This window comes from Myripristis murdjan, chromosome 3 (assembly GCF_902150065.1).
Source record: "Myripristis murdjan chromosome 3, fMyrMur1.1, whole genome shotgun sequence".
Taxonomy (NCBI): domain Eukaryota; kingdom Metazoa; phylum Chordata; class Actinopteri; order Holocentriformes; family Holocentridae; genus Myripristis; species Myripristis murdjan.
In genome coordinates this window covers 34,583,352-34,686,163 of record NC_043982.1, presented here as the reverse complement: position 1 = coordinate 34,686,163, position 102,812 = coordinate 34,583,352, and the positions used below count along the sequence as shown (strand labels likewise).

General features: G+C 40.9%; 3 protein-coding genes across 7 annotated transcripts; all 3 read right to left on the bottom strand.

The window, feature by feature from the left end:
• Positions 1-5,662: 5,662 nt before the first annotated feature.
• Positions 5,663-6,649, bottom strand: rxfp3.3a1 (relaxin family peptide receptor 3.3a1). The gene has a single exon (XM_030047628.1). The coding sequence runs from the start codon at positions 6,647-6,649 to the stop codon at positions 5,663-5,665; it is 987 nt and encodes a 328-aa protein (XP_029903488.1).
• Positions 6,650-7,289: 640 nt separating this feature from the next.
• LOC115378547 (E3 SUMO-protein ligase PIAS1-like) lies at positions 7,290-76,285 on the bottom strand. Of its 3 annotated transcripts, none has more exons than XM_030078823.1 (13): positions 76,185-76,285; positions 45,815-46,310; positions 21,712-21,796; positions 21,437-21,575; positions 21,023-21,157; positions 19,364-19,469; positions 17,596-17,669; positions 17,114-17,274; positions 15,719-15,855; positions 15,034-15,268; positions 13,836-13,975; positions 13,534-13,574; positions 7,290-12,938 (listed from the first exon to the last, which is right to left on the bottom strand). In XM_030078823.1, the coding sequence occupies exons 1-13, from the start codon at positions 76,206-76,208 to the stop codon at positions 12,570-12,572; spliced, it is 2,142 nt and encodes a 713-aa protein (XP_029934683.1). In that variant the 5' UTR covers positions 76,209-76,285; the 3' UTR covers positions 7,290-12,569. The 3 variants fall into 3 exon arrangements, with proteins under 3 accessions (XP_029934683.1, XP_029934687.1, XP_029934694.1); XM_030078827.1 differs by lacking the exon at positions 76,185-76,285 and adding an exon at positions 61,605-61,748; XM_030078834.1 differs by lacking the exon at positions 76,185-76,285 and adding an exon at positions 51,764-51,850.
• A 5,798-nt stretch (positions 76,286-82,083) lies between these two features.
• skor1a (SKI family transcriptional corepressor 1a) lies at positions 82,084-88,433 on the bottom strand. Of its 3 annotated transcripts, XM_030078796.1 has the most exons (8): positions 86,700-88,433; positions 85,911-86,001; positions 85,751-85,822; positions 85,389-85,451; positions 83,796-83,870; positions 83,546-83,620; positions 82,837-82,902; positions 82,084-82,539 (listed from the first exon to the last, which is right to left on the bottom strand). In XM_030078796.1, the coding sequence occupies exons 1-8, from the start codon at positions 88,431-88,433 to the stop codon at positions 82,442-82,444; spliced, it is 2,274 nt and encodes a 757-aa protein (XP_029934656.1). In that variant the 3' UTR covers positions 82,084-82,441. The 3 variants fall into 3 exon arrangements, with proteins under 3 accessions (XP_029934656.1, XP_029934663.1, XP_029934672.1); XM_030078803.1 differs by lacking the exon at positions 82,837-82,902; XM_030078812.1 differs by lacking the exon at positions 82,837-82,902 and having other exon boundaries at positions 82,084-82,536.
• Positions 88,434-102,812: the final 14,379 nt, after the last annotated feature.

Genomic DNA, 102,812 nt, shown 5'->3' with positions numbered 1-102,812 from the left:
AAATCTTCATCCCCCATACATGTGCGCAAATTTATATCCCTGAATAATGTCCTGTAATCGGTGTAATGTTCCTCTTCGCGTTGTGTTTTCACTGTGTTGTTTTGCCACTGTACAAGGACTGTGTTGCAGGACAAATGCACTTAATATATGCCTCTAAAAGATGACTAACAAACAGTGATTTCATATAGAGAAAATGATTTGAAATAAATAAATGAAATGTGATCTCCGTCCATCATGGCAATGGCAGATCCAGGAGATGCCCTGGAAAAGGCTTTGCCACCGCCATAATTTTTTTTAAATGTTGCTGGCCGGAAATTTACAATTATAATACTCCAATGTCCGAGTTCAACTGGATGCAGCACAGTGTGTAAAAACCTCTGGGCAAATTAGAGGGAAGATATTATCTTAATGATGACTAATAATAGACGATGTGTGCCATGTGCGTGTCTTTTTTTCTGAAATTGGTATAAACTAGTTATGAGGCCCCACCAGCAACTAACAAATCGTTGAAATCACCTACCTTTCAGCAACGAAAGCTACTTTTCAGCAACGAAAGCTACTTTAATTACAGCTTTACATGTGACAGCATCACTGTCTAGCAGAAGAAATAGCAGTGGATACCAATGGACAGGTGAAAAAAAAGTGAAATCTGGTATAAAGTCAAGGAAAACCTTTAAGTAAAAAGTGCTTGGTGAACCCCATAATCTAAGCACTATGCATTTACCAATGTAGCCATTTACTTTCACATGTACTGTACAAGTGCGGCTTAATTGTAAGGGAAGCTCAGGAGTGAAACTCCCTCATGCAGCTGCTTTTGAAAATGTCAGGGAGCTGCGGTGCAATTTTCTGTGTCAGAACTCTGAAAATCAGTGAGGGAACCTGCTGTAATTAATAGAAAGTAAGACACAACGCACTCAACTCACATTTAGACCATGAAGACCGGGTTGGGATCCTCAGTGTGGCTAATCATAAACAGAGTGACTAGGACAGCCCTTCAGTTTGACTTTAAAGTCCTAAAGTCAAATTGGAATGCTATCTTAGTCTCTTTTTTATGATTAACTTGCTACAGTTTACAGTTAATAAATTAGTGGCTTGTGATGAGTGGATTTTCATGGTCACGCATTTCTTTATGGCAGATTTAGACAAGAACAGACAGAAATCACAGAATCCAAGATTATTGTGACTTACATGGGATCTATCCTTGCTTATGTTTCACTTGCATCCTTTCATTGCTGTGTTTCTTTCATGTTTCTTTCTATTTCCTGTCAGTATTTATTTGAATGAAAGTGCAATTAATTTGCTAAGCCCAGAAACATTCTCAGTGTGTCATGTTTACATTTCAACAATTAATAGACATATAAGCTGTAGAAATTTGTAAGTTTGTTTTCAGTCCTTGTCCAGAAAAGCATCTCTAATGAAGCAGAACAGGAGGCAGGTGTCACTTTCTCACGTACAGGTTCTGCATGAGAAGTATCTGAATGACCTCAAAGGGAGCTTGTTTAACGATCAATGCTAAAAATAGTAAATCTCCCCTTTCATGCACACCTCCATATCTTTCATCAAGGAATCAGAAATGTCACCATTGTAGTCAATGCTCCAACCAAGGGAGATGACCTTTCAAGGCCTCTGTCTTCACTATTAAAGCACCCAATTTAGGCTGAAGGGTTGGTGGTGTTACAGTGACACATTTGATTATTTCCAAGACTTTTCTTGGATTTGGTAAAGAATGGAGCTAAGCCGCCAAATAATCCATAGCTTTTAGATCAGTAATTCAGTGCACAGAGCTCTACAAACAGGTGTGTATGTTCCAGGTCTATGTCTTGAACTTGGGGCACCACTAATTAGAAACCTATTTTATATTCTAAATTAAGGTCTGATGAGAGAAAAGAGTCTGCACACTCCACCGACTCCATGAACAAATTTATTACTTAATGTGATGCTGAGCCGGGATTAAATTAGTATCAATAACTGTAATGGTGAGAGGTCAGATTGAGCCGGTGATAAAGTGGCTTGCGGGATCAGCGCGGAGTCATTTTCATTAGTCGGGCATCTCTGTGAACTTGATGTGTGTGTGTCTTTAGTGGGTTTCAGTTTGTGTGGATCACAAAGCCAGCGGAGGGAAAGAGAAGGTAAAGGAAGAAAGGAGGGGGCAGAGGAAAAACAGGAAGTAGTGGAGGAAAGAAGGAGTGATTTTTGGATAATTGGGATCCACCGCTGGATCTTCAGCCTCAACCTTCCTTTGAACTTCAGCTTCACCTGGGATGTAGAAGAGAATATACACCCAGACTTGATGCAGTTTGTCTAGTAGAGATCAATAAAAGTTAAGTATGGTCCTTTTAGGAAAATATAATTAGTGTATTTAGAGCAGTGGTTCTCTAATAGGGGTACACACTACAGGTACATTGGAGTACTGCAGGGGGTATGTGAGATTTAAAAAAAAAAAAAAGGTTAATTGATTTAATTCCTAAAATAATTAGCCTATACTATAATAACTTCAGTGAAAATGTAAATGTAACTTTGATAAACCACATTTTATATTCAGTATTCCCTCTGGGTTTCCTGAAGGTGTCAAATGTGTGTGTTTGTGGCTAAAATTTGCTGCTGTGGTTGTCAAGCGAGGACATTTGTTCACTGTGACCGGGAGGCCAAGACAAAAATCAAGAAAATGGATTTGTGGTTGAAATGTAGCGGCAATACAGCTGAAAACAAGGAGGAAGAAGTGAAAAAGAAGTTAAAACAGAGACAACAAAATCTCGGCAATATCAGGGTGTTGTTGTTGGACACATGAGATTATTTTTTTAGGTTGCTAGGAAAAAGACCATCTAAATGTGTAAATGTGTCAGTGGTGATGGAAACACTGGTCTATAATATACTAAATAACTTCATTTATGATAACAAAGTTTCATTAAGAAACCTTTTTATTATAACAATATACTGTTTAGCAACTGATGTCTGGCTGTGGCTAGTTGTAATCAACCATTTAAACATGTAACCCAGGGGTGGGCAATCATGTGCCATGGAGGGCCGAGAGGCTGCAGGTTTTCTTTCCAACCAAAAACCACACCAGCTGATTTCACTGATTAGTCCCTGCTCTCTGCTTGAAGGTGAGGTAATCAGTGAAATCACCTGGTGGAGTTTTTGGTTGGAAAGAAAACCTGCAGCCTCTCGGCCCTCCATGGCACATGATTGCCCACCCCTGATGTAACCCATATAGCAGCATGTCTGATAAACCAAGTGCAGTTACATGCTGTAGATGTAGGAACATTATAGTTACCCAACAGTAGTCAGTAGAGCTTCCATGTGAAGGTGAGGGCATAACACTGACTGACAATATTGTCACAGTGTTCAGTACACAGACAAATGTGTGGTTATACTACCAAACAACATTTGAACTGCTCTCATAATGTCTCTGCTGATCTGCAGTTTGTGATGTCTTCCTAATAAGGAAGCAGTGCTTGAAGAAGCTTCACACCTTTGCAGTCTGTTTTGTTCATTATTATATTTTCACCTCACAATTAAATAGTAGCTGTGGAGTTAGCTATGTTTCACAAGAACTATTAAGGCTTGGCTGTAAATTAAAATCCAGATTTATTTGCTGAAGAATTAAGCAAACAGTAAAAATGCAACAACAAGGGAAAGTAACATATTTAGGCTTTCAAGGTGCATAATACAACAATACCAGGACACAGGAACGGATAAAGAGATCCATTTAACTCGAGGAATGGCTCAGTACACTGGGTTGAGATACAACAAGATGGGGCTGTGCAGAAGAAAGAATGAGTCCACAGGTCAGTGGAAATTGCAAAACACGGATAAATCCCTGTTCTGGGCCATGGTTATTTCAATCCACTGAGAGAAGCCAAGTGCCAGTTCATTAAGTAGAAGTTAATTCCAACTTATCTTGTTTTAACGGAAACATTTCACATTAGGATGATCATCCGGCAATAGGAGGCAATGTGCCATCCTCCTTGTTAACCTGCCACCCCTCCTCTCCATCTTCTGGTAGAAGAGGGAGAGCAGGGAAAGAGAGGTTGTTTAGTTGAATATGTTAGTACAGTCTGCCTGACTCATTGATCCTTTCTCTGACTGAGGTTTGTGCCCAGACTGTGGCTCTGAAATATCAGCGGCCTCACTGTGCTGTCTATTGATAAATCCACAGAGCTGTCCATGGTGCTGAAGTGACACACAGATTTATAAGTGTTTATAAGTATTTTTTTTTTTTTTTTTTTTTTTTTTTGTCTGAGTCTGGCCCTTCCGTCAGTTTCGTCTTGGATCTATAATATTTTCTAAATTATGTTATGTAAATACACAATTCTACATTACATTGTAGCCTATATACACTACAGTTTAGCGTAGGTGGCAGCAAGATGCTTCCAAAAGGATGGGGGCAATCCTGTGAAATAAACTCAGTACAGCTGGGGAAGTTAACACGTGTTGCAAATGCTGCATGCACTTTTATTACATAGCCTACAGATATCTCTAGTTTGATATCTCAAAATACATCACACCCTTTCAAAAATACAAACTTCAGATAAAGCAGAGAGAAAATAGCACTGAATTCTAAATACAGCGATAAAACTTCAAAACAATCACAAACTACTAAAACGTGTTGCAGCCTCTTCTCTCTTGATTGTAAAATCACATTTTTATGCTGAAACTGGACCCATGCAGCTACTAATAGCATAATTGGATGCATAATGGATGCATATAAGCCTATTTTTACATCATATTTACAGTGTGCATTGCTTTCAATTGCAATTTGAAGAGTGCGCTCGGTAAAGTGCAGAGCTCCGCCAAACATACTTACCCGGCTGTAGGCTACCTTGTGTGCTGAGCAAAACTGGGAGAGACTCAACAGCTAATTGTAGTGTCAAACGCTTTTCGAATTGCATATTAAATTACTGTGTGATCCAAATATATTACAGAACAATACAGAAAATATACCATAAACTCCCAAAGCCTCTCGAGTTTAACTGTTTTTCTCCCTGCATCTTCCCCACTTAATTACACACATTGACTTGGCGGAGATAATAAGGGACGAGATTATCAATAACCCCCTGCCTATTTTATTCTCCGTCGTGACCTCTGTAGTCCCAGCAGTCATAATGACTGGAGAGCCTACTCTTCTTCATCCTCTATCATCTCAGAAAATGGTCACAGTATACATTATTTGCCAAGACGCCGACAGGATATAAACATTGCTAAATTTTTTTTTTTTTTTTTACTTGTTTAATTATTTGTGCAATCACATTTAACGCGCGGTAGTAGGCTACTGTCATGCGTATTACGCCAATTACAATTCCTAAACAAGGGATACATTATTTACAAAGATAATTCAGCTTGATAGTTTAGTGATTTTTTGATAAACGTTATCCACCTCAGGATACTGCTGGTCCTCTGGTCTCTACCTGTCTTTTGAACTTCAGCTTCACCTGCGATGTACAAAGTATACCTGGCCTACCTGAGCTTATTACCACATTATGCAAACTTTACAGACAAAAGGACCGAGAACTTCTTTTCATCATCGGGCTTTTTTGTGCCCTCCTCTTCCCATAGATACCGCCACTTGCTGTGCACCCCCAGTGCGCTTTGGCAACGTCCGGCGCAGTTAGTGTGTATGTGCTGGATCATTCATAAAGCTTAAAAAGAAAGAGAGAAAGAACTATTCCCGACATAACATCCCCCTCAGCTTGTTTCTGAACTCTTTTCTCATGAGGCAGTAGATGATCGGGTTTAAGCAGCTGTTGGTGTGCGCAAGGCACACGGTCACAGGGAACACATAGGTGTGGACTATGTAATATGCTCTGTCCCAGTTCGCAGCATTCAGCTTAACCAACACACTCCAAAAGGTGATGGCATGGTTTGGCATCCAGCAGAGGAAGAAGGTCAGCACGACGATGGTGACAGATTTTGTGACTTGGGATCTCCGTTTGGGGTTTCTCGTTTTCATACTCCGATTGCGAATCAATCGCAGCAGCATGATGTAGTTGAAGGAGACGATGAACATAGGTAACACAAAAGCAACGAGTATTTTCTGGATGTGGTAAACTGCCAGCCAGTATTGTCCACCCGGGAATCTCAACAGACAGAGTTTTTCTCCCGTTACGTTGGAGACGGTGGAGAAAATAGAAGTTGGTGTCGTCGCCACCGTCGCCAGTGCCCAAATCAGGGCGCACACCCATTTGGCGGAGCAGACATTCTGTGTGCTTCTGTTCTTCAGAGCGGAGTAGACGGACCAGTAGCGGGTCACACTCATTGCAGTGAGAAAAAACACACTGGCATACATGTTCATCACGGTGACCGAGAGGATGATTTTGCACATGGCGTCTCCAAACGGCCAGCTGAAGTCCAACGCGGTGTCCACAGCCCAGAAGGGCAGGGTCAACACGAACTGGAAGTCCGTCACTGCCAAGTTGAGCACGAAAAAGTTAATTCTGGACTTCTTCCTCTCTTGTTTGACTCTGATAAAGAAAAGGACTAATAAGTTACCCACCAATCCCGCTGCGCAAACTACAGAGTAAACAAGACAAATGAGGAATCGGAGGACCGGGCTCCCATCCGCTGTCACGTCGATATCCTCCAGGTTGCTGAAGCGGTCCGGCTCGGCCAAGGACCTGTTCAACCAGCTGCTGTCATTCCCTTTATTCATAGCGTCTCTGGATAGAAATTATATCAACTCAAAGATTCCTGGATATCACTGTGTTTTAATATAGGTAAAGGCAGATGATGAGATACATGACTCTCTAGGTCAAGCTGATGCACGGAGTGTCACTTGAACGATACGAGCATGACACCCCCTCCTCCTCTCTTATCAAATATGCACAATAACGTTCTATAGGCTACCAATTTTCAACTGAGACTGACAAACATTCTGCCCCACCCTCCATCCCACCCACCCGGCTGACCCACAGTGCATGTGGATGCATAGGAACTTGCACATAAACAGGTGCCATAAGGTTTGACCTGTTGATCACATCTGGTCACCTTGGAGCGTGTTAATTTGCCACACGTTTTCCAACTTCTTTTTCTGTTTGTAAAAAATGCAATTTAAAATCTTTACATTAAGCAAATATTGTGTCATTCACCACTCTCAGGCGCTGTAATGTTTGGACTTGATGCAATGCACGTAATTTCTCTCCAGACCCAATGGCATCACCAAAACCACTTGTCACTGCCACCCAGTGTTTGGCTCTACAACGAGAGGCTCTCATCAACAGGTGTAACACAACCCCACAACATGATCCTCACTGTCTGGGAATCCAGCACAAAAAAGGGAAAAGACACTGACAGAAATAACAGAATGCATTTTATTACATCTAAACTTTTCTACATAAACAGGTAACATTCAATTGGTAAACAATTTCTTCCAATGCAGGTAATAAATATTTTTTTCACTTAGTATATTCATACAAACTGACAATGGTCTACTGTACACCGTCTCATCCTTGCCCTCATTGAAAAGCCTTTTGATTTTCTCGGGTTGGAGCTATGAAAACAGAACCTGTGAATTTAAGGCAGTGAGTGCAGATGTCGACTTGAGTCTGACTTTGAGATTATTTCCGTAAAATGGGACTCTTTCATGGCCAAAGTCCTTTTTTAATAGTACAGCTTTCATTTTCTAAAAATATATAAATTAATTTATTCTCTCGCTCTGAATGGACACACAAAAAGCATACAAACGGACATCAAACTCCCAAGTTTGGATCTGAATTTCAGTTTTTTTCAGTTTTCCATACAGACACAATATACACATTGTCGACAGTTCCCTTTATCTAAGGTGTGAAAACATGACATTGGCAAAAGAGTTGCTGCTTTTGACACACTATTTGAGTAATTACTGATAATAGTGGCCTGATTCCTGTGTTGGTGCAGTGTCTCACACAGCTCAAGACGTGAACCACGTGCTACTGTGCTACTGCACAGCGTCATATATATATATATATATATATATATATATATATATATATATATATATATATATATATATATATAGATTGTGATGGCAAAAAGGCCTGTGCTTATCCATCTATCACTGCATTGCAGACTGAAAAAATAAAAATGTATCATCTCTTGATGCAGTCTGACATTTTCTCACAAAAACCCAACTGGAGAATGAGTGTGAAAGAAAGAAAACAGGAATCACATGCGCAGATTCAAGAGCTGCTTCTCCCTTTCGAAAACAAACAATATTGAACCACAAGGGGGTGCTGTGCTGTGCACACTGCAACATTTTGAAACACGTTGGAGTGGAGGATTTGACTGTTGAGGCCATCCCAGTATGTAGAGCACTTCAACAAAAACACATTCAACATGGTCTGCTCTCTCACTTCATCTGTGACCATCACATATAGGTGCATAACTGTAGTCTCTTGCACTGTATCATGAGAAATATGAGGAAAGAAGACAAGTTCAAATAAATTAAATCATGATAAAATGTACTTGTGAACTGTGACCATCTTGTCAAGTATCCAAATATTGGTGATTAATATTCAAAGAGACAGGGTATGGGAACTTGATGATCATATCCCTATCATTGTAGCAAGATATCTCTCAAGAAAAGATGCATCCTGTGACAAATATGAATGATTAAACGATACCTTGTGGAAAAACTGCTGGCGGAGAAAAAAGAAGGAAAAAAAAAAATCAGGAACATTAAATAAAAACATATCAATATCACAATAGCTCTTGAGAGACAGTGACACACACTCATCCATGGAAATCAAACAAGTGTAAAAATATAATATACAGAGATAGATTACAAAATAAATAAAATACTGCACAACATTGGAAATACACAGAAACTGGCTCTGACAAGTTTTATGTCAAAAAGCCAATGTCAGAGCTGGGGTTGGTTCCTGGGGAGGAGGTTAAAGATGCCAGGAGCACGGTGGGAGGTCGGGGTATAGAGATAGAGAGAGAGGGGGAGAGGGAGAGAGAGAGAGAGGGAGAGGGAGAGGGAGAGGGAGAGAGAGAGAGAGAGAGAGAGAGAGAGAGAGAGAGAGAGAGAGAGAGAGAGAGAGAGAAGGAGCATTACATTAGAGGAAAGACTTGGGGCTTCATTTTGGGGTGGCAACAGTCTCCCATTTACTTGCTCTAGGACTCTTGGACAGGACAGGGGTTGTTGGATGTTTGGGGCTGCAGTCAGAAGTGATTATCTCAATGTGGAGAGTAATTAGACTTTGTGGTGAGCTGCTTGTCTTGGACTTCTGAAAGTGGAACACCTTGGGCAAGCCGATAAGAAGAAAAGTTTCAAGGTTACTACTAGTAAAGTGGACACTCAGGCCAGAGGAAGGGGTGGACTGACTGGAGGAATGTCACAAGAATCGATACTTGGGTACCAAGTCAATACCAAAAAGTTTTTAACGATATCAATACTAGTGGTTTTAAGTATCGGTAGAATCAGCGCAACTTGATCCCTCACTCTGTAAAGTCAGTGTTCTTACTCTAATGTTGCCTTAGCCTGTTTGTTTATACAAAATGAGGGCACATAATCATACCCCTATATCAGTTCCTCTGGTTTTAAATGGCTATTTTGCTGGGCTGCTTTGTTTTCTGCTTGAAGGCTATGGGGCCATGCTGCACTTTTAAGGGTTTTTATTCTAATGTACACTATATGTTTAACTACTTGAAATACAAAGTTTCGGCTTACTGTTTGCTGGAAAACGTGAGCGAGGCCAGTCAAGACTACTGAATGTCCCTCATTCAGTGGTCTTGGCCGTCCTCGCTCAGGTGAGTGACTGACTAACCCACATGGTTGAAATGTGCATGTGCAAAAATCGAGGTATTGAGCTTGAGCTGTATTTGGCTGGCTAACTGGACACACAAGAGGTAAGCTGTAATTCAGGTATGAATGACAGAATTTGTAGCTTATTCAGCAGGCGTATTTACTGCAACCACATTACGGTTTACTACCGTTGTTTATTTGGTAGTATACAGGCTGGTTAACTAACTGGAGGGGGTGGGTGCTGAAGCCCAAGCAAAGCCAAATAAGCATTTGTTAAAAACTGTTTGGACCGGATACGTGCACCGAGTCCTGACAGGCTATTCTTTCCTGCAGGGAGGTGACCGAACTGCAAAAAGGCTGATTAGCGGCTAAAGCGATAAGACAAACAGAAGGTAGGCAGTGTCGCTTCTGCCCCATGTGCTGTCTGGTGGAATTTTGTGCTGGTGCACGTAGACACCAATACACAGTGTAGGAATGAAAAACATGGTAGTAGAAAATGTTCAGTTTCTGTGATTGATGCTGCAGTGGCGGTCCAGCTGTACTAGGCCTGTCTATTCTTACTGGTGTTGTTAAAACATCTTTAAAGAAAGGCAAGTGTGATGAATGGGATTTATATATTTGCTGTGGTAACAGATTAAGTACTGAGAATTTTGGACTTTCGCTGGTATTGGTATCAACTACAAAACTTCTGGTGTTGTGACATCCTTTGTTGACTGGGCTATGAAGAGGACAGGAGAGATACTAAGTCTGTGTCACTGGTATCACTGGACATCTTGTAACATGACCAGACAACACTGACAGATGTTGGTGCGGTTCTGGACTGGTGATTGGCTGAGATGACAAACTGTGACCAACACTATGTCCCTTATCCAAGTCCTCAAAATCTACAATACATTCAGTACAAGCAAACCGCGTGTTTTACACTTTTCACAGAACAGACTGACTCTCAACCTCATTTCAACACTTCAAAAAAATAGGGCAGCAAACTTGCAGGGTTGTTAGGTTCCAGAGACAAGTCGCAGATCTTTAACCTGCTAGTTTTGTGCCCAGTCAAAGTTGGCAGACAAGACCTCAGGCCACCTCTCTTGCTAAAGCCTCCACCTTTTGACGCTGGCACTGGCTAGCCCACTTCCAGTCGTCAATGATTTTCCACAAGCCATGTCCCAATAACCCCTATGTCCTCGACAATCACAGATATCCACTGCAGGTCAAGTTAAGGTAAAGGAATGGGTGATGTATCAGAAAAAGGGTGATGGTTGTGACCACATAAGACATTCTTTTTGACTCTGAAATCACATCTGCTTCTCTGTTTCAAACACGCTGTGAAGCATGCACACAGGCACTAGTTGAACTTGGTCTCTTGCCCCAGCAGAGCAGTGGCTTATCTCATGGAAGCCTGTCTCCTTAAGAGCCCACCACAGCCACAACAGCTAGACCTTCATCGAGATTTAAATTCCACTTAACAGTCGAGCAAAAAAGATGAATAGAAACTCAAGACGACTAGAGACACTTGCAAAAGGACACAGTGTCTGAATAACCACTAACTAAAACTGAAGAAGTGGACACTTGACTGAAAACACTGTGGCACACAGTTTCAACTTCACTCAGAATATTGTTATAGTTTTCATAGGTACCATATGTTATTTTTGGCATTGTGCAAAAAAGAAAAAAAAAATCTCCCAGCTCAAAACTCTAAATTGGCAAGTATAAATGGTCTGAAGCTGAAAACGAAAAAAGTCTCAAAAATCAGTAAATGCTGTATGCCGGCAGAAGAGTCTTTTTTTCTTTTTTTTTTTTAGGGGGGGTTGGGAATCAAAGAGTGAAAAGAAATCAAAACCGGAAATGGCTAATTTCCACCTATACACTCCCCATAGCGTCAACCTGAAGGTCTGAGGGAATGCATATACAACTGTTTAAATATCATACATAACTTAAAAGCATAATAAAATTATTAGTACATGAATAAACAGTACAGTCAAGCTCTGATAAGTTCTTGTCATGGGAAAAAGAAATACACCATGAATTTGAAACAGAAAAGTACAAACAAGGGAGAAATAAGGGAGAGAGAGAGAGAGAGAGAGAGAGAGAGAGAGAGAGAGAGAGAGAGAGAGAGAGAGAGAGAGAGAGCTAAAATGCAGTTCATATCGGAGAAATAATGCAATGGAAAATTTAAATAGGATAGAGCTAAAAGGGAACAAAAGTTATCAAAGTTGTACGTGCCAACATGGGCATATATATAAGCTGTGCGTGGGGAAAAGAAAACATAACCTCAGTCCTCCACTTAAAAATAGCAATTGAAGCAACTCACTAGACTGAAAAATGTCCAGAATTAATATACAAAAGTAAAAGAGGAAAATATATTTTGTTCTCTGTACACAGCGCCACTCCTCATTATCTTATAAAAGAGCCTTCCTCCTTTATATTTTTGCTCAGGTAGCGTCTCTGCTGCTTGTGCCAGGTTGGTACCAGTATAGCAGTGATGCGGGTTTGGCCTTAGGTATACAGCTTCATGGATAAAGCGTCATACCATGGGCAGATTTCTGAGTCAGTATACCAACACGATATCCAAAACTGACCCCTTTAAAGTGATGACTATATACTGTTCTCAGGTCAGCGTAGTCAAGGGACGCCCCAGGCCCGAGTTCTGTCAATATAGTGCTCTTCTTGAGGCAGTCTTGTCATATCACTCCACAAACTGACCCAGGTTCTGAGTTTGATGACTTGGGCCATTTTAGTCTCTGGATCGCAACTTTACCCTGCAGTCAAAAGTTTTTTTTTGTCACTGGGTTCATCATTGGATCGCAGTTGGACCCAGCGCAAAGTCCTTACCACTCCCGTTGGTCAGTCAGTCCAACGATATGACATCGGGTATGCCACCGTAAATAGCTGCCGCTGCTGCTTCAGTGCTACTCCGGCCTGCCACCACCCCTGGGTGTGTGTGTGAGGAGTGTGTGACAGAGTGTGAGGACGAATGTGTGGAGGAGTGAGTGTCTCGGAGGCTGCTGGAGGAGACCAGGCTGCTGCTACTGCCTGAGCTGCTGGCCCCGTTGGTTGGTGCAGCCAGCGAAGTGGCAGGAGAGGCTCCTGATTGGTCCAGAAACAGCTGCGAGGAGGAGGAGGTGGTGGTGCCGTAGGGCAGGAAGCGGTTGAGGAGCAACTCGTGGTCGTCTGAGGCAGAGGCGGCTGCTGCTGCTGCCATCACCATGTTGTAATGCTGAACAGAGGGAGGGACACAAGTGAGGAAATAATGTTGTCAGAGTTTACATTTAGAAAATACTTGACTGCCAGTTTGCCAATTTCCAAAATACTGGTAAAGATCAGACATGGGGAAGCTAACAGCAGTCTGGCCATTAAAAGCCACTAAAACTCCACTTGCATTGACCTGTTACGCATGACCCCCCTTCCCCAATAGCAACTTACAAAAATATCCACAAATGCTACTGATTGCAACTAAAGGTTTAGCTGTGATAGACAGTTAGTGTGACCACTGTTGACAAAATGCAAGTCACTTTGGACAAAAGTGTCTGCTAAATGACAATAAAATATAATGGAAACTGCATGCCAGTAGAAGGGGATGTGTATGCATATTGCAATACTTAGATATTAAAAGATATTAAAATAAGACATTACTACATGGACAGTGTTGTGCATTGCAAGTTGTTATACATTGCAGCAAAGAGGGCTGTAACTGGTGAACCCTGACTTTTTTTAAAATTTATTTTAAGCATATGACTGGTAATGGGCTGAACACCGTGAAAAGTCAGCATCTCCAAGCATTTCCAAGTAAAGTGAGGGATTGTGGGACCAACCTGATGATTGTCGCCTTGAAGGAAGGAGAAGAAGTTCAAATCTGGAAATCACAGACAGAACCAACATTGATTATCAGCAAAAAGCATTAGCAGGGATACAAACCTCAGGAATATTTATAATAAAGTAGTAATATAGTAATTTAATGAGGAAAAACAGATTTTTGGAACATGGATTATGTGTATCGCTTTCACGAACACTGCGAAAGCTGTTTCTCTGAGCAACCAAGTTGCTCCAACGAATTTTCTGATGCTGTGTGTGTCTGTGTGTGGGTGTGTGTGTATGTGAGCATACTGTGCATTACCTGACAGGTCATTGGGAGTGTGGTAGTAGGGTCTATAGTCCTGGATAAGAGGTGGGACAGGGGGGATGTAGTTTGTATCCACAGCTGGCATGCTGGGAGTCCGGCTCACAGGAGACGCCTGGTGGTGCAGGTTCAACACTCTGGAGACAAATATGTGGACACAAAGGAATTAATAGTAACACAGTAAGTGTGTGTGTGTGTGTGTTTGTGAGGGGGCAGACATGGGTGAGGAGCGGTAGAGGAAAGAATCAAAACTCACAGTTGGCAGAAAAAAAAAAACAAAAACAAAAACAAAAAAACAGCCTAAGTGTGGAAAAAGAAGCGACAAAATGTAATGCTTTCACTCACTGCAATCCATTGCATTCTTTAATTAAATGGATCTTTGAAAACATGCACCAAAATGATGTGGTGCAAAAAAGTTAATCAAGAAGCCCATTAATTCAAAACTAGGCTCCCATTTCATGCCATATTAACCCAATAAGTCACAGTACATGTTGTATCCTCTCCCTTCTTCTCAAAACACAAACTTGTGAAACAAACTGTGAGAGTCGCTGACTTCATTTAAGTCAAATGCAGGTGTAGTAGCAGTCACTGCACCTTAAAAACAGTTATGCCTAAAACTAACACAATTCTAATAAGATTTTGTTGCTGATGCACATGAATAATTGTAGCTCAAATAAAATCAATCCATAAAACAGTCACTGAAAGACTAGGTTTAAAATCTGAATGAGGTACATTCAGTGTTGCCCTTTCCCCCATCCTGAATCACGATGTTCCTGGAGCTATGTCAGTCAATTATCAACATTATTATTGTTTTGTTTGTTTGAAACAGACATTTAGAACTATGATCACCACAAATTTAAACCTAATCAATTTAACTGCACATAGAAAAGCAAAATTTGATTTAGAAAAAAAAATCCATCTTCAAAATCAAAGGTCAAGGTCTATATATCAATTTTATTCATTTTCAAAAAGGAGATCCAAGGCATCCAGGATATCCAAATCCAGTGAAAGACTCCTGATGAACACTTACTGTCAAGGCTATGTGTGTGAAAAGGCAAAAAACTACTCTTCTAGTAGAAAAAACATGAATTATTTAACATCAAAGTACTCATCTGTCCACTTTAGCAACTAAAATGAGCCTAATTTCCACATTTAATGTAACTGTGTGTGAGATGATGAACTGTGTCTGACCGACCCTTTGTTGATGATGGGTGGTGAGGTGGGCGACAGGGAGGGGCAGGCCCTTTTGGCTGGAGGCGGGAGCGGTGGCGGCGGTGGAGGAGGTGAATCCTGTCCTTCGTCATCCGAGGAGCTGTCCAGCGTCAAGTCAATCACCTCCACTTTCTTGCTGTTGCTGCTGCTGTTACTGCCGCCATGGCTGGACGATGAGGAGCTCCGCTGCTCTGTGCCTGCAGATGTCCGACATGAACCTGGAGAGAGGCAGTGACAGGCTAGTCTGTGTGCCTGTGTGTGTGTGTGTGTGTGCGCGCACGTACGTGATCTGAAGTGCAATCTTGTGAGAGCACAAAAAAAAAAAAAAAAAAAAAACACACACAAGTCCAAAAGCACAGCTGAATATTTTGAGTGTGGGCGCATGCAAACGTGCACACACAGATTGTAGCATTTCTCCGACATCCATAGGAAATGCGTTTGTTACTATGGAGACACTCTGTGGCATTATGATCGAGGCTTCACCAAACTGAAACTGACAACGCATAAACAAAGAAGGGAGGGGAAACTGAATGCCCGTGCTCTCATTTTTTTTTTTTATCATGTTTCCTTTACCATCTCCTCCGACTGCTGTTATGTAAATGTGACCCTTGCTTTTGTTTAACCCCCCCATGCACATCCCCTAATCAATTCCTCTCCCCCAGTCTCACCATCCAGTCCATTGTTGTAGGAAGCAGAGGAAACCTCTTGCACTTCCTTCTTGGACCTCATGGGGGCCCAGCTGCCATCCTCCTTGAACTGGATCTCATCACAGTCCATGCAGCTGTTCAGGATCTCCATGAAAAGCCTGGGTGGACAAAAAAGATATTTCTTAATCAAAAGCCAGGAGCTTCTTCATGGTACGTACAGGTATGAAACTGTTGTTCATGCACAGGTTGCAGTCGGTGTGCATATTAAAACACTGATGAGTATGATTGACTCCTGCTTACTGAAAAATATTTTGCCTTTTCCAGGGTATTTTTTCCTCTTCAGTTAGAGATATTGTGATGTATCACAGCTGATTATCATATGACATATCGCATATCACACAATTGCCTGTATCGCGACACCATCATTGGGATTTAAACAAGGCATGTCAATGACCTAATGTGATGTAAAATGACTAATGTTTTCATCAAGCTGTCCACTGTCTAAACACACAGGGTAAGGGAATGAGGTTAACTAAAATCAGCGCTGATGTGCAGCTGCAGAAATTAGCGCTCTTGTCTCTTGTCCAAGACAAAATCCTGAATTGAACGGAATTAATTAATGACAACTGAAGTGGTAGCAGTGCCTGAGTCGAAAGTGCAGTTACGTGATGTGAATTACTTCTGTATCTTTTGAAAGTAAGAATGGTTGAAACTGAAAGACAGTTGACAGCTGAGGCCAGGGAACCAGGAACCAGGGAACCAAAGAATCTGTGGGTTTTCATCCAAACCAAAGACAAATCCAGGTGATTTTACCAGCTAATCCCTCCGCCCCTGGCTGGGAGTACTGGGCCGTCCTGGTTCAGGATTAGTTTGGACATTCATTTGTGTCTCTCTCAAAGGACCATGCTACTGATTTTGAATGTTTTGGCCTATTTACTACAATACTTAACTACATTTAACATTGCAACAAACAATTTTGCAAATCATGTAGGGGTACTTAAGATTTCACAGCATATAATCAAAATCCACTCATTTTGCAATTAAAATTTTTGGTGGAGACACCAACCCAATTGTGCAAAGAAAACGTTTCCCTGAGGACTATCTTCTGGTGGAGACACAGTTTCACTCCTCCCTACCACAAACAACAGTGCTGATGCTTTCTTACAATGTATTACAATGGTAGAATATTGGTGTGAAGAAAGCTTGAAGTCTTAGAAAGTTAATTTTCATATCGCAGTGGAATGAATGGAAACCAACGACTAAAATATGGCTGTTTGTTTCAAGAGAAGATTAGCAGAAACGTAAGGAAAGTATATACATTTTTTGGAATATCAGGCTTAACATGCAAAATCACTGGTATGGTCCTTTAACAGGTCATTTTCTGTAAGGTTTCATGACAGGGTCGGTGTGACCTACCCGTCAATGATGAGGTGCTCGTAGGGGGCCTTCTTGTCACAGACAGGACACACCCAGGTGGGCTTCTTCTCGTTCATTTGGATGTACAGCGTGGCGTCAAAGCACTGCAGGTGGGAGCATGTCAGCGCCCGGCACGGGATCATCAGGCGCATCTTCCCGAGCTGCACAGTGAGACATGCAGTCAGGTCATAAAGAGGACACACACACATACGCACACACACACACAGCAGGAACAGAGGGTATATGTGATGCAAACACATGCCAAAAACCGACACAAAGGCAGGTGATAGGGGTGCACAAGACATGTTGACAGGTTTATCATGCATACAACCAGACAATGAGGGCATCAAGGCATGTTGGAACACAAACACATATAAAGAAGAGCAAGAGGAACAAGACGAAAGGCAGATAAGTCTTGACACGACTGAATCCTGTTCCAAAACAGTCTTAAAAAATCATGAGGGGAAAGAGAGCACGCTTACCGGACAAAGTAGTGAAACTCGTAGGCTGGTGGTGGCGATTTCACTGTCTGGGTCTGCTGTGAGCTTCTCTTTGACTGCAGATGCAAAACAAAAACACAAAAACAGACACACACTGGTGACTGACTGAGCAGTGCCACTCCTGCAAATGTGCTCTGTCTCTCATTTCAGACAGCACTCTGCAATAACAACCCTTTTACCGGTTGTTTCAAATTCATGGTCAGGTGAGAGGGTGGCAAATGTATTCAAGAGCTACTCATGATACGTGAGACTGATTGAGCCAACTCTGCATCATTATCTGTTACATCACCTGACTATATGGATTGCACTGATTTATGATGCGATGGGCCAGATGCAGGAAGTGATGCACAGATTATTTTGTTCTTACTGTTCATATACACTGATTTGTTCTTATTTTGTTAGTACCCACTGATTTCTGGGATAGGCTAATGTTTTCTTATTGTCATTTTTCTCTTAGTAAAGACAACACTATAAGAGGTTGAGAGCACTCCTACCAAGATGAGAAAAATAAATTCTCATTGTCGCAGTCCACAAAGCATTTGTTCAACGCAAGGAAAGATACATTTTCTAATCAAAGAGCATGAAAAGACATTAAATGAAAATCAATGCATAATCGCTTTCAGAGTACTTAACGTTTTAGAGTAATTATGAGGATTAGGATATTAAAGTAAGAATATTTGAATGTAGACATGAATGTAGAGGCCAATGAAATAACAGCAAAAAGACTGTCACCCTTACAGACTGACAGCCATTAAAAAATTACATGCATGAATGAATTTTGGACTGTTTATACAAAAAAAACTACAGTTGTCAACATGAAGCACTTGGCTCGAGCAACATGTTTTTTGGACTTCATTTTAATAATCAACCATTTTAATTTAATTTCAGCAACTGTAAGCAAATTTCAGCTGCTTAAGTTCTTTTTCCGACAGCCTTGTTTTGTTGGCATCTCCAGTTCTTGGGCATCTGCCAGAGCATTCTGCACATGGCGCAACCACTACCCTTATATCGTGTTTAGGGGGACATTGCCTATGCTAAGAACAAATGGTCAGACACAGCACTTCGGTTCACGGACAGGTGGGGTTCATCATTCAGCACACTGGGGTAAGAGCAGTCTTGGGTAGTTAAGGACCTTTAGTGAACTGGAGTTGCCTTTTCTTATTTTTTTTCCTCACCAGAAAAATAAGAAAGAAATTTAAGAGAGTGTTGCTGCATCTAGTGCAGTATTTCCTCATCTAGAAGGGCAGACAAGTGGTAGAAAAGCACCTCAGTTTGTTGTAGCGATGCTCCTTCAAGTCCTGGTCTATCTGTGCTGATCCATTCCCTTTATTCCTTTGCTTCTGGTTCACATATACCTGTAAATCCCTGATTGCCTACAAGAGTATTCCTAGAGTGTCAAGTCTGAGCTTCTGCTGTGGCCTCCTAGTCAGTAGAAGGGCCTCTTTCCATTAGTCCTGTATCAATTCCTGCAGCCTTTCTGTCTTAGGAGGTCTCCTCAAGTTTAAAAACCTCTGGTCTAAAACCTTGAGGAGAGCGATCATGCTCTTTCTTGTTGCATCTTGGGCCATAAAATCAGCAGCCAAAACACATTTTTGTTGTAAATTTGTCATGTACATTTTGTTGTAAATGACTGATTTTTGTTACTTCATTAAAATCTGTCGTACCCAAAGTATATATTTAGTCACTCCAGTGTACATATACACTGGAGCAGAAGATTTCACGTTGTAAAAAAGTGGCTGACAGTCCTTACTGAGTGCTCTGGAGTGGTCCGGGTTTCTGATGCCTTTGGACCGTAGTCTCTGTAGCAGCACTGTGGACGACTGCTGCTTCACCAAGTACACTGCCATGGAGTAGCTCTGTGGACACACATGTAGGCATGCAATAATTTGATAACGAAATACTTTATTAGTCCTTCATAAGGACAATCTTTGTTTTCTGCTCGCCAAAAATGAAGTCAATCACCCTTGGAACAAGTCAGAATTCAGAGATGATGCTAGAAAGATTTTAATCCCATTCTGCTGCCTGCAACAAAAATATGTGCAGCCGTGTGCAAGAAGGATGGGAGGAAAGAGTGTGTGTGGCCATCAAGCCTGAAGATAATTCAGTAGTCCTAGGAAAGACGGTTACTCTACTGCCCTCTACTGACAGCAGAACAAGTCCAAGTCCACACTAATCCAGAGAAAGCTAAAAATGGAGCTTTTCAAAAATGCTCTCACAAGTGGATAAATTTGAAAATGCTGATTTCTTGTTGTAGTGTAGCAGTTACGACAGCGAAAATGGGCTATCTGTCATCTGTGAAGTATTGTAGTGTTTTTCGCATGTCTATTAAAGAAATTGAAGCATTTTTGGCGTTTTGAAAACTGTGAAAACATGCACATGTGGAGGTTGTATCTGCATCATTCTGTTGTTGGGAGTAACAACAGCACCAGGTTACATCTGGTGTGCTTTAAACAAAACGGGCTTGCTTTTCCTGCAGTTATACAGACTGTGGTGCCAAACAACACTCGATAATGCCCAGAAATCCCACTTCCCGTGCTTCAAACTGGCCGGCAGAAAATCAACAGGTGATGCCACTGTCATTTTCACTTGTTATTTTCTAAATAATAATGGACAAAGTGAATGTGACATCATCCATGGGTTTCTAAACAGGTGTTTTGAGGCCAGGAGATTGTGTTCATGATAATGTGGAGTGATGCATAGGTGTACTGTCAATCATCAGGAAAACACAACCAAAAACAAGCCCATTTCATATTATCTTGATTGAACAGTTATTCAAGAGAACTGCCATAAGCAAACCCACTGCAAGAGAGGAAGTTAGCTACTTAGAGCTTGTGGGAAAAAAAAAAAGTTGAGTTGTGGTCCCTCTCTCTTGCATGGAGGTGGGAGGGGCTTCAAGTTGTTCTGGAGCCGGCCACGAGATGGCATGAGAGGAGCTGTCTGCACTATTACTTCTGCATTGGCTTCAAAACTCACCTGTGGTTTTGGTCACTTGGTGCAGACACACCCACATGTAGTCTGTTTTTCTTTCTCTCTATCTCTCTCTCTCTCTCTCTCTCTGTCTGTCTGTGTGTCTCTTTTGCTGTCTCTGTCTCTCTGTCTCTGTCTGTCTCTCTCTCCCTCTCTCTGTCTCCCTTCCTCTCACTCTCTCTCTCTCTTTCTCAAAGAACTCAAGAAAAATACATGACAGTAACTTCACACTTACACAAAAGGTTCTCCCTGTAAAGTAGATGGTCTAATTAGATATTGCAACGCCTTGCTGCAAAAAATTTAAAACTAATTTTCTTGAAATTACTCTAACTCTTTGATGCTTTGTGATATGGAGTCCATATTAATATCACCCATGTGTTTTCTGTCGCTGAATCTTTTGCTGCTGAACATTTTTATCTTTCTTCTAGGCCTGGGGTCTTACCCTTCCAATCTCAGCAGTCCACGACACCACAATGGTATTGGGGACTGTGGTGGACAATCTGACCAGTGAGGTAATGTTGATGGGCCGGCTGGGCCGCTTGGGCTCCACGCCGTTTTTGGTTGGAGGAAGATAACCCTGCATAAGAGACACAAATATCAGAAAGGGAAGGGAGAATTCAGGTTTTGTTGTGAATCGTCAACATTAATAAGTGAAATACTAATTTTCACCAAGGTATTACGAAAACGGGGGTGGGGAGGTGGCATTGTTAACAAGATGGAGAGGGAAGAAAAGCGAAAAGAGTCAACTCTAACGCCTGTCGTTGTTCAGATCCTACTGCTTTAATGGTGATATTGTGGTTGAAAAATGATGGCATATTTGGCTGGGCGTTTATGTACTCTCTTCAGTGCTTCTCACCGGCAGGTTGCATGGCTTCCCATTCACTTTCACACACAAATTGGGCGGAAAATGGTCCTCTTGGGGACAACTTGTCTCCGACAGGCAAAACCGCAACTGAACTTGAACTGAGAAGTCGCATTTGGTCCCCGAGATGTCCCTGTAAATACAGAAAAGTAGCTATTAACATACATCCCGAGGAACAATGTACAGTATATGAATGATTTATTTGTGAGCTATTCAGTGTCTGGCAAAGATAAAGTGGTGGGAATCTCAAGGTCTTCAGGTTGTCTTACATTGAGCTGCTGATCTGCTGGACTTGCTGTGGCGTTAATGCAAAAGCAAAACATGTCTCCTGAAACCGCTGGCTGTTGTCTGACGCTGCATTAAATGGTGGGAGAGGAAAAGAGAGAGCGAGAGGGGAAGAGAGAGAGGGAGAGAGTGTGTCAATGACAATAACATACAAACAGGAAGAAGAATGAATTACATCCAACTTCCCCAAACTTCTATTCACTCCATTACATTTTCAGCACCTAGTTTTTAACAATGCCAAATAGGCTGACCAGTTATTTCTCTTTGAGACAGATTTTTTTTTTTTTTTTAAAGATAATTTTTTCGGCATTTCTGCTTTATTTGACAGTCACAGTGGAGATAGACAGGAAAGGCAGGGGAGAGAGAGGGGATGACATGCAGCAAAGGACCTGAGGTTGGATTTGAACCCCGGTCGCTGCAATCGGGACTAAGCCCTGGCACATGGTGCGTGCTCTTAACCGGTAAACCACTGGTGCACCCCGAGACACATTTTTAACAACATTTGAAAACAAGAAAAAAAAACCAAAAAAAAAAAAACCCACTTTCTTATTCATCCCAGTCGAGAGGCATCATGAAGAATGAGTAATACAATGAAAAACAAAAGAGCACACAAAGGCAGAAATCCCCAAACAATGAGAAGATATGACCTAACCACTGCCCGTTAAAGCAACCACATTTACACCCCACACTGAAATACGGTTAACGACTATTTTAATGTCAAATCTTAAACGACGAAGAAGACCTCAGTATATCAGCAGGGTGAGATCTGTTGCACACATGAATCATGCAACAAGGTGCTGTGCGGTACATGAAATCAACACTAAAGAGCTCCTGGGAACCACATCCAGACCACCTCAAGCAAGGGAGAAGAAGAGGGGTGGGGGAAAGGGTATGCATGTATGAGAGTGTGTGCGTGTGTGTGTGTGTGCGTGTGTCTGTGTGTGTCTATTTTTAGCCCCCCCCAAAGGTGCTGGAAATAACAGGTCTACTAGCCTAGCCTCTATTAAAGAGACAGCAGGCTAGCTAAGAAAGGCCAGAGAGCTGCTGCTGTTGATTGTGTGTATTTATTATGACGGCCTTAGAATGATATACGCAGGAGCTACTCAGTCTGCACCTAACACTACAATGTGTGTCCGTGTATTTATTTATCATTCTGAATAATTTTAAATATGCAAATACAAGTGCAAACAATCAATAAAAAGATAACATGTAGATACACAAAACAAACTGAAATTAACAGCTTAGCTTGATTAACAGCAGGCTAGTCAAATATATCATAGCTGATATTACAATAGTTTCACTGTCAGTGTTGTGTACCTCACAATGTTTATTAACATCACCAAGGATGCAATGTAATTGTCAGGTCTCTCTGTATGTTTGTAACCAAGATATGTCAAAAAGTTCTGATCAAATTAACATGAAACTTTGCAGAACGACTGGTCCTGAGCCAAGGAGGAGTTGATTACATTTTCATGCTGTTAAATGAGTGGTATCTGGTCATATAATACCTCGCTTGAAAGTTAGAATAGACTAGTGTTGGGCATTTTGTGTCGTTCCTAAGCCGCCCCGTGAGACGCCATTTTGGGGAGCAGTTTCTACGTTTGTATATTCTTTCCTCCGTATCTGGGCAGATTTGATTCTTAAGTATGCCATGCTCATCTGTGTGTGTGAGGACAAGCTATGTAAACACTGTTTCATTTGTTTTTTCTAATCTGTAAAAATGTAGCTGCAGTTTCTTTTTGATTTTATTTTCGGAGGTGAGTGCACAGCAGCCCTTTCCCATAGCTAATCAGGTTTTCTGTGAATGTGACGCAATACCTGATCTGCCCTCTTGGCGGAGATCTGCACTCAACTGTCAGCAAGTTTTAAATTATTATTACTTCTGTTACAGAGGTTTTTATTCTTTAATTTGTCCTGCACTGAGGTACCAGCAAGTGCCTTCCTGCTGGGAGGAAGCTGAATTCCTTGCGTAATATGTGTGACTTGTCATGTGGTCATTCTCACATGTGCACATTTTCCATAACAGATAAACTGAAGTTGTAAAATATTTTATAAATGCACACTCATGACCATATAATATTCCATTTAAACATTAATATGCGAAACTGAAATCTCCACTCACGCGGCTATTTATTTGTTCAATAGCAACTAAATATGTTGTTAAGGTGTTCACTGGTGTTATTTCTGAAAGCTTCACTCTGTTGTTCCTTTTCTATTGTAGTCTTAGTCTGTATATTTAAATACTTAAAATACTTGAAGGTTGCAGTCATGCTTCCAGGACGTTAAATCAAAATGACAGCATAATCATACCATTGTATTTATTGCTGCAGCAGGACATTTCATACTTGAAATGCCTGTTGCTCTTGTAGCTCGGTGTTGTTACTCTAATGTAGCCTGGATGTGTTTTGAAACACAAGGCTTCTGTCTACTTGTTACTGTTAATACAACAATTTTACACAAAGGAGTGTGAAGTAGCTGTTTTTGCTGTAGTTTTGAATCAAGAGTCAAGAATTGGGGAATTTCACTAGTGCTGGTATCAGCTATCAAAATTTAGGTGTCATAACATCCCTACTCGACCAAAGAATTTACGGCATTTACGTGTACTTTAATAATCCAGTTATTCGCCCTCATATGACCATAATCTGATTTCTCAAGTGCCACGTAAACGGGGTAAGGAATTAAGAGAAATCGGCATAATGCAGCTAGAATTCTCCTGGAGAAACCAAATTACTGTGCCACCTAAACCCATGCGCCAACTTCTGAATTTCTGGCTTTGTGTGTCCCATGAAGAAAGATAAAAATACAAATTAAATACACAATGTACAGCACCCAGGAGAATAAAAACTACATGGGCTACATAGTCATTGAAGAATACTTAATAATGTTAGGGCAACGTTACCTCTGATGAGAATATAAGGAAACAGAAAAAACTGGGCTATTAAAGTTAATGCATTTACACATGCCATTAATTTGGGGACCTTAATGCATTATTAAAAAATGAGCGCAAATTAACACAGTGTTGAATTTTGACCCACTTTTGACTCTTAACCAGATATTGCTAGCACCAAGCTTGTGAATACCTATAAACAAAATGAATGACAAGACAACCTGCAAGTTTTCTTTCAGGAAGCTTCTGAATAACATCATGCACACCCTGCAACACTGAGAAGTCATTCAGTCGGAGCACCATGCACTTCAAATAGCAAAGAACTGACAAACTTTTTTTTTTTTTTTTTTTTAAACTTCATGCTTCCAGTGCTCATAGTAATAAGTTACTATTAGCAGGGGTGCGGTCAAACCACACTTGTGAAGTGAGTAAGGAACAGATCTGTCAACACAACAACACTGAGCGACGCAGTTGCTAAATGGATTGTCTCAAACTGTCGGCCCATCAGCGAAGTTGAAGACAACGGGATGAAAAACATCAGATTCCACTGGGGAATCCATCATATCGTTTCCAAAATACACTACACTAAAAGTGAAAGGGTAAGCAAGCAAGTCATTTAATACATATTCAATAAGTGATTAATCATAACTGACTACCTTGTGATGAATGCAGTTTAAAAAATTAATAACTTGACATCCCTGCCGCTGCTTCCTTCCACCCTCTGGAGCGGAGGGGAGAAGCTCGGGGGAAATCCCCGGCAGAGGCTGGCTGACCGGCGTTCTCCGTGGGCTGTGAGCTGACTGCAGCACGGCTGTCAGCAGCAGTAACATCGGAGGTCATGGAAGAAACACAATTATTGGGGGAATGCATGTATATGGCGTTTTGAGTAATTGGCTTATTGTAGCACATGAAAATGTGTTACTGGATTTCCTACAATAACCCGGTTACACACAGTAATCTGATTTCTTGGGCAGATTGTACATGTACAGATTGTGCAGATTGTAAACGTACAGATTGTCCAGCCCTCCACTCTGTTGCTACTGCCCTCCTTGCGTTCCCTCTGTACCCTCTACCAGCCCGGTAATTGTGCCAGCAGATTTCAACTCTTCTCAAATGTTCTTCATTCCTCTATTCAGTCTATTCAAATGGTAGACTTTGTTTTGTTCTTTTTCAGTTGTGTTTTGGCAGCATTTTCATTGACATTTCATTCTGTGAGCTCAGTATCTTATCTTCGTTGAGGCACTAAAGCCTCTTTCTTTGTGAAATGTCAGCTAATGAGGTAACCATTGGCTGGTCTGCAAATGCAAAATTAGCTGACTATCACATTCCCATGAGTTCTGTTAGGCAAGTATAACATACAACAAATTACAAATAGGTTATCTCATCAACACACAATATTAGGTCTGTAATTACTTGACCGAACTAAAGAATGAAGAGCATGTTGCTCACAGGCTACGTTTCAAACTCCACCTCTCTGTTCAATTCATGTTGGCACAGACACAGTGTGACTTGAAGCAACATTTGCTGTTTTTCCACACACATGTGCTGGCCTGGCTTTACTCGGTTTGACTCGGCACATGAGCCCTGCATGGTTGCGATTTGTGTTTCCATGACAACAGGGCTTCCTGCTTGAAGGTGTGTCTTTAACTCGGCTGGTCGCAAGTGGATGTTTTGATTAGTGTTTGCCTAGCACCCTACACAAGTGTTTTATTTTCAACAAAAATCAACGAACCAACTCAAAAAGGCAGCTTCACATGAACAATATTAGTGTAGCTAAGAGACTCGCAGGAAATTTTTTTTTATATGATTCGATTATCGACTACAGTACAACTTTGATGAGTGTCACTACAGGGATTTCCTGGTTGTAAGCACCTTTGTTTGAGAGCTGTTCAATTTCTCTTTGACCAATAAATGATGACAGAGCACTCTGGTGTTGCCACAGCCCGTTTGAGGACGCTTTGGCCCCACTCAGGAGATGGTCCATCTCGGGCATGGCTCTGCACACCTCCGCGCACTGAAACCGGTAATGGAAATGCAAATCAGCGCAGCACTCTTCAACTTGGCCTGGCCAAAAGCTTTGTGTGTCTGTCACCAGTAAGCCTTTGTTTTTATTTTCATAAACTAAAATCATGACAAATGCCAGGATTATAAATGAGCTTAAACCTTCACTCTGTAAATCTGCTTTGTGGTGGCACCCACATGGTCACCAATGGTACTGCTTCAATGTGTTTTGCCTCCAGTTCCATTGGATCCTTCCCCATTACTGTATACTGACATAAGATAAGATAAGATAAGATAAGATAAGATATTCCTTTATTAGTCCCACGGTGGGGAAATTTCACGTATTACAACAGCAAAGTGGATAGCAAGATATGAAGCATAATTTACACTATAAACAGTATATACAGATAATAAGTACCAAAGAGATACCAAAAGAGTAGTACCAAAGTACCAAAGACATACTGTTTATAATATAAAACCCACTGAAATAATTCAATTGCTTTTGGTAGAAAGGCACTTTAACAAGTATAAAACTGAGATAATGAAGTAAAAAAAAAAAAAAAAAGCTGAAGAGAGATGTGGATGGTCTTTCTCTGTTGGACTGATAGGTTTAACTATTATTTATCAGCCGCAGTCATCAGTTATGTTCAGTTTGTTCCTTCATTCAACAAAAGTACCGTGAAAATCGAGAAAAATAAGAACTCATTCATTTTACCTTTAATCCATCACAACACACAAAATAAAGATTTACTTGGGCACTTTACTTGTTGATGTACCTGGGTGAATTGGCCAAACGTAATCAATACACAATAAACCTCACACACCCACACCCAAGCAGAGACATTTTGCCTAAGTGCAGGTATGGATCCTAAAATCAACTAGAGCTCTAGAGCTGAAAAAATCCAGTGCAATAAGAGAGCGGGACAAGGGTCCTCGATCTATAACTGAACCTATGCTGCTGCAAATATACCTGATAGAATCCAACAGGGGGTATGACATAACACACACCTGCAGACCGTGCTGCCAATATTTTTTCAGAAACTGACTGCTCAAACACAATTATTGTCCAAAAAACAAAAAACAAAACAAAACAAAACACAAAAACTTAATTTCATTGGTAAACTTGCAACTGCACTTCCACAGTATTATCACCAAATAAATAAATGATACATTGAATACTGTTGGCTTCCCTGAGCATTAATTGTGCTTTTTAAATGTTGTGTTTATGTCTTATTAAACTTTATGTAAAGCACTTTGAATGGCCTTGTGTTTGAAAGAATCTATATAAATAAACCTTGCCTTTCCTTGCCATGTCAGCCGTCCCTTCCTTGACCTTATCCATTAACAGAAATGTGGCTCACAAAGAAAACAGCTCCATGCAAGATTTTCTAACCAACAGTGTGGATGAACATGCTCTGCATTTACAGGAAACAAACTATTTTGACTTAAAAAGTGAAACCAATGCGGAAAATCCTTTGCAGAGTTCAAATGTTTCTTACTTTCACCACAAGAATGCTGCGTACACTGGTGAATAATCAGTACGTCAGCACTGTTGAAATACTGGGATATTTTATTCCCTTTGTGTCGATGTCAGCCATATTTTGTAAGACATAATTGCTGGATCTCAGTGGGAATCTTTTGGCCTGAAGGCTGTGTAAGCGAGGGGGGTGAAAAATTACCTATCAAATCTGAATTTCCTTCATGAAACTATTAATTAGTTCCTTAATTACTAAAAGTAATTTTGAACTTTGAATAAGTGGCAGCTTAAAGCACATGAATGGAATCAGCCATTTGCGTGCATTCGTGGATGGTTATGCATGTAAACACACACACGCAAACACACACACACACACATTCACATGTTGTATGATCTCTGCAGGTAATTTCACTCCTTTTAAGGCCTGACTGGGATGAGGCACACGGCTTTTATAGATGATTATCAGGCCAATCAAGTTCCTCCTCTCATCAACCTTTCAGACAGACCCAATTTTACCCCTGTCGCAAAATCATATCCACCACAAGGACTACAATTTTTTGTGATGTTGTTTTCATCGTGTTTGTTGAGTATTTGCAGCTGCCTATGTACTGCAGAACAAAATCATATGCACCTCGAGTGTGCTTCCTAACAACAGTCTTCCTCTCCGGGCACATGGGCTATAAATAGAAAGTGCTCTCTCACTCTCTGTCCTCGCTTGCTCTCTCTCTCTCTCGCTCTCTCTCTCTTTCTCTCCCTCTCCCTACCTCTCTCTCCCCCCTCCATCACTCTATAACTCACTCTCTCTGGCAGAGGATTTGTCTCTGGTGTTACACTGTGTGTGGCTAGGAGGGATACGAGAAGGGTTGAACAGAGTCTTGGCTTCTCTTTCTTGCTCACACATTCACTCGCCCAGGCAAGATGCACACACACTGATCCAAAAGGATCAATAATATACATTCCTGTAAGTGTTTTCAAGATACACAAATGCACACAAACACAGAGGCACCATCTACTGATATCAACTTTAGGATTTGCTTACTTATTTGACAGATTTTGATGCTACTCCAAAAAACAAAAATGATGACCAACAAGGAAAAAATAAAAGTGTTTCATTTGTTTTATTTATTTATTTTTTTCATTCACCATTAAAAACAAAAAAGAGAAACCACATCAACTGTGTGAGTTTCCTGAGTTGACTAAATGATTCTGAGTCATTAGGGGGAAAGAGTCGATTCATCATATTGAAAGGTTGACTCTGAGTCGACTCTGGAATTTGTGAATTGTGACTTTTTGACTTTTAGTTAAGCAGTGCGTAAAAATAAGAGTATAAGAGCGGAAAGGGATATGTGCACACTGAGCACAAGCCAATCAGAAAGGAGATGCTCTGACGACAGCGGCGCTGCCCTGCCTTGCTGTTAATTTTGGGTGAGTGAACAAAGACGTCAAAAAGCATCATGACATATTTGCCTTCACTGATTTAAATGGGAGTATTTCATGTTCAGCTGAATGGTGTCTTGAAGGTTAGTACAGATTCATAGCCTATAATTCACATTATCAAGACAGGCCTGGTTACTGAAGCTAATGATAGATATTATTTTTAGCAAATTAAAAGTCCTCGTGGCGTCCTCGTGTTGTTGACCTGCAATTTCCAGCGATAGCTCAAAATTACTGACACAAGTAGGTGTAGCTTACTTTCCACCTGTGTTATCGATGCACGGACATTATCTCCAGAGGAGCTGTGGCTAATTGAGCAACAAGGTAGTTAATGAACAGCAGTAAATTAATGGATAACATTTTAAGCCACAAAAAAAACTTGATTAATGTCTCAATCATCGACAAGAAAATACAACAATATTTTTATTCCACTGCCTATCACTCGGACAGATGCTGAGCGTCTATTCTGCAACACCATATGACTACACACTGCAGCCTGATTTATTATCACTCCGACAGGCTTTTGTCCTAGCAGTAGTAGCTCCAAATAGTTTATTTGGTAATACACTGCTGTTATGGAGTTATTCACTTCAAGATCCTGATCACCATGTCAAGGTTTATTTTGTGATAATGACTGGGTGGCTGTATGTTATCCCACTTACCATGCAGGTGAAAAGCAATCATTTGTCACAAAATACAAACTATGAAATTATTTTGTTAGCTTTCAAACAAATAATCTTAGATTATGTTTGCAACTAGATGGCTGGACACTTCAAAAATGTTTCAGCCACCACACCTTTTTAGTTCACACTTATTTACACTCCTTATTTTGTGTTTAAGTTTTTTATGTGCTGTTCTTCCTTGTTAATTTCCCACAATGAATCCAATATTTCACATTCCCCAAATAAATTAAAAGTGATATCTATGTTGTTTTAACTTTTTGGCTGCGGCAGGTGTCTTTGTTGGCTCGCTTGGTTAATAATACTGTAGATGTGATGAACTGAGCCTCCTTACAGGGGTCACCCACAGCAACGTGCAGTTATTCAGTTACGACAATCACTGTTCAGAAATACTGGGCCTGACTGACCAATCAGCTTCGAGTTTTAAACACAGATGTATGATAATAAATCTGACTTCACCACAAGTGGTCGGGACATGACCTCAGCAGTTTGGGCATAAAGTCAGTTAAGATGACTAAATCACCATCACAGTGCAACTTTGATGGATGATTTAATTCCATGCAAACAAATGCAGCAAGTGACTTCTCTGATTAGTTGCCTCTCTGTGGTTTAAGGTGAGCTAATCAGCCAAAACAGCTGGTATAGAGACTGAAATGAGGTCCTGCAGACTCGACTCTGAGTTTTACACCATTTTACACTAAAGGTCCAATTATGCTTCTGTGTTGAAGTGTCGCCATAGTTGCCTATTATGTTGAGGAGTTGAAGAGTTTGTGCAGACACTGAGCCGATAGCTGAAACACTGAACAGCAGTGTCAAGATTTTAATTCTGTGCTAATGAAGCACAGATACAAATGGAGGCAATTATGTTAACATTATCTGAAACAAAGAGTCCACTCTCGGGCACAATGGTGGCACCCAAAGTGATGTTTTGGGATATTTCTCACCATGAATTTAGCGATCTTGTGGTCTGAATAATTTGGGGTTGAGTTGGCAACATCAACACATATTTGCAAACCTCATCAGTTCAAGCCGGTTGAAGAGAGACAACTGGCAACATCAGCAAAACATGGAAACAGCATCACACAGTTGAGCAGACCAAATCAGATCATACAAGCTGTGGTGGTCACCTCTATGGGCTAACCCAGAGCTTTGACAAAGTATTGACCCTAAATCCACCGTTCTTTTAATGCAAACAGTGCAAACCATTTCAGAGTTTCTCGCAGCGACAAACTGGGGAATGAGTGAAAGGCAAATGGCAAAAAGACCTCCAGATCTGAACCAGGAAAGAGTCAAAACATATTAGCAAAAGCTATATCCCTACTTTCAATATTGTAGCAGAGTGCAGACAGAGTAGCAGCACTAACTGTATGCAGAAATATTAACCAGTCCAGTGTCAGTAGAACAAGATGAGGGGGAGGTGCTTGCACTGGCTGTGGCAGTGGTGGTCTCTTCGACCTGAAGTTTGAAAGGCTTTTTTTTTTTTTTTTCTTTCCTTTGAGCTCCACTCCCGCAATAAATCTCCGGATAACAAAAACTTCACATGCAGTAACAAAAATTTGCATGCTTGATGGCTGATGTAATCAGGTACTATGTATGACACACGCAGCATGGCAGATCTAGCAGACCGATGTGAAAGCAGAGCAGCAGCTTTCTCCAGCACGTCTAGGAATTTCATTTTCTTCTACCAACCATAGTGGTGGGTGGTTTCCATAATTTACTCGCCAAAGACTAAATTTACCTGCATTTGGTAGCTGGAGAGTGTTAATTTTGGACTCTGGCAGCAGCTAAAAGCCCAAAGAATGCACAGATAGATGGAGAAAACCAAGAAACTCCTAGCCTTTGAAAAGCTGTAGCCTGCAAATGCATGGGTATATTTACTTGACAACTGAGAGAAACGATTATTTAATTAAATTTATTTAATTATATATATATATTTTAAAAAAATTAGAACTAAACAATTTCTCAATAAACTAATCTATTGACTGATTTAGCAGCGGTTTCACCTCAATCACAACTGGTCCAACAGCACTTGCACACATTATAGAGGAGAAAGGTTCTACATTTTGTCCTGCAGCTACACTCAAACCAAGCTGTTCGCACTGTATTATCGTATTTCTTTGTGAAACCACCGAGGGACACTAACAGAAAGCTAGCGTGTGGCCAGCAGTGCCCATTAGATTGAAGATAAAAGCCACCACCACCATCACCAACAGCAACTGACAATGCTAACACACACACACACGCACACACACACAGCATGGGTAAGAGTATGGATGTGATGTGGAATTAGTTCTAGTCCCAATAAGAGATGTATGAGCTAAGCTGCAGAGAATGTACTCTGCTCGAGTCTGTCTTCAGTAAAGCAAAGCCCAGCTGGAGTTTATTAACTTGTTAGTGGCTTTGCTACTTTTTCTCTGTTTGGTACACCGCAGGCACGCACACATGCGTACACACACACACACACAAACACACAGCCATGCATCTATATGCACCCATAAAACACACACATGGACGGAATAACAACCAGCAGAAAGCACAAAAAAAGATCCTTTCACCATCACTTTCATTCAAAACTACAACGCTAGAAGGATCTACATGAAAAGGTCAAACTGGATGCTGCTCCCACACCCACACCCACACACACACACACACACACACACACACACACACACACTAAACACCTTCCAGAAAGTCTTACTTCCTCTTCCCCCAACAGCAGTGATTAGCCTTTACTATCTGCATAAGAGTGCTGTAATGTCCTATATTGATAGTGCTCATTAAGACATTCCAGTGTGCTTACGTGCTTGCTAAGGTTGGCATTAAGGTTTCCCAGTCTGGCAGCTGGCCATGCTATCTCTCACAATGTATGCAGCGAGCATTTCACAATGCCTTTATAAGATGAGGGAGAGGGAAGCCATTTTGTGCAGCGTGTTTGTAGTTGAGTGAAGCTGGGGCTACTTTGTTGATGTTCTTTTGTTGTGAGAAGGCTGAGCTGTTTAGAGTGAGATAAAGATGTTGTTTGGGATCATGCGGGGGTCAGGGTATGGGCTGGAAAATGTCAGGCTGTGTTTTGATGATGGGTGAACAGGTAGTTTATTGGTTTCTGCCATGTAGATGTTTGGGAACATTACGACCACGACCTTTCTGGTTGATAATGTTTGTGATACACTATCTTTATTGATACCCCAAAGGAAAAATTTGTGTTTACATTCGCCCTGCCACCACAGAGAGCTACATAGCAGTGCAATCATAGGGACTTTGTGCCTTGCTCCAGGACACTCCAGCTGGGTGGATAATTGCTGTATCCTTATCAATACACAACCCTGCTGCACATTTTCTGCCACCCTATTAGTGTTAGTTTGTTGTTCCCCACCACGCAATCCTTGTTTGTTCGTTTGCTCCCCCGTCTGCCGCACTCAATATTTCAGACACCACTGATTGAATTCTGACAAAAATTGGAGTCACACACCTCATCACTGTGTTGTGCAATTTCAAAATTACACTGATTGGCCAAAGGGGGGCAATACAATTACAGGTCATAACAAAGTGACATGTTTTCTACTGATTTGCACCACAGAGGAACTGCACTATCAGTGAGGGACTGATGTTTCCTGTTGCCTAGTTGCGCTTGGATTAGCCTGGTGATACGCTCTGGTATATGCAAAATGCTGAGGCATGTGTGTGTTAGGGATCGGTTAGAGCTGTCACTTTCTTTTCAGATTTCAAAACAAAATCCTGGTGGTAAAAAAATAACAAAACACTGTGATGATGTAACTTATCCTTCCCCTGCAGTAACACAATATCAAGCCCACTTGCAAAATCAGATTCCTGCTCTGAGAACTATATATACATTTTTTTTTCTCCTGAATGATAACAGGCACTGAGAGATCAAATTATCCCAGCATTTTCTCAACAAATCTGACACATGGTTTCTATTTTTACTGGTGTGCAATCTGGGCAGTAATGAATTGCAGCACGGTGCAAAATCTTGCATTTAATTTTCAGTTTTAATTAGGTATGCCTCATTCAAAAATGCTTGTTGCCTGAAGTGTGGTAAAATATAAGGCCAGGCAGCTCATTTTATAATTGGGTGAAAGTCTGTCATAAGCAAAAAAAAAAAAAAAGATTGTCACCTTAATTGCATATTTAGTAAATCACACACATGCGCGCGCGCACACACACACACACACATTCATACATACATACAGATATAAATGTAGATATATTATGTTTTTTGGCAGAAAGGTAAAAAAAAATACATACTAGTAATCTAAAAAAAATATATAAAAAACAAACAAAAAAAGTCCCTTTGTGAGGAAGGCAGCCCAGCTGAGCTGCTTTGACTCACAGGAAACCCAACATCAAAATAGGAACTATGAACCTCTGCTTCTCTCATTGGGTGACAATGACAAGGTCATGTTTGTTAGAAAATCAAGTCAAACCCACAAACTGTGAACCAGTGAATCCGGAAGGACCAATCTGCTGAATTTGCAATGGAAAAAGTGCCAGTAGAACAGCTGAGCACGACAAATAGAAGAAATCACTTCAGGAGCCGTAACTAAACAGCCCAAGCTCAAGGGGACAGCGGGGATAGCTAGTTAATGAAAAGATGTCTGTAAAGCCAATTCATGTCGATACATGATCATTTTGACTGACGATGACCAGCGTGAAAAAACAGCATGATCATCACAGTCCCAGTGTCTTGAGCAGGAGGCAGACTGAAGAAGTTCACTGAAGGTCCAACAGGTGGACATTTTTTTTTTACAGTGCAACTGGGAAATGTGCAAAACAAAAAAAAAAATTAGGGGGTTGGGTGAGTAGGCTGATAAATCAACTCTTAACAGCACAAAATCAAATTAACGGCTCCTGTCCTCGCATCTTCTGTGCTGAACCCCGAGACAACTGGCACAAATCTCAGTTCCCCTGTGTTAGGCCCTGGCCATCCTCACTACAGGTGTGAGCACCCTAGGGATCTCAGACCTAGATAAGTATTAAACACAGAACAATTCTGAAGTCCTACCCTGCGTTCCAATACTCATACTACCATACTATTTAGTAGGAGAAAAAAGATTTAGTATGTCCCAATACATAGTATGTCAGATGCAGTATGCCAAGAGTACCAGGATGTTCTACTACATCCGGTGAGATTTCGCAGTATGGATTTCAGCATGCTGCTCTGGCCATTCTGACCCACAATCCTTTGTGCAGCGGACGTTACGTCGTACTGACTGAGTTGCGTGTACAGGCCACGCCCACATACGGACGACAACAAAACACACATATCGCACAAAACTCGCTCAGTGACAGCAGAAGCAACAGGAAGACAGAAGATAATAAATATGACAGAGGACAGCGCAGTATGAAACAGCACCGGCATTTTGACAACAACATTCAAATTTGCCGCTACGGACGGCGGCGGAAGTGAGCGAGAGGGCCGGACTTCAGGGACGATGTATGTAGTGTGTCCCAATAGTATGCATATGCATGCATATTTTATACTAAACTACATACTTTGGAAGGGCAGCTGCAGTACCTACTAAAAGTAAAAAGTATAAGTATGCGTTTTGGAACGCAGGGAAAATTTCCTACTGCACTTGAATGTGTCAGCAAACTCACTATTCTTCACCATTTACCACAAAACAGAAATGAAATGCATATTAATAACTTCAGAAACATCCCCTCAGACATGGTGGGGGCGCCGATGTCATCAAATGTGAAACTGGCCCAGAACTGTGGGAAGGCCCTGTCACACACAAAAGTTTCCTGTGACCCGTGAGAATAGCATTTGACAAAGAAAACCAAGTCTTTACAACTACTGCAATTAACAAAATGAAAATTAGAATAAAAGTGACTGGAGTAACATTTGTCTGTGATGACTGTATTATCCTGGGAATGAAGATGATGAAGCTCTCAACTAAACATAATGCTGAACAAAAACAGAACCGGGACCGTAATGTGTTTCACCGTTAGAAAGTGTATTTCATGGTTAACAGGTAATGAAACTAAAACAAAGGTGCACTAATGAAACTAAATAAAAAAAGGTACATTAGTGACAAATACTATATTCGTCCCCGCTTTGTCACACTTCCCCATTCCTCTAAATTTGCAGCAGGATAACTGTATGTTTGTGAAACTGATCAAAATGACTTACTGCATTCGCATAAGCACTGCTGGGGCCAATTTATGGTTGTACATCAAAATGCTGCTGTAGCTACGCAGCAGGTGTTTGCAGGGCTGCTGTAGCCTGCAGAGGCCGGCACCGTGGCTCCAAAAATGAAGCTGCACATTGGGAAATGCAAAAGCCCGCAAAAGCTGTGACTGGTCCATTTGGTCATTTTGTATTTCCACCCACGTCTCTCATTGATTTCCACTCATAGTGAAGACAACATGGAGCCGGCCGAAAGGAGAGGAGCAGAGAAACTTTGTAAAAGTTTGTTAAACTTGCCAGATGTCACCAAATTATTGGCAAGAAAAGTCCCAAAACATCAGTTTGGACATCACACGTTGTGTCTGACAGTGGACTCTGTCTGTTTCAGATAATGTAAACACAATTACTTTTGTTTTTATCTATGCTTTGTTAGCACAGAGGTAATAAAAATTTGACAGTGTCATCTGGCGCTTCAGCTGTCTGCATGCAGACCCACCAACTCATTGCCATAGGCCTTGACAGTGGAGCTATGGTGACACTATGGTGATGCAGACGCATAAATCAAACTTTACTCTGCTTCTTCACCTGTGATATCAGCCCTTTGTTTTTTGCTTAGCTCTACACTGTAATTGAAGCTGTTTACAGTGGAGAAATACAATGACTACTTGAGCCATTGTGATAGAAATATATTTTTATTTTCTTGAACAAGTGCGGAATACTTTTATGTACTAATGACTTCCACATACACATTCACTCCACTTTCCTACATGCACATTTTTGGCCTTTGTTTGAGTTCTCATCAAAAAAGTGGTCTCTTTCACTATATTCCTAACACCATCAAAAACAACTCTGAGAGACTACTCAGCCACTGGTTTTTGCATACTCAGTCAAAGTAAATTGAGTGTGCTGGCAAACATAGCACCTATTGTAGGGAAATGTTTTCTTACATTCATCCTCTGCTTTATTTTGGTGTTAATAAAGTATGCCTTTGATTAAGGCTGTGCAACTGTGGCAAATAATGACAATTATTCTAAGAACTGCATGTTAATCACAATTTATTTGTCTCTGTTTCGGGAAACAAAGCAACCCTACGGCAGCTTTTGCCCAAAATATACAGCCATCATCTGTGGTCACGGTATGTGACAAATGTTGTCATTTCCTGGTATTAAAAGCTGCATTACAGTAAAGTGTAATTTTCTGAGCTTACCAGACGGTTAGAGCTGTTCAATTATTTGCCTTTACCCAGTTAGTTATTATATAGGCATTACTGATGATTATTCGTCATAAATCTCATTGTGGAAATTTTTTGTGAAAGCACCAACTGTCATCCCCACAATATCATCTTGATATTGAGGAATTCAGTCAAAAAGAGGAATTCAATCCAAAAATGCTCTGAATGTAATGTTTCCCTCTCTCTTTGTCTCTCTGAAGCAGCACGACACTCATTCTTAACTTTCATTTTGGTCACATGGATGCATACTGCACATTCAGAGGGTATGATTGGTCACATGTAATAAAAGCAGCCTGTATGCCAGAATGAGACTTTCAGGGCGATGGAAATTATAAAAAGCACTTCAATATTACAAATTAGATTTCTGACTTACACAATTATTAATCAAGGACGCATGTAATTATGATATACACCTATCCGTAATTAACTGCCCTATGTCTGAATGGGGAGATGTGTCTCTAAAAGTAGTTTTTGATGCACTTGGGAACATAAAGGAAGACGGTGGCAGCTGAAGCAACACAGGCAGGAGGTAAACAGTATCTGTGTGTATGTGTGCATGTCAGAGTTTGCACATTTCTTCATTTATACCTTCACTGGAAAAAATGAGAACCTCTGTACACTCTGAAAACACCGGAGCAAAAAGCCTCTCGTCCTAGTATTTCAATGATAAAGCAGTTAGATCTACCGTTTTGCTTTTTCTGACCAATCATGTTGGGCGCTAGTTAGCGATCTACATAGAGCATAATTCAAATTATGTAAACAAAAAAAAAAAAAAATCAGATTGCTTTGTAGAGGAAGCAACAGGTTTCTTGGGTTGAAAATAATGCATCAATCTCAATAATATATTAATAATGGCACCATACTTGCATATTTTATTTGTTATTTATATTTTTATTATCATATTTTACCGTAAGGCAGGTCAGGCTGACTCATTTACCCACAATGACTGCAAATACACATTGGATGCCCACAACAACAGCCAGCAGGACTGACTCTGTATGTTGGCAAAGCAGCGTGCTGGAAACCTCTTGTCAGATCTGACTTATATATCGGCAAGACAAAAAAATGAAGCGACACAAAAAACACAGAAAGTCCAACAATGATCACTTCGTCTTGGAACTTAACAGAGATGCCAAAGATCATTATAGATTATTATTATTATTATTTTTTTTTACACATTTTGCAGCTATATTTTACAAGCTGCAAATATATATGTTAATACATGTCATAGTAATAACTGATAATAAATTACTTATATCTACATGTAAGAGGTTCTTGAGCTGGCTAATATTCTGCCAAGATTTCCACGCTAAATCTACTGTTATGCCAACAAGCTCAGTAATGAAGGTAATTTATGCATTAATTAGCCAACATAACTGTCCTCACATAACACAAGGGTCGTATTAATAAGAAGTTATATTAGTTTAATGAAATCAGCTTTTCTTAATTAATACACAAATGTGTGCAGCAAGCTCCCAAAATCTAATCAGATCATGTACTCAACAGGGGGAACCTGTGGTGTAAGTATTAACTTTCTGTCATGTATTGCTCTTGAGTAACTGCGCTCACAACAGTGTGTCTACACACAGACACAGACATCACCATGACAACATAATACCCCGTCTACCATGTACCACGGTGGCAGGATGGAGTATTTTCATTTTTGCTTGCTAGCACAGTGAAATTATGCTAGGGACAAGCACAGCTCCGATGCACTGCCCCAAACCGGCAGGAAAATCTTTTTGTCGCTGAACTGTGGCGTTTAGCTCTCAAGAATTAATACACAAAAAACAAAATCATGGAATGACTCATCATTTGGGGACAACATCCGAATCCCCAATGACTGATCTGACTGCTGTTTCTTCTAACATGCTTTTCCTCCATTGTGTGAATGTCACCGAAACATTCAAATGTGACAACTCATTATGCATGAAATACTCATCAAACCTGAAATGGGCTTGCGTTCTTTCCCAAAGATATGGTGATTAAATCATGTATAATGCATGCACACCACAATGATATCCAGAATGAATACAGAGGCATAGTTCTCTATGGCAGACGAAAGATGAGATTGGGGTTCAACAACCATTAAGGTCGCCATGGTAATAAAAGAAGAGCTGGTGCAGCCAAGACCATTGACCAGTATGTTTAATAAGGTTGGCAGGGCTAAACTCTGGATCAGCTAACCTTTATCCTACAGACTGATAAGACTCAGCAGATACCACAATGCTGCACAGGCAGGAGAGAGAGAGAGGGAGAGGGAGTGAGTGAGTGAGAGAGAGAGAGAGAGAGAGACAGAGAGGGTGGGTTGAGAGAGATAACGATAAACTAGGAGACGAGTGAGTGGGGGAGGGGAGCCAGGAAAAATTAGTGAGTGAGAGAGAGAGAGAGAGAGAGAGAGAGAGAGAGAGAGAGAGAGAGAGAGAGAGAGAGCAAGGGAATGAGAGTGGGGGAGGAAAGCTGTTCATTACAGAGGACACAGGCGAGTGAATGAGTGAGGGAGAGATCAATTGGGCGCGTGAGAATGAGTGAGTGAGTGAGGCACTGAGCACTAGTAAACAAGCAGGAAAGAGAGAGAAAAAGAGAGAGAACGTGAAAGAGTGTGAACAGGAAATAGGGAGAGAATGAAAATCTTAAAGCGAGCGAGCGCGCGCGCGAGAGAGAGAGAGAGACTCCCTAACAGTCTGCCTGGGAGGGTGAATTACAATTAATCAAGCAGCTTCATTACTGTCCTCCACTATTATTAGGATAAAGAGGGTCATCTCCTCAAAGCTGCAGCTGAGTATCATTCATTTGCAGCCAATTCAAATCTTAAATCTCCTGAAATGAGCTGCATCATCTTCCTCAGGGTTTTTGTTTTTTTCTTCTAGCTCATCCTTTCTTTATTTCTCTCTCTCTCACTCTCTCTCCCACACACTCACTCTCTCTCTCTGAGAATAATAATGTGATCAACATGCATTATTTATTTGAAAGTACGTCTGAGTTTGTGTTGGGTTCTGCAACTATGCGCAGACATGCGTGCCTGTGCGTGTGTGCGTGTGTGTGTGTGTGTGTGTGTGTGTGTGCAAAATTGATGTGAATGTGTGATTCAAATTCAAATGAAGGGAGGGGTGTGTTCTGCGGGCACAGGTGTATGGCTGTATGATTTCATCACTTTGCATGCAAATTCTCACTGAGGACGGCAATGGAAAGAGTAAGGAAGCAAGACAGAGGGCGAGAGAAAGGAGGCAGAGAGGGAGGGAACATGTGCAGGAGATGGATGGAGTGAGAATGGAAGAGGGAAGGAGAGAAAGATGGTGTGATGACAGAGCCGCAGGCAGAGTGTTTGTACATGCATCCACAGGCAAATTAATCACAAGATGGTCTCTTACTCCATTAAAATGCTAATGTAGGAAAATGTAGACGTTTCCATATATTTGCAATACATCCCAGAGCCCAAAGAGTTTCATTATGCAAAATGCTGGTTGGGCGATGGATGCACAGCTAATATCACTACAAATCTGATCATAATAGTGCCAAGATTAAAAGTCTCTAAGTTGTAAAATTGAAGAGCAGACTGCATACAAGACATAGCACAGGAATGGTGGGCCTTCATTAAGTGAGACAAGATTTATTAAAGAAAAGACTCAGGATGTTTGGACCTAAATATTATATTTCTCTGACATACAATCAGTGTCTAAAAATGAATTTTTTGGACCATCTGCCAATGCCTGGTAAAACAATAATAATAATAATAAAAAAACACCTAACAAACCATCCAAATAATTATTATACATTTTTCACAGAAATATACCACCCTATTTGTTTTCAAGGCTGCTCTGTGTATAGAATCGGGTGCTGTTTGAAACACTGACAAGAGCCAAGAGCAGATTTAGAAGTTTAATTTGAAACTTGCTCACTCACTCAAATTTCAACATTAGTCTAGTTAACCATCCAGAAAGTTTAGACACTGCCGCTTTGTGCAGAGCCAGTGCAACAGGGAGCCAATCAAACAGCCTGTTTGATGACAGTCCAGGCCAGGTTGTGAGACAATTTTCTCTCACAGTGCTACAGCTGAAATATGTGTCTGCAGTTTTACTGCACACTGTGTATCACCCTCCAAAGCTCAGAAGCAGTTTCTTGAATGAATTTGCTGAGCTGCCATCTAAAATTTCCATTTGAATTGCATAATAATTTCTGGTGACTTCATTATCCATATTGACAGATCTAGTAATTCAGATGAAAAACAATTTATCAGTCTGCTTGAGACTTGAATCCTCATTGAATGTCTCCAAGCTAACCCATAAAAAAGGCCACTTGCCTTTGTTATCTCCCAAGGTCTTAATATCCAAATAACTGCTGCTCTGGATGTTGCAAGCTCAGATCATTTTTCTGTATTTTTATGTGATTTGGGTTCCTGGGCCAGCTAATACAGTCAAAACTGCTGAGAAGAGCTACATCCATAGCAAAGCAGCAGACACTTTTATCACAAGGCTGACACTGCTGCCTATTGCTTAAATCTTGTGATGACATGATGGACAAATTCACTTTAATTTAAAGCAGATCACTGACAACATTATCTCAACAAAAACAGAAACACTGTGCCTTCCAATTAATACTATTAATAATTAACACTGCCTGAGTGAGTTTGGTCCAGTAGCCTACTGGTCTGTTTTAACCTCGCACAGCCAAAGTAATCCAACAGGCTGGCATTAAAACAACATGAGTTGTTGAACACTAAACCAAACTCACCGGACGCTGAGGAAGACACTTTGGTACCCACTTGATGCTTCATGAGTAAAACAGTATATACAGCTGGCAACACAACATAGATATTAAACTGCAATTCCATAAATAGAAATTATGATATCAAAGGAAGCTGATCAGTAATTACAGTTTTTGTGCAAATTGTGCAGCCTTATCGATCACAACATTGCAGTTAAAAGGTCTGAAAACTGGCTTGCCTCACTGGCCCTGTTCTAAATTAATTTCCCTCATACTTCAGAGCATTTTCTCTCTCTCTTGGTGATTTTACATCTTAGAAAGTAAATACAATACAATACAATACAATATATATTCACACATCTAACTCTCTGAAGGACCGAGAGCAGGTGAGTCTTTGTGTTGTTATGGATGCTGACCTCAGGATTCAAAGACCACTGGAACAGCTTTTTCATCACTTGAAGAATAGAAATTATAGGTTTCTTGTCACAGTCACACCATAGTACATGCAGTCAGCTCTAGCACGTTACATGACTCCAATGTCCTTTTCACTGGAATTCTGCAAAAGACTGTGAGGCCGCTCCAGTTCATTCAAAATGCTGCAGCCAGAGATTTGACTGGGACACAAAAAAAAATATAACACATTAAACCGGTTCCCACGTCATTGGACTGGCTCCCAGCAAGCTTTACAATTGACTTCAAGGTTCTGCTGCCTGTTTACAAAGCACTACATGGCCTCGCTCCACATTAGACCAGCTCACTGGTTATGAGCCAGCCGAATCTCTCAGGTCATCTGGCACCGGCCTCCTTGTTGTTCCAGAATGAAACCAAAATCTGGTGAAACTGCCTTTAGGTATTATGCATCCAGTCTCGAGAATAGTCTGCCCGATGACCTCAGATGTCCTTTAACCGCAATATCTTTCAAAACTACACTTAAAACGCTCCTCTTTCTCAGGGTTTTGCAGAGCTTCTTATCTAGTGCTTTAGCGTGCGTGTGTTCTGTTGAGTGAATGTGAATGTACACTATATGGACAAAGGTATTGAGACACCTCCACATTACACCTATGGACACTTTTGTGACATCCCATTCTAAACCCATAGGCATTAATATGGAGTTGGTCTCCCTTTGCAGCTTTAACAGCTTCCTCTCTTCTGGGAAGGCTTTTTACAAGATTTTGGAGTGTGTCTGTGGGAATATTTGCCCATTCATCCAGAAGAGCATTTGTGAGGTCAGACACTGATGTTGGACGAGAGGGCCTGGCTCACAGTCTCTGTTCTAGTTCATCCCAAAGGTGTTGAATGGGTTGAGGTCAGGGCTCTGTGCAGGCCAGTCAAGTTCCTCCACACCAAACTCAGCCAACCATGCCTTTATGGAGCTGCTTTGTGCACTGGGGCTCAGTCATGCTGGGACAGAAAAGGGCCTTCCCCAAACTGTTCCTGCAAAGTTGGAAGCATTGAATTGTCCGAAATGTCTTGCTAGCATTAAGATTTCCCTTCACTGGGACTAAGGGGCCAAGGCCGACCCCAGAAAAACAGGCCCATAACATTATCCCTCCTCCACCAAACTTTACAGTTGGCACAGTTCAGTCAGGCAGGTAACTTTCTCCTGGCATTTGCCAAACCAAGACTCGTGCATCAGACTGCAGGATAGAGAAGGGTGATTTCATCACTCATTTCATTTCATTTCATCACTGAACCATCATAGTAAATGCATGTTATTAAAGGGGGAAATGTAGGCTGCATGTGCGCTATATAGTCATAACCAAGGTTTATTATCGTTAACGAAAAATAACAAAATAATAGCTTTTCAAGAAAACTATAACTAACCAAAACTGTATTGCGAGTTTAAAAAACTTAATTTATCGAGAAAATGTCTTCAGTTTTCATCTTTGTCAATTTATTTCATACATAAGCCTAGTACTCTGGGTGGTGTTGGGTGTTGATGGAGCTGTCTATGTGAACACCACCCACAAGCAAGCCGCAGCAGTTCAGAGAAGCAGCCATCATGCCTAGGTAAAGGTAAGGAGTGTGTTAAGGGCCTTATAGTCTACATTGTTTCAGACTAGAGCAGACTACTGTGCAAAACCTACAGCATTTCTGTTCATGTGAGGGCAGTTTTGGTCAGAACAAAAGAAGACAGGCAGAAAGAAAAAGATATATGAAAGAGGTATGAAAACGCAGGCTGCCAAGCCTAATGAAAATACAATGAAAATTCATCACTTGGCCTTATTGTTCTGCCCACCCAAAACAAATTACATTTCCAGCATAAAAGCCCATATATCATAATGTAAATATCCAAATAAGAGCCATTTTTCACCAACAAGACCAATTGAAAGTCATTCCGGAGCTGCTTCAGGATTGAACCTAGATCTGAAAACCAAAGCTGCACACAGCTCCCCACATCTATATAAAAGTCTCCATGAAAAACTACATACATAGTTCAGCCTTTCATCTGCGTGTAATGACTCTCACTAATAAACGTGGGGTCTTTTGGTCAGTGAAGCAAATAAACACCTACTTTTATGGTAAGTCTTTGTGGGACATAATCAAATGATCCAAGAATTCAAGGTGACTGGCCAATTCCTTATCTTTTACTGGAAATCCATTATATACAGATATATATGTATATATATACACACATATCTATCTATCTATCCATCTATCTATCTATCTGTCTATCTATCTATAAATAGATAGATAGATAGATAGATAGATCTATATCTATCTATCTATCTATCTATCTATCTATCTATATATCTGTATAAAATTTTCACTGCCAGGGAGCTAAAAGTAGCATTCATCTATGCTGAATTTTCCTGTGGAATGTGCAAATGTTATTTCTGAGGCAGCGTCACAAGATCCTATCAACATTGTGGCAGCAAAATACTACCCTTGGCCAGTGGTGGTGAGCCGTTTCACAACACAGGTGACACAGATCAGCATGTAATAGACAGAAATATCTATACACCTCAATTTAACAATGATTTGTTATATTTTTAGCAAAATGCTTGAAGCTGAGAATAAAGTCAACATGGGGCTGTGCCATATCGTTCATGATAAGCACAACAGCCATAACAATAAACATGGCTGAACTGAGATAACTGAGGGAAAAGCAAGGTGAGCAGGCTAAAACACTAAAATAGGTTGGAGAATTACCCACAATTAAAATGGTGGGAAATATCATCGTGAATATCTTTACCGAAAATTACCCTGAAATATTGTCATATTATTTTAAGGCTATATCACCCATCCCTTACTCACAGCCGTGAAAACTTTAGGTTTGTGGATTAAAACTGTGACATGGGTTTCTATCTTGGTCCAGATCACCCTGTATTCAAACTCACAGGACAATGCTGTTTTCTGGCTGATCTGACAGATTCAATACTGAAAACCATTTTTATACCTTGCAGTGTGGCATACAGTGTGCACAGTGCTACAATAAATAGATCCATCTGTCACCACTCCCAACAAACTCAACTCATCCTCTCATTTGCACACACACACACACACACATTAACATCCCCTCACCTAGACTGGTTGGCTTGATGAGCTCGTCGAGCATGTCGTAGAACGGCAGCCTCTGGAGTTTGACATCTGGGTGGACCGGGTGCAGCGTGGCCGAGGTGGGTAGATGGTGTGTCAGCCCACTCAGCTCATGTTTCCCAGGGCCGAGCAATGAAAGGGGCAGCAAGGCAGCCGGTGACGGTGCTCCACCATGGCCTGCGTGACCCTCGTACGCCAGCTGGGTTAGGCCGGCGGGCAGCGCGGCTCCCCCTCCGCCGGCCACCCCTGCAGAAGCCGGGTGGTGCGGTCCGGGCAGGGCCAGCTCTGAGGGGGACACCATCTTGGCAGGGAAGCGTCGTCGGTAGAGCTCCTTGATCTTCATGTGCACGGCGGGGCTGCAGCCGGCCTTCAGCAGGTGCAGGGCCTTGGTCAGAAGCTCATGCTTGCGTCCGTGCTTGTTGCGCCCAGCGTAGCCCAGCAAGACCTGCAGCTCCGACACCCGCAGGCTCATCACCATTTGCTGAAGGGGAGAAGAGGAGAGGGACAGAGGGGTGGGTGGGGGCAGTAAATTAATTAAGTGTAGAGATGCACCAACATCAATTCAGCAGAACTGATGGGAGAAGTGAGTTCTTTATTAATTAGATTGGCTGATAAAAGCACTGTACCAGTCTGAGTACAACTCAATTAACAGTTATTTGTGCCAGCAAGAACAGGTCTATTAAAAAACTATTACAGAAACAAGTGCATCAGTTGTGTTTATTAATTAAATTGATCAAAATGTGCACTGGTCATTAGCAGTGGGTGATTACGTGTTTAATTCCTATCATTCAATCGCCCCTTAGATAGACACACACTGTCGTGCTGTGCACTCTCAGTTCCTTAATCGGTCATTTTAAAAAACACAGATGAATGACTTAGTGGCCAAAAAGTCAACAACTTTGCCTGCAGTCTGTGTCCTTCACACAGAAAAATAAGAAATAACTGACTGAGTAAATGTTGCTCCACATGGTGCATTTATGGCACTGTTTCTGCATGGGGAAAAAACTCATTCTGGCATTGAGAAAAATATACAGATTGCTCTCAGATTCCTTCCATCGCCGATAACCAATGTCACTGTCCATCATTACATTATCACTAACAACTGAACAGCAAAGTTTAAATGAAAGAAAATCCTGATTTCAGAAAATGCTATATACACATAATGTAGTGAACTTAGCTTCTTGATGACACCTAGAGCATATTCTTTTTCACAAACAGCAGCATTTCGGCATTTTCACATCTACACACAAGTGTCAAGCTAGTCTGAATGCAAAAAGTAATTCCTGTCAACTCTCACTGATCAACACATGTTGCAAGGTTTCTGAATAATATAAAGCACCAAAGTCAATATAAAGATGATCATTTATCATTTAGGAATCTGTGCTGAACAAAAATATAAAAGAATATATGCTGTGAAAAGATTCTTTTCACAGCATATATTCGTGACATAAGTTAAATGCCCCCCCTCCCCAAAAAGTGACAGTGACAAATTTTACACTATAGAAGGTTGAAAGCAGAACTGCCTGACTTGCAGTATTATTCTGGCGAGCTGGCTTGATGCAGATGCTTTGTCTCTCCTCCACAATGTGAAAGGCAGTGCTGAACAGTCTCCCTCTACATTGCCACAGACACTTTAGTTTGGCACTGCAAGCTTCACTGACCAGAAAGAATCCCCATACTGCAGATAGTTCTGCCAGAAAAGCATTTTATTGCACTGAATGCATTTCATTATAATATTAGTATTACAATCATGTCATTTGCCAATCTGAGTAGGTGAATTTGTGAGCTAGACTGGCCCCTTCCCAAATCTTTAGATAATATACTATATTGTGACTCTAGTAGACAGAAGTCACTATGCCAGATATAGTTAGTTTTTGTTTGTAAGTATTTCTGTTTGAGTGGAATAAGAGCTGCAAAGAAAAGTTCAACCAAACTCAATGGCTCATCAACATCATTAACCGCTTTTTCACTATTGTATCAAATGTGGGCGGGCTTGTGTGTGCCAAGGCTAGCTGCGTTTGCATTGTCACTTCTGGTCTCTATGTGAGAACCAGCTTCCAGGTGCTACGGTCCCACTGAATAACCACGGGCCAGACGGGGCAAACCGTGGCCTGAGGCGGAGTCAAGGGACACAGGCAGGGCCATATTAGGCTGTGGGCAGGGAGATGGGTGCAGCTGGCAATGCAGTGGCTCACTTCAATCAGTGAGTTCTCTGGCATTAATTAATTTTGCTAACTAAACAGTGGAAGTGATTTAACTGAACAAATCTCAGCCAACTTGTGTTAAGGATTGCTCGATGGCACCAACTGTAATTCCAGTATGGTTATTTTAAGTTACAGGAGTCTGACAAGTCTGGTTGTGTTATCTGTGGTGTACTGTTATTACTCAACAGTGCATCGAAAGTCCTTGGGTAACGTTTACATCAAGGCAGCATGTTATGGGCAGGTTTTAGGCGCAATAGCGCAGAGTGATCGGCACAAAAGTCAAAATGCCATTGGATTTTTGTTCTCACAGCTTGAGGCCATGGGCCATTAACACCGTCTGGCTTGAAAATAGCCCTATAGCTCGCAATGGTGCAACAGGGGAAAGGCGGCTATTAAGTCCAGTTTGAAGGAACATCACCACTGGTTGCTCGAGCACAGATGTTTATCAGCCAACAGTGACCTGATGGCACATGGCAGTGGCCAGGTGTGAATGTGTTTAAATATCTGAGTGTGAGGCAGAGTGCGGCTGAAAGTCTTTTTCATGCACAAAAAATTTCCCTTGGATAAACAACAGTTTGAGAAAGCCTACTACATGACCTCGGAGAGTAGATGGTGTACACAGGAAAAATTTGAGGTATTTTCAGATGACTCAGTTTTAACAAGGATAGAATTTAATCCTCATTCATAGAATCAGTCAGGGAAACAAAATATGTTGCTGCCTTTCTGAGAAAACAAGCAAAGGTTTTGTCAATAGTAGGGAGGAATGAAATGGTTTGTTGAGGCCAATAACAATATCTGATATCTTCCCATTAATTTTTGTAAGAATCAGAACACAAACACAGTTGGAAAACAGGCTCAACTTTTCAGGCCATGTTAGTTTTGTTCTACTGCTAACACGACAGATGTATTACCAACACTTTCCAAAAAAAAGTCACACTCGTGCCAAATTTCACAATCAGCTCAATATTAGCAGTAAAAAATAGTTTTCTGATACTTATATTGCTGTTTAAAACTAATACTGGTCATAAATGTCTGCTGATATATTGATCTATCCCTGATAGTTACTTATGACTGAATGATGCTATAAAAATGATTGCAATATGATTTACAGTCCTAATAGAAATGATACATTTTGCATTGTAAATTTCATTTTCACAGGAAAAGGCTACTAAAATGATGTGATTTTTGCTGCAGTTGCATGCTTTCTTCATCTGGAAAACAACATTTTGTAGGCCAGAGCAGCTCTGTTGCACTATAGGCCTCTTTGACATGACTGTATGTGTGTGTGTGTGTATGTGTGTAAGAGGGGCTAAGCCTCACCCTCAGTGAAGCACACACACACACAGACAGCAGTCAGACGACAGAAGCTGCTGCAGCACTGTGCCCGTAAATGCCACCAAAACTCAGTGGAGCCTCTCTACCACAGAGAGAATGGTAGCAAAAACCCTGATTTTAATAAACTGCATCTACATTTTGGCAACTTAAATGATGTTCCACAATTTACAGTTGATTACATTTTCAATATCAAATTCCTCGTGTGTGCCAGCCTGCCACTCCTCCCTGCCGCTGCCCCCCCGACACACACACACACACACACGTCCCAATGTGCGGTCCATGCACAGATTATGAACACTGCAAAATACAGCAGAACAGAGCCAAGCAGAGCCCAGCAAAATGGAACAGAACAGAACAGAACAGGATAGAATGTTCTAGCGTAAGACATAATAGTCGGCGCAGGCTTTTTATCACACGATGCGAGTGGGTGGACAGCTGAGAGTTCAAATGAAACCTCGGCCGTGTGATCATGCAAACTAGCAACATGAACCAGCATCAAATAATTATCTCGACAATATATAGCAAAGCATAATTAAGACAGATCTGACGTTATGCGCACTCTTAACTGCACGGCCATCGCTGTAAACCTGCGTACTGCGATCAGTTCTGTGTTCTTTGTAATGAACACCCACACCTTCTGAATAGACACCCACACCTTCTAAATATGTGTTGGACAAACCTCCACCCATCACAACCCCTCTAATGACAGAGCAGAGATAAAAAAGCAGCAGTTTAACATCCTCCACAGTGCGGCTCACACATGCCTTCACACACACACACACACACACACACTCACCACATCCAGTATGACCCTAATGGCACAGGGCTGGCCAATATGTCAAACTCCATTAGCCTAATCAGTTTATCCATCACATCCCTACATTAGTATGAGATGTGCATGCACATGTCCTGTACAGGCTTGCACCTACCGGGAATTAAGTCTTATACATATTCAAAATTATTGCTTTTCATAAAACAGGCTCTTGTATTTTCCAGGGATACTGCATTTCACTGCCATTTTAAATGATATATGACTGGGTGTAGTTTATCCTCATGCCTTACCCATAAGATCTGTTTTTCTGACTTAAAACACAAAAACCAGAGGATGCACCGCCACTTTTCCACTGTTGGTACAAATTTCAAACATGCATAGGCTATATACAGCTTCCTTTCATGTTCACAGGAATATGGTCAAGGCACAGCAGAGCACCATTTTACCACTGCTGGTGCTCTAAGAATTGAAAGCTCATTCTACTGTTGCACATATTCTGACTTGTTGTGAGTATGAGCATGAGTTAAATGCCTAAAATCCCTATACAAAGGTAATCCAACGCATCTAAAACAGTCGGTAGATACATTTTTAACACGACTGACGCAGGTGTGAATGAAACCTCTCACTCTGGTCAACCCACTGAGCTAAACATTTGATGAGAAAAAAAAAACAAGGGGAAATGAAACTACAGAAGTGCTGCACTGTAACACCTCTTACACGTTTGCACAGCTACCATGCAAGGGCAGAAAGGCAACAGCTATTGTCAAGGCAACAGCGCAAGGATCATCTAAAAGCTGCCTGAAACATTTCTGGTAAAATGTTTGGCCAAACTGTCCTCGGTGTAAGAACGCAAATTTCTGCACTAATGAACATATGATTGTGAAGTCTATGTTATCCAAAAACAGGAAATGTGATGCATCGCAGTCACAGAGGAACTGGGAAACACAGTGATAGAGGATTCGCAAGGCATTTTTCAAATACTATGGCAAACATCATGAAACAATTATGAAAGGGCATATTATTATTTTTCTCCACAAATCAAATAGGGAAAATTAGGGACAATTACAGAAATAGGTCTGATCAGATTTAGATGGAAAACATCCAGCCCCACGGCTTACAATGGCTGAGTCTTTTTCCCGCGAAGGCCAACAAGCACATCCACATGTTCTGGGGTGAGGCGCTAATGGAGTCTGTTAACCAGTTACCCACCAGTGGAAAACACTTTGTGGGCGTGGAGGTGGCAAGAATCACGAGGCACTGTTCAAGCAGGACACCAAAGCCTTTCGTAGGATGCCCTGTTTCTTTGTTTCATTTAGTGTAGTAGCCCTCCGGAAAAAAGAGCTAATAAACTGTTGTGAAACTTGAGAGGTGAGATCAAAATTATGAAGCATAACATTTTAAAAAGGAAGAATTAACTAGTGCATTTACACAGGAATTTTAGCTATGACACAGCATTATTCTTTCCAAAAAACCTTGCTGCCAAGTGTCCACGTCAGGTAAGCGCCTGCTCACAAGAATTACACCATACTACTCAGGTTTCTTATTTTAGTTAGCCTCACAACTGTTTTACATAAACACCAAGTGGCAATTAAACAAAGACATTAAAATGGTTAAGACTGCCACCTCTGGAGCTGCATGTGAGCCCCGACTGGCCTTGGATCGAACACTGCCACATGGCTCTCCTTCGCGCTCTCTCTCTCCTGTGCCTCCCCCACTCTGCCTCTCTCAGTTTTCCAGCTGTCTGAGTAAATAGGAAGAAATGCTCAGGGTCAGTGAACTGTCCACACCCATTTAAAAATGCAGAATTTAACAACAAATTAAGATATTTCAACTCAAGTTCATGACCTGCCTGGTTAAATCTATTTATATAAAAACACGAGATCATTCAATAATGTTTAATATTTTCTGAAATCAATTTCAGTGGTTTTTGGTCTTTATATCAGACTGGAGCAGCCTGACTCTTTCCTTGTGACCAAGGTCTTTCCAGACTCAGCTCGTCTACTGCTTTTAACTTGAAATGATTAGACAAGGCCTGCAAATTTAACTAGAATTGCTTACAATTTTCAGTGAACAGCGAGCAGCCTTTCAGTGCACTTCTCACAATCTCTTGGGTCTTTGAAGCTATTACATCACTCCGTCTTTTTTCCCTCTATAGTGAGAAAATGCAGTTAAAACAGCACAGAAATTCACTGACTGTTTCCAAACCAACATCTCAAGCTCGACACACTGTTAATAGTACAAAAAAAGACAAAACATCCGGCTTAAACTGCATTGTCTCATCCAAAAACTGTAGCTGCCAGACCTTCCTTTATATTAAGGTTTAAACATTAATGCAAACGTTTAAAGACTGACTGCTTGCACGTGTCCAAAGACGGTGCACGTATAACAGGCAGTGGAAGGAGTTGTTAAATGTGACAAGGAGAGAGCAAGGTGTGTGTGTGTGTGTGTGTGTTTATTAGTTTAGTCCTACATAAGCTCTACTTCGAGCACCACTGAGGCTCTGTTTGCACCTTGCATTAACATTTGTCCTGGGTGATCCACGGACGGCCGTAGGTACAGGTGTAAATGCACCCAATGCGGCCTCAATGCATCTTGAGATCCGATCACTCAGGCCACATTCGGAAGTGACCTGGGACACTTTTGTCCACATCACATTTTAACTGTAAGCAGAAATTAGTCCCAGACTGCACTGAAGGACTGCCTACTCAGCCTGCCTACTCACTAAATGAAACATAATAAAATTAAAAGTGAATAAAAATACGGTCTGTCTACTTGACAAAAAAAGTTGGAGAAAAAAACAAACAAACAGAGAAATGGCAAAAATTACCTTAAAATCTGAAAAAGGAAAAACATTACAAGGAAAATTACATTTCTAATTATTAAACTGACACATTTAAAAGTCAGTTCAGTGATACTGGACCAGATTTCTTGTGTTTAAATGCTTGTGAAATGCTTCTGAATGCAGCCTCAGGCACTTTTCATGCCTTTCACAAGCATTTAAAACCAGTAAAAAAAAAAAAAAAAAAAAAAAAAAAGGATCCCTTTTGTCTTTGAAGCAGGTAATGCTATCTTTATGAAATGCTGCTCCACCCAATTGCTTTCGTTCCACTGTGTTTCAGACAGAGAGGCAACATCTGAGTTGTGTTCATATTGGCCATTATATAAATCAGTCTGATTATTGAAAAAATCCTGAATATTGGCACTGATTATCGCCCAGGACCAATATCTGGTCGATCCCTAGTTCATTCCACCAAAACATTCAAAATACCTACTGCTAATCCCTGGTTCATGCCGGCCCTCCAGACCACCTGCGCTCTAAACGAGCTCCAGTCTGCACAAAGTGACAGGAAGTGCAGAGGCTGCCTGGCCAACCACTGTTTACAGCACAAACACAGCACCTTGTGTACTCTTTCCACATATGAATAGCCATGTGCACACACAAGCACACACTCCCACACACACATATACAAACCCATAGACACTAACAATCAAAGTATCTGATATGTACAAACACTAGATGCATTTACCAGTTAAGACATAGACCATTCATTTGTGTTTTGTTTTTTTTCTACAGGCATAAAAACATTCAACAACTTAGACAAAAAACATCGGCCGACACTGATTCGCTCCGCTGCCGTGGGTCTGAAATACGCCACGTACAAAAACACACCAGACAAACAGACAGATCTTCAAGCAGGACCACGCTGCTCAAATACAGATGCAGCATGCCGACAGCAGCCATCTGTTACTAGTTTATTATATCGTCAAAATTTGGGATTTTGATGCAGGTTTTTTTTTTTTTTTTTTTCCACAGAACACTTTAATTACAAGAGCATGACCAGAACGTCAATTTTGATAATTCAGGATTTTTTGCTTCAAAGACGAGTACCTTACAGGTCAGGCATTGCAATACCTGGGGAATACGCAGACAGGAACACACAGGAGCGCACACACACACACACACACACACACACACACACTCCTTTGGCCAAGGAATTCTCCTGCTGGTGACATAAATGACCAGTTCCATGAAATATGCATGTGGTAGAGAGGTGGGGGATGTGAAAAAAAGATGATGACAGTGGCTGCCACACACACACACACACACACACACACACACACACACACACACACACACACACACACACAAACACATGCACAACCCCCCACCCGCTTCCACAAAGCAAACACACACAAAGGAGAGATAAATACACACAAGCACAAACTCTGGCTCACATAAACCAGAGACACACACAAAAAAAACAAAGGACACACAAACACACACACACACACACACACACACACACACACAGACACACACACACACACACACACACACACACACACACACACACACACACACACACACACACACACACACACACTTCCACCACTGCGGATGTGTAACATTCCTCTGGCTTGAAAAAAAGAGAGGGAAAACAAATAGAGAGAAAACCCTAGAGCTGGTGGAGAAGAAGAGAGAGACAGGCAGGCAGGCAGACAGATGAGCAGTACACAGCTCTCTGTCTCTGTCTCTCTCTCTCTCTCTCCCTCACACACAGACACACACACACACACACACACACACACACACACAGTTTTCTCTTCTATCCTCCTCTGCATCCATCAGTCATTCTCTTTTACAGGACAGGACACCTTCAAGTCTCCCAATCTATCTCCCAATCTGCAACTGTGGTGCGGCACCGCACTACCACTTTTGTTTAGGTAGTCATTTTCTTCCAGGAGGCACAGTTTCACTTCAAAACTTATTGTCTGACTGCATTTTACATGGTGTACCACCTATACCCAGAAGTCTCCTGGACTGCTTTCCAGCACGAAACAGGAAGAACCCACTATTTTTCCATCAAAACCCAGAGCTACAGCTTTCAGAGTTTCTCATACAAGCAGATGATGGAGGGTGTAAAAGGCAGATGGAGGAAAGGAAAAAAAAAAAAAAACACTTTCATCATGTTAATCCTCTTCAGTAAAATGAAAGAAAAAACAAAATGTATGCCAGGGAGCAGTAGTCTCACTGCGACAGGAAGCAACGGGGGAAATGTGGTCTTAATTTTGAGAAACACCAGCGCTAACAATAACACTAGCGTGAGAAAGAGGCTACCAATTATCTTGACCACAGTCAGCCTCATTTGCTGAAGGCAGAGCTGGACGATATGAACAGCATCAAATATCACGATATTTTTAACCAGTTATCTTGATATTGACATTGTAAAGATGACTATTAGCCTTATCACAAAATATTAAGATAGTTTGGATAGTGTTTTGATAGACAATCATTACTAATGTGGATATGATGACCAAGCAGGTAGGGGAAAAATAATCAAACAGTTACAACAGTTAGGAAAATCGCACAACTTTTCTGTAATGCAACATTTAAAATCAGGAAGACAACACCTAAGACAATATTATGACATGTAAAAATTACAGATGGTATCTATACTAGTCTTATATCACAATATCAATAGAATATCAATACAGTGCTCACCTCTAGATTATGGCAATTACATGAGGTATTATCACTAATTAGACAATGACATACTGATCTTTAGATTTCCATGTATGTACGTTGGAAGCTGCAGAAATTTTTTATTTATTTATTTATATATATATTTTTTTATATATATTTGTGTGATTTTTAACCTTAAACAGAGATTAACAAAGTTCCAAAAAGCTTATTTTCCATGTGGCAGCACTGCTGCCTCTCAGCACCAACAACATGCAACCTCTGATCCTTTCTGTAGGGGGTTGACCGGTTTCCTCCCACAGCCCAAAAACATGCAGGTCAGGGGAAGCGGCTTCTCTAAACTACCCACAGGTGTGAGTGGAGACCCTATGAAAACTAGCTGGGAATCCTAGTTATAAATACATGAAAACATTTAAATACGTCATGTATTTACATTTATGATTGTCTTCAGCTCTTGAATAACAATGTTAAATCAGGCGTATGTACAACTTCGCATTTCAATAAATAATGAACATAAACTTTTGAATGAATTTATAATAATGTAACTTTATTATGTTGGTACTTAAAAATAAAATGCATCAGATCTGCAGCTGGTTTGACTTGATACAGTAAAAGGAACTTTCCTTATCTGGAGTGTGTTTCTCTCACAGCAGCTTAACATCAAACTGTGTAGTCCCACACTGAGAGATTAACAACAAAGAAAGCAAGTCACTCCAGAGAGCTCACATGCCTAAAGCTAAGCAGAAGTAGAAAGCAGGGGCGCACCAACTGATCAGCCATCGACCATAATGGGATGATCAGTAGGTTAAATGTGAGCAGCCAATCATGGTTAGAAAAGCCCAAATCCAAAAGGAAAAAAAAAAAAAGTTTCAATCGCTGGATCAGAGACTGGATCACTGCCACTCTGCGGCAGTCAGCAGAAAGTTTGGAGCATCGGCATGTCGTCCATCTGTCACTGACAGCTCATTTCTGACGTGTTTTGAATTTCACAGCCTATTATCACAGATTAACTGGTTTAACATACTGGACAGAAGGCGGACAACCGTGCTGCCACAATGAAAAACTTCATGCACTTCCAGTGACAACAGGTGAAGACGAATCTCAGTTACCAACCATGCAGAAAAGTGTAATTGCAGCATTTTAAATGTTTTTTCCAAGTTACAGTCATGGCTGACACAGAATATTCACCTAAGAGCAATTGTTATTTACCAGTTGTTTCCTGCTTTGTATTCATTATATTCAGGATATATGCAAATAGTTTGTGTTCTAACTGTGTTGTGAACCACTTTCAGCTGAATGATTCTGTGCTTTGAGCTGTGTGAGCTAAAATATACTCTTGTTGCCATTCTAAATCTAGTAACCGAATATTTTCATGTAAGCGTAATTTGACCAGTCTGTATATGTCAGACAACTTACAGAGAAAAAACCTACAAACAGCAGGTTTTATGCAAGAGCAGAGAGACAGAGGCTCCGAAAATCAGCCTGAAAGTTCTGCCACTGCCAACATGGACTATCCTTTATCAAAAATCCACTGTACATCAGTAGTTTTATGAGTTTGTTTTTGAAAAATTGAGAATGAAAATTCATACAAAAAAAAAATCAGCAATACTGTAAAAAAAAAAAAAAAAAAAAAAAAACACTTAGAAAATGGTTGCACTTGAGTCTTAAAGGACTATTCTGCATGTTTAGCATAATATCTACAAAATTCATAAACTTCAAGTTTCTGCTAATCTTTTCCTGAAATTAATTTTATATACTTTATACTTTTTATACAGCCATTCAATTACTACATGAAAATTAACTTTCAGAGACTTCAGACTTCCTTGACACTGGTAGGAGTGTAAGGTCTTCATCATGCTGATTAAAACTACTGAAAACATTCATGAAACGCCTGAGCGCCTTAGAGACTATAATTAAGACTTTAATTGCAAAGACAAATTCCTTAAAATACTCAAAACTGGTAGCTCACCTGGTACAGTGCATACCACTCCTTAAGGCTGAGTCCTGACTGCAGTGTCCCAGGTTCGAATCCCTTTGCTGCATGTCTTCCCCTCTCTCTCCCCCTCTGCCTTTCCTGTCCCTCTCTACTGTAAGTGTCAAATAAAGCGGAAACGCGCCAAAAAAGTAAAAAAAATGTTAAAACATTTTAAGAACATTTTATCAATATAGAAACATTTAAGCATTTTTGATTTTGATTTTTAATTTCAAGCATTTACGTACGTCGAAAAGAATAAAGGAGCAGCACAGCATCACAGCTATCCAACTGCATTGAAGCCACTGGTAGTTTCTAACAAAGGAAGTTTCTTTATTCTATTCTATTCTATTCTCTTTTACTGAAACAACTTGACACATAGGTGCAAGGGGAAGCAGCAGCAAAGGAATGAGGGTGAAAGAGGGAGAGGATGCAAGATAAAAAAGAATAGCTAGCTAGCGGTAACGGGGGAATTGTTACAGGGGAGAAACACACACAAACACACACGCGCGCACACACACACACACACGGTTTCAAGCAATATGGGTTTTTGAAAGCTGAGCCTATACCAAGGTTTTGCAGTGAATCTGCAGATAGGTATTTCAGGATAATATTCAGTTTATGTAAATTTGACATTTCCGTGCCAAAAAATTACAAGTATGCAGTGACTCCCGCCCGAATTATATCTGTGGCAGGGAGGAACAGCCTCTAGAGCAGCTTTTAGTGCCATGAGACACTGAAACTGTCAACTTAATCCCAGATTAACCAAACTGTTTTGGTGAACAAGGCAGGGTGACCCACCCCACAGGAAATAATTTACAAAACAAACAAAACAACATTATTAAAAAAATATTTTGTGAAAACACTGTAGAAAAAAATCCTGGCTGGGCTTCGAGAGTGTTAATCCTAACTCTTGCAAACTGTACACATTTCTTAACAGCTTCAACGTGATCTCTAAAATCAATATTGTTTGAGTACATAAACTGAAATTGTATATCTTATAATCGGGTTTGGCAACACTGTTTCTGTTTAACAATCCTGGAAATAATTACAGCGCATGATTTCACCATGTTTCACTTTCATTATGTGATATTATTATTATTTTTTATCTATGCAAGGCCTCAGCCCACATCAGCGAGTGTGATAAGCCTGCAACACACACTGCAAGAATTCAAAGTCATAAATCCAAATGAAGACCATTGAGCATGAATGTAAACACTCCTGCTGACATCACCAGCCCTTTCACCTAACTGGCCACCGTATCTGGTGCAGCGTTGGCATGTGTGTGCTTGTACTTGGTGTTTTGGTGCGTACGGTGATGCTCCTTCGCTGCCTTCACCTGGCAACTGAATACCAGGGACTCTGAATTTCCCGTCTACTCAGATTCAGCTTTCCAATACGATTAACAGACTACTCATCCACTCACTCGTGCTGTGACGGTGCACAGTATCCGTTTGGCTGCTTTCCACCACACTGGATAACGGTTGAAAGAGCATTATTTAGAATGACATTAATTAGGTCACTACCACCACTAAAAGGATAAAAAGTAAAGAAATGATATTTTTCCAGTTACTACTGCAATGTATTTTTTTTTTAAGAGAGTGTGTCTTCTTTTGCTGTCATTGTCACTATTCTTAGCAGTGTCCTCTCTTCTATCTGGACCATGAGTCTGAAATAAAGTTTGAACTGAATTAAACTGAATATTGTAATACCCAGGAGCTATCTAAATGACAAAAAAATGGACTCTTCAACTCCACCCTCTGAGTTGACAGCGGAGGTCGATGACTGACGATTCAGGGGGGCCGCCCAGCTGAACACACACACACACACACACACACCGCTTTATTGGCAGGGCGAGTGAGGTTCATAGTACAGGTGAAGACAGCGAGGCATGAAGTGAAACCTCACCTCATCAGGGCAGCAGTACTTTAATTTGATCTCATCAACACTTTTCTGACATCTTGGATGTGTTTTCGATGTCTTGCCTGTTTTGTTTTCTGCCCAGCACGGCAAACAATTTAAGGGATTGCACCTGTGAATCCAATGTAATGGTTCTCAAACGTGCATTGATAATGCATGGATTAGCAGAAATCCTATGCATTAATTAGGCTGGTTGGATACTGAAGGCTATAGTACAGTGCACAGAGGTAAGAAGAGCCATATCTCTGTTGATCCTTCACTGAAAAAATCCACCGTACAACACTATAATACTGTTAAAAAAAAAAAAAAAGTTTTAAAAACTACTGGTGATTCATCCAGGGCTCTACACTAACTTTTTTTCACCATTCTCCCAGAGACTATAGGTGAATCAGACACAACACAAAGGACTAAGTGCAGAAAACAGATGAAATAAAAACTGCTTTCAAGTCACATTTTCCACAAAATGCAGCCAAAATGACTTTGCACCAATGTGCCGCTCGTTAAAATTAGTTTGAACACAAGCGTCACATGGGAGGGACGGGGGCTGTCTGTGTGAAATGTAAACGGACAGTCTGACAGACGGTACAACTTTAGTAGATATTACTGCCCTATATTGGCCTATCACAGACATATCTGCATCATAATGACATTGGCATATATGATTTGACAGAACATAATGCAGAAAACATGCTTTGGGTAAGTTAGAAATTACTATTTGATCCTTTTTCTTAATTTAAGGTAAATTTATGTGTTCATTTCTACAGATGGTTGGCAATGTATATAGTGTTTAATACTCTTTAATAATTTGTTCAAGAAAGCAGCCTTCTGAGAACCTTCACATCAGGGGTGTCAAACTGGTGCCATGGAGGGCCGGGAGGCTGCAGGTTTTCATTCCAACCCAAAACTCCTCCAGGTGATTTCACTGATCACCCCACCTCCAAGCAGAGAGAAGGGACTAATCATTGAAATCACCTGGAGGAGTTTTCGGTTGGAATGAAAACCTGCAGCCTCTTGGCCCTCCATGGCACCAGTTTGACACCCCTGCTTTACATAGTCACATCAATATCAGTGCACATAGAAAAGGTCTAATTGTCTATTTTCATCAGTATCTCAGCTGCCGTATCAGTAATCAGTGAATTTTTCCTAAAATCATTATCAGTCTCAAAAATCTCATTTTGGTGGGGGACTAAAAGGGATGCAATGTTTTGACTGTTGCTGTTCTGTTATTTGCTTCTACCTGCGTGTTAATTATAGACACATGACGGGAGGAGGAGGTAGACACAGAGAGCGCGTCGAAGTGTCCTTGAGCAAGACACTGAGCAGCACCTTGCACGGCAGCCTCTGCCATCAGTGTGTGAGTGTGTCTATGAACGGGTGAATGTGAGGCTGACATCGTAGAGCGTTTTGAGTGGTCGGTTGACTAGAAAAGCACTAGAGCCTTTTGCCTTTACTAATGATTGTTTATCAAAAAGCTCTTTTGAGTAAAGAGGTTATGAAAGCAACAACAGTCATCCCTTCAATTTCGCCACAAAATCAATATCGAGGTATCTGGTCAAAGATATCGTGAGGTTTGCTTGTCCTTATCGTGACATCACACAGAGACAAATGAAACACGACTACATGTCAGACAGCAGAACATTTTGCAGCTTTCTTAAACATCAGTGGTAAACTTCAGGTTTTGGTGTCAGCCTCGTAGAAACCAAGAACAAGGGTTTCTTTCTGAATTCAAAAATCATACGAGGAGTAATCCATCATACAACAGGCACAGAGAACAACTCTTTCACCACCAGCAGCCTAGACAGACCAGAATGCAATGCAGCCACGCAGCCACAAGGCACACTGCTTTTCGAGCGAGGCGCGAGACTCGTAAATTTTTCAACACTGGAAAAACTTGCTGTCTTGTTCAGGCACATTCTCTAGAGATATCACGGCATTCTGGGAAATGCAGTAAAATAACCGACTGAAGCAGAAGTAGATGAGACAGCTTGAGAGAAAGTCAACCTCGTTCTTAAAACTTCTCGTCCACACACCATATTACATACACAATTATATGCACATGTGAAAAATAGGAGGCGTCAAATCAGACCCACCTGCTCTCCTCTCACTGGTGTCTGGAGCTGTCCATGCAAACTTGAACAGGAAAGTACAACTTGTTAATCGTCCCAATGATTTGTACAGGTCTCTTCAATAGTGTGATTGAATATTTCCTCTGAAACCTCCACATTAAGCCGACCACTCTTTTTTTTTTTTTTTTTTCCTTTTTAATGAAGAAATACATCTTGCAGGGCAGGCAGAGGTGGAAATTGAAACCCCAAAGTTCTCTCCATCAGTGAAAACTGGCAATCCAAATAAAAGGGGGAAGCTTCGTCAAGGCTAGGGCAAACGTGGGTGCAACAGAAAAGATAAAAAAATAATGCACTGAAATGTACTGGACGCCACACAGGTTGATGATATGCAGCAGTGAAAGAGGATACGAGGGTGGTCGTTCTCTGTATATTTGGCACATTCTCTTCCCTGGACTGGGAAGTGGTGTGGGGGGCATTAATTCCCTGTGTCCAGACAGCTTGCGAGAATGAGGGATGGAGGGATGATGGGAAGGGGGATGGGGAGACAGACAGAGAGGGGAGAGAACGCAGCTGAGCCTCCAAACCAAACGAAATTCTCCACAGCTCCAGTGAAAACACAGGAGGGAGGGAGGGAGGGAGGGTGCGTACATGGAGGAGGAGGAGGAGGAGGAGGTGGGGAGGAGGAGGCAGCGCTGGTGGCAGCAGCTCAGATGGACACATTATCTGAGGAGTGAAAGATCTACCGGAACATTCTCACAGTGGTCACTCTTTCTCTCTCTCTCTCTCGTATTCTCTCTCACACACACACTTTCTCTCTCTCTCTCACACACACACACACACACACACACACACACATATACATATATCCTGGAAGCTTCTCTGTTGGTCAGGCTTCAAACACTACAGCTGACTTACTTACATTAGGCCTGAATAGCAACGCCACAATACCAGAATTTTAGTCGTTGAAACCTATAATTCCACAATTTTGAATACTTAATTCAATACCTTGGCAAAACAGAAAGCCCACTCAGCACACACTCCTTTACTGAACATCTACGGCTGTCTCCAATACCTGTCTATGGGATTCGAAGCGTCTATGTGAACCTGACAGCAAACATTCAAAGCACTGACAGTGAGGCGATGCACAAACTACTTGCTAATATTCCTGGAGTAGCTTTACTAAGCAACCACCCTCACCTAAATAAATAAATGAAGAAATAAATAAGGGAGAAAAAAAAAAAGAAGCATTTGATGTCTGATTTTGGCTTTGATTACCATGGCAACAAACACAGCTTCCAAGTTTCTGGGTCAGCAAGTAAACAGAAACTTCTTCTTCTGTATTCATTTAGCACAGCAAGGAAGCAAGCACCACTGCAAGACGGATATGAAATTACAGTAAACACAGTAAATTAGTCTCACTATTATCTAAAACTTAAATAAGCATGATGCAAATGTTTTACAACTAGGCCTAATGATTAGCCAAAATGATGGTTAGAAAAAATAATAATTTCAGTAGGCCTTACACAACGTCAACTTGGAGCATAACTGAGACCCAAACAGCAGCAGAAATGGGACAAAATTAGAGGAAACACCAGTGTCACATATTTAAACATATAGGCTAAATTAAAACAGGAACACTGAGTTACTTTCCAGTGAAAACAATGCATCTCCAATTTTGGTGATTTTACATGTTTTAGCTTAGTTTGGGCATTTATCCTCTCCTCTATGGGTTCAGACTACAACTCTGGGGGCTACGAAACCTTTACAAAACAAATCATGTAAACTGACAAATGTACAGCTGTCAAGCTTCAAACAGGATTGATTTTCTTAGTGTCTGAGACAAGCCGACACTATGGAGATATATGGTCTTCATTGCACAGCGGAAAGCAGCCTGTAGCCTTCAGACTGAGAACCGCTGAAAGCAGCCCGACAACATACTCACTTCACATTAGAGGAAGTTTCTGAAATGTTCTGCTGCAACAGTAAATGCAATGGTATGATAATGTGCTTTAATTCTGACTTACAATCCTGTACGCATGACTGCAACTTCAGGTACTTCAAGCATTTAAATATACAAGCTACGACTACATCAGAATAAAAACACAGAGTTACTGAGTGAGGGATCAAGCTGAGCTGATGATACTGATACAAAAACACTAATACTGGTCGCTTTCAAAATATTGGCATTGATCTGGTACTGAAGTACTGATCCTTGTGAGATCCCTACGCCTGACAACTAACAACACACGAGCTTGTATTTAATTAAGCCTTATTAAATTAAAAATTAAAAATGCAGGGAAGGTGAAGATGCGCGGCCATTACAATTTATCTAATCCAGTGAGCAGACTTGCAATAACACAACCCGACAGATAAAAAACAGCAAACCAAAACAACTGACAGTTATGGCTGATTGCTAAAGCGGTTGAAATGGGTGACAGATGAACGCCTCAGTCATGTTTTCAAACAGAGCACAACTGAAGACAGTTTCCTTTCTGAGAGAGAGAGAGAGAGAGGGAGAGAGAGAGAGGGAGGGAGAGGGAGAGAGAGATTCAGAGTGATACTTTATTGCATCTGTCAGAGGCTTAGATGTTATTAAAACAGCCTTGTACACGCAGCCTACTGAGGCAGGCACACACAAATAAGCTCTTGCAGTCTTTCTCTTACATGCACACACACAAACACACACACACACACACATTGAAAAACCACCCACAACCACTATGAACGCAGACTCACACCTGTTAGCTCTGCTGTGCTGCAGCTCAGCCCGGTCGACTACAGTGAAACCGTAATGAAAGGAAACAGGCAGCAAGACGGAGCGTTTGATGGAGCAAGACAGGCTGGAGCTGGCCTGTGGCCGAGCCGCCTTGAATGGGCTGTTTTATCTGTCAGGAGAAACACTGGCCTACACCACTGTTGACTGGCTAGCTGGCAATGAGCTCCGATTTCTTTACACTGAGAAAGTAAACGCCAGCACAGGTCATCAGCACTGGCTTGCTCTCTCTGCCTCTCTCTCACACACACACGTCTCCTATAATTTATTCTCCAGCATTATCTTTCAGTTCGTTTTGATTTACCTTGTCATTTTAGGTAATGTACTGATGTGCTGCTATTTTTTTTTTTTTTTTTTTGTTCATGTTATTTAAGTTCTCATTTAGATTCTGTAAGCGCGTCATCTTGATCTTTTTTGTTGCTTTGTTCGAGGTGAGATCTATAAGCCTCTTTGTTTTCTGTGTTACTTTTATCACACCTGAATAAGATTATTGATTGATTCTCTCCTTTTTTATGGTTTTCATTATCCTATTTTATCAGGCTTTTTTTTTTTTTTTTCTTATCCCTCAGATGCTGCAACTAAAACTCAGACTTACATGCAGAGACGAACTGACAAAATGTAAACAGGAACTTCATGAATCTAGAAAGCTGACATGCAGGCGGGCGGCAAGCTCTCACAAAAGGTGCGTGCATGCCACTGAACTCGCACAAAAAGAGTAAGCATGCAAAAAGAGAAAACATGTTCGCACACAAAGCATGGGGACGCACGCACAACGCGGCCTCACGACACATGACCAAATGCACTGGTGTGTGCGGAACCTCAAATGTACCGTCCTGTCACATGACTGTCGTATGACCATTTAACACATTTAACACTGACACTCTGTTTGGGAATAATTGTGCCGTGGCGCTGAAAAACTTTAACGCTCGTTCAGAAAAAAAAAAACAGACAGAAAAATGAGCTGACATTGAGGCTGTCTCTCCCCTAGAAATACAGCGATCCCCCTTTTTTTTTTAGTTCAAATCCAGTTCTGATACTTGAATTTGGATATATGCTTATACCCATATGAGATCTCTTTTTATTATTATCAGTATTAAAATTACTGTTACTATTGCAGTATTATTACTTTTGTATTGTATAAGGTTACAAGAGGCTGCAGTAAATCACACAGCACTACCAAATATCTTTCTAGAACCGTTTAATTACTAATTATGTGCTACAATATTTTTAGAAATGCCACAAATGCATTATTACCTGATTATAGGTAATAATAACATCAGACTCTGGAATATGGATCAGTATGTGGATCGGTAGTGTCAGCCAGATACCCACTAGATTAATTACATCAGTATCAGCACCTGATATCAACACTGGATGGGTTTGGTCCCAACTCTACTCTCCCTAATCATGGAGCTTTTCATGGAAGAAAAGCAGATTTCCAAATGATGAACCGCACCTTTGCTCGAAGAAAACCTAACCTTGCAATCAGTAGAAAAGTCTAAAATGGTCTGTTACAAATTTAGCCTGCTTAGTAAGACAAATGTAGGCTAGCTTTTTCCACTGCCTGAAGTAACATCGTACACCATAAACATTTTCTTCCTTTGTGACAACAAAGGGATGTAATGCCGTAAATCAATAATCTCTAGACCCAAGCATGATTAAGATGCTGGCAGCCTTTAGCACAGACATAACTTCACATGTAAACTTCAACAAATCAGTCCATAAATCCTGAGGCCGTCATGTCAGCTCAGCAAAATCGATGATGCTATGGTTTCGTTCTGTACCTGTCCCGTGATTTAGAGCGTTGCTGTTTTCCGGGATTCAGATCCCAATCACACATAACCAAAAGTCCGAGAGCAGTTCTGCAAGACAGTCTCTGGGGGGGTGGGTGAATGGGAACTACCAGCAAATTCCTTTTTAGTTAAAAAAGAATCTGCAGCACTTTACGTGGTTTTAAAGGGGTGCACGGTAATGCGGTTCTTTTAAGTCCCAACGGACTGGGAGATGGTGAGACTAATAATGTTGTGCCAAGCAGTTTCTGCAAAGGTTCTGCAGAGTGTGTGTTTGTGTGCGTGTATGTGTGGGTGTGTGGGGGTGTGTGTGTGCGGGTGGGGGGACGTGCACGCTACCTGGCCATTATATAAAGCAGCTCCTACTCTCGGCTAGAGGGCTCTGTTGTGTGTGCCAGCTCCCTCCCTCCCCATCCTCCTCCCCTCTCTATCCTCCCATCCCCCCACCTCTTAGCCTTCCAGCTTCTCTGACTCAGGCTTAACTCTGAAATACCTCCTCCTGTTGTTTTCTCTCCCTCACTGCCTCTCTCGCTCTCCCTCACTGCCTCTATGGTATCAAAAACCTGTAAGAGCATATTATAGCTCCAGCAAAAGAAAGAGGTTGGCCGCAAAATATGGATCCAGCCCATTTCTTCCTCAAGCAAGCCCAGAATACCCAAACCAACTGGGCTGCGTTCAGAACATTTCTTTTTTATCTCAAGAACGTAGAACGCTGTTCCACCTCCCCTCAGGCTACAGAGGTCTAGTCCCGGCTTGCCACAGGCGGTGTGTATCCGAAACCCGCCCCCTTGGTTGTTGAACTGCACAAAGTTTTGATGACAACCACCCCGGAGTTTGTGATCTGGTGCCAAAACAGTGGAGGTAGATGCTGCTGGTATCAACCAAACACCACGGTTTTGCTGCGGTGTGTGTGTGTGTGTGTGTGTGTGTGCGTGTGCGTGTGTGTGCATAAAACACAGTTGGCAAGAGGAAATAGAGCAAGAGCTGTGATGGCAACAACCTACACACAATTAACCAGGGCTGAAGAGAAAACCACCTGTTGGACTATCACTGGGATCAACCCTGTCCTGGCTGTGGCAATGCCATAATCAATTCTGCTTATCAGTCGGATTCTTTATCATTTCCTTTATTGATTCCTGATCAGTATTTCTGTCTGGAAAAAAAGTAGGCCTATAAAGGTTTTCAGCGTTAATGCAACTGAAAATACGCAGACAGTGCCTCATTACTCTTCCTTCTCCCAGTGTCTGAAATCCAGCTGATCATGCTCAAGAAAACGACCCTTTTTTGGGTCAACGGAGGAAGGAAAGAAATGGAGGCACAGCCTGTACATTTTCCTGTGCCTTTTTTTCACCTACCAGGAGAAGGGAAAACACGGAGGGCGTGCCTGCGTATCTCCCCTTCTCCGGTGCTTGTATTTAGGTGAAAAATCTCCATGTCGGCACTCATAAAAGGAACTGATAAACTCAGAGGCGTACAATTCTGGTTCTCAATTCCCATCCCTACCAGGAAAGTGAAGAAGGGAAGAATGAAAGGATGACAAAAGGAAATGAAAAAAAAAAAAAAATCTGGCACCAAACTTCCAGTGCATCAGTCTGGCAAGAAAACTAAGAAGTGTAGGAAGACAGCAGTGACTTGCACTCATCCTCTCGGCCCTTTTAATCTTATGGAGCTGTTAGAGGTCAGTGGCGGACACCAAGATGAAGGGGAATTGTAGAGACAGTGGCCAGAGAAAGCAGGCTGTGCACAAAGCATGTTGCTGGAGAGTAGAGCGCACGGACGCCCTTGTATCATTAGAGGAGCCCCTCTGATGTTAGGCTACATCTTACGGCTGCCTGGGGACTGCAATTGCATTACTGAGGGGCAGTCCGGCGCTTCAATCAGAGGGAGAGGGCGGCCTGGACCAGCGTGAGGCTGGTCTGCACTGAATGCAGTCTAACAATCCAATCTCAACTCTACCTCCCTCCACTCTACAGCTGCATGATGGGGAGAAATCATGTTGCGATTTTGTTTTGCTGAGCATCACGACTACAAAATGATACACTGCACGCACAGTTATTTCAACAGTATTTCTTCTGTGCATGTTAAAAAATGTACCAAAAAAAAAAATCAGGGTTGTTGCTCATGTTTATGATCTGCATGAATGGATTTCTCAGCTTGCAACCATCCTGACGTGCAGGTCGGAGACAATGCACAGTACCAGAACACCCTGCTGAGGTATCTGTCTGCAACGTATCGTCCTCTGATGTTAAAATTTTATGCCAATGGCAATCTGATGATTGATGTTTTCTATTGCCAGGTTATTGATGAAGACTAAATGCATTTGACTGTCATATTTCTAACATTTTAGCTTCAGTACAATGACCGTCAATCAATTAAAAAAAATAAATAAATCACTCCTAACTCTCTGAGCTGCATCTCAGATGTTTTAACCCCTTAGGAGCTGCAGTGCAAAAATTTAAATCACTTCTTAAAATGCATTTTTACAAACAGCATTTTGAAATATGTATTTGCACCCATCACATTCTTGCTAAACTGGCTGCTTAATTATCATTTGCTGCTTATCAGTTATCAGATAATGCTCTCTGTGTTTGTTAAGCCCTTTGTTGCACTGTTACATAATGCTGTCAGTATATTACTAATATTTCTACTACTACCTCCTGGTTTTTGGGTTTTTTGTTTTTTTTTCATTACTAACTGTGCAGCTCTGCTCCTCTGCACCTTCTCTTCGCAGGCTGAGCTTCATCATGCACCAGATCATTGTGAAATCCACTGCAATCCTCAGCTTGGCTTCCTGTAGAGACCTTGCAGCAAGAAATGCCTGCTGGTATCACACATTATTTAGTGCTGATTATCACTAGCCCCCAGTCAACTGGTTATTAAATGGGAGATGGGAAAATCTATTGGGTACTAAAAAAATAATAAACCACTAATGTTACTATTATGCAAGTTGGAGGTTATTCACGGGATCACTACGCCTATATATTTTACTTTTATTTCCATTAGGCAAAGGGCGAGAACAAGTGTCTTCCTGAAAAAGCACTGAAGTTTTCCCTTCACAGTAGGCTAGTTTCTAGAGAATGACATGAGTTCACTTGATCGGTGTCTCAAGCTGCAGTCCCTCGGGTTACAGGTCACTGGAGAGGCCAGTGCATGTGGTCTCCTCTATTATTAGCCATTAACCCTTAAAGCTGACTGCACGGACAGGACATCCTCTACAACACGGTGTCATTCTCCCACAGGAAATTTTACAATCTTTGATCACCTGAACATGATGCAACATCATGAGAACATGAGAGACAGGACCTGTTTGACATGTGCAGAGCTGTTTGTCTTTTTGGCCACTGCAATTTGACAACAGCCTGCTGCTGCTATCATAAATTATTTTTTCTCCATATTGGAAATTCATAGCTCAGTGAAAAAAAAAAAAAAAATCCTGGAAAATTATGTGCTGAACTTGTTTATCGAAATCCATTTCAAACATTTGCCTTAACCACCTGTCGCTTGCTGTCACTGAGAATGTTACAACTTGTTCCCTGGTAAATGTATCCCATCATAATGAGCTGTAGGAATGCACTCACATTCAGAAAAAAAAAAAAAAAAAAAAACACCCATGAAAATAGCACAGGTCATTTCATTTTTTTAACTAAAATTAATATCATAACCTGTCCAGAGTGTTTCCCTGCTTTCTGTGCAATGCATGCTGGGACAGGCTCCTGCCCCCCCACGACTCTGAGTGGGATTGAGTGAGTATGGATATTTAATATGATATGATATTTAATAAGAGCGACATGAGCTGCTTAATGTCCCACCACAATCACCATGATATATTAAACACAGCAAGTTCTGCAAATGTGATTATTTAGCTCATTAATGTATTAAATTTTAGATGTTTCTATGTCGCCACACATATCTTCACAAAATACATGGGTGGTATCAATATGAACTCCATATCTTATTAAGGACTTGCATTAGTTTCAATAAATTTGGCTTCCTCATTAATATGGAAATGTATGTAGCGAGGTCTGGCAAAATCTAATGAGATCATGTACTCTACGGGGGGAAACCGTGCCCTAAGTATGAAGTTTCTTCCATGTATTGTTGCTTCCATGGCGACATAACGCCCCACATACTAATATGGTGGGACATAAAAATGGAGCACCAGAATACAGGCTCAAGCTTTACTAGACAAACAGCAGCTGATCCTGATGCATTTCCCACATAATTACCAGTAGGCAGATGGGTAAAAATCATAAATGAATTATGAGTCTATAACTTAGTACACTGACAGTGCAGTGTCTATACTTTAAGCTCTGCACACAAGTTGCACAAAGCCATGTGCCACCGAGAGGGAGATTTATGAACTTCAAGGCGAGGGTCTGACACGCACATCCGATTTCTTACATCTGCAGCAGGGCAAAAAAGTACTCTGTAATAACTGGCTTCTTGCAGGACAGTTTCATTTATTTACGCTGCCTGATTCATTATAAATTTTAGTGATGTGTCAGTATACTTCAGGACTAACAAGCCGAACTAACCTTTACAAGCCAGATGTGTGTTTAGTGAAAAGCCTGTGCCTTCCGGTTGGAAATACACGACTGAGCTCCAAACTGCAACCACGTCCATCCTAACTGTGACATGTTTCCACGGCAACAATACAGCTCTTCAAAATCACCCCAGGAGTGAGGGAAAGCTCCATCTTTGCGAAGCCTGACAGAAGTCGATGGCTGCAGACAACATGTGTTCTCACCGGGCGCATGAGATGCCACAATAATACAGCTCCATGTTGGTCTGCCTTGTCCTGATCCAGGCTACTCCTACTGTATAATGTATGATATACAATATATTGTATCCTCAATTTACAAAACATATTGTGGTGATGATCTTGCAGCCTAATTGTTCAACTTGTCTTGATATAAAAGGAAAGGCAGCAAGGTGATGCACACTCCCCAACACTTTGTTCCAGGTCTTAATAAGCAGAGTGAAATCCTGAATCTGCTTCAGCTTTAAAGAATTCTGCAAAAGAGAAGTGATGCAATGTGAAGATCATGTTTTTACAGTGTGAGCTCCAGGCACTCTGTTGTGTGCAGCCATATATCAAATTTAAATCAAACTACAGGGGTCGCCCCGGTGGCTCACTTTGTAGAGTACGTACCATGTATCAAGAATAAGTCCTTACCGCAGAGGGTTCATTTCTGAGCCGAGCCCTTTGCTGCATGTTATCCGCTCTCTCTACCTTGCCTTTCCTGTCTCTCTCTACTGTTGCAGTCAAATAAAGCAGAAATGTCCCCCCCAAAAAACAAAAAACCTTTAAAAATCAAACTGCAGCCAGTTAGATTTTTTCATGTCCAGGCATTTTGCATCTCAAAAAAAAAAAATAAAAAAAACCTGAATGAAGAGTTGAAACACACAACAACCCCACACACATATGTCCACATTTAAACTGCACCCTAAGAGATGGGAAACAGTCATTATTCACTTTGGTGATTTCTGCACAGACGTCTTAGGCTCTTACAACTGAAGATCAGCTGTGGTGATAATGACAATGGCAATGAGAGAAATAGGCAGGTGCTGAAAGGATGTAAGGGAACAGGGAAGAGGGCCTGTATCATTAGGGATTAACCTAGCCACCGGCTCTACAAATAGACTGTCTCCACCTATAAGCTGCCAGTGCACAGACAGTTACTTGTACTGTCAGGGTGCTGCAGCAGCAGCAGCTACAGCTGAGACACAAGGTGGTTCAAAGAAGCTCTGGCAGATTCCCACAATACAAAATGCAATTCAGGAGCAATTTGGAAGCTTAGCACCGATCGGGGTTATCATTTATGTTTTGACTGAGATGAGTGCAAGGCTTAATGTCAAAGTTGTAGACTCATGCATCCGTTCACTGTGTAAGCTGTCACTGCATGGAGCGCGATCTATCTGAGCCTCAGAAAATCACGAACAACACAGGTGACAATGCAACCCTGTGGGTTAACGCTAGTCTACTGTGCATCATTTCAAGTGTTATGAATATGCACAAGGGCTGAACAATGTATCATATCGTTATCTAGATATGAACATGCACGATAGTAATATCTCTAATATATCTCTAACAGAAACGACATGGACAATGTCAAATTTAGGGTTAGGATTAGCCTAAGACAGTCACAGATCTGTTCTAATCAATAAAATACTTTGTGAAGCAACTGCATTTTCTACATCCATTTGATAATATTATGCTGTTTTTTCAAGAAAGCTTAATTTTCACTGTTGCTACACTTAAAATAAGTGTGAACCCATAGTCATATCGTATATCATAGTGCTATCAAGATATTTGGCATAAATATCGAGGCATGAAATTCTGTCCATATCGTGCAGCCATAATATGCACTTAATAAAGGGCCATTGGATTGACTTGTACATCATTCCCACATTAATGAAATAATAAAACAAAGAATTTGCTCTGGATTAAATTAATCACAACTGATTGCACAGTGTACAAAATAGAAACTTAATTTTGACTGATTTTACGACTGACAGCCAACATTTCCCTGCTTTCTCAGTATGTGCTGCTGTATTTTCCTCAATTCTGGAGGCAAAGCATGGTTCACTAAACCCAACCCAAAGAGTATGTAGGACCAAACCAACATGTAACAGAGCAACAGAAAGCTTTCGGCCAAAATCACAACCAGCTTCAGCAGCGTTTACCCTTTTACTTTATTCAACAGACAGAAGTGATTTTTGAGTCAACAGATCAGACAAATGCCAACACCTCAAATAAACTCTGGAACACCTCCTACCTAAATAAAGCTTAACAGAGAACATTATACTACCTGTGCAGACCATCCTACTGTTACTGACTGACTGGAGGTTTCTCATGTCCTGTCAACAATACGAGCTAATGAATACTGATGGTGTAATCTCCCTTCAAATATGGCATCCCTTTTTTAGTCAGCAGGGCTAACAAGCATGCAAAATTTGCCCCTCTATAGCCTATTAAATATGCAATTACTTAGACTCTATTATATTTAATAGCCTGGTATAAATGCACTAATGCAACCTGGAAAAGGGGCTATCAGCACTGGACCATTCACAACTGACAGGTCAGTCCAATTCAAAATACATCAATCCAAAGGTCTTGGGCTATAAAGAACATACTGGGTATGTGTGTGTTCACTGGTATGTTGGATGATAGGTTTTGTATTTAAAGATGATAAAAGTACATTTAAAGTATCAAAGAATGTAAGACAGTTAATTCTAAACTACTGCTGATGCTGATCTTTTTTTTATGATCGCAGCTCCCTACACTATTGGTGGAATATTAGTATTTTTATATAAACTGATCATATTAACTGCAGTTTCACTTAACAAGTAGATACAAGGCTATCAGAGGTACATTTTCAAAATATGCATGCAACAGTCCACGTCAGCATGTTAAAGGGTTTTGCTGTCGTCCTCTGTACAGCCCACAGATTGAGAAGTCAGACATGAACACAAGTTTGATGGCTAACCTCCACAGCACAACAGACACAGAATATAGCGGTAAACTTCTGTCACTGTAAACGAGTCTCAACGAGTAAACGAGTGAAGTCTAAGCGCTTAATCATTTACATTCATTCAGGAGTTTGAACTGATTAACAAGCAAAGGAGGCGACTTCATGCTAGGGTGGCTCCTGGCTGCGTACGTACAGCTTAACCTGCTGTCTGCATGATCTACCTCAAGTTAGATCTTACACACAGATTTCCACTGCGCACATTTAACCCATGCATGCCAGCTTTTAGCCAGCTTGAGGTTGAGATATTTGCCTGTAGTTTTTTTTTTTTTTCTTCTTCTTCCCCCAAATGATTACCACCATTAAACAACACAATACTCACTACAGCCATCATGTCTTTTTGGCATATAGAGCTGTCCTCTGAAAATGCAACAGCATTACAGATCAGGTTGTGGACATAATAGGCCTACTCAAATCAACCATCTGGGCAATCTATTTCCTCCAGTTAGCCTAGAGTGTGTGACCCAGCATCATCGGTCCATCATTACAGAAAACAGCAGTGCATTCGTTTAACGGTAAGCTGCCCAGCCTAATGACTTCCCTGTGACTGTACAGAGAGGGAATCTTAACCATTTTTAATTATTTGAAACTGAGCGGCTTACAGTCATGCCTGTACAGTCAATCCAATATAATACACTCAAAATCAGTCCTCTATGGCTAACACGATTCGTCATTCCAGGGTGCAATTCCTTGTCTTGTCACTGGCCATGGCGAGAAAGTCCATAAAGTCCTATTCTACAAAAGTGAGGGCAGGAACGGCTTTTCATGATTTTGCTGACAAGTAAAGTCTGACTTAGATTTAGCTTTAAATTTGTTCAGCTCCAATAATGTTTATGACAAATGGCTGAGCCTTTCTCCAACCACATATGGATACCACAAACCAACATGCACTGCAACGTCCTGTGCTATCAACGCCACAAAACCCCTGCGTATCCCGACCTCGTCCTCCTCCTGACGGGCTCATCAGCAGCCCAGAGGATCACTTGCATCAAGGCCGTTATTAACTCGCCGCCAAGCCAGCTAAAAGCAACATCAAAACAAAAAGTGTACAATGAAAACAGGTGTTTTCAAGACAGGTGGGAGGTCGAGTGCCTGCTTGCCTGCAGTAAGGATAAAGCTGCCTGTCTCATGTGTGGAGCTGATGTGGCCAAAATGAAAGAATATAGCCTTAAGAGACATTACAAGACAGTTATTATGTGTTGTCTTTGTTTTTGTAATCACCTTTATTTTGATGCTGACTTGTTTTGTTTTGTACAAAGACATTTTCGGAGAGGAACAAACGTTTCATGTAAAGTTCATCATTACTTTTTCCACGCAGTTCGATCAAAAGCATGACCAAGTATAGCCCCTGTTTGGCCATCAAAATGCTGGTGATTTTTTTTTTTTTTTTTTTTTTTTTTTATTTTTAAATATCGCTTCTTCACGTGATTAAGTTTGAGCGCCCTGTCTGGACCGTGCAGACACTTTAAGAGCACGTATGGATCCGCGATTTCCAGGCAGGTAATGGAAACACTCCAGGGAAATAGATCAATAACAGCTGAATAAATTATCCAACAACAAAAAAAGACTAACTCATTTCCTTTATGATAAAAAAAAGTTATAATGAGCCAAAAAAAAAAAAAAAAAAAAAGGAGGGGGAGGGACTGGGATCAAGGTTGCACATCAGAGGGGGCACGCTGCACGCCCAGAAATTTATTTATCAGCCGGTGTTTTCCTCATCACGGTGTGCAGCCGGGGTTAATTATTCACCGGTGCACTGCCATGTGTTTCTGCAGCACATGCATCAACAGGTAAATGGGAGATCTCACTCATCACAGGCTTTTATCAGCTGCTCTGTCGCACCGGACCAGCTCCACACACACACACACACACACACACACACACACACACACACACACACACACACACACACACACACACACACACACACGAGAACATCTCCCGCGGTTTACCGGGATGTCATGCACGATATCGACATGAAATACCAACTATTCATGTGTTAAACATCACCCGTCCTGGCTGCGTGTCTTCACAAATGAACCGACACGCATGAAGCTGTTGTCATATTCAAAACCCCTTTTTTGACAAGTCTCGAGCGTGTAACGTTAAGCGCGAAAACGCTCGTGCCGCTTCTCCCGAAATAAAACAAGCTCTTATCAAAGCTCACGGTTCAATATGCGACTTGTCATGAAGTGAACAGCCGCTTTCATGATGAGCACGCGCACAGCAAACGGCACAAAGTCAATTATTTCTTGCCGGCAGCTTGAATACAGGAGAAAAAGGAGCAGTTAAGACGGGCGAGCGGGTCTCAATATCAACAAAAACATGCTCGTGCAGGCATTATAGCGCTCGTGGATCCAACAAAGTTCCCGGTGTGTTTGTGCGATAAACACCAAATCTGACAAGATCTCAGTCCTCCGAAGCTTTAATTGCTGAGGCACAATGCCGCTTTGGCATCCAAACGCTTGGCAACCGAGTGAATTTAAAATGATTTCAAGCTGCGCCTTACCTTCAGTTCCGCACTCTCCGCCATCTTGTATTTCTTTGCGTAAGCGTGATGAGGTGTTGTCACATGACTGGGACGCGCAGAGCGCTGCGTGAACGCGCACACAGAGGGATGGGGGTGCGTTCAAGACGACAAAACGTTATGCGTGGGAGAAAGGCTGCGCAACAGGACAGAACAGAACAGATCAGGACAGAACAGAACAAAGCGGATCAGAACACAGAGGACACAACAGAACACAACAGACCATAACCCAACAGAACAGAACACAACAGATCTGATCAGAACAGATCAGAACAGATTAGAACAGAGCACAACAGAACAGATCAGAACAGAACTAATTAGAACAAAACAGAACCGATCAGAACAGAACAGACCAGATTAGAACAGAACACAACACAACAGATCAGAACAGAACAGAACTGGTCAGAATAGAACAGAAAAGAACAGAATAAATAAGAACAGAACACAACGGAATAGAACAGAACTGATCAGAACAGAACAGAAAAGAACAGAATAGATTAGAACAGAACACAACAGAACAAAACAGAACAGAGCTGGTCAAACAGAACTGATCAGAACAGAACAGAAAAGAAAAGAACAGAATAGATTAGAACAGAACACAACAGAACAGAACAGAACAAAACAGAACAGAACTGGTCAAACAGAACTGATCAGAACAGAACAGAAAAGAACAGAATAAATAAGAACAGAACACAAGAGAACAGAGCAGAACACAATAGAACAGAACTGATCAGAACAGATCAGAACAGAACAGAAAAGAACAGAATAGATTAGAACAAAACAGAACAGAACTGGTCAAACAGAACTGATCAGAACAGAAAAGAACAGAATAAATAAGAACAGAACAGAACAGAAAAGAACAGACTAGATTAGAACAGAACACAACAGAACAGATCAGAACAGAACTGGTCAGAACAGAACTGATCAGAACAGAACAGAATAAATAAGAACAGAACACAATGGAACAGATCAGAACAGAACAAAACAGAACAGAACTGATCAGGACAGATCAGAAAAGAACAGAATAGATTAGAACAGAACACAACAGAACAGATCAGATCAGAACAGAAGAGAACAGATCCGAATAGCACAGATCAGTACATAAGACATCAGAACAGAACAGAAAAGACCGGGTCAGAACACACCAGAACAGAACAGAAGAGAATAGCACAGGTCAGAGTATAACAGAACAGAACAGAACAGAACAGAAGAGAATAGCACAGGTCAGAGTATAACAGAACAGAACAGAACAGAACAGAACAGAAGAGAATAGCACAGGTCAGAGTATAACAGAACAGAACAGAACAGAACAGAACAGAACAGAACAGAACAAAACAGAGCACAACACAGCAAATCAGATGAGAACAGCACAGAACAGATCAGAACATAATAAAACAGATCGCAGCAGAACAGATTAGAAAAGAACAGTACAGATCAGAACACAGCAGAACACAACAGATTAGAACACACCAGAACAGATCAAAACAGAACAGAACAGATTAGAACAGAACACAGCACAACAGAACACATCAGAACGAATGATTATTCTGGTATGTATGTTTTATGTAGCCTACACGTTTGGCTCTGTTTTGAAACTTTATATTTATTTTTATTCTTATTTTTGTAGACTAATGTTAAAGGTCTCATTGTCACAAATCATTGCATTACACACTCAATTAGAAGTTCACCTTTAACATTTAAATTGTTGATTAAAAAAGAAACATGTTGCAAAATAGTGCTATGTGTATTTAATCTTGTCTGGTAATGAATTATAGTCCATGACACAGAAACACGTACAGTAACCTTGTCTCTCTTTTTTTTTTTTTAATTTATTATTCACATGACTGTAAATGTGTGATGATCTGCTAAATGTGAATCCTCATAGTTGGCACTGACAGTGACATGATTATAGCATAAAAGGTGGATATCACTATGATGTTCAGTTGGTGGCCAAAACATTTCAGTCATCTGCAATAAAAAAAAAAAAGGCATTTGCTGAATAGCATGCAAAAAATTTAAAAAAAAAAAATTAAAAAAAAAAGGAAGAAAGAAAAAATAAAAGAAAGATTATGCAGCAGAGTAGTGAGACAGGAAAATGACATATTAGTTTCCTTGTGATGTCTTCCAATAACTTGATGTACACCTGACTGATTTGATGTATTAATCTACTAATTCAAATTACAAAAGTTTGTGTTAATTTAAACTATAATTTACCGATATGAGAGCTGAATTTACACCTCATGCCTGGTGCCATGAATTGTATCAATATATAAAACACATTATGTTCAAACCATCAGCATATACAAAACAGTCATGACTTGGAATTGAATAAATATCACTGATAATTTATCATTTAACAGATTTACCTTCCCGAAACATGAACTATAAATTCGAAATTTGCTTGTTAAACACAAATATTAAAGTATAATTAAATCAAATGACACTTACGTTATGTTTGTGTGCTTTTATCAGTAATAAACATTTTTTCTCAGTTTCTTAGTCATTGCTCTTTTGCTTTTCCATATTACAGCTGTCATTAAAGAAAATATGCACGCAAAACAAGCAGTGATTACAAATTAAGTGCATATTATTCCTGCTGTCTGTATCTGAATGCCTTAAATTAAAGTGTCTGAAAGGCTTTTATGCAGCTCGGCCAGTAGGTGGCGTCCTAACATCTGAAAACAAAGACGACCCCCGGGTTAGTGAGTGATCTCTCAGGCAGTCCAAACCACACAGCGTCCCACATTCCCAGTGTTTTGTATTCCAAAGCATTGATGTCTATGTTTAGAATAATAACAGTTCTATATTTTCATACTGGAACATCCTCATTACACAAAATGCATTAGGCTCCATGCCCAAAACCATTAGCAAAAAAAAAAAAAAAAAATTTGCTTGTTCCCTCATGGTTCATACAAAGAATCCATTCACAACTGGCTCTGCTGCCCGGTTCATACAAGGGCAAGTCCAGAAGTTTCTATTATATTATTATGTATCTGTGCCATCTGTTATATTGTTGGTGGCCTTAGTGGCGGGGCAGGTGCACACCAGCCTTATAAGGATATTTGTCCAAGCAAATAGTTAATCAATACCAATACCACATAGAGGAAAAACAATGGCAAAGCCAGTTGGATGACATGGCCAATAGGTAGGTAAAACATTATCCTCCTCTTTAAAACTGCTGATATTACAGGCCATGGTTTCCTGGAGTCGAGCCCAAAGTTAATGGCTTGTGTAAATACACTGAATGTGGAAACTGGCCATTTTTTTCCTGAGTGCACATAACAATGAAAACAAATCTGATTAGTCTGAGACGGTGTTTACATTCCCATAAAACAATATATACATTTTACCCTGTATTACTGTATTATTGTTGTATATGTGGGACGCTGTGCATCAGAGATGTGGCCGCAGGGCGAGAGGAATGTTGTTTTTTGTTTTGTTTGCTCATTGTTTCCTTTATTTTTTATTTTTTTTATCAAGTTTCTCCCAGCTCCATCGCTTTTTCATCTATATATTTATTTATTTGACTATATTTGTTTTTGCTCAGTATGTAATGAAAAGACTGACCACTGAAGGTCCATTGTTGTATATAATATATATTATAGCATCTAACATATTATAATAATATTGCATTTAATATCTCTTTTCATATCTCAAAATAATATTTAAGGTTAAAACCCTACAAAAATTAGTGTGTGTGTGTATAACCATATCTATAAACATATGTGTGTGTACTGATTAAGTCTATTTTGGACATGTAAGAAAAATCTAACAGTTATGCTTTACTCCCAAACCAAAATAAATTGTATTGTAATATGTAACATATGCACAAATGGAGCAGGAAGCTGTGAGTACTCTCACCCCTCGCCCAGTTTCTTGTCATCTACATAAGCTCAAATTAAATACATTTATATGTCAGATATGTCTGTTTCTGTTTTAGCAAAAGGACACACAAAGGAAACATGAAGGGATCTGGGGTCAGGCACATTTTGGAGAGAAGCAGTATTGTAGCAGTAGTAGTAATAGTAATAGTAGTAATAGCAGTACAAGTATAGGTGGTATTTATGGTCTTTGGAGGGCAATTTGTGTTATGGCAAGAAAATGCACAAATAACCACACACAGTGGACAGAAAGTATAATTTAGCCCTAATTTAAGCTTTAAAAATGAAGACTTCAGAGATCATGAATTGTGAGTTTCTGCTGCCAATAGTCAGCAGCTTTGAGTCTCTCTGTCTTCCTCTCTCTCCCTCTCTCTCTCTCTCTGTTTCTGTCTGTCTGTCTCTCTGAGGTTTTCAGAAATGTGTCAAAAGCAACATGTGCAGACACAGCCGTCTAAACCTGAGCAGAACTTTGGGCCTGAAATCTGAAATTACAATGTTAAGGTGAACTATGGTGTCAGAATACATTAAACAAAACCAAGATCTGCTGGATGCTGAATTGCTAAATGAAAGCACAGTCATATTGATGTCGTTGTGCTTTCCAATCCTAAATAATAAACTCCAGCAGAAGAAGAGCCAAATCATGTAAATGAACCTTATCCCCCCCTTTTTTTTTTTTTTTAACTGCGACTAATGCATTATGTCTTCTTAGTATTCAAAAAGAATGGGCTCCGCCATCCAAGACAATTACTCTCTGAGAAAATTAACATTCATTGTGCATCAGTGACATTATGCCGGTATCTGTCTCAGTATGAAGCATCCAGGGACCGAGAGCCATCTTACCAGCCGTGTAATCAATATCTATTAGGCCTCCCATCAGAAGAATTAGATTTCACTATTAGATCAGCCTGTTCCCCTGACTTGACGTCAAACATTATAAGTCGACTGGACATCTCATGCACCGGCGTAGCTGTCTAATGAGGGAGATCATGTTGAGCTCAAATACAATAAGAGGGAACATGATCCTTCCTATGAGCTGTTATTCTAGGTGAAGACCAGTAGGTGTCAGCCTCAGACTGGGTAAAATTAATAAGAAAAAAAAATAAAGAAGAAGACATAAGAGGATATAAAGCAGAAAGTGGCTTTCACATTTTAATAATATTGACATGGATACACACATGAGTGGGAATATCATGGGCAGATTGTGAGACAACATCGATTTGCTCAGAGGGTTTTCATTACAAAGAAAAATGAAAAATGAAATAAAATGCGGTTGTAGCATTTCAGTGGGGTTCTTTGAAAAATTAACAAAAAAAAAAAGCATGTGATAATTGGTGATAGTGTAGGAGTGTGAATAGCCCAAATAGGAAACAGATTTGGTTTAGTCAGTGATGTGATTCACAGATGTATATAATGGTAGAAAAAACCTTGACACAGAGTATTATGGTGCTGAAGTGTTCTGCTGATCTCAAAGAGATGCAGTCTATACTGTACATGGTGTCTATAAATGGCTTGAGACAGTTTTTTTTTTCTTTTTTTTTCTTCTTTTGGATATCGACTGAACGTACTGTAACTGTACACTGCAAAGTATCAATAATGTGTTGTTTGTATGACACACGCCTCGGTGAAAGAAAATCCTTTTATTGTACTATCTTGAACCTGAAGGGCTGCTTAAGTAAGTGCTCGTAATAATGTGCTCTATTACATTTTGATAAAAGAATTTGGTGTAGGGGTTTCGGTGAAGGTCCAATTCAGAAATGTCATTTAAAGTGCTTAACATCACCAACATACAGTGTTACAAATAATCCAAACAAATCGAACAAAAGACACAGATAAATGTCAAATATATGTAAAAACAAATTATATGGTCAAACAAGCAACAGAAGCTAAATAATAAGATACATTTGAACTTAATATCACAATTATACAAGTCATTGCACATCGTCACATTATATATATTTATATATGTATATAGGGTTGTTGTTTTTTTTTTTTTCTTTTTCTCAGAATATAAAGAGCAGACAATTTTGATTGAAAGAGACTCCTTGGTTTGGGCATTTCTCCGGAGCTTTGCAGCTTCATATAAACAATCCGTTGATTTAAAACATAAAATGAACAAAATGAACGTGTTTAGGTATATCCTGAATTCCTAACTCAAGAGCTCAGCTCGACGGGGGTCCGCTGCCCCTCCTTCAAGTCTCCATATATTCACTTAAGTACTAAAATCGATGGTGTATCTGCAGGTTGGTAATCCTTGGGTTACAAGTGGTAAGTGAATACAGGAGAACTCTTGAGGTGGAACTGTTTTTTGGCTGGCGCAAAATGAGCTGCTCTGGGGTCAGGTGGAGGGTGCGGCCTCCACTAGGGTGGCAGTAGAGGAGGTTTGAAGGTACAGGCTCCAGTACAGTGGCGAGGGGTCAGCATCTTGCAGGAGAAATGGTGAAGGGCGTCATGAGCTTCTAGGGAGGAAGCGGTCCATCAATAAGAACATGCAGGGAGCTGATAGCATTCGTTTCAAATGGATTTGAACATATATTTATGGATTCTGGTTAAAATAATCATGTGTACGTTTCTTCTTCTAGTGCTGCCATTGCTTTCTTACTGCAAGCTACTGTCTGCTCTATGAACTGTCACAGTCACTAGTCTACACACTGGAGATCCTCAGAAACAAAAAAAGTAGCACTTGCATATTTATGGATGGCAATAATGACATTTATTCAAGTTCAGTGGCTCCTTTTTGGACCATATAAAATTACCTTTCAGCTTCTGCTGTATTGCATAACGAGCCTTTCTCTCTTGGTCCAACTCGCTGCACAATGTGTCTAGCAAAAAATGAAAAAATTAATACGAATAAAAATTGTAAAAAATAATAAGAATGATAAATAAGAATTAAAGAATAACAAGTAAAAAGAAAAATATGAGCTGCTACATATCATCTGTAGTGGAGGACTATAATGTCTGCTGTTTGCTCCTATGGTATTTAGAGTGACCCCTCTGTGTACTTGAACCCTGTATTTAAACTACTGTGTTGCTGTAACATTAAACCAATCCTTTAACGGGTGGCATTAGTTGCTGTCTACTGCATGTAACCGATACAGCACTACATAATGGTCTGTCCATTCAATTTTCCAGAGCATGATTTAGGAGAAAATAACCTTTACAAACAAAACAATGGGGTTTCAGTTTCTCCCTTTTGATATCATAATAATTTACTCAACTGCAGTAGAGACAGAAAAAAGGCTGGAGTTTACAGGAAAAAGGCTGGACACAAATTGCCAATATTTCAATATGCAAGTGTCACTTTTCCATTTTACGTATGTAACATGGTTGGCTCAGATTGATTGACATGGCTTATGTTATTAAAACTTCCTATTGTGGCTCAAATGTTCCCATAAACTTAAAGAGCATTGATCTACATCCGGCTTAGATTCATAGTCTATGGAGGCACAACTTAGTGAGACCAACCTCTAACAATCTGGAGCTGCTGGACCATTTCCTCTCTGTAGGACAGCTCACGCTTCATTTGATCCTGAAAATTATCTGAAGAGTACGGAAGGCCACATCAGATGGAAACTTTATGATACTGATGAAAACATTGAAAGATAAATTCCTAAAGTCTAGTGTAAGCACAGAGCTAACAGGGGGAAAACAATGCAAAAATTATCAAGGCTTGTGGCCCTGATCTCCCCACAGAACTCACTTACATTTGGCCTACCTTTCAAATGTTGAAATTCTCTCTCCAGCTTTTTCCTTAATTCCACTTGTTCCACAAGCTGCTTCTGCAGCTCCTCTGCAAAACCAAAATCAATTTAAACATCAGCTCTGATAGAAATGCATGAAAATTTCCATCTGCTCAGACCACATTTCATCACTCATCAACAAAACACTGCCTGTGACACTTTCCACTAAATACCAAGCAGTGTGATGTAGTGCTAAATAAGATGTGCAGACTATAACCTAGAGCGTTCATCGTAAAGCAAACTACCACCAATATCACCTAGAAGAGTACAGCAGAGTAAAGTGCAGATTTCTGCCAGGTGTGCACCTTGTTGTGCAAATCTGGTCAGGAACAATTCCAAAACCCATCTCCTAAACCTTTTTTTAACACTTACAGGGAAAAGGGAAGATACCAAGGCACTGCCTGTGTATCTCCCCTTCTCCAGCGCTTGGCAAAAAAAACAGCTGAACAGTTAGCTCTCAATTACAGTACACAACAGGTTTTTCAAAGCTTTTGAATCACTGCAACCATGAGAAGTCCTTGATCACTTTTTTTTTATACTAGTAGTATGTGAGATAAGCTTCGGACAGATACACATGGACATTTAGGCCTACACATGTCCAAACGCATGATCCCCTCCAGGCTACCGGCTGGGGGACATAATAGAAAAAAACAAATTTATTTCTCAAAAAGAAGAATTTTGTGGAGTTTTTCCCCCTCACAGACCTTATCCTCACATAACTCACATCAGGTTTACTGTTTAATATGAAATAGACCTTATTATAATTTCACAGCATAAAGATTGATGTCAGACTAGTAAACTGACTTTAGGTGGGTTTACATCCCTGATAACAGCCATTTCATTGGTTTCTTTTGCTCGCTGCCAGAGTAATTGCCATGCATTGCCTGAAGGTTGAGACGATAATAATGGAGTCCCAGGGTTTTTCCAAGCGTTGTAAAATAATTAGCTGCCTTGCCTCGGGGTTATGGCTCTGTTCGTTAAAATATTAATAGCCTCTAAACGATTTCCTCTTACAATAATAAGTCAAACTCCGTGTCTCGTGATTAAGTGGTTAACAACTAGTAAACACTTTAGGCCTTCAGCATTTAAATTCAGAATTAAAATTTGCCCCAACATCTTTAGCAGGCCACACCACCCTGAGTTTACTGGCAGCTGCATTTGAATCGAGGCGAGGTTTAATATACAATTAAAAATAATTCGACACATATCAGAGGAATCAAATTACAATGGCTAATTGGTTATTTAAAAAAAAAAATCTCGGGAAAAAATCTAGGCATTTAACCATTACAAATATTTGCATATTTATTATTAAGAATTATTAACAATTATTATGCTTTTACTTTTTCATCATTTAAAGATTAACTGTGATAAATGACTGTCCGCCTTAGCTGTGTTATGTCCTAATTGATCGGCCCTGTCGGCTACGTTGGACTGTTGTATAAATATTAAATGGGGCCTAAATGACTTTATCACAGCCAGGATATACACTGAAAAACAGGTCATTGCTGATGATAAGTCACAACACCTGTTAGGTTTTTCTCCCTTTTTGACCCTGATGACATCCTTACCTTTAGCCATATTCTCCAGGTCCTTTTCATGGACGCTGATATCAATGCGTAAAGCTCCGTCGGCTGCACAAATTATGAAAACAAATATTTAAACAAGTCATGTTACAAATAAATCAGTTGCATGGGGTTATGAAAGGATTGCATTACAAAACGCATCGGTTACACAGATGGGATGAAGGGGTCTTTTAAAATAAAATAGAACAATAAAATATCATAACACAAAACACACAAAACTAAAGCGCACACACACACACGCACGCACGCAGGCACTCTCTCTCTCTCTCTCTCTCTCTCTCTCTCTCTCTCTCTCTCTCTCTCACACACACACACACACACACACACACACACACACACACACACACCTTGTCTGTCCTTTTGATCCTGATAGGACGTGGGGTTGCGTTGACTCTGTTGTTCAGAGACGTGATGCGCACCTATACGTGAATAAGTGAGCATCAGGAAAAAGACAGAAAAATATCTCATTTGCATCAGAACCAAAACATAAAACAGACAAATAATTACCGGTGGATCGGCGTGGGCTGCTCGACTGTTTCGACCCAAACGACGACGGCTCGTTCATGAGCGCGTGGCCGTCCTTTTCATGGGCGTACATCTGCAAAATTAACCACACAATTATGTTTAATAGAAGCGCAATTAAATGACATTTCCTGCACTTATTTTCCGGGCAACCCGACTCACCGTCTCCCAGTTCAAATAATAGTCCTTCACATAATTGAGGCCGTCTTGAAAAACCAAGACCAATTTGTTGTGAAGATGTTGAAAAGCTCCCTAAATGGGGTCTTAAATACAATGTCTCATGAAGTAGGCTACTGTCTACTTAATTCAAGGACATTTTGATTTAAAAAAAAAAATGTGAGCGCACCTCCTGGGCTAAATTAAGGATAGGCGGTTGTAAATTTAGCTGAATGAAAACGCTAAATTGAACAAGTTTAAATAATATCTTTATTGGGCTTCAGGAAGTAATTTGCTTTTCTCTTACCTCCACTGAGAAGGAGGTCAAGGCTGGTGTAAGGACGGTTTCTCTAACCAAGAGGCTGCCCTGATAAACTACATGATTAATAATAATGTGATTTTAAAAGTTTCAAAGGTCAGATTCCATAGAAGCCTATTGATCATTTCATTTTTTTGTTTGTTTTCATAGTTAGAAAATCTCAGTTATTTCTTATGCTGTCTGCAGTATGCTCGTATCTTTTATTACTCTTAACTTATCTTACTTTGTTTCTTTTGCTGTGAGCACTAAATTTCCCATTGTGATCATTAAAGTGTCACCCATGTCTAATCCTGTCTTACTTCATAAAGCGGTGAACCATTGCGCATCTGTCTGTCCTCATCTGATGACCCGGTATGTGTGTCCTCTGGTGATGCTGATGCTGTCCTGGGACTGCAGGCAGGCTGCTCTTGGCTCTCCTCGGCACCGGAAGTGACCTGGTCTGGCACAGAGGAGCCGCGACGCTCTGCTCCTGCCGAAATCCGGATCGTGTCCTCCTCATCTTGTCCCCTGTTCGTCTCCACGTCCACGTCGGGGTCATCGTCTTCCACCACGCTGTCCCTGTCTGGTGATATCGACCTGTAACTGGAGCTTTCGCTGACAAAATCCGGTGACAGGTAGCCGGGGCGCACGCTGTAGCTGTCCCGGTTGCCGTAGAGCTTGGCGATAGTTTCTGCGTCTTTAACCACAGGTCTGAAGGCCGAGATGTAGCTGGTCTTTCTCTGCGAGGTCTCGTCCCCGGATTTATCCTCGTCGTTCCTGATGGTGGACTGGGAGCTAGGGCAGCGCTCTCCGCCGTCCTGCTGCTGGTGGCTGCTGTCTTTGGGTGTGTTTGCGCTCAGGTCGCTTTGGTCCGATAAATCGAGCTCACCCTGCCGGACGCCGAGCAGCTCTGTGGGAGGTTTGGGTGGCGAGCCCGGATAGGGGGGCATGGGGAGGCTACCAGCTGTGGGCCAAAACATGGGGAAAGCTGAGTAGATGGTTTCCTTTGCGCCAGGCCAAAATACACCAGAGACGTTGGTTTTGTTCGGCTCGGCCACGCCGTCATCCTTCTTCGAACACAAACCAAACCCCGGGAAACCGTAGGGATGATGAGGGAACAGGGGTGGGGGGATTTTCTGAAGCATGCCAAAACTCTTACTGGGCACTGGGATGACTGGATAGCTCCGTGCGCCGTTCGCCAAACCGAGGTTGCTATTCCCCCTGTCTTCATCGCAGCGCAAAGTTTTGTGGGGGATCTCTGGGGAGCTGGTCTGGGTGAGGCTGGATGGGGCCTGTGATTTCATCGGAGAGGACATATCCGACCCACTCATGGGCAGCGTCCTCTTTCTACTCCCCCCGTTGAACATGGCCTTTACATCCTCCCAGGCGTGGTTAATGTCATCAGATGAGCCTTTGTCCGTCAGTTTCAGATGGCGTCTCCATGAATTGAAGTTTGCTGCGTCCGGCTGCGTGTACTTCGACTCAGGAGTGCGATGGGAGTGGAAAATGAATTTATTTGGAGAGAAATACATGTTGCAAAAGCTGCACTTTATGCACTTGGCTCGGGAGCTGTTGTATCTAGCAGGTATGAAGTTGCCCCTGCTGCCCCATGCGCATTCATGAGAGACATCAAATGCAAAATTTTCTGGGAGCTTTGGGGGGTTGTGAGCGCCCAGGAAGGACTTGCAGAGCCTTTCGGCCTCCCGCTTGGTGATCATGCCACAGCGCCTGGAGGATATAGGCATGGCCCCGGCGCGCCGCAGGATCTCCAGCTGAACAGGGGTGCACTGTACACAGGTGATGCCCAGGGCGACACGGCGGTTGTGGATCTCGTTGTAGCTGTAGTTTTTCAACAGGGTGTTGGATATCTGCGCCAGGCATAGTCTTTCCTGACCATCTATGACCAAAGACACGATGGGCACCCCGTACAGGGAGGTCTCGCTGACTTGGTTTGGTTTGAGGCTGGGGCTGGAGAAGCTTTGTGCGTCCTGCTTTAAGCTGGGGGAAGCGCTGGCGTCTTGTCCCGCTGGAAGCTGGCCGGGCATCGACTCCATCCCTGGAAGCCTGTCAAAGTACAAACTGGCTTTAAATGAAGGCCTCTCTATCGGCATGCAGAACACACTGCTAACATAGTGACCTTATTAAAATATTGTGGCTGCAGAAAGAATCAAAATGCTACCAGTAATAATTAACAAATTAACAATACAATCAAAATGCCATCTCCAGCTAAATGATATAAAAAATACATAGCTTTAAATCCACATAAGAATTTAGCGGAAAAGGGAAAAAAGATAACTGTTCACATTATTCCTCATAAAATCAAAACAAGGGGGCAATTATTATTAATTATATGAATTACTATTATCTAATAATAATAATAATAATAATAATAATAATAATAATAGCCTAATAATACCATGACATTTCATGAAAACCGACCAAAAACCCCAGGCCACATTAGGCCTTATGCATTTTATACATCACCTTGAATTACGTTAACTTAATTATTCTAATTTGTATCGTTTTATTCCATAATTTATCGGGCTATCTTTCCTCTCAGGTTACCCAGGTGTCTTCGTGGATGTGAACCCGTTGCTCTTATCTTTAAATCGGCTCAGTAGTTATAGGGCAACTACTTAGAAGGCACATAAGATGCTTATACAGGGATAAGGATAGAAGGAAAATACACCCTGAGCTGCGCCAATGCGCTTAGCAGAGAGGAAAAGAACAACTCTAAGCTGCTTTTCTGGTAATTACACAGATCCAGCCGTGCGTCTTTGCTTTGTTAATAAAAGACTAGCCCTATATATAATTAAAGCATCTTCACAGATTAGCTTTAGTCTGTTACTTGAAATTAGGTTGAAGCAGCCATACCTCACGCTCGCCTGCAATTCGGACATATTTACTTTTAGCAGTCGCTGCAACGTGTTGGCCCATAAGCCTGACCGAAATAGTGTGCAGCTGCCTTAGTGCAACTGGTTTAACAAAACAACTGATATTAATCAAAATTATTTTAGTGTGTGTGAGTGGTAGAAATAACATTTGACTAAAATCCAAAACGCTTAATATTTTGCACAAAATACCCCAACAAACAGATAATTATCAAAACAGTTACAATAATAATAAAAAGAGACCTACCTTTTCTTGCTGTAAAGGCGATACACTCCAACAAGGTGTGTGATAGGGCAGGTTTTCACGGGAAAAAAATAATGTGAGTAAAATGAATTAAAATACAGGCCCGGTGAGTCCAGTGAAGGACGAAGCCGATGCGCACTGACAGAGGAAACTGTGACAAGTGTTTATTTGAGTGAGAGCGCAGGCAGCACCTCCATCCTCTTGGATCCCGGGGAGGTGACTGGCAGACAGGAAGCACATGGCAGCTCTCTCGTGTCTGTCTCCAACCCAGAGACTCTCCCCTCTCCTCTGCACAAGTACAAACTAACAGCAAGGCACACCCACTTAATGCTCACTCTGTTTAACCACTTTGTGCCCGCGGACCGGCGGCAACAAGCCCCATCTGGGCCGCGCTACAACACCGCTGGGCTAATTGATCAGACTCACGGGGCAAAGATGACAAAGGCCCGCGCTACTAAAATCACTTTTGATCATTCATACTTACGCAGCATTAGAGAGGGCGGTAGCCTGTAGTTTATGACATGGTAATAGGGACCCTAATCCTGTTTCTAGTCATTTTCATGTCAACGATGCGCCCCATTAGGCCGCTACAGAACCCCAAATTGGATCAAATTTGGGACCTGGGAACCCCATTTAGGAGGATTTTCGTTGTTACACATGATTTAGAAAATAATTAGAACTACATATGTGGAAATATTCTTAATATGCATTCTTACACATTCACAATTACAGTGAATGAAATAATAATACCAGGGATGTATCAAATTAGTTTTCATTTTACTGAGGACACCCGTGGACCAGCTCCAGGACCCCTATACGAGTCACCAGGACCCCAAATTGGGAGCCACTGATGGTGCATTATAAGCATCGATCGGGCAGCAATCGGCTTGAATAATTTACATATTTTCAGCATTACCAAACAGAAGAAGTGAATACTATCACATCTAAGGGCAAAAAAATGACAGAGAGTCCGGGCTCATTTATCAAGTTACAGGACCATCTGTTCGGCTTCTAGTGGCCACGCAAATCAATTTGAGGCTTCTGTGGGGGTAAAAAAACAGTCGCCCGAATTTTGAGACTGGCCTGCTTTTGTTCGTGTGTCAAATAATTGGACACGTTTTAAATCAGTGTGCGTTTTCCGTTCAGACACTTCGCGGTGAAAACGGGCCGAATCTAAGATGCGCTGATAATATGCCTCAGGCGAGACTGTCAATAGCACCCACCCCCCCAACCACCCCCACGTACGCACACGCGCGCGCACACACACGCACACGTACATGCACGCTTCTCCCTCTCTGCAGAACAGTCAGCAGCCCATAATAATTTGTAAATGAAGAAAAAAAAAACGTTGGTTGTTCGGGCTTCACGTTACGGGGCCAGATTACAGAGTCAGAGCAGCAACAGTCGGAGGCGACCGGCTCCCTTCCTTTCAGATCAGATTCATTATTAATCAGTGGATCGATAGCTCATCGGTTAACCCCGTTAAAGTCCCGTCAGATAGGCCCACAGACCTGCAGCAGGTGGACGGACGGGGAATTTCCGACGGACGGACGGACACTTAGAAAATTTAGGATGCAATTTGCATAAAAAAGAAGGAAATGATTCATGCACCCGTAAACGTGTAGGCCAAATTACACATAAACCAGCCATTAAAAGTTATTTGTGGTGGTAAAAAAAGGAGGACATTTCTCATAGGTTTAATTAGTCCAATTAAAATCGCCTATGTATATGTATAAAATGGACAAGATTTTGGTTAAGGGGGTGTAAGTGTAGAATAAGAGCGCCTGAGCAGGAAAAAAAATTGCCGCAAGCTATCACATTGACTGTGTCTGGATAGTTTATCAAAGTGAAATGTCCTGTGATCAGAAGTGAAACACCACGCCAGGCAGGACGCAGGGGATGCTCTCACGTTAGTCTCACTTGTGGGCCGCATTTAACAGGACGGTCCTGCCTGAACAGGCTGTACCGCGGAGGCTCAGGTCGCCTGCTGCTCAACCAGCTTTATCTCCCTGCAATATTGATGGAGAAGGCAGCCATATAGCAGAACCTGATATAAGCGCATCCTCTCCTCTTTCACCATCAAGAGGCTTCCCTCCAGCCTGACAATAATTACAATTTTATACTGTAATTATTCCTCTCTTTTTAATTATTTAGACCACCGACTGAATGCGCCATTGTCGCTTCTTATTCCGGGGGAAACGTGAGCTGACGTGGCTGGCAGCTCCTGGATCAGCGCTGAGTTTTTAATTAGACATTTCAGCGGTAATTTTAGGCGTGCTCTTTATTACTGTTGGATACACATCAATGAGGTCTTCTTTTTTCAAAGAGCAAATTACCTGAGCCTCATTTATATGCATTCAATTGTTTAAACAAACCTTTCCCCTAAAATATTAATGTGTTTCAGGTTTAAGTCATTAGGATTCACAACTCATGAGCTGAACCCAGGCCGGTGGATTACTGAACACGTCAGTAGATGGGGACAGGTGTTTTAGGGAGAACATTTTGTTAAGCAACATTGATTCACAAACAGCGTTTATAGGCCTATCGAGGCATTTTGATAAAATAATTGACTGGCTACATCCAGAAATATTTAAATGCAGATGACTTTGTTGCAAGGATATTGGGACATCGGCCTATATATCGAGGGACATTTTTTTCGCTCTCTTCAGAAATACCTTTTGGCAATGCCTTATTGTCAAGAATGGAGGGCAAACCCATAAATTCAGTTTTGATCTGACATAATTTAATCATATGAAAATCATAGCCTCTCGGGGCTGTGTCAAGGCTTTAAAAAGAAAAAAAAAGACATATAATTATTGCTTTTTACATAAAAAAAAAATAAATAAATAGGCTTATGTTATTGTGTCCGACCACCAACTGGAGCTGATAATTTCCCAGCCTTTTATTTTGTCCTACCGCCGCTTTCCTGACTACTGTCTTCGAAATTAACTTGTTACAGGCTTTCTGCTTGTTGGATCCATGTAGAGGCTATTTCTCATGTTCACTGGAGGGGAGAGGGAGTCTGAAAAAGGTGTGTGTCCATGTGAAAAGGGGCTTTAATGGCGAATAGCATCTCGTCCTGAAGCAATTAGCGACAGTGTGTTTACAATTAAACTGCACTAATGTCTCCGCACTCTGATTTTGTGAGGCTACAATTTCTCGCCGTCCCGTAACGTGCAGATCTGTAACACTGGGATCTGCCGGACGCTGAGCTGACGGAGTGTCATATTTGCAGGACAAAAAAAAAACACACATGCATGGGAACAGTTTGAGCTTTTAAGGATGGAGGCTATTTCCCAGCCACTTGCATCCTGTCATATCATATATGGGAAGATAAATCAGGCCCGCCAAAATCAGGACAGGTTTAATAACAGCAGCAATTGAGGGCAAATGTTTTATAATTAACAGTTGTATCAGCACCCTATAAAACCATGACCCCTATAAATTCCATTTTAGAGACCAATCAATCCTCTTCTTGGGCTATAGGCCTATTGATCCGTCGTTGCTCGGCGCACTTAAACGGTTTCTCCGTATCCTTTTTGTTTCCAGTGAAAAGAGCACTTCGATTGCACTTTTTATTGGGGAAAAGATTGCGCCGAGAGGAAAGCAATGGCTCGAAAATTAAACGGTGACATTTTAATTACAGGACATTGATAAAGGGATCTGGGTAATGGCTGTGTACAGGGCGGCCACTCATTGTCCCGCCTGATGTGCTAATCAACTTGGACTGCTCTGGAAAAAGGTCATCGGCCGATACAATGGAGAGGCGCAGCTCTGTGGGAATATGGGAATATGAGCGTCCCGGACCGCAGGAGATGAAGACGCATCTCCAAACAATGCGGTCAATATCCCGGGGAGAAGCCCGCAGGATGAAACTCAGGATCCAAATTTTCATTCCAGACATATTACCACTATAGGTCAACATGCAGCGCTGCAATGGATCATCTGATCAGACTGGGTTGACTCCAGAAACAATTTACATGCTGCAGCAAAACACTTCGTTTTGTGCCAGAGGCAGACAGAGCCACAAAACACCGCAGACTGCTGGAATTGTGATATCAGCTGATACAGAGTCTCTAAATCCACATTACTGTATTAAAAACGCAGTTTAGTGAAAACAACTCATCTGTAATTAACTCTGTGATTATAAAACTGTTGGTTAATTTCATAACCAGTTTAATGATTTACCGGTCTGTCAGGCCGATACCTGCCTTTTTTCAATAGCCAGTGTCCTTCCCTTTCCTCTCCATTATGAAATAGCCTACGTTATTCTGCAGCTCCTTTTGAAGACTTTTAATATCGAGTTGTTTATTTATGTTGCCTATTTTTGGCATAGGCCTCGTAATTTTCAAATATTTTCAAATAAGATACTGAATATTAGCACAACACAAGTCTTTCAGCAGCTTCAGTTAAAAAGAAATCAAAACTGATCTAAAAAACCCAGGAGTTCATATCTTATGACTTCCAAATAGGAACATCGTGCCAAGCATTCAGTAAACTGAGCAGCTTCAAGTTAAATAAGAAACTTGTTAGTCTGGTGTATTTCCAGCATGCACTGGGCTTGAATTAATGATCCAGAAATGCCTCTGTCTTCTTTTGGGTAAAGTTTCAGGATAGAGATTTTTTGTGAGGTGTATTTCAAAGGAAATCTGAAAGTAATGATGAAAAGTATAGGCTATTCAGTTCAGCTGCTGCCCCCATACTGACATTTTAGAGATGCATGTACACAAATCTTATGGCAAGTTAATATCCACCTCTTGTGTTTGCATCAGATCAGAGTCAGAAGCTTGAAAAAAGTTAAAAAGGTAAAAAAAAAAAAAAAAAAAAATGTAAACCCATTTCCATACATTATGAGAGCAATAAGTATACAATGTGGTTTCACAGTCAAGAATAGCTAAAAAGTTAGAAGGCACCATATTAAATGAATATATAGATACGCTCCTTTTATTTTACAATGAAAAGACATCAAGTCAGGTTTTCCCTCCTTGCTGGGGTGTCAGTGAAGGGCTGTTTGAGTCAATCCTGCATCAACTCCCAGTGCAGCTCTTTCAGACATAAAGCCATGTTCTCCTGTTTAAAGAACACCAGAAGACTTATTTATTGATGGAATAAGACAAACTAAGAATTTCAGGAAAAAAGGAGCACATACTGGATATTTGGTGTATTACTGCTTGTCTTCTGCTTCAAAAGATTAATTAGTGCTTCCACTGCTGCATGATAAAAATGTGTACAGCATTTTGCACACGCAGACAGACAGCGAAGGTCACATCAATAATTATATATATATATATATATATATATATATATATATATACACACACACACACACATATATATACCTGAAATATGAACCTGAAAAGTATAGACCTGTGATATAAAGTTAAAAACAAATATTTAATATGTGATTATTTTTTTCTGTCAGCTCTCTCAGACTTCGTTCATGGTACTTTGAATCCAATACAGCACAGAGTGATTACATATTCATTTTGTGAATGTGTGTGTGTGTGTGTGTGTGTGTGTGTGTCAGGATCCAGAAATATTTTTATGGCTCTATGGCATGTACAGCGGCGTATTACATCACACTTGCACGATTTTTGCCAAGAAACTGCATTCAGACAGTAAACTTGTTCACAAGATCTTACTGAGATGAAAGAGCACAGACTGCCACGACAGTGACATCACTACCAGTTTGAACACACACAACCGTACAAGGCGACAAAGGCGGGATGACTTTTGCAGGTTGTGTTTAACACTGAAAATGTAACGGTAAAATGACATCAACCAGGAAGTTACTTATTATTCACTGAGCTTCTTGACCACCTTGCCCTTAATATTAAACGACACTAAAACCCAACATGTCTGGCAACAGATCACTCAGTCAATGTTTTAAGACTCCATGAAGTGAAAAATAACTTTTTGAGTTGTTGCCCTTTCAAACAGATTTTTATCATTTTGGCATAAGAAGAATTGTTTGATCATGTGCATTTCAGCCTGGACACTCCATACGAGCTTGTATTTTTGTAATAATTTTGTTCTTTATTCAGACATTTTTTCTCCATGCTAAAATATTTAAAAAATCTGAAAATCTAATGGACAACATAAAGTTCATGATACAAAATTTAAAGATTCCTTCAACTATATGTGTTTCATATTTCTTCTACTTTGTAATGGAGAGACACCAAAGCACTTTAGCAGGACGTTAAATTGAATTTACATTTATATTCAGTAGTGTTAGTTAACGTTCAGAGCTTCACTGGGGACAGAATTGGCATGATACAATAAAGCTAAAGATATCAGTCAGACAGGAACATAATTCATTCAATCACTTTCATGACATTGGCGTGGTTTCACTATCATTTTACCTTCAGACAACACAACTCAGAGTCGGAGAAACAGTTAAGTCATCATGGCTGCATGCCAAAATGCAACCAGTGAGAATCCACAGTTAGAGAAAATATTAACTTGTACACAATAAAGGCATCAAGAACTTTTACATCTCCAGTCACGTTAGGCTTCAAACTGTGTAGAACAGGATTTGCCACCAAAATGGCAAACTTTACTTTATAACTCAAAGCACCTGGAAAGCAAATCTCTTTCCCGCTCTCGTACTGGTGCCTTCTAATACACTATTGTAGGTTGTGAAATCATATGCTTTCAGTCCATGTCTATTTCTAAATTAAATTCACATTCAAAAGTAAAAGCTTAAGAACTTAAAAGGCAAGGAATAAAAAAAATCTCTTTTTTGAATCTTTACAGGAACTCATCATCAGTTGGTGGTACAATCTCTTTGCATTTTAGTCAAAAGATCCTTGGGTCCTTGGGAAATGAACACTTGGCATCAGAGCTAGTTTGTGGGGTCTCGTCTTGCTTCTGGAGCTACTGAGATCAGCCCAGTGAAGGACAAACTGCATGTTTGGTTAAGTGAAGGCAAGTCAAGTAAACAAAGGTTTAAGGCATCAGTCCTGCTACTGCTATGGTGCCTCATGATGAGCATGCATCACTTTAGTTCTTCTCTACTAACTCTTCTAATGAACTCTAATAGCCAATGACTGGTAAATGTATGCATTGTGTGCTTTTATGATAATGAACCTCAGCATCAGGAGCATAATGGTGTGGGACTGGTTTGTTTGCCATAGCGTTTCAGGGTAGTAAAAGGCGATAGCACATTACATTGGTCTTATTCCGGTGTATTAATCTATGGAAACGTGTGGTAATTGTACAATGATAGACCAGGCTCAAGGAAACCTCCCTCCTGCGTAGGTGTACAACGGTATAACAACACAATGTAAGCACAATGTTAGGTTAGGAAAATGAAGTCTTAGAAGGTAACTGTTTTGTACTGAAAAACTTTTACAGGTTAGTGCAGAAATTAACACCTGGGAAAAAAGGCCATTGTTAATTAAAGGGTTAACACAGATTAATTATGAAATGTAAAGTGATGTCAGCGCTGGCTTGAACCTGACTTTTTTCTAGTTTGGGTCATCACATTTCAACACATCCAAAATGTCAACAGATTAATAAAATGACCATTATTTGTCGATACACTTTAAACAACCTAAACACTGGGGGCACAATTCAAAAAGGATCCTCGGTTTTGTTGATCTGATATGAATGAAAATACTATCAAGCCGATGATTTACCTCCACAGCCAATTTGTAATTTGACTTTCACAGTCAAGGACGGCCCTTCTCTCAAAAATATAAATCTGGCGAGTCGATCAGCAAAATGAGAGTGAGAATAAAAGTGCAGCAGATGTAGAAACCTCCTTCACCTAGACGTTCCATCATGGTGTGGATTAGTCATTCAAGGCGCTTCAATATCTTACTTCTGAAAATAAATGAATATATAAAAAAAAAAAAAAAAAAAAAATCCAGTAAGTCAGTGGGTGACATACCAGTTTCTAGGCTGTAATTGAAGGGCTTTGGCAGTATTTGTGATAAGGGCTGCACTGACAGCTAATTTTTTTTTCAAAGATATCATGTGAATGTGAAGCACAAAGTCTTAAACTTACAGGTAAGTAATGTTGGTCAGGTATTTTTACTTTTCACTTGTGCTGTATTTGGCTGGTGTGTGTTAACACAGGGAACTACAGCAAAGGCCACTATCAGCCAGTAATAAGAGTATACTGATATTTGTGCTGAAACCCATCATTAGCTTTATCCAACAGGTGATTTAATTTTTTTTTTTTTTTAATAGGTGGGATGGTCCAATACAAGCCCCCCTGACTCCAACACCACCCACACATACACACACAAACACACACACCCATGCACACCTCCCTAAGGATATTGTTGCACAATACCTTATCCATAACTGTAACATTTCTGTAACATTTTTGTTTTATCATGTTATATTCCTTTTCTCGCTAACAAAAATGTATTTTTTCTAACTGTGTATTAAAGTAATGAGTAAATACACCTTAAAATTTTATGCAGTGGACTGAGTTTATTTGGGTGGGGTTTTCTCTTGTTTCACACAATCCACTACAAACAGGCTTATTTTACATTATATATCCCACATGACCCCTTTGGAATTTTTTTTAAACATCTAAATTCCTCGAAGGACATACGTTGAACACTGTGCAAAATAGAAAAAAAAGTCTTATGGCCTAACACGGCCAGTTAAAGTCAGAAAAACCTACCTCAATAAAAAGTTGACCATTACTGAAAATAAACATGAACTGTTTCAGGCTGTTCTCATTCAACGTTCGTACAAATTCCTGCGAAAAATAATGCACAAATTTTCGTGCATATTCCTACGAATTTCCAGCAGCACGAGCGATCAGCGCGCCTGCGCGAGCCCCGAAGCGAGAGCCTTAAGAAAAATGGCGGACATTCCTTTTATTCTCAGTGGAAAATGCAATATTTTAAGAGAGCTTATGCATTCAAATGCGTTTTGATAACATTTCTAGCGGGAAATGTGCATTTTATTTCCAAAATCTTCGTTCAGTTAGTGTATATAATGTTTACTTTGTTAGTTATTACGAAGATTCTTTCAGGTTTCTATCGTTGCTATGGCTGTTTCTATGGACGCTGCTACCACTGTCGCTGATGTAGCTTCCGCTCGGAAGTATTGTCCTCACTGTCACCGTGGAAATCTGGGGAGGGAGGCGTGGGGTTAACCTGCTCTCACAGAAATCCGTGAAATGAGCATGACCTCCTAATAACGCATTGCGTGCTCCTCGCATGTAACCTGTTTTAATCGATTTCTATGGTTTTAATTCCGTGTGGTCACCACACAAACGGTGTTCACTGGAAGTCGGCGAGATTCCGTGACGTCACACTGTGGGCGGTGGTTCATAGATCCCGGAAGTGCAAATTTAATCGATATTCCGGAAAAAGGTCTGATTATTAGCCATAATGTTGTAACCATCCGAGGCAGACTTACCACGAGCTATGAGGATGTGTAACGTATGAGGGACGAAAAATGACAAAACAATAAATAAATGAATAAATAAATAAATAAAGACACTTTTAAAGGCTTACAGTGCAGCAACAAAAAATGGCACAGACATGGGGTCAACATTTCTGGAAAGCTCTTGACCTCTACTATCATGCCCGATGGCAAACCAATAGGGGGCGCCACTGACTAGTGTCAAAACATGGAAAAAACATGATTTCACTATCTTAAGAAAAAAAAAATAAAATCTGACCAAACAGGCGTTCTTCCCACACCCAAAAACTGTAATAAAGATTGAAAAATTAGTGATCACAACATCACATAATAGACATAACATATTAGAACTACAAAATCTATGACGCAGGACACCTCTGTGTGTTGCAACTCCGCGCAGATTGTAGTTCTGGTACGCCTCTTCCGGGTTAGGGGAAAAGTTTTGAAATTAGGTTTAAAAAACATACATACGGTAGTTTTTCAACACCAAAACTATAACCTTAACATGTAGCCTATGTTTATATCACGAATAAAGATGTTATGAAAAAAAAAAAAATATATAAATCTTTAGTGCTATTTTGACGTGTTTCCGCGGTTTTTCCACCCGCTCTGTTTCGCTGACTGAAAGGGTTGTGTTCAATGGCGTAACATATCAGCATATTATCAACTTTCATGCACTTTATTACACTTTATTGACTTTATTGATGAAAGTAAAATCAGACACGTCGCTGATAAACACTAGGATTATGGGTAATGTAGTGCTTCTCCGTGATATGACATCGCAAATAAAACGTGTTTTCTTAAAATAAAGTTGATATTATACGGGACTTGTGGACTCGGCTGAAGCACATGCCATCGTTACACATCCTCATAGCTCGTGGTAAGTCTGCCTCGGATGGTTACAACGTTATGGCTAATAATCAGACCTTTTTCCAGAATATCGATTAAATTTGCACTTCCGGGATCTATGAACTACCGCCCACAGCGTGACGTCACGGAATCTCGCCGACTTCCAGTGAACACCGTTTGTGTGGTGATCACACAGAATTAAAACCATAGAAATCGATTAAAACAGGTTACATGCGAGGAGCACGCAATGCGTTATTAGGAGGTCATGCTCATTTCACGGATTTCTGTGAGAGCAGGTTAACCCCACGCCTCCCTCCCCAGATTTCCACAGTGACAGTCAGTGAGGACAATACTTCCGAGCGGAAGCTACATCAACGACAGTGGTAGCAGCGTCCATAGCAACAGCCATAGCAACGATAGAAACCTGAAAGAATCTTCGTAATAACTAACAAAGTAAACATTATATACACTAACTGAACGAAGATTTTGGAAATAAAATGCACATTTCCCGCTAGAAATGTTATCAAAACGCATTTGAATGCATAAGCTCTCTTAAAATATTGCATTTTCCACTGAGAATAAAAGGAATGTCCGCCATTTTTCTTAAGGCTCTCGCTTCGGGGCTCGCGCAGGCGCGCTGATCGCTCGTGCTGCTGGAAATTCGTAGGAATATGCACGAAAATTTGTGCATTATTTTTCGTACGATATCATACGAACCGTTTCATGAGAATACGTTGACTGTTTGCACACCTGAAATAACCAACAAAGAGAGTGTAATCTGTGAATAAGTTTATACAGAACTGCTATACCCTACAGAAATATTTTGTGAAGGTCTATTCTTCTACTGGATGTGGAGAAATAAGCATTTTAATAATGCTTATTTTTCAAAGTACACCAAGGTGTAAAATTGACCTTGAATCATGTAACTATAGCGGGTGAGCACGGTGCAGTCAGTGCAGGTTAATTTCCTCAGTTACATTATCTGCTCCACTCCCAGGCAAACATGTATCGTAAAAACTATATTGACAGCCATGTCTCCCCTAAAATATTTTGTCATAGATTTGGCTTGGTCTAGGGTGTATTTTCAGCAGCACAGACGTTACTGAATGATCACAGAAATATTAATGGAATAGTATAACAATAGTACAGGCAACAGTGTGTCTCTATGACCATCCTGCTCTTCAGCAACTTCACACTGATACTTGCCTCTTTGATCATGATGGTGACACCACCCTATTATACAATATATAGGCTACAATTTATTATAGAATTGAAAAATTATACTATAGAGTTTAGAGAATATTATACAGCGGAGGAAATAATTATTTGATCCCTTGCCGATTTTGTAAGTTTGCCTACTGACAAAGAAATGAATACTCTATAATTTTAACGGTAGGTTTATTCTAACAGTGAGAGATAGAATACCAAAAAGAAAATCCAAAAAATCACTTAATATAAAAGACATAAACTGATTTGCATTTCATTGAGTGAAATAAGTATTTGATCCCCTAGCAAAACATGATGTAGTACTTGGTGGCAAAACCCTTGTTGGCAAGTGAAGAGGTCAGACATTTTTTGTAGTTGATTACCAGGTATACACACACATCAGGAAGAATTTTGGTCCACTCCTCTTTGCAGATCATCTCCAAATCCTTAAGGTTTCGAGGCTGTCATGTGGCAACTTGAAGCTTCAGCTCCCTCCACAGATTTTCTATGGGATTAAGGTCTGGAGACTGGCGAGGCCACTCCATGACCTTAATGTGCTTCTTCTTGAGCCACTCCTTTGTTGCCTTGGCCGTATGTTTTGGGTCATTGTCGTGCTGGAAGACCCATCCACAACCCATTTTCAGTGTCCTGGCGGAGGGAAGGAGGTTGTCACTCAGGATTTTGCGGTACATGGCCCTGTCCATCCTCCTGTCGATGCGGTGAAGTCGTCCTGTCCCCTTGGCAGAGAAACACCCCCAAAGCATAATGTTTCCACCTCCATGCTTGATGGTGGGGATGGTGTTCTTGGGGTCATAATCAGCATTTCTCTTCCTCCAAACACGGCGAGTTGAGTTGATGCTAAAGAGCTCAATTGTGGTTTCATCTGACCACAGCACCTTCTCCCAAGCATTCTCTGAATCATTCAGGTGTTCATTGGCAAACTTCAGACGGGCCTGTACATGTGCCTTCTTGAGCAGGGGGACCTTGCGGGCACTGCAGGATTTTAATCCATTACAGCATAGTGTGTTACCAATGATTTTCTTGGTGACCATGGTCCCAGCTGCCTTGAGATCATTAAGAAGCTCCTCCCGTGCAGTTGTAGGCTGATTTCTCACCTTTCTCATGATTATTGATACCCCACAAGGTGAGATCTTGCCTTCTTGCCTTGCCGTCAACTGATGGTCATTTTGTGTTTCTTCCATTTTCGAATAATTGCACCAGCAGTTGTCTCCTTCTCACCCAGCTTCTTGCTTATGGTCTTGTAGCACTTTCCGGCCATGTGCAGGTCTATAATCTTGTCCCTGACATCCTTAGACAGCTCTTTGGTCTTGCCCATGATGGAGAGGTTGGAGTCTGATTGATTGATTCTGTGAACAGCTGTCTTATATACAGGTGACAAGTTGAGACAGGTGTCTTTTATGCAGGTAACAAGTTGAGATTAGTATCTATTATTAGTTGAGTATCTAATAGGTCTGTGGGAGCCAGAATTCTTAATGGTTGCTAGGGGATCAAATACTTATTTCACTCAGTGAAATGCAAATCAGTTTATATCTTTTATATAATGTGATTTTCTGGATTTTCTTTTTGATATTCTATCGCTCACTGTTGGAATAAACCTACCAGTAAAATTATAATAGTGTTCATTTCTTTGTAAATAGGCAAACTTACAAAATCGGCAAGGGATCAAATAATTATTTCCTCCACTGTATATCCAAGACGAAATATACAGAAGAGCAGGGCTGAGAGAAAATGGTGCAATTACAAAGCCGTCTGCTACTTCAGCACCACGGACAGCTCCATGGATTTATCAGTACACAGCACAGTGAGGCTGCTGATATTTCAGAGCCACA

Coding starts and splice junctions, on each gene's coding strand:
- skor1a (XM_030078796.1), bottom strand. CDS start 88,433: ATGGAGTCGATGCCCGGCCAGCTTCCAGCGGGACAAGACGCCAGCGCT. Junction 85,452..85,750: donor GGATCAAAAGGACAGACAAG/GTGTGTGTGTGT, acceptor TAATTTGTGCAG/CCGACGGAGCTTTACGCATT. Junction 83,621..83,795: donor AGAATTTCAACATTTGAAAG/GTAGGCCAAATG, acceptor CGTACTCTTCAG/ATAATTTTCAGGATCAAATG.
- LOC115378547 (XM_030078823.1), bottom strand. CDS start 76,208: ATGGCGGAGAGTGCGGAACTGAAG. Junction 46,311..76,184: donor CGGAGAGTGCGGAACTGAAG/GTAAGGCGCAGC, acceptor TCTCCCCTTCAG/CAAATGGTGATGAGCCTGCG. Junction 21,158..21,436: donor GGAAGCCATGCAACCTGCCG/GTGAGAAGCACT, acceptor TCTCTTATGCAG/GGTTATCTTCCTCCAACCAA.
- rxfp3.3a1 (XM_030047628.1), bottom strand. CDS start 6,649: ATGAATAAAGGGAATGACAGCAGCTGGTTGAACAGGTCCTTGGCCGAG.